The 144,179-nt window shown below is 40.0% G+C and overlaps 3 protein-coding genes across 4 annotated transcripts; 2 read left to right on the forward strand and 1 right to left on the reverse strand.

Annotated features, from left to right (window-relative positions):
* The first annotated feature begins 26,200 nt into the window (after window positions 1–26,200).
* RARRES1 (retinoic acid receptor responder 1) lies at window positions 26,201–81,570 on the forward strand. Its single transcript, XM_027061994.2, has 7 exons — window positions 26,201–26,541; window positions 26,609–27,164; window positions 41,922–41,984; window positions 44,684–44,867; window positions 48,890–49,026; window positions 80,117–80,179; window positions 80,743–81,570. The coding sequence occupies exons 1-7, from the start codon at window positions 26,201–26,203 to the stop codon at window positions 80,890–80,892; spliced, it is 1,494 nt and encodes a 497-aa protein (XP_026917795.1). The 3' UTR covers window positions 80,893–81,570.
* A 12,726-nt stretch (window positions 81,571–94,296) lies between these two features.
* GFM1 (G elongation factor mitochondrial 1) lies at window positions 94,297–140,467 on the reverse strand. Its single transcript, XM_015066011.3, has 18 exons — window positions 140,238–140,467; window positions 138,852–139,004; window positions 137,163–137,295; window positions 136,521–136,725; window positions 133,988–134,104; window positions 130,592–130,742; window positions 126,677–126,834; window positions 126,019–126,103; window positions 122,781–122,918; window positions 120,646–120,747; window positions 118,975–119,031; window positions 115,915–116,052; window positions 114,954–115,036; window positions 103,852–104,014; window positions 102,067–102,211; window positions 96,522–96,682; window positions 95,481–95,534; window positions 94,297–95,325 (listed from the first exon to the last, which is right to left on the reverse strand). The coding sequence occupies exons 1-18, from the start codon at window positions 140,325–140,327 to the stop codon at window positions 95,194–95,196; spliced, it is 2,265 nt and encodes a 754-aa protein (XP_014921497.1). The 5' UTR covers window positions 140,328–140,467; the 3' UTR covers window positions 94,297–95,193.
* LXN (latexin) lies at window positions 108,516–114,922 on the forward strand. Of its 2 annotated transcripts, XM_053221268.1 has the most exons (7): window positions 108,516–108,739; window positions 108,895–109,139; window positions 110,548–110,610; window positions 111,673–111,850; window positions 112,144–112,280; window positions 114,275–114,337; window positions 114,599–114,922. In XM_053221268.1, the coding sequence occupies exons 2-7, from the start codon at window positions 109,011–109,013 to the stop codon at window positions 114,695–114,697; spliced, it is 669 nt and encodes a 222-aa protein (XP_053077243.1). In that variant the 5' UTR covers window positions 108,516–108,739; window positions 108,895–109,010; the 3' UTR covers window positions 114,698–114,922. The 2 variants fall into 2 exon arrangements, with proteins under 2 accessions (XP_053077243.1, XP_014921498.1); XM_015066012.3 differs by lacking the exon at window positions 108,516–108,739 and having other exon boundaries at window positions 108,824–109,139.
* Window positions 140,468–144,179: the final 3,712 nt, after the last annotated feature.

The following is a 144,179-nucleotide window of genomic DNA, read 5'->3' on the forward strand; positions in this document are numbered from 1 at the left end:
GGCAGGACAGATTATAGAATATTTCCATCATCACAGGAAGGTCAGTTGGACAATCCTGCCCCAGAGTTATTTAAGTTGCTGTCAAGTGAAGAGCTGCTACAAACCCCACAGTGTCACACGGTACAGTTTCAATGAATAGGGGAAGGTCAGCAAGAGAATGCATGTCATTCCCAAGTCACGTGTCATTTGAGAAAGATGCTTTAGGCCAGACACAGCTGGACACAGCCTGGTTTATGCTCCAGAGAGAGAACCCCTATGGCCCTCTCTTTTGCCATGGACTTTGAGATTGAGAGCAGGTGGTAGAACCTGACTAAAGGTGTAACTGGAGGTTTTTATGGCCAGGAAGCCTAGTAGTGGAGATAAATTCCTACCAGGTGACTAGGGGTCCCTGTCCTGGGGGCCAGGAAGGAAGCTGAGTCATGAAAGTCCTGGGAGAGACTCCTGCACCCTGTGGCTTGTTGCCAGGAACCGAAAGGGACCCAAAAGGGTCATCCAAAGGACAATCCTACTCATGTCTCCTCAGTAAGTCTCTTTAAGTTAGACAAGGACTAGCCTCTCTGGAATTTCCACACACTAGAAAGGATGAAATGGTTTACTTTTCTTTAACCATTGTATTGGAAGCTTTTGTTATTGTCGTTAAAATTGATTTATTTGTTCCTTTTCATTTTTTAAGACATAGTCATGTCTGACTGTATTTTTTTCTTTTGTTTTTGTGTTGAAATATACATAACATAAACTTTACCATCTCAGTCATTTTTAAAATTTTTTAAGGCTTATTTTATGTTTGAGAGACAGACAGACAGAGCATGAGTGGGGGAGGGACAGAGAGAGAGGGAGACACAGAATCTGAAGCAAGCTCCAGGCTCTGAGCTGTCGGCACAGAGCCCGATGCAGGGCACGAACCCACAGACTGTGACATCATGACCTGAGCCGAAGTCAGACATTTAACCGACTGAACCACCCAGGCACCCCTACTATCTCAACCATTTTTAAGTGCACACACAGTTCAGTGGTATTAAATACCTTCACATTGTGCATCTGTCATCACCATCCATCCCCATAGCTATTCTCATCTTGTGAAACTGAAACTCTATACTCATTAATCAATAACTACCCATCTCTCCTTTCCCCAGCCCCTGCCAACCATCATTATACTTTCTGTCTTAATAATTTTGACACTCTACATACCTCATGGAAGTGAATCATACAATATTTGTCTTTTTGTGAATGGCTTGTTTCACTCAGCATATCATCGAGGTTCATCCATGTTGTAGCATGTTACAGAATTTCCTTCCATTTTGAGACTGAATAATATTCTGCTGCATGTATATACCAAATTTCGCTTATCCAGTCATTTATTGGTGGGCACTTGGTTTGCTTCCATGTTTTAGCTGTTGTGAATAATGCTTCTATAAACATGGGTGTATAAATATCCCTTTGATACTCTGCTTTCAATTATTTTAAGTATATACCCAAAATGGAATTGCTAGGCCATATGGTAATTTTAACTTCTTGAGGAACATCTATATTGTTTTCCACAGCAGCTTATCATTTTACATTCCCACCAACAGGGGTTCCAATTTCTCCACATCCATGCCATCTTTTCTTTTGTGTTTGTTTGTTTTTGTTTTTGTTTTTGTTTAGAGCAGCCATCCTAGTGAGTGTGGGGTGGCCTTACTGGCAGTTTTTTGAATACTCTAGTTGAAATATGTCCATCCAAAACTGCCCACAGAGCTGACCAAACCAAGGTCTGTAACCTCAGCTCACACTATCAGCATGGTTTGCTGCAGCCCATCATACTAAAGGGGCCTATTACAAACAAACAACATGCACAAACACACACAAACTTTAAAGAGGTTTTCATTTTTAAAAATATGATTGTGGTTAAAAAGTTCTAACAGTATAGAAGTATGTAAAATGAAAAGTAAAATCTCTTCCCACTGCTCCTGACCTCCAGCTTTCTGCCTCCCAGCGAGAACCACAGTCGACAACTTCCTGTGTATCCTTATGGAAATTTTCTATTCATTCCCACACACACCTTGTTTTATACAAACTGGCATAACTGATCAGGATGACACTGCTGATCTCATAAATTTTGTCTTTTGCAAATATATCCGTGTGTAGGAGTGTCTGAGTGGCTCAGTTGGTTAAGCGTCCAGCTTGATTTTGGCTCAGGTCATGATCTCCCAGTTGTCAGATTGGGCTGGGCATTGAGCTCTGAGTGGGGCTCTGTGCTGGGTGTGGAGCCTGCTTTAGATTCTCTCTCTCTCTCTCTCTCTCTCTCTCTCTCTCTCTTTCTGTCTCTCTCTCTCTCCCTCTCCCCTCCCCCTCAAAAAAAATATATCTGTGTGTATGTATACCTACACACAATCCACTCCCATGTCATGGTATCCCCCCCATATCACTCAAGGGCTCTCACCTAAGAAGAACTAATGCAGTCACCTGTGGGTCATGTCTATATGAACCCACGTATGTATTTCACACAAATGAAATCTTACCTCTATATACTTTCTGTAACTTACTTTTTTCTTTAACCTTAAAAATATCAGAGTGTGATAATTTATGTGCCAATTTGACTGAGCCATGGGGTACCCAGATATTTGGTCAGACATCATTCCTGGGTGTGTCTGTGAAGGTGTTTCTGGGTGAGATTAACATGTGAATCAGTAGACTGAGGGAAGCATATTACCTTTCCCAGTACAAGTGGGCCTCATCCCATCCTTTGGACGTCTCTATAGAACAAAGGGTGAAGTAAAGGAGAATTTGCTCGCTCCCTCTGGCTGTTTTCCAGCTGGAACATCGGTCCACTTGGGCACTTGAACTAGAACTACACTACCAGCTCGCCTGGATCTCCAGTTTGTGGATGGCAGCTCTTTTAATGATTCTCCATAGAATTCATGACCTACTCTCGCTGTCCTGACTTCAAGCTGCTCAACATTTTCATCTGATTAGCTTTTTCTCCGAGAATGGGTCTTACCTCTACCAGTATCATCGCATTAGAAAGGACTCTCCTGGGCCCCCATAAAAGGCCCCTTGGGGACAGCAGAGCAGCCTATCAGTGACCCACTGAGGAAATGGAGCAGATGGCAAGTGGAAGGACATTCCAGACAGACTGCCTTCGTGACATAAACGGCAGGTCAGAAGGAAAGACCCTAAAGGATTTCCTTCACCTTAAAGCTCCATATTCTATTGTTTGTCCTTCCCAACACATCAGAATTTGATCTTTTGTTTTTTCAAGAGAAAAATGCCCAGTTTTATTTACTTTTCAATAAGCTTAAATCCTTCAGGGGTACAACATGGCAAGGAATCTATGTGCAATGGCCTTAGCAAGAAGGCAGCTTTACAGTTTGGCAAAAACCATGCCACTGTTTCCACAGCAGGAGTTGTCTTTCGCCAGATTCCTCCTGGTTTCCTGCCAGGAGTCACTGAGTTGTACTTTATGCTCATACACACATTTCTTGCCCAAATAGAATTCAGCTTCATGTCAGGCATAAACAAACAACTTCAGTTTTAAAAAGAGTTGTGTATTCTATCTGGTTCTGGAGACATTGCCAGCAAAAATAGCCCTGGACCACAGCCTCCCTGACATAGTTACTGCTTTAGAAGTCCTATTCCCAGCAACCTTCCACGGGTTCCAAGATGATGGACAGAGTAAATTTGATCTCTTTTGATAAGAATCTCTCTAATTGGAGAGGAACAAAGTACTTTTTCAATACCATTTGTCCCAAAATAAGCTATGTTGATTGCTGAATAGAAGGTTGGTACAATATTATCTTGTTGTTACTATTTATTATTTTGTGATGAGAAATTAGCACTACCAAAAAAGTAATAGCTCCACTAATAATTACACCAGAGAAAAATAACTTCACTTCTCCCTGTTATGGTTTAAAAGAGCATATCAGTTTACATGGACATTGCCTCCAAATTCATAATTAATCCCCAAATGATGTAAGTAAAAGTTCTGTGGGTCAGTAAAGAGGAAAAGAGAAATTAATTTCATGAAGTATTAAGATTGCTTAAGGTAGGGCCCATAGCCATGCCCCCTCGGGCTTTGTAGTATCATTTTCTCAAGCAAAGTGGAGTTAGGGTTGGAGAGAATTCAAACAGGACAAAAAGCACATGGGGTACAGCAGGACATGGTAGTTATTATTTAGGAGGCCTCATGCCCCTCGAGTCAGTAATAACAATATTTAGCACTCCTGGGGTGCTGTTGAAACCTTGGACGCCCCTCAAAGCCCTACCATAAGCCCAGGGCACCGAGTTGCTGAGAAAGGTTATTGCTACAAGTATCATGTAACCCGATGTTCTTCTCGCTGATGAATAAATTGGGGAGAGGAAGAAACCAATCCCGAGTGCCACATGTTGTAGTAACACCCTCCTCACTGAGCTCCTGGGTGCCTTTTCCTATATGTTCCTAGCAGGGCAGCAAGACTGACTCTCTCCAGACACATTCTGATTGTGTCACACCTCTGCTAAACACTCAGGCCTCCTGTCAATCTTAGAACAAAGACCAAATCCTAAGAGGGTGTTCAGGACATGGTATAGACTCCTGCTCACTTCACCATCATCTTCTACTTTTCCTCCTGCACACTGGTCTTCTGCAAACTCCTCAGGCATCCCCTGAGGGCACTTCCTGTCACAGAGCTCTGTAGGGCTGTTCCCAACCTTCCAGCCCCACCCACCCTTTGCCTTGGTTCATGGCTCACGCTAGTACTTGAGATCAAAACTGAAAGGTCTGTTCCTTAATGAACTTCCTGCCCCAGATTAGTTTACCTCTCCCAGAACCAAGTATCTTTTCCTCAAGAATTTATCACATATGCAATTATGCAGTCATGGGTGTGATTATTTGATTAACATCTTCCTCTTCCATTCAAATGTGATCTCCATGAGGGCAGGGCTCACGTATGTTTTGCTTACCATGTTTTTTTCCTAATGCCTGGCACAGGTTCATCACAGACTCAATAACTGCTTGATGCCTTAATAAATGGTAGAGTGCTGTTCCATCCCTTATAAATGTAATATTTGGGTTCACTACCCACCATTGCAGCACAAGCTATAATCAACATACAGATTTTTATCTGTATTTTTATACTGTAAAGGTTGACTTATATACCTTGTTCTCTGGAATTTAATAGTATATTGATTACTTCAATTCATGCATCTCCATCCTTCAAAAAGAAAGAAAATGATCATAGGCTCATGGTACTAAAAGGGACTCAGTTATTTTCACTGGACATTTTTTTCCATTTTATTTATTTATTTGTATATTTTTAAATTTTTATTTTTATTTAAATCCAAGTTAGTTAACATATAGTGGAATAATGATTTCAGCAGTAGAATTTAGTGATTCATCACTTACATATAACACCCCAGTGCCCATTCCAACAAGTCCCCTTCTTAATGCCCACCACCCATTTAGCCCATCCCCCCACCCAATACCTCTCCAGCAACCCTCAGTTTGTTTTCTGTATTTAAGAGTCTCTTTGGGGCCCTTGGGTGGCTCAGTCAGTTGAGCATCTGATTTCAGCTCAGGTCATGGTCTTGTGGTTCGTGGGTTCGAGCCCTGTGTTGGGCTCTGTGCTGACAGCTCAGAGCTTGGAGCCTGTTTCAATTTCTGTGTGTGTGTGTGTGTGTGTGTGTGTGTGTGTGTGTGTCTATGCCCTACCCCACTGGTGCTCTGTCTCTCTCTCTCTCTCTCTCTCTCTCTAGAAAATAAATAACACATTAAAAAAAATTTCAAGAGTCTCTTATGGTTTGCCTCCCTTTCTGTTTTTATCATATGTTTCCTTCCTTTCCCCTCTGTTCATCTGTTTTGTTTCTTAAATTCTACATATGAGTGAAATCATATGATATTCATCTTTCTCTGACTTACTTATTTCACTTAGCATAATACCCTTTAGCTCCATCTACATTGTTGCAAATGGCAAGATTTCATTCTTTTTGATCACTGAGTAGTAGTATTCCATTGTATATGTATACCATATCTCTATCCATTCATCAGTCGGTGGACATTTGGGCTTTTTCCATAATTTGTCTATTGTTGATAGCACTGCTATAAACATCAAGGTATATGTGCCCCTTCGAATCAGCATTTTTGTATTCTTTGGATAAATACCTAGTAGCACAATTGCTGGGTGTTAAGGTAGTTCTATTTTTAATTTTTTGAAAAACCTCCATACTGTTTTCCAGAGTAGCTGCACCAGTTTGTGTTCCCACCAACAGTGCAAGAGGGTTCCCCTTTGTCCACATCCTCACCAACATCTGTTGTTTCCTGAGTTGTTAATTTTAGCCATTCTGACAGGTGTGCCTGGACATTTTAAACATCAGGCAAATGTTGAGCAGTCTAGTCAACATAACTGAGCTTCCTAATTTTTTCTACCATTAGAGACCCTCTCACTGCCCCAGAAGTCTAGTGAAATGACACTTGAATCTGTATTCAGTCTATTAGACAAAGAAATTTCTCCTTGCTTTTCATGTACTATCCCTTTGACTGATCGGGAAATGAAAATCAACCAGTGTACCTGCTCATTCTTCAGAGCTCTCTGTGCAGCCGATGGGTTCCAAGACCTCTTTCCTCTGAAATAAGCCACTCCAATTTCCAGCTTAATTCCTTTATCTAAAGTGGTTTTTCTTCTCAACTTCTGTGGAGCTGTCAAAGACAATGTTGTCTGAAAAGAATAGCAAGGATAAGCCAGCTCTGCCAAGTATTAGATACATTATAAGGCTGTGATACTGTTGTGACTGGTCCCAAGACTTCTGTTTCAGTAGCCAAGATCCACTGGGCACCAGAGAACTAACAATAATTGGAGACCCATGATGTAAATCCTGCACACTGCCTGGTCAAGGCAGTGATCCACTGTGGCTCCTAGGAAGTAGTTCTTCACTTGACCCACTTGAGGCTGCCTCTAGGCCAAGGCCCCTATTTAAGAAGCACAGTTGCCTGGTTTCCCATAACTTCTGAACCTCTCTCATCTTCTAGCCATTATCCCTTTTATCCTCTGAGCCAAAGGCTTCGTCTCTTCTCTTCCCTCACAATATCTGTGGTTGGCCTATTGTTGGGAAGACTACTTATTGCCCAGTCAGATTAGTGAGGAACCCCAGTTGTTAATGACTGACCTCACCACTTCAGCTCTCAAGGGAAGATGGTGCTCATTCTTCATCAAACCCAACAGTCTAATCTTCACTCCAAAGAGAGAAGAGAATGTTGCCTCTCAGCCCTGGGGAAAGTTATCTTCACATCCAGAATGGACTGAATAACTCTTTACCATCCGGAAAGAAAAAGACAATAAAATTTGAGTATTTGTTTAAAGAGAAAATTTATATCCTGCTTTTCAGACCATGATCCATTTAATACCCATAAATATCTCTAACACACCCACAAAAAAGGTGATCACATTCATTATTTTTAAGAATTCCCCACAGAAAGACACTCATTTTTTGTATTTCATTTAATGCTCAATTTATTAAAACCTACAAGTTTAATAATCAAAACTTTGAAAATCAAATTTTCCTTTACATTCAAGCATTGGTTATTTACTTAAATTACCTGAAGTTATTTAAGCTACAATGACATTTTAGCATAACTAATTTCTGAACAGTTCAAACATAAACATGATGACCACAAAACCCTTAAAACTATTCTAAAATATAACCCAACTTATTTCCTAAGAATTGTTGAGAGAGAGAGAGAGAGAGCATGTGCAAGCAGGGGAGGGGCAGAGAGAGAGGGAGAAAGAGAATTCCAAGCAGGTTCCACCCTCCCAGCACAGAGCCAATGCGGGGCTCCATCTCATGAACCATGAGATCATGACCTGAGCCCAAATCAACAGTTGGACTCTTAACTGACTGACTCATCCAAGCACCCCATCTCTTAAGTACTTCTTATACTTCTTATGCCTTCTCAGGTTTGTACAAAATGCAGTATTACTTATTTAAATACGTTCCAAGGACCATTCAATATCCCAGGTTGAAAGAAAAGGTTGGCGTATCACTCAGTGTCCAGTTGGGAAAACGAAACCCACTTCGGGTATGTCAGACATAAGAAATTTAACACAGACATTGGCAGTAGCAGGACACCATCACCCTCCAGCTACCAGAAGAGCAAAAGGAAAGTGGTGTTACCAGGGTGCACAACCACTGCGTGTCCAGGGCTCCGGAGCACCCCTGCTGCCACCACCGCCTTGCAGGAAACCCCAAGCCCCCCCTCCCACCAACACACAGAGCCCACCCCGTCAGTACCAGAGCTGAACTCAACGGTGCCCTTCACTCTCTCTCTTCACAGTCAGTAACAAGCACACATCCATACTCAGTGTTGGTAAGGAAATGTAGCCAAGTGAAGAAATAAAAGCCTGCATGTATTACTGTTCTCCTACTCATTACTATCGACACAAAATTAAATATGCATGATTGCATTCACTCTTTTACTATAACTTCCTTTTGTTCACTTTATATTAACCTTTTAAATATCTTTTTTAATACCTTTATCAAGATAGCTGAGGCTAGGAGAGCTTATGTAATGTGTCCAGGATGACATCAGTAAGCAGCAGATTTCAAACCTGATCTATTTCTAAAGCTCATATTCTCTCCATTACACAGCACTTTGTGAAACAGAAGCTCTGGTTCTGGTCATGTATTAATTTACTCTATGAACCAGTCCTCCCTTACAGCTTAGGACTTGTCTTTCCTTCTTTATCCTCTGTCATGTGGTTATAAGGTGACTTAAGTATGTCCTGTCTGTTCTGGACATGCTGCTAAATGATCAAGGGAAGAAAAATTCCTGTAATTGCATCAAAGTGGGAAGTAATTATTTTAAACATTATTTTTATACCTTCAAGAACCATTCTGTCAAGGCATCAAGTTACCTTACATTTCAAGGTCAAGGTCAGCATAAAGAGTAGAGTACAACAAGAGAAATTATCTGAACAATGCAAGCCAGCACAGCTACAGTAAATGAGGATTCAAATCTTGCCAAGCTGCAAATTTCAGAATAAAGGATCTGCTCTTTCTTCACAGAATTAGCATGAGGATCAAATAAGAGCCCACTTAAAGTATCTGTCATAGAGCAAATACTCAAAAATGTTGGGGATCATTAGTAGTATTACTTCTGTCTGAACCAGCCAGTTCTATGGATCACATTTTGATGCAAACTGGGGGTTAGTATAAATCAACAATCCTGTTTTTCAAATAATAAAAATAATTATTTCGAAGATAAAATTTATTGATAAAAATGTTGATTAAAGTCACAAGGTGCTGTTTTGAGTTAGAGGAAGAAGATGGGCTGGCAGAGGGTGGGGTGAGTCAGCTCAGAGAGACAGGGTACATGTGATGTACTTCAGTGGAGAGATTCCACCCCCACACAACAGCCTGAGAAAACCAAATGAGTCAAATAGTCACTGAGTTCAGAACTATGACAGGGTAAAGTAAATTAAATGTACACTCTTATTAAGTAGTAAGTCAAATGGTCTAAAGCATTTAAAATGAACTTGTCTTCATCAAGAACCCAAAGGGCTATCTTGTTTTTAGCACACAAAGACTTTACCTCACCCCAATCCTACTTCTTCCAAATATAGCACACTTTAATTACTGTGGTTTCTTCATTCAGAGGGATTATATTCCCAAACTGAGGTCTGCTGAAGTCTTCAATGGCCTCCCATCTGTGGGGATGGCAGATCCAATAAATTGCAATCAGCCCAGTAGGATGTAGTAATGCCATAGTAAAGAAAATTGGACAGTCCCTGTTCCACATATTATAGAAACCTTTAAAAAAAAAAACAGGAGGAAAATTCTCAAACTGCTGGTACACAGCCAATCTGTCTTAGTCAAAGCTTATCTCAGTTTCTGTAGACAGTGGCACAAATTGACAATAAATAATTCCTTTCGGTTCCTAATTCCTCAAGTACAGAATAAGTTAGCTAGGATAGCTCAGTGTGACCTAACTGGTAACTGCAGCCAACTGGATAGAACTTTTTAAAGATAATTTTAAAATATCATATATAATTGAAGTCTTTCTATGAAGCTTAAAAGCAGTGTTGCAAATAGGTGTTAGGTTAAATGCTAAAGTGAAAACCTAAATATATTGTGTTATAAGTATTACACCTACTATATAATTATATGTATTATATAACTGGCACATCTATATCATCCAAGTGTTTATTGAGAGATTAGGCTCTCAGATTTATTAAATAAGTCTTTCTTCCTGCATTCTTTTTTTAAATGTTTATTTATTTATTTTGAGAGAGAGAGCAAGGGAGGGGCAGAGAGAGAGAGAGAGGGAGAGAGAGAATCCCAAGCAGACTCCCCACTGTCAGCACAGAGTCTGACTCAGGGCTTGAGCTCAGGAACTGTGAGTTCATGACCTGAGCCAAAATCAAGAGTCAGAAGCTTAATGGACTGAGCCACTCCAGAGCTCCAGAGGAGCATGAGACTCTTGATCTCACGGTTGTAAGTTCAAGCCCTACATTGGGTGTAGAGATTACTTAAAAATTTTCTTTTAAATCTTAAAAAAGAGAGAGAGAAACAGTTTTCTAAATATTTCATGAATTAAAGGATAAATCGCTTAAAAATGATAAAATATTTAGAAGTGGATGCCCCCAAATTCTATATCCCATATGGAATGAAACTAATGCAAAACTTAGAAGAAATTAGATATATTAGAAAAGAATAAACATTTAAAACTTTAATTTTTTAATGTTTATTTATTGTAGAGAGAGAGAGAGTTAGAGAGAGACAGAGCATGAGTGGGCAGGGGTAGAGAGAGAGGGAGACACAGAATTCAAAACAGGCTCCATGCTCTGAGTTGTCAGCACAGATCCCGATGCAGGGCTTGGCCTCACGAACTATGAGATCATGACCTGAGCCAAGGTCAGACGCTTAACTGAACTACCCCTAAACACTTTAAAATGTAAGCATTCAGTTCAAGAAACTATTGAAATAATAAAATAAAATACAACAGAACTAATAAATATAAGAGCACAAATGAATGAAATTAAAAAACAAAGATAGGGGCGCCTGGGTGGCGCAGTCGGTTAAGCGTCCGACTTCAGCCAGGTCACGATCTCGCGGTCCGGGAGTTCGAGCCCGGCGTCAGGCTCTGGGCTGATGGCTCAGAGCCTGGAGCCTGTTTCCGATTCTGTGTCTCCCTCTCTCTCTGCCCCTCCCCCGTTCATGCTCTGTCTCTCTCTGTCCCAAAAATAAATAAACGTTGAAAAAACAAAGATAACTAAGGGCACCTGGGTGACTCAGCTGGTTAAGCCTCTGACTCTTGATTTCAGCTCAGGTCATGATCTCACAGTTAATTGTGAGATTGAGCCCCGAGTTGGGCTCTGTGCTGGATGTGGAGCCTGCTAAAGACTCTCTCTCTCCCTCTGTCTCTGCTCTCTCTCTCTCTCTCTCTCAAAAAAAAAAAAATTTCAGTTAGAAATTTTAAAAAAAGATAGCTAAATAGGTTTAATAAAATCAAAAGCTGACTCTACAATGTCTTGTAAAATGGATAAACTCACAAAACTGGTCAATTACAATGAGAAAAGGCATAGATCAACATACAATATGGAAAGTAAATATAAATACTGGCATAGGAACCTTTTTAATGTCATGAAAGAATACTATGAACAATATGACAATAATAATTAGATATACTAGATAATTTTCTAGAAAAATATCAAAAATCAAGGAGAATAAAAAACCTGAAAATATCTGTATGTTTAAAAACAAATTGAATCATGGGGTGCCTGGGTAGCACAGTCAGTTAAGTATCTGACTTCAGCTCAGGTCGTGATCTCACAGTTCATGGGTTTAAGCCCCATATTGGCTCTGTGCTAAGAGCTCAGAGCCTGGAGCCTGCTTCAGATTCTGTGTCTCTCTCTCTCTCTGCTCACCACCCCCCTCCCTGCCATGCTTATGCTCTCTCTCTCTCTCTCAAAAATAAATAAACATTCAAAATTTTTTAATAAATCGAAATAAAAATAAGTTGAATCAGTAATTTTAAAAAAAGTCAACCCCTGAAAAAAGCAACAATCCTTCAAATGGTACAGCTACTTTGGATGATAGTTTGGAGGTTTCTTACAAAACTATAAACATAATCTTATCATATGATCCAGCATTCATGCTTCTTGGTATTTACCCAAAGGAGCTGAAAACTTAGCCACACAAAAATGTGTACATAAGTGTTTATAGCAACTTTATTTATTATTACCCAAACTTGGAAGCAATTACCAAAACTTGGTAGGCAAATGAATAAACAAACTGGTGCATCTCGACAATGGAATATTATTCAGTGTTATCAAGCCATCAGCTATATAAAGCCATGAAAAAACATGGAAAAAAGTTAAATGCATATTACTAATGAAAGAAGCCAATCTGAAAAGGCTGCATACTGTACGATTCCAACTATCTGACATTTGGAAAAGGCAAAACTAAGGAGACAGTAAAAATATCAGTGATTACCAGGGGCTAGGGATTGGAAGGGATGAACAGGCAGACCACAGAGGATTTTTAGAGCAATGAAAGTATTCTGTATAATATGATAATGGTGCATACATGTCATCATACATTTATCAAAACCCATAGAGAATGTATGACACCAAGAATGAATCCTAATATAAATTATGGACTTTGGGTGATAATGATGTGTCAGTGTAGGTTTATCACTTTATAATAAACTTACCATTCTTGGTTGTGGGATGTTGATAGTTGGGGAGGCTGGAGCTTTGATGGGAAAGAAAGGGAGTAGAAAGAACTTTCTGTTCTTTCTGCTCAATTTTGCCATGAACCTAACACTGCTGTTTAAAAACAAGGAAAGTCTACTTAGAAGAAAGCAACAATCTTTGATGGTTTCACAATTGTTTTACCAAACATTTGAAGAAAGATAACAAAAATTTTAATAAAATATTAACAAACTTGGGTGTCTGGGTGGCTCAGTCAGTTAAGCATCTGACTCTTGATTTTGGATCAGGTCATGATCTAACGGTACATGAGCTCAAACCCCGTGTTGTAACCTGAGCCGAAATCAAGAGTTGGACGCTTAACTGACTGAGCCACTCAAGTGCCCTTGAAAACCCACTTATGACAGAGGTGGTATTACAATTTAGACTAAAAAAATGTTCTGGGGCAACTGACTGTGGATTTGGGAAGAAGATCACTTTCACACACATATTCAAAATTATGTATGATAAAGACCCACGTGTGGAAAACAACATCTTAATATCTTTAGAAGAAAATAAGAGGTTATTTTTATGACATCGAAGTGGGAAAGAAATTTCCTAAATAAGATATAAAAGCAAAAACCACGAAAGAAAAATTTGATTACATTAAAATGTAAAACATATGTAGAACAAAAGTCAATACACATAAAATGAAAAAAAAAAACAATGCATAGACTGAGAGAAGATATTTTCAAGGCATGTAACTGACTACATCAAGAGCCCCATCCCACCCCCACTTTCTTGCTTCCATAGGGTTTATCAATGAAGAGCCCAATAGACTGGAGGCAGGCAGATGTTATGAAGTCAGAGCATCTATTCTCTCAGTATCCATGGGTGTTCCCATAACTGGCTATGACTTTCAACCAAAGTCCACAGCTCCTGAAGGAGCCCTCTCCACATAGCCTCACTGTCCCCAGGTTCCTTCTGTGTCCTATCAGCCTAGGGGTACAATGGCACCCATATTAGGAGTTTGGTTTCCCTAAGACCTGCCCACACCTTTTTTACACTTGCTCCTAACTGCTCAATTTGTTTGCCATCTGCTCTCTTCTGGGACACTGACTGTTGTACGTGGTACAAATTCTGCTTTTAACCTATTAGGCATGTTACTTAACCTGTCTGACCCCAATTACTTCATCTATAAATGGTGCCACCATGGGAATTAATTTAAATGATCTACATAAGTTCCTCAGTGCAGTATTCAGCATGATGACCAGTCAGTAAATTGTTACTATTATTATTGTGGTGGTGGTGGCTATATTGTTGTTTCTAATATTTCTTCATTGCTACTCAGTGATCTAAATGTCACCTAACCATAGCTGGGCAAAAACACCAAAGCTGAACCTAAACAGGATAGCTAAAACATAATTTGCTGTCAGGCTTAAAGAACTTCTCAGGGTTTTCCTAAGCTCACTGTCATACTAATCAATGTGAAACCTTCTTCATCATGTGGAATTACATAATGTTGTTGTCTTCTGTCTACCTATGATGAATGGGCCAGTCCAGTTCATCTCCCGCAACAAAAGAAGCCTTCATTATTTGCAAGATGAGGCCGCACCAATCATTCACATTCCACAGACACCTGCAGGTATGTCAGCCACAGCAGTCAATGATGCTCTTACACATGCAGGTCTCCATAAATAGCAGCCAACACAAACCAGGGGTGGAAGCTGGCCAGCACCCACCCCTACACCTGTGTGCAACTCTCCCAGTTGTAGACCTCGTGGGTCAGTTCTGCCAGTCAGTCACCATGATGTGGGTCCTTACATACCTAATGACATTCATGATCAGGAAGATTGTCTCCATTTCAATTCAATTTTATATACATATTTGAAAAATACTACACGTTACAACATGAAATAAATGCTTTAATTGGTATGACATACTGAACTATTTAAGGAAAATTATGCAATGTGGTAAAACAACATAGTAAACACCTGTGTCATGGAAGGGGGTGGCAAATTTTAAACTGTATGTATTTATAAATCACATATATCTGTCTCATTTTATTTTTAGGGGATATTTATTCTCCTCCCGTTACAGTTGCATAGTGTCTAAGATCTGTTAGAGTGTTAGACCATAGAATTTGTGAGGAATGGGGAAGGGGACCATTCTAGGGTGATAGACATGATCTGTATTCTGATCAGAATGCTGGCTACATGGATCTATACATTTTTCAAAACTCATAGAACTGCACACTTACTATCTGGGCATTTCCCTATAGGTATTAACTCAATTTTAATTGCGTTTACAGGAACATGTAGAGGAATAAAAAAGTTAAAACACAAATTCTAAAAGGTTACACTGGAAGGTATATCCCATTGTACCAGTCTCTTTATGATGGAATACAATCTTGAAACACTAAGAAAATCAATCTCATCCCCCCAGAAGTTTGGTAAATAATGGAAGGTAAGAGGAGGTGAGTCAGAGACCTCAGAGTAGCAGTAGGAGTCAACTGAAGATTAGGCCTCTGCTGGGAGTGTACCGCCTACATAATTACAGGGTCAACGCCTCAATTATCTGTGCTCATTCAGAGTGGGGTTGACCCAATGACACCCTAGGCTTTCTGGAAAAGGCTTTGGCCCCTAAGGGATCCCAATTTTTTTATGAGCATGTGCGCAAAAGCCTCTAGGGTTACCCCGGAGGGCCCAAACACAATTAGATCTATTCCGACATGGCTGAATGGGAAAACTATAAGTTATTGACTGACAGACCCTCAAGGTTCTTAAACATTTTAATCAACAATTTGGATGCATTTACCAAATGTTCAGAAGCCACACACAGGGGTGAGACCACCGGTAAGAGGGGCCAGAGGCTCATAATTCACATCCCCTAAACAGGAACAATGACGGGGCCCAAGCCAATAACTTAAACTAGAATAAATTAAAAACAAACTACCATCAGGTGCAAAAGCCAATTGCCAAATCCAGGGTGGGAGTGGGGACACCTGACTTGGCAGAAAAGAAGCCCAATGGTTTTCACTGATCACATATGCAGTTGTGCATCAATGGTGTAGTACAGTTGGTTAAAAATTGAACACATTGACAGACAGGTCTGCTAAACTCAACATTGATGCTCTCCTTTTGTCACAGGTGCTACATCTTAAGAGTGACATTGACAAAGTGGAGTGTCTGCCAGAGAGGGGGATCAGGTGGAAGTAGATACCTGCTCTACCAGAAACATTTTAGGAAATTCATTATTTAAGCTGAAAAAGAGTAAAGAGGTACAGGTTAGGTGACCGACCATCTTGGTTTACCTGGGACTGAGGGGAGTTTCCAGACACAGAACTTCCAGTTTTAAAACCTGTGCGGTCTCTCTCCCTGGCTTGCAGGTGGTCACCTTCTCACCGTGTCCTCACATGGTGGAGAGAAGGAGCATGCTCTGGTCTGTCTTCTGCTAATAAGGACACTATCCCTTCATGGAGAATAGTGTTGCCCTCATAACCTCATCTAAACCCGATTATCTCTCAAAGGTTCCACCTCCAAATATCGTAACAGTGGGGGCTAGGGCTTCAACATATGAATTTGGAGGGAGAGGAACACTAACATTCAGTCCATAACAGAGAGATACCAAGCTATGGGTGCCAGAGCCATGAACCTCAATACCCACCTCCAGACACCAAAGGCAGGAGCCTAGGAACCAGAGTTAGTGGGGTCAAGAGTCATGATGAAGGGTGGAGTGGTCAGACAGACTCAGGCCAGAATCCCACCTTCACCACTTCCTGGATGTGTGATTTGGGCTTATTATTAAATTAAATACCCTCTGAGCCTTAGGTCTGTCATGTGTAAAATGACCAATCTAAGACATGGCATTGTACCCGACCTAGAGTAAGTCCTCAGGAAAAGGTGGTTAACAATTGTCATCACCATCGTCGTCAGTATCAGGGAGCATGCTCACATACATCCCAATGACTTCTCTTCTTTCCCGGACTTCATGCTCCTTGAGGCAGGCAGAGCCCTCACAAGTACTAAAAACCTGACGGAAAGAGGCCCTGTCCGGTCAGGGGTTAGTTTTCTCACATAAGAGAGTCTGGAGTCCTGCAGCCGCTTGGGGATACCACTAGAGAGGCAAAGTCCTTCTCTCTCCTGCTCCACCTCCCTCGATGCATAGCTTCTGTGGTGGCAGAGTGGCTGCTGTATCTCCAAGCCTACCATCTGCATTCCAGGAAGGAAAAAAGAAAGGGGTGAAGGGCAAAGGTCCATAACAACACCCCAGCTAAGCCAAACCTCTTTCTTTAAAAAAATTTTTTTGATGTTTATTCACTTTTGAGACAGAGAGAGAGAGAGAGAGAGAGAGCACAAGTGGGGGAGGAGTAGAGAGAGAGGGAGACACAGAATCCAAAGCAAGCTCCAGGCTCTGAGCTGTCAACACAGAGCCCAATGTGGAGCTTGAACCCACAGACCCGGAGATCATGACCTGAGCCGAAGTCGGACACTTAACCTACTGCACCACCCAGGTGCCCCTAAGCCAAACCCCTTTTAAAAGCCATCCTGGAAGCATTGTGTGGAAACCCCTTGGATGTCATTGGACAGGATCAGGTCACACAGCTACCCCAGCTGCAAGGGCCCTGGCGCAGTATTCAATGGACACATTGCAATCCTGAACAATACTGGGGTTTAGCTAGTAAGGAAGAAAAGGAGAATGGATATTGGGTAGGCAGAGAGCAGTGTCCCCCCCAGCTACCTCTTCTGCACTATACATTCGTCATCTCCCCACCTCACTTCTCAGGGAATGAAAAAAACTACTAGTCCTAATGGCACAGCCTGAGGATGCAGCCCTAAACAGGAGGGCACACAGACATCAAGGAGAGGTCCTTGATGCACTCACCTCAAGATGCACTCACCTTGAGGGTGAGTGCAGGCTGTAGTGCTGTGTCTTAGCAAGGAGCTCTGTGACTCCCAAAGCAGAGGTGGTCACAGTTAACATTGAGCCCAGGAGATTTTCCTTTAAGAAAAGCAGCACAGTTGGACATGGAAAAAGGATTGGGTAAGTCTTTTTTTTCCTCAAGACTTTGGTGGAATTGGCATAACTATTAAAAAGAATGTTCTTTAACACAGGACCCTGTGTTCTAAAAACAAAAACAAAATGATTGAAGAGTGGGCTAAGAGGAAGCAGCCTTGTGCAGAGTGGGTAATATATGGCTTGTGTCGCAATGAAGAAATACAAAACAGCTAGTCTTGGTTAGACAATTGACAGTTCTGACTGTCTTGCTCAGCCCATGTCAGCCCATGCCTGGACGGTGCCAAGGAGTGTACCTACACTAACCAGGTTGCCTCCAGGCATCCCCCACACAGGCACTCAGAGATGAGATGTATACGAAGGTAGTTCTCCATCATGTCAACTGCAACTTCCTGAACCAGTGGTGTTTGAAGTCTGATCCCTGGGGTAGTACCAGCAGCATCAGCATCCCCTGGGAACTGGTCAGAAGTGCAAAGCCTCAGGCCCATCCTGGACCTACTGGGATTCTGATGCATATACAGGTTTGAGAACCACTAGCCTAAGTCATTGTCCAATAGCAGGGATGTATTCAACAAGAGCAATCGTTCTATGGCTTTCTAATACATTTCACAAGAGACCCATTAAAGCCAATAAAAAGAAGGGGCACCTGGGTGGCTCAGTCGGTTAAGCATCTGGCTTCAGCTCAGGTCATGATTTCACAGTTTGTGGGTTCCAGCCCTGCTGACAGCTCAGAGCCTGGAGCCTGTTTCAGGTTCTATGACTCCCTCTCTCTCTCTGCCCCTCCCCTGCTCATGCTTTGTCTCTTTCTCTCTCAAAAATAAATAAACATTAAAAAAAAATGTTTTAAGCCAGTAAAAAGTTAAATCAGGACTCTGAACTATGTAATAAATTCAGAGAGTTTAGGGTAGGAGATGAATCAGGGAAACCCTCCACAGACCTGTAATTAAATTTGTAGTTCTTAATGTTATTTTTTTTATTATTCTAATCACAACATGTCTTTTTATCTGTCTTGAAAGTTATAGCAAAAAATGATTTATTTACAAAAACTGATCTCATTAGAGTTTTGGCCCCAAGTATAGGGGTAAAATGCACTGAAAAGTTTTGCATATTCCCGTCATTGTTATAGCCTTACTTAGTGAGACAGGCCCCAGTTTTAATATCATATCTATTATGGGCTGAATTGTGTTCCCACCAAATTCATGTTGAAGTCCTAACCCCGAGTACTTCTGACTATATTTGGAGATAGGACCTTTAAATAGGTAATTCAGGTAAAATGAAGTCATTAGGGCAGGCCTTAATCCACTATGACTGGTGTCCCTATAAAAAGAGGAGATTAAGACAGACACACACAGTGGGAAGACCACGTGAAGAGACAGCAAAAGTGGCTATCTGCAAACCAAGGAGAGAGGCCTCACATGAAACCAACTCTGCCAGGACCTTAATTTCAGACTTCTAGCCCAAGAGTTGTGAGAAAATTAATTTCTGCTGTTCAGTCCACCCAGTCTGTGGTACTTTGTTATGGCAGCCCTAGCAGACTAAGATGACATACAAAAAGACTTATGAGTAAGTAGGGCCTTGCCTAATAATTACTGTTGTGGCAGACCTTTGTGCTGTTCCAAATATTTCCAGCTTGCCACTTCCTGGGAAACATAATGATACTGTACCTTCCCACCCCCTGAAGAACTTAGGCATGGCCACATGACATGCTTTGGCCAATAAAATGTGACAGGAATTTTAAGAGCCTGAGCATGATTCCCCCTGCTCCTTTTCCCCTCCACCACAGCAAGGAGCAATGCTCCCAAAGAGGCTATTCCTTCACCTGCTCCCTGGAACAAGTGATACAGGCCAGCCCCCAGCCAACCTGTGATGGAGTGGTAGTGAGAGCAACACAATACACCTTTGCTGTTTTAAGTCCTGAGACTGACGCATTGTTCACTATTGCAGCATACCCTAGCCCATCCTGGCTGCCACATTGCTTTACTCATAATCTAAAACATGAGCCATCTCATTTATCAAATTTCAAACATTTGATTGTCTCATTTAATTCAGAAAATAGGCATAAAAATTAAACTATCAGTCTTTTTTTGTTTGGATTTTTTAAAACCCCAAAAAAGCTGAAAAATAAATAAAATGTAAAGTAAATAAAAAGGAACTACTGAAGTATAAAATAATAATAAAATAAAATAGGTAATAAGTCCATGTATGATACCTGCATGCTGGGGAGAGAGCACAGGGCTTCTTGTAGAGGGTGGGAAGATGGCACTGAGATTAGTCCAAAGGAAGGACAATCCAGCAAGCCTCTCTGCAATGGGGAGGCACAGCTAAAGGAGAGTATAATCACAGTGTTCCATACTGGTTCTTCCTTCTGATTATCATCTAATTTACCCCCAAACCAGCATCTTATACAGAAGAGGCTGAGGCCAGTTAGGGTGGCTGAGCTGGGCTAGAAGTCTTTCCTCCTGCCTCTCAGACCAGAACCCTCTGCACTCTTCTGTACTTTAAGTCCTTTAAGAATCAAAAGGTAGAGGGGTGCCTGGGTGGCTCTGTTGGTGGAGCATCCCTTGATTTCAGCTCAGGTCATGATCTCCTGGTTCATGAGATAAAGCCCCACATCGGGCTCTGCACTGACAGCATGGAGCCTGTTTGGGATTCTCTCTCTCTCTCTCTCTCTCTCTCTCTCTCTCTCTCTGCCCCTCCCCTGCTCATGCTCTCTCTCTCTCTCTCTCAAAATAATAGCCCATAGTCCATAATAGTGTCTGCTTATCCTAAAGTCTGATCATTTCTGTTATTTACCAGTGAAAACCATTTTTGAACTAGTTATTTATTTCCCCAAAAATAATGTTCATATAATCTAACTCACTTTGTGCACTGTGGATTCTTTTATTTGTAATTTTTAAAAATTTTCTTTTAATGTTTATTTATTTTGAGAGAGAGAGAGAGAGAGAGAGAGAAAGCTTGTGAGGGAGAGACTGTGGGAGAGCGGGGGAGGGGCATAGAGAGAGAACCCTGAGCAGGCTCCACACTGCCAGCACAGAGCCCTACTCAGGGCTCAACTCACAAATATGAGATCATGACCTGAGCAGAAATCAAGAGTTGGACACTTCACTGACTGAGTCACCCAGGAACCCCTGTGTACTGTGCATTCTTCTCAGCCTAGGCATGTGGAAACTTCTGGGGGAACCTCTAAGAACAAAATGCCTCTTTCTGGGCTTCAGGGTCTTCTGCCTTTTTCCTTTACCTCAGGTAGCCACTGGCACCATCCCAGTCAGCGTCACTGCTGTCCTGAGCTTGGGCTTCCCTACAATTCATTCAGGCCACCCCTTCTGCCTGGAACAGTCCCCCAACTTGATGTTCTAACAACTTGCTGACTCTTCTAAACCCACCACAAATGCAACTTTTCTGGAAGAACTTCCCAACTTGAAGCTACCCCTACTGCGTCATTACATTGCAAGGAACTTGCCTGACGTCTACTTATATATAAGTTGTCTAGGCGATTGTGTCATCTATTTATCAGTCAGGTGATTTACTGTATCAGTATTCTGTTCTTACTATTAGACACATGCCCTGTCATGTACTCTGTGGAAAGAATGGTGAGAAGGGAAAAAAATACAATGTGGGTTTTCTAACACATTTTCCTGTTATCTAGGCTGCCATATGTGGGCAGATGCAGTCCTCTGCGGTATGCGGAATTGATGTTGGCCCTGATAACATACTCTAAGTTTAGTGGTGAGCACTAGCATCATAAACAGAGTTTCAAAAATCAATCACTCCAGAGAGTTCATGGTATACAAATATGAACAATTACTAGGGATTTTTCTTTGAAAAACATAAAATCCTAAGTAGTACCACCAGGGGAAAAAAAAAACTTTAAAATTCTTTATTTCACTCTGTAATGAATATAGCATCTTCTCAAGAAAGAATAAACTTTACAATTTCAAGCTTTACTTAAATATCTTTTGCTTGGAAAATTAAAACAGTCCCAACTTGTCATTTATTTTACATCACAGTTTATAAATCAAGTAGAATGTTAATTCATTCTTGGAATGGCAAATATCCTGTCCTAAGTGATTGATGGAAGGACAAAATGCCAAGCAAAATTCATTAGAAAATGTATAATTGATGGGGTGCCTGGGTGGCTCAGTCGGTTAAGCGGCTGACTTCAGCTCAGGTCATGATCTCGCGTTCCGTGAGTTCGAGCCCCGCGTTGGGCTCTGTGCTGACAGCTCAAAGCCTGGAACCTGTTTCAGATTCTGTGTCTCCCTCTCTCTGACCCTCCACTGTTCATGCTCTGTCTCTCTCTGTCTCAAAAATAAATAAACGTTAAAAAAAATTTTTTTTAAAGAAAATGTATAATTGATCTATAAAGATGTTGCATTCCTAACTAGCATTACATGCAAAAATGAGGACTTATTTGGAAAATTGCAAAATCCAATACCTTGGGTACTGACCACGTTCGTGTCATTACATTTTTAAAAACATCTGTTGGCAATTTTGTGTCAAAATGGGCTTGTCAAATCTTTTCAAAAGAAGAAATTTTTCTCAAAGCCACACCATCTAAATTACTTTCAGTTTTAACTGTGAACACATGGTGGATTTTAAAAGAATTGTTTCATACTCACGGTAAGTGGAACAGAGAACGTCCTAACAGTTCTATTAATCTGCTCAAATGCTGCAGTGATGCTGAATCAAGAGTGGTCAGGCAAATAGGTTGTCCCCACTCACTATGTACCTTAGCTAAAAACCAGTGTTGCAATCACCAAATAATTTGAATATAGGAAGCTTGATGCTTTTTATTTTCCTTAGATGCCACCAGTTTCTGGCCATCCCAAATGCTCCTCATACAACATCCTAAGGCCCAAGCTGTTGAGTTCCTCCTGGGGGCCTGAAGTCTAGCCAGGCTCACTGAGATATAAGAGAAATGCCCACACATCACAACCAAGAAAAGCCAGAATAAAAGGAAGCTTTCACTAGCGGTAACAGAGACAACCCACTACTCCCCTCAAAAAAATGATCTTTGAATTTCACACTGAAGATTGAGTGCCTCCTTCAGTATTCTTCTCTCAAAACAAAATAATCCCAACTCCTCTGACCACAAAGTCATATTTTCCCATCCTTCTTTAGGCTTTTTGTTTTGTTTATGTAATCCAAACCCCTCCACCTTGAGTCTCTGGTTGTGGAATGTACAAAATAGTGCTTGGAGAAACAATGGGCCACACCTGAGTGTGGACCCCTTTCCTGACCCTTACTGATAATGAGACCTTGGGCAAATCATGTAACCTCTCTCTGGCTTCCGGTTTAGTCCTCTAAACTGTGGAGATTAAAGGAGGTAATTCTGTTACAGAAAGCATGTAGCATCATATCTGAAACACAACTCCCCAAAATATTATTTTCCCTCTTTCCCCAAATCAACCCTGTAGTGAAGTCAGTTGTCTATAACTGTGCTGTCTAGTATGGTAATCAGCCACAAGTGGCTATATATATTTAAATCAATTAAAATTACATAAAATTAAAAATTCATTCTTCAGTTGCACTAACCACATTTCAAACACGTGGTAACTACACGTAACTAATGGCTCCCATATTAGACAATGCAAATAGAGAAACCTTTTCACTCTAAAGTTATTTTGGATGGTGCTGGTTACCTTACCCACTTGGATTTGGAGGCTTCCAAACATATCAATTTCAGTCTCTAACTAAACTATGTCATGTGAAATCTTTCCTTGGTGACAGTAATAAATGCAACTACTCTATTTTATATCACATCTCTTTTATTTTTTTATTTTTTAAAGTTTATTTATTTATTTTGAGAGAGAGAGCAAGCAAGGGAGGGACAAATAGAGAGGGAGGGAGAGAATCCCAAGCAGGTTCCACACCTGTCAGTGCAGAGCCCAGTGCAGGGCTTGAACTCACAAACTGTGAGATCAGGACCTGAGCTGAAATCAAGAGTCAGACACTCAACCAACTAAGCCACACAGGCACCACCTTTTTATTTTTTTTATTTTATTTTTTCTCCAGCTAAGACAGCAGAAGAGTGGATTTATTGTACATGGGTCACATTCAACCACAAATGAAAACAGAATTAGTCCCAAAGGTCACAGGTCCAAAGCAAAGGATCAAAAGGGACTGTTTTGGTATGAGCAAGGCAAGTCTCTCCAAGGTGGTGGTTGCAATTAGATGGCAATGGATGTTCTAGATCCACCGAATCAAGTTCTAGAAAGTAGGCGTGTAGTCCAACAATTGGTACCAGTGTCCCTGGCATCTGGCTTTCCTTATTTCTGCTCCTGTGGCTCCATGGGTGTACAAGCTAGCGGTTTACTCAGAATTCTACCTCATCTTTCTTCTTTTACACTTCAGCCTGCGCATTTACTTCTTCCTCCACTTGGCTCTCATGGTGCAGAGGTTTCCAAGAAGATGGCACTAAGGCTGAGAAAGCGCCAGAGGCCCCTCACATCTTTTATAGAAAGAACCTTATCTCCAGTTCTGCATCTCAAAGAATTCATTCTTACTAGTTCAAGCTAGAAAGGCTCTCTCTTTAATCTCAGATTCAGAAACCTATCACAGCCATCCCAACCCAGACCTGCATTCTAGAGCCCTTGGCACTGCGGGTGCCCTCTGCCTGGCTACTGAGGATCTGGTGGGGTGTAGGTGTGATGCTTCAAGCCCTGGGTCTTGTTCCCATCTCTGGAAACTTGCTGCAGCCGGTGTGAGGTGTGAGCATCAGGTAGCTTATGGGCCCGTGCTGAGGACAATGAATTTCTCCCTGAGTCCTAGGTATCTTCAAGGGAGAGATCAGAAAGCCAAATGTTGTATGCAAACAGCTCACTGTCGAGCAGGGCTTCTTTTCTTTCCTTGACCAGCAAAGTGCTTTCCTCCAGGGGTTTTAGGACAATTATTACATTACAGGCCTGGGGACATAGCATGGGAAATGTAAAGATCTATAGGGCTTAACTGAAACAAAAACTAACGTCACCTTAGAGCATGCAAGATGCAGACCCAGGGAACCAGGTGACCCACACTTTCTTCACAAGTGTCCCTGGTTCCAAGGCTCAGAGAAAAGGATCATCTCAGTCACACCTGAGCTTTGGTTAAACAGCTTTCAGTAGTCAAGGATTGATTATCCATATACTCCTCCCAATCCCACCTCCCTTCACTTTCACCTGCTGAAGAGAACAGAAAAGGGATATAGAATCACATTTTCTGGCTTGCTAATAGCTCTAATAATAGGTTAAGAAGGCTAAAGAGTACAATCACGCACATAGCCATTACTGTGTGCCTAGCACCGTTGGAAGCGCTTTATGTATGTACAGATATTAGCAGATGCAAATCATTAGGAGGCACCGCAAAAGTGCAGAGCAGTTGAGTCATGCCTCAGCTCATACCAGTGAAGCTGGGGGTCTGGCTCCAAGCCCAAGCTCCCCACTGTTGCACTACCAGCAAGAGATGATGGCAAAGAACCAAAGACTTGCAGTTAGAATAAACCCCTCCCACCCCCAGCTCCCTCTTGCAGAGGCAACCACTGTTAGTAGTTTCCAATTGTCCTAGACATTCTGCTCAAATGTCCAGAAAGGAGTTGTGGTGTTACATTCTGTGGCCTCACTCATGTATGAATAGGAAATGTTTTCATCATTTTCCTAATAATTGATATCATCTGTGCTTTCTAATCATTGATTTCATCTGTGTGGGGATGCTTGCAACTGGTGATATCAGGGATGAGGGACCGGGAGAAAACTAAGTTGTCAATAAAGAGTACTTAGGCCTTTACAAAACAGTCCATCCATCCCAGTGCTTCAGGATGGGACTTTTCGCCATGGTCCAGGTTCAAGTCTCTAGTGGATTCCTTCTCCTCCTGCAGGGTCTTTTCCCCCCTCCCACTCCTCCTGATCTGCTCTTCTTAGAGAAGAGCCTGAGAGACTGGAGCTGACGGTTTTCCAGCCTGGGAGCTGTCACTCCTTAAGGACCAGCCTGGCCTTAACCCCCTTAACCTTCACCAGCTGGCTCAGCCCAAAGTTGGTGGGATCTGCCAATAGGGTCTTCTCAAGGTAGGGAGTAGCTGAGGTAGTCCCAGACTGTCCTCCAGTGCTGGCACAAGCAGACCCCTTACACACACACACACACACACACACACACACACACACGGCAGCCTTATAACTTTGGTTCCTGCTAGTAGTATCCACCTTAGCAGAAAAATTAGGAATTCTTCAACTGTTACAACAAAATCATGCTCAAGTTGGCTTAAACAATAAATTTGGTTTATTGGTTCTTAAAACTCTAAAGTCTAGAGCTAGGGCAGGCTTCAGGTGGGTCTTGAGTCAGCAGGACTTCATTTCACCTTGAAATCATCTCCAAGGACTTGATTTCTTTCCATGCCTCATTCCTGCCTCCCCCTCCCCCCCCCCCAGTTGTCTTCACCCTGATGCCTACTTTCCTGAGGGTGGCAAGATGGCACCAGCACCTTCTGGGGCTACAGGCTTCCTCTCAAAGGCGCAGCAAGGGGAGGGCTTGCTCTCTAGAGGAGCAGCTTCCCTCCAAGACCTCACCAACAATTCATGACTCACCCAAATAGGGGCCTGAGTCTTCACCTGAACCACCCCCACCCCCGCAATGACCAGGGGGTGAAGGTCCTGCTGACCACTTACAGCCTCCTCTCCAGCCCCAGCTTTCTGAAGACCTGTCCCAGTTCCAATGTCACTGTGCCACAGGGACCCCCATCAATGCTGGCTGCGTCTCTCCCACTTCTCTCCACGGCCCCCAATTTCACTGTGTGCGAAACCGAAGTTCCAAGCCTTGGAGAACTGAAGCAGGTTCTAAAACCCGAAGGGTTTCGAAATCGCAGCAACTGCAGAGGAGAGAAGCCGGCCCACGGACTGGGCTGGGGGCGCGGCGCAGGGTGGCGGCGGGCAAGTCGTGCTCCCTCGGGGAAGGAGTCTCCATTTGCCCCCCTCGTCCCCTGCCAGCGCAGCCGGAGCTGGACATCTCCGGCCCCGCGCCGCGGAGGCGCCGCCGCGTCCCGGCATCGAGCCGGAAAGCTGGGGCCCGGGCGGAGTGGGGCGGGGCGGAGGGGCCCAGGGGCTGGAAGCAGCGCCGAGAGGGCGCGGCCGGGCACGGACCCGGGCTCCGGGCAGCGGGCCGCCCCGAGGGCGGAGGGGAGTGGCCCGCCGCGGCCTTATTTCCTCGAGCGCCGGCGCAGCTCACTTGGAGCCTGTCCGTCGAACGCCGCGCTCTCCCGCGTCCATGCCGCCCCGCCTGCAACCGCCGCTCGCCTCTGGGACCGGGCGCCCGCGCGCCGCGGTTCTGCCGCTCGCGCTGCTGCTGTCGCTCGCCCTGCAAGGAGTGGCGGCGGCACCCGCGGGGGCCGGGGAGCCCGAGGACTCCCTTCGGCGCCGGGACCCGGAGCTCCCGCGCGGACTCCTGGAGCAGGCGGCGCGCGTGGCGCTGCACTTCGTCAACTTCCGCGCGGGCTCGCCCAGCACCCTGCGCGTGCTGGCCGACGTGCTGGAGGGCCGCGCCAGGGTGAGTGCTGGCGCCACGCGGCGGCGCACCGTGGGGGCAGTGACACTTGTGTGCGCGCCTGCCCGCCCAGCGGCGGATCCGAGAGTGGGTCTGTGAGGAGTACGGCGTTGGGGGAGATCGGCGGCCGCGAAGCGTTCAGGCCGTGGAGCGGTCCGTGGTTGTGCGCAGTTCGCAGAAAGCTGGGTGGCCCTTTCGGCATTTATGAGACCATAGATTTTTTTTTACAGGGCAGCTCCCATTCCTGGGAAAGAGGTGCATGGGGAAACTGAAGAACAGGCCCCAAAGGCAAGGCTGGATCTTGTCTGGGAGTACCCAGAGGTGGTTGTGAAGGGGGTGGTCGCTGCGCGGCCCACCATGGCCCCAACAGAAGTCCTGGGCGGGATTTCCAAAAACTATGCCAGTTCCCCTGCGGACCGTGGACGGAGTGCCTTTTAATTGCAGACGACCCTGCAAGGGCTTCAGGGTAATGTGGTTGGAATTTACGCGTTGGCCTGGGCAGAAACCTTGGTAATACTGGCGTCTGCTTTAAGGGGAGTGAGTGGACCAGAGCTGTTTTCCCTGTGAATGCAATGAATGAGAATTTGGCAGCTCGTTATTTGGTTGCTAATTTCCAGGCTCTGGCTGTAGGAACCATGAGATCATGACCTGAGCTGAAACCAAGAGCATGACCCTTAATGACTAAACCGACTGAGCCACTCGGGAGTTCCTATAAATTAGTTCTAAAGAGTGGCAGTAGGATTTTTGTTCTAGATTGCTCTAGACTTGGTGTCAGATACAGAGGTGGAGAGGACATTTTGGAAACTCAGCCTTGGTTCGTCAAAGACTTAATCTTGTACCTGAGGTTGTTAAATTTATTGACCGCTGAAATAAAATTTTTCCTAGAAAAAGGCAACCTACTCTCCTCACCTGTTTTGACAATCCTTACTGGCTCAGGGAGAAAGTTGTTCAGTTTTACTAGTCCAACAGAGAAGTGCAGAAACAGAGCTTGAGAACTTTCTATCCAAGTAGCCACCTCCCAGAGCCCAAAAAGAGTGTCCCTGAAGATTTGCTCCCTGGTTTTCATTGAGGAGGGTTCCTTACAGAAAACCAAGCTCGGTTTTCAAATTCAGGAATTATTTTCTTCCTTCCAAAACCATAAAAGCTAAATAATAACACTTTGCTTTTTTATGCATTTAGTCATCCCCTTGAAAGAAAGATTAAATACTTGGCATCTTTCACAAAATAATCAAACTAAGCTCTCAAAACACAAGTGAGTTAAGTAAAAATTCCTCTTCTCTTCCACAAAGAACTCAGTGTTTTTCATCAGTAATAGTATAACGTTCCTGAATTTTAAGGAGATTCTCCTTTTGACGAAAACAAACAAACAAAAAACCGGTGGGGGAGTAAATCAACACATTAGAGGCAGATATGCATGAGATGGGGGAGGAAGAGTTAATACGTAGGGGAATCCAGGGCATTGACCCTAAGAAAGGATAACTTCCTATTGTCATTTGGTTTACCTTTACATTTCTTCTGAAAATGGTTATACATGTTTTAAAAAAATTTTTTTTAATCTTTATTTTTGAGAGAGAGAAAGAGTGCAAGTCGGGGGGGGGGGGAACAGAGAGAGAGGGAGACACAGAATCAACCCAAAGGAGGCTCCAGGCTCTGAGTTGTCAGCACAGAGCCTAATGCAGGGCTCGAACTCACGAACCACCAGTTCATGACCTGAGCCTATATGATGCTTAACCGACTGAGCCACCCAGGAGCCCCACAAGTGTTTTTAGATCAAGGAGCCAGGAAAGCGAGCTCAGTGACTTTCAGGGCCAAGAATTTCCAGAGGCTAAAGTGTTTTCAGTTTTTCCCAGCAATTTGGTGAAATTTTCCCTCCATTCCTCTGCCACCTCGAAACATCACCACTAAGTGAAGACAGACCCCCCCCCCCCCCTTCAAGGGTGATCAAGGCAGCCAGGGGCAAAGTGTGTCTTAAATTTGTGGCAGTGGCCTGCCAGAATCCTGCGGGGTAGCAGAAGCAGAGCAGGGGGTGGCTTGAGTATGTGTGCTGTTTCTACTAGGGAGCTGCCATGGGCTGCCTTTCCAGAATGTGGGTGACCAATTGGTGTGGTGTTGTAGGGAACCCATATTCTAGCCCCTGTTTTACCTCCAGTGAGCCACACAATCTAGAGAAGAAAGATCATGTTTTCTCTGGTTATACCCTCATTTGGAGTGGAAATAATCCATGTTCTGCCGCCCATGCTAGGCAATTTTTAAGAGTTCTTTCTATAAGATGATACAAGTACCAGTGGTAAAGTATAAAAATGTGAGTTACCATTATACTGTCTGAGGGTGATCCATTTATCTATGAGTTATTTGTTGAGCACTTACTATGTGCCAGACACTGGGCTACACATTATGGCCCCAATTCAGATTGGGCTGGGATCATCGGGGAAACCCTCTTTGAGATTCACTCAGTTTTGAAGGAGTGTCTCAGCTACGTGAATGAGGAGCACAGACACCAACCACCTGCATGGAACTTTCAGCATAGTGGCTTAAGGAATTTCTGCTTTAATTACAAGAACAGTCATAGTATGGACAAGAAGTAAAAAAATAGTAAATCCTCAAAACGGGTCTGCATTCTTGATTCAATCAGTGCATTTCCAGAGTGAGTGCTCACTTGCTACACAATGTCCCTCATCCATGACTGAGCCCAGGGTGAGCAGGTGGCTGGGTATGTGTGAGAAGTGTAGCCAGTAGGGAGCCCTCTCCACCCATGAGGTCCCTGCACCCCTTTGTAAGATGAGAAGCAGGGACCAAGTCAGGAGTTTTCAAAATAATGGCCCCCATATTGGGTTAAGAAATCAGTTTAGTAGGTTGTAGATGTTTTAACAAAATTGTTTAGAATACAAACTACTGGAGTGTGTTGCAAAAGTAAGAGTAAATAGTATCTAAGATGTGTTTCAAATATACATGTATGAACTAGGTGATTATGGAGAATGAAATTCTTGATCTTGGTTTCAGCTAAGAAGATTTTGAAAGCCAGTAAACCAAATGATTTTTAAGATCTCTTCTCGCCTGGAAATTTCCTGGATTCTAAGTGATTTCTTAGTTCTGCAAAAATCCCTCATTTTAGAAACACTGTTGCCCTCTCGTGGTGAAATGCAGTGATAGCTGTGGTAGGAAATGTAGCCAAGTTTTGAAAAGAAATCAATGCTAGCTGCTGAAAGAGGCATTCTGGTTTGTTTACGAATTGTAGGGAGAGATCACACACCACAGCTTGTGTTCCTTCACTGCCCTACCTGGTGGCATCTCTTTTCTGGCTTTACACTACCCTCCACCACCAAGGGAACTTCTGTTTTTCTGATACCATGTAGCACAGCCTCATTACCCACAGTGCAGGGAGGTGGGAGAGTTTGGGGTTGATAACCGGGATATCCTGGATCAGCCCCACTCCTGACTCCTCCCTCCCCTTAAGAGGCTGCCCCTTACACTGAGACAAGTCTCAGCAAGTACTGAGACCACTTCCCCTAGCAGTTGATGAGAGGCCAGCCAGCCCTTCCCTGACATTTAAAGATCTTTGTGTGCACATACTTCATGAGAAAGGCACCCATTCAGGAATCAGCCATTGTTTGAGGATTGGTCACTTAGGGTGAATGCCCTCTTACATTTCCTGGTTCATTTGTTTGGGGGAGGGAGGTTAGGCCCATACCCCAAATGTTTCTATTTAAATTAAAATCAATAAATATAAATGAATCACCTATTTTTTGGTACAGGGCAAGGGCCTTTTAACTGTCACCCCTTGCAGTTTCTGTAGCAAGAAAACTCAGCCGTTATGGATCACCCATGTCTTTCCTTTTGGTTTACTTACAGTGCAGGGGAGCACTTGCAAAGGATACAGCGCATAATCCTCTACTTTTACCCTTTTTTCTTCTTGCTCAGTCTTGACTCACCCACACCCAATTCAACAGCAAGAGTTTTAGAGACTTCATCAATTCCTTCTACAAATTTACCTTGGATTTTGTGGACATGACACTTGTATTTCACACCCATGCTTCACCAGTTTACCTGACACTTAATTTTCAATTAGATAATAGCCACACCTGGCAGGAGCAAGTTTGGGAGCAAAACAATGGACTTTTGGTAAGTCTCGGGCCACCAGAGTGGGACAGACAGGCTGGGCTACTGTGGGTACCCACCCACAAAGCCTGTCTGCTGAGCCACAGGCATTTAGGAGAGCACTTGCTCTACTAAGAAAAGCCTTCCTTTATCACTTTCCAATCTATACTTTCACTTAAGGAAGTCTCCTAACTGCCTTTACAGCCATCACGAAAGAACTGGGATTTGCAAGATGAGCATAGTGTTCCTCACTGCCCTCACCCTGCTCTGGGAAATGAAACATAATGATCCTGAGACCACAAAACAGAGATACACTCTCTCCTTCTTTCCCAGGCATCCCTTGTGCTGAAAAGGCACAGGTGCACCCAAGGTCTCCACCCAACCTCTCACTACAGCACCCATCTGGTCTGCAGGCTCTGACTGCAGAGTCTGGGTTTAGCATGGGATGGGAAAGGCCATCTGGCCCAGATGATAAACTTAGGCCTTGGCCTCTTTGGCACTTAGCCCCACTCACCCAAGCCAACTGCACCCAGATGAGCTAGTAAGTAGGAATGCTTTTGACCAGCTTGTAATGAATTGTTTTTGAACCATAAACAATTTTTTACCATCCCACAACACTTTCCACTTGTCTCGCCACATGTGGTGCCATAGCCAGGGATGTGTGTGATCACAGATTATGAGCAGCGGCCCCATTTAAAGATCACTGGCGGTGGGTCATGAACCTAACCACCAGGAGTCTGGCTTGGTTGCACATCCTTCCTTGAACAGCCTAGGCTGTTCTGCTGGAGATAGAATATAAATTCTCAACACTAAAATGACTGATTAATGAGGCACAGAATGTTAAATACACACACACACACACACACAGTGTCCCAAATCCAACCTGACCTTTGATCTCAGTGTATGGACAATGAGTCACCCTAGAGATTTATCCTCTCACATGCACCCTTGGCATTTAGTTGCCTTTGCAGTGGTGCCTCAATTGAAGGAGTTTTTACAGAGCTGGTCCTACAGGAGTGGTTGAGAACAGTAGCCATAGGAAGTCTGCACTCTAAGTGACTTCTTTTGGTTATTCAGGATGTTTCTAACCAGTAAAGTCAAGTTATCAAGGGGTCTTGTAACTGTTTGCAAGGGGTATGTAAAACCATGATGGTCACAAAAGGACCTGCCCATGAAGAACACATAAAGAATCACTAATAGTAGTGGGTGGCTCAGTCAGTTAAGCGTCAGACTTTGGCCCAGGTCTTGATGATCTCCCAGTTCATGGGTTTGAGCCCCGCGTCAGGCTCTGTGCTCACAGCTCAGAGCCTGGAGCCTGCTTCGGATTCTGTGTCTCCCTCTCTTTCTGCCCCTTCCCTGCTCACTCACTCGCTCTCTCTCTCAAAAATAAACATTAAAAAAAATCTTAAAAAGAATCCCTAACATCTATAACTAGTTTCATTGCTGTAACAAATACCCACAAACTTTGTAGGTTAAAAAACTCCACACGTTTATTCTCTTACAATTCTGGGGGTCAGAAGTACAAGTGAGTCTCCCTGGGCTAGATCAAGGTGTTGGAAGGGCTGCGTTCCTTCTGGAGACTCTAGGGGAGAATCTGTGTCCTTGCCTAGTCCAGTTTCTTGGCTCATGCTTCTATCTTCCAAGCCAGCAGCAAAGCATCTCCTGAATACAACACTACCATCTGCTTCTTTTCATTTTCTTAATGTTTATTTTTGATAGAGAGAGAGACAGAACGTGAGCAGAGGAGGGTCAGAGAGAGAGGAAGACACAGGTGCCTCATTCCTGTCTGCTTCTAATAACTCTTGCAAATATTCCACCTGGATAATCCAGGATGTCTGCCCGTCTTAAGATCCTTAACTGGAGGATCCTCAAGCCTCCGGTTGGTGAAGTCCCCTTTGCTATGTTAAGTAATATATTTACAGGTTCCAGGAGTTAGGAGGCGGGCATCTTTGGGGGCCATTATTCTGCCTACGTCACCCAGTTTCTGGGGTAGCTGTGGGCTCATGCAAGTACTTACCACACTGCTGGACATGGGACTGTCCCCAAGAAATGGCAGCTCTTGCTCACACCTCTTGTCTGGCTGATCTCTGCAGCCTTAGTGATCTCCTCACCTCCAAACATGTCTGCCCTTTACACACAGTCTTGGTACTTGACCGTAGGCAGCTTTGTTCTCGCTCCTCAACAGGAGTATGTCTGTTTCTATACTATGGAAGACAACCTCTCTGTTTCCTCCATTCTTCTGACAGAGGGTCCTGTAAGAGACAAATTATTATGTATTTGTTCAATGAAATTAAAGGTAACTGGAAGGGTGATGGGACCATTGGCCCTCTGGAATACAAGCTAGGCCAGGCCCTGACCTACTCCAGCCCTTCTAGAGGAATGAGGGGGACCCAACACTTAGTATTCCTCTTACAACCACCTTTTCTGATTAGCCACACCCTGAGCTAGAGGGGAAACCAAGGGTAACACTGTCTCTGGCCATTTCCACTTTAACTTCTTTAGAAGGGTCAAGAACTTGTAACCAGAGTTGGCTAAACAGCATTCTGTGTCTTTCTATCCACTGCTACTTAACCTAATAAAGCAAAGTGTCCACGTGCAAAGGTCTCCTTGGACCCCATGGGGTGGGGCGTGATCTGAAGGTCACTGACTTTTGCTCCATATACTATTTGCTTTATCTGGCATTGCCTAAGAGACAGAAAATGCAATAATTCCAGAGTATAATGTAATACACTGAAGCTCTTTCTGTCCAGAACATAAGAACAGCACAGCAATTTTTATCCACAACTGATTTGTTTGCTTGTCTCCAACTAAGCCTGACTCATAAAACTAACCTTACAAAATGAAGAAGTTTGCTTTTACTGAAATGGCATGGCATTTATATTTTCTTACCAAATGTGAAGGATGGAGGGGACATTTAGAAGTGGAGTCTGTCAGGCCAGCAAGGCCCAGTGTGTGTGGGAAGGGATATTAGAATCACCTGGGAACTGGTTGACAGCTAGAGGCGTCCCCACCACCCACTCTGTTGACCTGAAAGCATGACGCTTAAAGTTGTCACCACTGCCTCCAAAGCAACATGAAGGGACTGTGGTTAGAAACCAACTGCAAAGAGAGGAAAAACAAGGACAGCGTTTCTCCAAAGCACAGGGTTTTGTTTTCTAAGGATTAGCTTTTGGCAGAATCAGGTCTTTAAAAACCCCCAGAGTCCCAGCATTTTCATGGCCTCCCCATGGCAGGTGACAGCAAAGCTTCTTGGGGACGCCATCCCTGCTCTTTACTTGGTTCCAAGTTTTGAGTGAGTTTAAAGGCAGTCTTAGGTTTCTAAAATGGAATAAATAAATATTCTGTATCCCTCATTAAGTTCCTCAGGTTTATTTCTAATATCCACATCAATATTTCAGTGACTTGACTTTAAACAAACAAACATGGGGTAGTATCTAATATATAGTCCAGATACACGCTGGAAGAAAAATCTTTGATCCATTGACGTGAAAACAAACCTTTGTGTTTTATATTAAGCAGCTTTTTTACTGAAAATAAGCCATGACTTCGTAGAGTATTAGAATGGATAGTTTTAACTTCTTCATGCGTATGTAAATGTCTTTACATGTCAAAGTAGCTCTCCATGTAATAGGAGGCAGGGAATGAACTTTCTTCAATGTTTTGTTAATTGGAACTATTTCTGTCCAGAGTGCCCTCTTTGAATGCTCCTGCTTGCAAAAGAGCACATCCTGTGTTGTCATAGAGCTTACCGATTACACTCCCTGAAACAGGGGCTAGACCCGCCATCTTCACTTTCTTTTTTTTTTTTCCTAGAGTATTTTTTTAAATTTATTTATTTAAATCCAGGTTAGTTAACATATAGTATACTGATGGTTTCAGGAGTAGAATTTAGTGATTTATTACTTAATTATTTATTACTTATATAACACCCATTACTCATCCCAACAAGTGTCCTCCTTAATGCCCATCACCCATTTAACCCATCCCCACTCCCCACCTTCCAGCAACCCTGTTTGTTCTCTATATTTAAGAGTCTCTTATAGTTTTCCTCCTCTGTTTTTATCTTATTTTTCCTTCCCTTCCCCTATGTTCATCTCTTGTGTTTCTTAAGTTTCACATATGTGTGAAATCATATATTTGTCTTCCTCTGACTGCTTTTGCTTACCATAATGCCCTATATAGTTCCATCCACATTGTTGCAAATGGCAAGATTTCATTCTTTTTGATGGCTGAGTAATATTCCAAGTAATATTCCATTCTGTGTGTATATATATATGTATATATATACACATAGCACATCTTGTTTATTCATTTGTCAGTTGATGGACATTTGGGCTCTTTCCATAACTTTGCTATTGTTGATAGTGCTGCTATAAACATGGGGGGGTGCATGTATCCCTTCAAATCAGCATTTTTGTAGCCTTATCCTTTGGATAAGGCCCCATGACCTAATTGCCAGAAGCACTACATCAACCAAATCTTGAGTTCACATTCCTCCGTTGCATTTGGTCCCCATGATAGCCTCTGGCCCTCAGAATTGTCCTGTGCTCAGTTCCCCATTCGGCTGTATTCTAGTGACTGTCACATGGAGAGGTACTTGTCACTTCTACCCCTCCTTCAGAGCCCCAGTGATTTCACTCTGCGCCTAGAGAGAAGGCCTCAAATGGTCTTCCCCAGAGCAGCAGCAGCAGAATCCCCTGGAACTCATTGATGTGCAGATTCTCAGATCCCATCCCACATTTGCTGAATCAGAATTCTGGAGGTGAGGCCCAGCATGCTGTGCTTTAGCAGGCCTTCTAAGAGTCTCTGTTGCAGCTTGTTTTAGAGCCATCACTCCAGAACAAAGTCTCTGTAAGAGGCCTTCTCTAAGCTGGCCCCAATCTACCCTCTTAACCTTGACTCCAAGTATATCCCTCAATGAACTTGCCAATTTCCCAACCTGGCTGCTCACCTCCATGCCAGGCTCACACTCCCTTTCTTGTACTGGGTGCCTGCTCCCTTTCTCTCGGTCTCTCTCCTCCCTGGAGAATTCCCCACCTGCACTGGCTCGTGCGCCCCTTTATACCTTACCTGCCACAGTGTATCCAGGGCTGCTTGCAAAATCTCAGATCATCTTCACTTCCATGCTGTTGTGGGTTGTGGTGTCCTCAAAAAAAAAAAAAAATATATTGAAGTCCTAAGCCACCTACCTGTGATCATGACCCTCCCTGGAAATAGAGGCTCTGCAGATGCATTTGGGTTAAGATGAGGCCATATCGGATTAGCGTGGGCTCTACATCTGATGATTGATGTCCATAGAGGATGACCACATGAAGACACAAACAGGAAAATGCCATTTAAAGACAGAGCAGAGACTGAAATGTTGCAGCTGCAGCCAAGGGATGTTGGGGATTGACGGCCACCACCAGAAGCTAGCTGGGGAGAGGCATGGAGGGATTCCACCCAGTGTCTCCAAGGGAGCATGGCCCTGACAACAGCTTGATTTGGGACTTGTAGCCTTCAGAACTGTGAGAGGATCGGTTTCTGTTAAGGCACCCAATTTGTGGTTCTTTGTTACAGCAGCCCTGGGAAAATGATACACATGCCGGGTCTGGCTGTCTCCCTTCCAGGCTTGGTGGTCTTGTCTGTGGGAACCAGTCAGTCTCCCTCCTCCTGCCCCCTCCCCTCCCCCCACCCCATGCACACATTACAGAGCTTTCTTTCCACCCTCTCTTGGAGGATGCTGGTTCTGTTAGTACAACCTCCAAGCCATATAAGGGAAAAGCAGCAATCAGGAGCCAGGCTTTATTACTTACTAGCTCTGTGACTTTGGGTGGTTGACTCCATTTCTTCATCTTTAAAACGGGCAACGGTAGTATCTACCCCAAAGGGCTCTTGTGATGTGATCATACAAGGCACTGTGTAGAACCACAAGAAGCATGTAGTGAGAGCTCATTGTATATATTATAGCTTTATCATTGTCCTTTCCTGGTGGCTTAGCAGGGTGCTTCACATGTGAGTACTTGATACTGATTGGGTAAGGATTCGAGGAGCATTTCTCTTACCCTGCCCCCAAAAGCCTAGTGTGCTGAGTTCAGTCATCCTTTGTATACTTTCCTTTGTACGCTTTCTCAAACAGGACTTTAAAAGCAGCCTGTTTCCCTCCCTACTGAAAGGGAAGCCCAAAATCAAAGTGCTAATCATTCCCCTAAAGAGCCCTTGTGAGGCTCAGCATGTGGAAAGTACACATGGGAGGTGGCTGCCTTTCCTCGTGGCCAGAGGGGACAAAACCAAGAAACCTAGGAAATAACACACACACACACACACACACACACACCAGATTAGATATAATCCATGTCATTAGTCATCCCTGATTATAAAGCATTTTGTTCCAGGCTATAGCCCATAAATCCTCCCTTATACATAATTAAAAAGAAATCTGTAGCAAAGAGCTGCTAATTCATTCAGGTTATACAGTCACATGGTCATTTGCTTTGTTTGCTGACTTTTCATGAAAGAAAGAATATTCCAGAAAATATTAGAACAATGTGTTGTACCTCTTGCTGTGCTTTAAGAAACAGATATAAAACTTCCTAATGTGTCTCCTATTTGGACACGTGGACAATGTCGGGACGTAAGGGTATGAACACTGTGACCTGCTATTCCAGGAACACTTCTTCCCTCAGAAAAGCCAGAACTGTTGTCCCGGTTTTAGGTTGGGCTCTTTCAAAAAATGTCTATTTAGCTTTTTCTTTTTTTTTTTAATAGCTGTGAATGAATGGATTAGCTTTGCACCATGTGGCTGTAGCAACCCTTGTGCCAGCTGCAGAGGGAGGACCACCCAACCTGAAGAGGTTGGCTCCATGCCGGGAACAGAACTTCTAAATTCGAAACCACATATAGTGAGTTTACCACACTCCTCAAATCTAATCCCACTAACTGTGAAAAACAAAGACCTAAGTTTCAGATATGGGGTGAGGACATCCATACTGTGTTACTTTGGACTTAACATTTTTATTTATTTTTTAATGTTTTTATTTATTTTTGAGAGAATGAGAGAGACAGAACATGAGTGGGGGAGGTGCAGACAGAGAGAGGGAGACACAGAACCCAAAGCAGGCGCCAGGCTCTGAGCTGTCAGCACAGAGCCCGACATGGGGGTCAAACCCATGAAACATGAGATAATGACCTGAGTCAGAGTTGGATGCTTAACCAACTGAGCCACCCAGGTGCCCCTAAAACATAAGATATTTTAAAAAATAAAAGGGTACCTGGGTGGCTCGGTCATTAACATCTGACTTTAGCTCAGGTCATGATCTCACAGTTCATGAGTTTGAGTCCTGCTGCAGGTAACGCAGAAGCCCCACTTAGGGTAAGCACCAATTCTCTCTCTCTCTCTCTCTCTCTCTCTCTCTCTCTCTCTCTCTCTGCCCCTCACTCACTTGTGCCCTCTCTCTCAAAAAAATAAAACAGCCAGAGTGAAACACAATCCTGCAGCAGCCAGGCCAGAGGAGCACGAGACACTGTCCCAGATAGAGAAGGCACTGGCTCCTGCTGCTGGTGCCCATAGGCCTTATCTCACGAGGACCGGCAAAGCTACCTCAGAGGAGCTCGTGACTCATCAAGGGAGGAGGGAGAGGCCTTTTTGGGAGATAAAAGCGCTGCGTCTTGATAAATGATAAAGTCCAACCCAAAATATAAAAATCTTATTTTGGACAAAACGTAGATGCTTTTAAGAGTGCCTCATTAAAACAAACTAAGGAAATCAAATCAGCAAGGAAAATAACTCTTCAAATGGACAGGCTCCATTCTGACTCAGCTCGCAGCCTTTGTTAATCAAGTTGTTTCTTTCCCTACAAAGAGTATGTACCTCACTTTGCCCCCATGTGTTTTCAAAAAAAAATTGTTTTCAAATACTATCTTGGGTAGTTTATTTAAAATCTGCACAGTTGTGTCAAGGATAAGAAAGACCTTTGTGAATCCTTGTGTATGGTGAATAAGCATGCCCTAATGTATTATTGATCTGAAGGTTGGTGGTCCTCAGGATTCTTCTCTATGTACACGTATGTCTCCCCTGGGGGTTTGCATCCAATTCCCTGGCTTCACCCACTCTACCTCCACTGAATCTACCTCTGTAACATTCAGCTGCCCTCGGACTCCTCTCCCATGTTCCTGGGCACCAAAGGTTGTACCTGTCAACTCTGCCTCCTCCTGCTTTTCTCATGAATGGTCTCACTGCCCATCCCACCCATCCCCCCACTAGCAGCCTGAGGGGGTCCTTGACTCCTGTGCAGGAGGGCTGCACTCAGGGGGCCTCTGTGCAGATGAAAGGTCCCCCATGTAGCTGGGGAGAGGGCCCCAGGGCTGGTGCAACAAATGATTCAAGGCATAGGACCTGCTGGCAAGCAGAGGTGCTGCCTTCTGTGAGGACTGGTTCTTTGTGGGTGCCGGTGTGGTGTGGGAGTCACAGGCAGCAAGCCCACAGTTCCCTGTGTTTCTTTAACTTGGGCAGCAAAGACCCCAAACTTCTGGAGTTACGGAGACAGGGAGCTCCAGGCAGGAGTAAACCAAAGTAAAAGCAACCTTGAGACCGTGTTGACATTCTTCCGTAGCCTGGAACGTGGCCAGACTCTCGTTCCTAGCACAGATTTTTTTCTCTCCTTCATGTCTATAGATTTTACTAACAATAAGTGAACATACACTAAACTTTTACCCTGACCCAAGCACTAAGCCCTTCTAATACCCTATCTTAGGCTTCCCAACACTCTAACTACTGTAGTTATGTTTACTGGGACACCCCCAAGTTCAGGATGAAGTTCCAAATTCTCTTCATTTAAAAAAAAAAAAAAGAAGTGAGGGATGCCTGGGTGGCTCAATCAGCTAGGCATCCAACTCTTGGAGTTTGACTCAGGTCATGACCTCATGATTCATGGGTTGGAGCCCTGCATCAGGCTCTGTGCTGATAGCATGGAGCCTGCTTGGGATTCTCTCTCTCTCCTTCTCTCTCTGCCCCTCCTCTGCTTGCATGCTCTCTGTCTCCCTCTCTCTCAAAAAAAAAAAAAAAAAAAAAAGCTTTCCATGACCTTGTGCCAACCTCCCACACAAACTTTTTTCTAGCTTCATTGCCTCCCCTGGAATGCCAGCCCCTATATTCTGTTCCCACACCCTTGCCTGGTCAGTACCTCTTCCTCAAAGAACTGGTTCAGGCCCTACTCTCCATAGAAAGCCTTCCGCACTTAGCACCCTGCACCTGTGCAGCTGTCAGCCACACTGATGAGCACTCTATGTCTCTCTTGACTTGCCTGTTCCCACACAAGAAGTAGGTCTCTGGTAAGGCTGGACTGGATGTTGTATTTCTTTGTATCCCATTCCCCACTCCACCCCCACCCTGTGATTGGCATGGTCTGCGGCAAACAGTGAAAGAGAGTGAAGATAAATTTGTGTGTATGAATTCTGTAAACTGAAATCAATATTTCAACTTACACCAGAACTTTTTCAAGGTTGAAAATGAGCCCTAAAAAAACTGCCCCTGTGTAGTGCTCTTGGGGCTCCCTCTGCCCCAGGAACATCTATACATTCACATGTTTAAATATTCTTTACACAAACAGTTGCCAGAGAATCCTATCCCTCCATTCTCCAGCTTTCTAGAATTTTTGAAGGATCTGAACTAGGAGTGGGTGATATCTGCCTATTTAAAATCATAGTCCTGTTTGGTTGTTGTGTTCCTGGGCTAAGATTCAAAGGAAATCAATGTTTCCAAAGTCTACCTTAAGACTATATGAAATAACTTCAGCTCCATGCAGCAGAAATATCCTCTAGAAAATATTCCTTGTACTGAATGATCATTTTTCTCTGAAAAAAAAAAGGTTAATGGCAAATAGCATAAAGCTCTTCTAAACCATTTACATTGCCTCAGTGATATGGCTTTGTATACTCTAAAAATAGGCATTGGAAGTGATTACAAAGTCTAAAAGGCTAAACAGGCATTCCCAAAGTTTAGAAGTGTGCCTGCTGGTGAAAGCTGCTGGGGGAAGGAGAGGGCATAAAGCTGAGGACTTCTTCAGCGTCAGGGTCGGTACTCCATCCTGTCCCAGACTTCCTGACTCGCTGGCAGGTACTGTCTGCCTGCTGGGTCTGGGGGCGGCTGCTTCCCTACTGTCCCTTCCAGCTCAGCTGAGGCCCCCTTCAGGGCAGCTCCTCAGCAGCCTTAGAGAAAGTAGCCACTCCTGCCCCACCTCTCTGTCTTCACTTCTCGCCATCAGAAAACCCCTTATTTATTACTGGGTACACCCTTGTTCCTGGCTCCCCCGTTGACCACCCCTGCCGCCCCCACCTGCCTCACAGGTGCAGCCCTGCGCCCAGGGAAGGCCGTGGAGAGGTGCTCACCCCCAACCCGCATGCACGCGTCTGTTTCTCATCTAGCTGCTCTCACAAAGTCACCTGGCTGCCTCAGTACAACCATTTCCCTTTCTCAACCTCCCTTTGTAGGTGTCAAACTACCAAGCAGAGTGTCATGATGAGACCAAAATTTGAGATATTCTCTCCTTCTAAAAAGTCATTGATTTTATTCCAGTATAAATGCTATAGCTGCCATTTGCATGCCATGGTATCCCAAGAGAGTGATTCTTGGATAGGAAGATGTTAACAGAACTTCTAACAGGCTAAGATTTGGTTTCTATGTTTCAGGTTAATCCAAAGAAGGAATGTCAGGTTGACCTGGTGTTTACCACAGATCGCTATAACCCAGAGGTAAGCTGCCATAATTGGTAAAGTATCCAATTAGCAACTCCTATGGATTTATTTTTTTAAAGGGGGAAAATCTGGGGGTGCCTGGGTGGCTCAGTCGGTTGAGCATCTGACTTTGGCTCAGGCCATGATCTCACAGCTCCTGAGTTCGAGCCCCACGTCGGGCTCTGTGCTGACAACTCAGAGCCTGGAGCCGCCTTTGGATTCCGTATCTCCCTCTCTCTCTGCCCCTCCCCCAGCTCACTCTGTCCCTCTCTCAAAAATAAATGTTAAAAAATTTTTAAAAAACAAAAGGTGAAAATCTGAATATATAGTGACCCAGAGGTTTGCATTTGTTTTGTTCTGCTTCGTTTTCTATTCTCCAGAACTGGAGAACGGAGCTGGGCAGGAACTCAGTATTTAAGGCCTTAGACATCATGGCCTTATGCAGGGCTACTTTTAAAACAGCCCACAGAGCCACCATCACCTCTTTCCTTTGCCCCTGGGAGGAAATTTCACAGTCCCCTTGGTGTCTCTTCTAGCACCTCTGAATGCTTAGAATGACTCACTCGCAAATGTCAACCTGCCTTCCTCCTGTCAGCTGGTGACATTTCTTGTTAGCGGGCCGACTTAGCACGAGGCCAACCCAGGAGCTTCCATACAGAAGTCTTCTGTAAAACACAGAGCAGTACCAACGTATGCCACAGGCATTATTAGTCCCTACAATCCTGACTGAGCAGGCCATGGTTTGCCAAGTTTCCTTTACCCGTCCATTCTTGGGAAGGGAGTAAACAGAAGACTCACACAGAAATTAGAGCCAGATGAACTTCCATGTGCTGGGCCAAGCTGGACGTCAGCAGCTGGAACATGGGTGGAGAGAAGACCAGCCCAGATGCTCTCTGTGTGGTGCTGAGTCAGAGCAGGCGGCATCACATTCAAGTGTCTCAGGGGGGCAGAGCTTCCTTCCTGGGGGTTGGGGGGGGGGGCAGACTGAGTCTTCTGGAGGAATGCTTACCAGTCTATAGAGACAAGTTGTAACAAAATAACAATGTATTCTGACTTTGCTACTTCACCTAAGAATTAAGCATTTTCTTAAAGCTTAAAGAAGACCCCTTTGATTCTAGCATTGCAAACTGCAAGTTAGATTAAAGCTAAAGGGAAAACATTTCCTGGATCATTTTGACCGGCAATAGGTTTCTGTAAAGAGCATAGCTAGCTAATTGAAATGTTCCATTTCAGAGGATGAGAGTGCTTTGCTTTGATTCAGCTGTGGAGCTGTTTTGAGGGGACAAAAAGGAAAGTAAAAAGAAAACAAAACTGGTTCCTTTTCTCTTCCCTGGAAACGGCTTAGACATCAAAGGAGATTGTGTGCCAGCCCTCTCTTCTTCTGCCTTCCATAAGCCTCTTCCAGATGCTCCCTTCACCTTTTTTCTATGTTGTGCTGATAATTCAGATTTTAATGTACCACCAAAGCTCCTTCTCATTCAAACTAGCACTCAGGGGATTCAGGGTGGGGGAGAGGGGAGTCAACCACTGGAAAGCACACCTCAGTTTTTTTGAGTTAGCACTGTGCTAGAAATGGGCTTATTAAGCAGATCCAATTTTGATTGAAATTTGTTTGTGCTTTTTTGTTTCTTTTTTGGTTGAAACCAAAATAGTTTTGGGCGTTTCTTTTTTGGTTGTTACCATCCAGGTTAAATGACCATCCAGTGTAAACAACTGTAAAAGTACAAAGACGTGAACTGCTCAACCAAGCACTCTGTAACAGGAGTTCTTAACTAGGGGCCCATGGATGGGTCTGGGTGGGGCCATGACGAGTGGCCACAAACTTCCTCAAATTCTAGGCCCAGTGTTGATGCTCTGAGCATACATGCAATTTTCTGGGAATAGGTTCCTGGCTTTTTTGTTGTTGGGGTAAGGAATCTGTGACCTGTAAGGATGGAGAAGGACTGTCTGACAGTTGAGTCCTACATTTGATGTTTACTTACAGCACCCAGTTGTCCAGATCCAGATGTCTCTGGATTGGAAACCAAGTGAGGATGATCCCAGAATACTCAGATGTCTGCATTAAATGTGAATGCAAAAAACATCCCTTGAATTAGTCCCATTTGGGTGGCATCTGCCTACATTCCTTTCAGATGAGATCCTGGAGTAGAGAGATGGAATTAGTATAGAGGCAGGGCTCTGGCATCAGACAGACAGGAGCTCAATTCCTGGCTTACCGTTTACTAGCTGTGAGACATGGAGTAAATTCCTCTTTAGATTCAGTGTCTCGCTCTGTAAAATTGGAATAGGAGGACCGACTTCATAAAGCAGTATGAGGCTGTTGTCATTTTTGTTAATGGGGACAGCGTCATCTTTTAGTTTGAGTTAGCAAGCTTGAGGTCCAGCTAAGCATTTTGTTGGTCCACGGTAGAGAACCTTGAGTTTTGAACCAAGCAGTACTCAATAGACATCAATGATATTTCTTTGGAGTAAGCCCAGCATGATTATATAAGGGGGTTGTCAGAAAGCACTTTAAATAACAGCAAGTAGTGAAGGACTGTTGTATTCAGTTGTGAGCACACAAATCACTTTCTACAAAGCCAAGACTCCTGCATCTATTAATGCCAATGCATCCTGCCACATATAGGGAATTTCTCAGTCTTTTGTGTATCTGTGTATTGGAGTGGGTGGGGAGGGATCAGTAGCCATTGTGTTTAATTCCAAAATCTTTATTTCAGGAAGGTGAGGAACGTTTGGGGAAATGTTCCGCTCGAGTGTTTTTCAGGAATCAGAAACCGAGACCGGCCATTAATGTGACTTGTACACGACTCATTGAGAAGAACAAAAGACAACAGGAGGATTACCTGCTTTACAAGCACATGAAGCAACTCAAAACCCCCTTGGATGTAGTCAGCATACCTGGTATGAATCAGTGTCTGGAATTTCTATATTAAGGAATATATATAATTGCTAAATCTTAAAAAGAATGATTATTTATGGGGCACCTGGGTGGCTCAGTCAGTTGGGCATCCAACTTCAGCTCAGGTCATGATCTCACAGTCTGAGTTCGAGCCCCGTGTCGGGCTCTGTGTGACAGCTCAGAGCCTGGAACCTGTTTCGGATTCTGTGTCTCCCTCTCTCTCTCTGCCCCTCCCCTGCTCATGCTGTGTCTCTCTCTGTCTCAAAAATAAATAAAAACATTTAAAAAAATTAAAAAGAAAAAGAATGATCATTTAAATTTTTATCCCCATAGTGGCACTTGAACTCAGAATGTGGTAGACCTTGTTACTGAAACAAAATGCAGAGGTATCCTTTTCCTATTCTTTGTCTCCAGGAAGCTCTAGTAACGCCCTCAAGAGCTATCAGTACCCCTTTAATCTCTCCACTTCCCATCCTAGGCAAGGTTCAGCAAGAGCTGAACCTTCAAAGAAAAGGTAGAGGTCTTTGTAATAGGATTTGCACGTAGGAGTGCAGTTTTCCAAGTTGAGCCCAGAGCCTGAGGCAACGTTTCTAAAGATTTCTGGTAGCGGCTTTGGAAACTTTAAGTGATTAGACACCATTCCAGATCCCCACTGTGCCCATCACAGACTTCCACACCAGGGCTGAGAGAGCCAGCCTGTCTCAGGGCCTTGCTCGGAGGCTGCAGTGGAATCAAGTTTATCTCCTTTTAGGTCAAGAGCTAATGGGCAGTGGTGCAGTCTTTAATAAGAAATGAGCCCTGCCCTCTGAAGTGACTCAGCTGAAGCGCAGCACAGCTCGTTTGTTCTGGCGCTCAGGAGAGCATGTGGGCGGCCGTTGAGACTGCACTTACTGGAAAATCCAATTTTCCAAACCACAAAAGTCATCTCTGGACTTGTGCTTGGGTATTGAGCTCGACATATGACCGCTCTAGCACCGCGGCTCCCCACCACCCCCCCCCCCCCCACCCCATCCCATACTCTCTCGCAGCTCACTCGTTTGCCCAGCAACTACAACAGACCCGTGTCAACGTGGAAGGACCGGAGGTCTTCACTCCTGAGTGCGTCCGTGCTCTGTCCATTTGTGGAGACCAAGTGTTCTTAAAAACCTGCAGGCAGGGGCGCCTGGGTGGCTCAGTCGGTTGAGCCTCGGGCTTTAGTGCAGGTCATGATCTCACAGCCTGTGGGTTCGAGCCCCGCATCCGGGTTGTGCTGACAGCTCAGAGCCTGGAGCCTGCTTTAGATTCTGTGTCTCCCTCTCTCTCTGCCCCTCCCCTGCTCATGCTCTGTCTATCTCTGTCTCTCAAAAATGAATAAACATTTAAAAAAAAAAAACCTGCAGGCAGAATACTGCTCCTTGCCTTTCTAAAATTCAGAAGCCTTAGGATGTTTCTCATAGTAATTCTCTGACAACTCCACTTGAATTCTGTTCCAAAGAATTATGAGGAACAATTCAAATCTTATATTGTGGTAGAATTTGTGTGTATTTAGTAGTGTCTGAAATAAATGGGCTAATGACTAATGCTTAAAATCTACAGTTATTTAGGGATTTTTTTTCTCTTTTAGCATTGGCTGGGGAAATAAGATTTTATATATTTTCCTTAGAACACAAATTTTAGAAATTGTATAGGACCTTTTCTTTGAATATTTGCTATAGGATCACTAGGTTTTGGACACTTTTTCTTTTTTGGAACCATTTATTTTTGTGAGGGAGAGAAAGTGCACTCGCAGGCACACATGTGCAACTAGGGGAGGGGCAGAGAGAGAGAGAGAGAGAGGGCAGAGGCTCTGAAGCAGCAGCAAGCCTGACTCGGGGCTGAAACTCACAAACCGTGAGATCATGACCTGAGCCAAAGTCAGATGCCTAACCAACTGAGCCACCCAGGCGCCCCTGGACACTTTATGATAGTGCAGATAAACTGCATTATGTTCAGTTAATAAGTCCTATGTGCCCACAAGAATCATTCTGTAACAATGTAACTTAATGTGGCTTGAAGCTCCAAAAATTTTTTTAATAGAGGGTACCTTTTTATTAACAGAATTTACAAGTTCTGTTAGCATTTTTGAAATTATTTTTAATGTTTACTTTTGAGAGACAGCATGAGCAAGCAGGGGGAGGGGCAGAAAGAGAGGGAAAAACAGAATCTGAAGCAGGCTCTGAGCTGTCCGCACAGAGCCCGACATGGGGCTTGAACCTATGAACTGTGAGATCATGACCTGAAGTCAAACACTCAACCGACTGAGCCACCCAGGCGCCCCTCTGTTGTCATTTTAAATTCAGCGGAAGCATATGATGGCACTATTTATAGCTGGTCTGTAAAACTATTAAAATGGAAAAGGCTCGGTTTTAGACAAAAGTCAGTCAAAACTGTGGCAATCTCCTCGGATTAACCAGTTCAAATCCCAGCAGCTTCTATTCAGCATTTACTCCTCCAGGACATTGGGGTTTTGTAGTCCAGCTTGCTCTACAGTTGCTAGGTGAGGCTATCTAAATCCATTTCAGGATATCCTTGCTCCAAACTATTTTTCCCCAAAAAAGGTATTTGTGCTTTTTGTTTTTTTTTTTATGAGTACAGTTTTCACTTTTTCTGATGAATTTACAAACTTCCTATACATGAGCCCAAGTACTCTACAAAGGAAAAGACTGAAGACCTGGGACAACCAGCCAGAGTCCTGTCACCTGAGTGATTCTATAGCAGCACTGCCAGCATTTGTACTTCCAATTGTCCACGCTGTTCACAGTGTTTGGGGTAACCGACTTGCTTTCTAGTAACGGGTTTTGTTGAACTCACAATGGCACTGGAAGATGAATCATGTGATGGGGAGCTGGATGAAGGAAGCTTTCACTGTCTCCCTCCCATCCCTACATACACAACAGGAATCCAGGGCTCAGCTCAAATCTCATCCCTGTGAAGTTTGCCCCACATCTCTCCAGCCCAAAGGTCCCTCTCCCTTCCATGTGCTCTATCAGATCTTTGATCCTCCTTCTCTTGCGGAAGGTATCAGCTGTGTTTCTGCACTGTCGACAAGTAGAGGGTAGGGACCCATCTTCGTGTCCCTCCCATCACCCCTGCAGTCTGTGAATGATCTTTGAATTGATTACCATTACAAACCAGCCAAGTTCCACAGTACAAAGAAGAATTTATGCTAATTATTTTACCAAGAAGGATTAATTTCCTAGTAAGTTTGTTCTTATTCCTTACATATTATACTATTATTGGGCTTATATTTAAGCCAAGAATATCTCCACCATTTTTCATGAAATGTTGGTCCATGAGCAGTTATCTCATAAATTAATCACTTGCTAAAATTTGAGTTCCTAAAAGTCACAAGAAGTAATGTGTTAATGTAATGTACTAACCCCACCTCAAGCAGTGTAGTTAAGTAGGTTTTTATAAGTGTTTGCTGAAATAAAAAGATTGCAATTCCAAAAACAATACCACAGAAAAAACCCTCTTGATTTCTGCATGTGTTCAAAATCACTGACAGAAATACTACCAATTCATTGATTAGCTTTAAAGCCAATGATCAGATAAAGATATTTGGAGATTGGCAAAGACCATCGCATTGACTGTAGACCCAGACAGAAGGTAAGGTAGCAAAAATAATTGATAGACTTTTCCATCTAATTTAAAGATGCTTCTCAACTAACAAGACTTCAACTTTGAGTATCATTATAGCTCTTACTTTGCCTTAATATCATACATTTGTACTAGTATACTATACTGGTGTACTAATATAGTACATTAATATAGTACAGCAAATAAGATTTTTATAGTAGCTTTACTCAGTAGGACAAATTGAAGCACATAAATCTTCATATGATGTGGAAACAGGTAAGAACAAGTCATGTGTCCAGCTCAAGGTCTTGCTGTAAGAGATGACGGATGTGACTTAAGGTTATGCCCCTATTTCAGTATTGAAACATTTGAAATTTTGTCCCCAAAATGTCATAACACAAATGTGTTTTCGTTTTCTTTCTCTCAGATAGCCATGGACATATTGATCCCTCTCTGAGACCCATTTGGGATTTGGCTTTTCTTGGTGGCTCTTATGTGATGTGGGAAAAGACAACCCAGTTTTTACATTACTACATGGCACAGCTCAGCAGTGTTAACCAATGGGTAAGAAAAAAACTGAAAGTCATTTTTATGTCACAAGAGATACAACCAATGCAGTTTTCTAAAACTAAATTAATGTGAATTTCTAATTTTATGCCAACAGTTTCATTCATTCAATAAATATTTCTGTGCCTGCAATGGGCCAGGTATAGTTTTAGAGACTGTGGACATAGCAGTGAAGAAAAAACACAGTGTAGCTGCCCTCATTGAAACTCTAGTGAGAGAAGACAAAAGATGGTGAACTAATAAATAATTAATATGTATCAAAAGGTGGTAGTAATTGCTATAGAAAAAAAGTAAGGGAGAAGGGAATGCAAGGTGTTGTTAGAATTACTACTTATATTGTCTAAAATAAGGCCCCTCTAATTTGAGCAGGGTGACAGTGGGGCAGAGGCCTGGGAGAAGTGAGTGAGCCAAGCCTCCACAAGGGAAGATTTTTTTCAGGCAGGGAACTGAAGCATCAATGTGGCTGATGGGTTGGAGAAATAGCAGTGAGGCTACTGTGGCTGGAACAGAGTCAGCAAGGGGAGGGTACTGGGAAATGAAATCAAATGGAGAGGACCAGTTCCTGTAAGGCTTCGCAGGCCAGTGGAAGGACCTTGTATTTTACTCTTCAGAGGTTTTTAGCCCAGGAGTGATATGATCTGACTTACAATACCATCATTGTGGCTGCTATGTTGACACCAGACCACACAGAGACAAGAGTGGAGTCAGGGAGACCAGCAAAGTATTGCAAAAATCTAGGCAAGGCCTGGGGGTGCCTTGGACCAGGTGGTAGCCATGGAGGTGGTGAAAAGTGTTTGGATTCTTTATATATTTTGAAGTTAGACCAACCCCATTTGTTGATGTGGGTATATCTGAGAATGAGAAAAGTCACGGAGAAAAAAGTCACGGAGAATGAGAAAAGTCTTATAACTTTGGCCTGAGTAACTGGAAGGACAGAGTCTTCATTTACTGACTGGGGAAGGCTGCAGGAGCAACAGATCTGGGAAGAAATTAGCTTGATTTGGGGCATTCTAAATTCTACTAAACTACCACATGTGTAGTATTTAAAGCCACAAAAGTGGATGACATCACAGAGAATGTGTAGATAGAGAAAAGAAGGTCTGTATTGAGAGAGTCCTGCTACACTTGTAACTTTAGAGGTTGAAGATATAAGAAAAGAAGGTGTTTTAAGGATGAGGCTTGGCTGTATCCAGTGCTGCTGGAGAATTGTGTGTGAAGAGGCCTGAGACTGACCATTTGATTTAGGCTGTCAGAAGTCATTGGAGAGCTTGTCAAGAGCTATCTCACTGGCACATTGCAGGCAAAAGCCTGAGCGGAATATGTTGGGAGAGACTGGGAAAAGAGAAATAGACATTCCATCTCTTTCAAGGAATTTAGCTGTAAAGGGGAGTATAAGAAAGCAAGGGGCGGAGGAGCCAAGATGGCAGAACAGCATGGAAGTTTTTTTGTGTGTCTCACATCCATGAAATACAGCCAGATCAACACTAAACCATCCTGCACATGAGGATCAACAGAAAACAAGGGGCTATAGCTACAGGATGGGTGAGCATAGGGTTGAAAGAGAGTTTGTTTTCTGTTGTATTTTTAGGCTGGAAGAATTAACAGCATATTTATGTGGTGCTGAGAAAAATCCAGTCGAGAGGGGCAAAGTAGGACTTACAGGAAAGCAAAGGAAGAATTGTTGGAGTTCCTATCTTTGAGTAGGCAAGAGAATAGGATCAATCTAGGAGCTGCTTTTAGACAGGAATGTGAGGAGTTCACCTGGAGGGAGGGCAGACAAGCAATGGCATAGTTGCTGATAGGGGGCTGGATATCCTGGCGGGAGCCCCTGGAAATTCTCCCTGCTTCTGTGCTCTCAGTGAAAGAGACAAAGTCATCAGGTCGGAGAAGGATAAGAGCGGAGGTGTTGGAAGTGTGGGGGATGCATGGACCTGGCATTGTGCGCCGCTGCAGGCCCCTTGAAGATCTGGGCTCGTGAATTTCAAGGAGGACCAGTCATGCCGAGCTGTCTGGGTGTGGGCATGGAGTAGGCCAGAGGTGGATGTAGCCCAATATGGGGTTCCTGTCAGGCAAGTGTGATGTAGAGAGAGAGGGGCATTTGCACAGTAAACAAAGTCAACTACTCCAAGAGAGGCAAGCTCAGATAACCTTAAGTACAAATTTCTAAAATCCATTTTCTTCATGGATGCATGAAGCCATAGATTCACCTATGGATGGATCGTCAGTGAATATCTTCTGAGCACAAAGATTTGCCCATCATCGAATAAGCATTTAAAAAAAATTTTTTTTTATTATTTCCGTATAGTTGATACTCAATATTATATTAGTTTCAGATGCACAACATAGTGATTAGACAATTCTACACATTAGCTAATGCTTACCACAAAAACTGTTGTTAGCACATCTATAACCATTCAACGTTATTACAGTATTATTGACTGTACCCCATGTACTGTACTTTTCATCTCCACAATTTATTTATTTTATGACGAGAAGTTTATACCTCTTAATCCGCTTCACCTAATTCACCCATTTGCCCATTCCCCACCTCTGAAAACCACCAGTTCTCTGGATTTCTGAGTCTGTTTTCTTTGTTTTGTTTTTCTACATTCACATATAAGTGTATGTGTCTTTCTCTGCCTTACTTATTTTATTTACTTTTATTTACTATAGTATCCTTTAGGTCCATCCATGTTGTTGCAAATGGCAAGATCTTCTTCTTTTTTATAGCTCAGTAATACTCCATTCCATTCCATTCCATACCACACCACATCTTTCTTATATATTCATCTATTGATGGACACTTAGATTGCTTCCATATGTTAGTTAATTGCTGCAGTGAACAAAAGGTGTGTATATCTTCTCCACTTAGTATTTTCATTTTCTTTGGGTAAATACCAAATAGTAGAATTATTGGATTATGTGGTATTTCTATTTTGAATTTTTTGAAGAGCCTCCATACTGTTTTCCATAGTGGTTGCACCAATTTACATTCACACCAGCAGTGTGAGGGTTCTCTTTTCTCCACCTCCTCGCCGACACTTGTTATTTCCTGTCTTTTTATTTTAGCCATTTTGACAGGTATAAGGTGATATTTCATTGTTGTTTCGATTTGCATTTCCCTGATAATGAGTGATGTTGAGTATATTTTCATGTGTCTGTTTGCCACCTATATATTTTCTTTGGAGAAATGTCCATTCAGGCCTCTGCCCAATTTTAATCAGATTGAATTTTTTTGTGTGTTGAGTTGAAAGAGTCCTTTATACATTTCGGATATTTATTCCTTATCTGAGAAATCATTTTTAAATATCTTCTCCCATTCAGTAGGTTGCCTTTTTGTCTTGTTGATGTTTTTCTTTGCTGTGTAAAATCTTTTTATATTGGTGGAGTCCCAAAAGTTTATTTTTGCTTTTGTTTCCCTTGCCTCAGGAGATGTATTCATAAATATGTTGCGAAAAGCAGTGTCTAAAACATATTGCCTGTGCTTTCTTTTAGGAGTTTTATGGTTTTGGGTGTCACATTTAGGTCTTCAGTCCATTTTGAGTTTATTTTTGTGTATGGTGTAAGAAAGTGGTCCAGTTTCCTTCTTGTATGTAACTGTCCAGCTTTCATTTGTTGAAGAAACTGCCTTTCCTCATTGTAAAGTTTTGACTTTGTCATAGATTAATTGACCATTTAGGTGTGGGTTTATTTCTGGGTTCTCTGTTCCAATGATCTATGGGTCTATTTCTGTGCAAGTACCATGCTGTTTTGATTACTGTGGCTTTATAGTATATCTTGAAACCTGGAATTGTGATACTTCTAGTTTTGTTTTTCTTTGTCAAAATTGCTTTGGCTCTTTGTGGTTCCATACAAATTTAGGGTTGTTTGTTCTAGTTTTGTGAAAAATACTATTGGTATTTTGATAGAGATTACATTAAATCTGTAGATTGCTTTGGGCAGTATGAACATTTTAACAATATTAATGCTTCCAGTTCCGAAACATGGTATACCTTTCCATTTGTTTGTGTTGTCTTCAATTTCTTTCATCAGTATCTTATAGATTTCAGAGTTTAAGTATTTCACCTCCTTGGTGAAATCTATTCCTAGGTATTTTATTCTTTTTGGCATAATTGTCAGTGGGATTGTTTTCTTAACTTCTCATTCTGCTACTTCATTATAAGTGTATAGAAATGCAACAGATTTCTGTAATTAGTTTTGTATCCTGCAAGTTTACTGAATTCACTTACTTTGATCATTTTTTGGTAAAATCTTAATGGTTTTCTACATACGGTATCATGTCATCTGCTAATAGTGGAAGTTTTACTTCTTCCTTATCAATTTGGATGATTTTATTTCCTGTCTAATTGACGCAAGTAGGACTTCAGTATTATGTTGAATAAAAGTGGTAAGAGTGGACATCCTTGTCTACTTCTTGATCTTAAAGACAATCTTTCAGTTTTTTACCATTGAGTATGATGTTAGCTGTGGGCTTTTCATATGTTGAGGGATGTTTCCTACTTTGTTGAGAGTTTTTAATCATGAATGGATGTTATATTTTGTCAGATGTTTTTTTCCTACATCTATAGAGATGATCATATGGTTTTTATCCTTTCCCTTGTATCATGTTGATGTGATGTATCATGTTGCTTGATTTGCGAATTTTGAACCACTGTTGCCTACCTGGAATAAATCCCACTCGATTGTTGAATGATCTTTTTAATGTCTTGTTGATATCAGTTTGCTAATAATGTTAAGTATTTTTGCATCTATATTCACTAGAAATATTGGCCTGTTAGTTTTCTTTGTAGTGTCTTTATGTGGTTTTGGTATCAGGGTAATGCCGGCCTGGTTCTGACTTTTGTTGGGAGTTTTTATTATTACTGATTGAATTTTATTACTAGTAATTGGTCTGTTCAGATTTTCTATTTCTTCCTGGTTCAGTTTTGGAGAATTGTATTTCTAGAAATTTATCCAATATTCTCTTCTAATCCTTTGTATTTTTGTAATGTCATTAGTTATTCTGCTTCATTTCTGATTTTATTTGAGATCAATATTTTTTTTATTGATGATTCTGGCTAAAGAGTTATAAATTTCGCTTATTTTTTCAAAGAAGCAGCCCTTGGCTTCATTGATCTTTTCTGGTTTTTGTTTTTTTGTGTTTTTTTAGTCTCTATTTCATTTCTTTCTGCTCTAATATTTCTTTCTTTCTTCTATTAGCTTTGGCTTTGTTTGTTCTTCTTTTTTTAGTTCCTGTAGGTATAAGCTTGTTGTTTGAGATTTGTATTTCTTTTTATCATTGGTTCCTTTAAAAAGCTATTTTCCATATGAAGTTCCTCTTTTTTTTTTCATCATTGGTTTTGATGTCTGTTATTTTATTATCAGTATTAAATTGATTAATAAAATTTAACAAAACTTTTTAAAGAATATGTGACATTCCTTTTGTACAGTCATTTTGTTAGTTCCTTTATGCCATTTGATAACACTAAACAAACTTGACTTTATTAACCCCCAAAATAAATCCCTTCTTTCAGGAAAAGTTATTCAAGAGATACCAATTGGGGGCACCTGCGTGACTTAGTCAGTTAAGCATCCATCTCTTGATTTTGGCTCAGGTCATGATCTCACGGTTTGTGAGTTCAAGCCCCGCATCAAGCTCTGTGCTGTCAGCTGCTTGGGATTCTCTCTTTCTTCTCTCTCTCCTCCTCCTCCCCCACCTCTCTCTGTCTCTCTCTCTCTCTCTCTCTCTCTCTCTCTCTCTGTCTCTGTCTCTCAAAATAAATAAATAAATGTAAATTCAATTGGTATCTCTCTCTTTTTTTTTTAATTTCAGATGTTTATGCAGGCATTCTTTGTAATCCGCTTACTTTGAAATATCTTTGTGTGTTTTAAATAATAATTCCAGTATAGCTGGGGCATCTGGGTGGCTCAGTTGGTTAAGTGTCCAACTTTGGCTCAGGTCATGATCTCACAGTCCATGAGTTCAAGCCCTGCATAGGGCTGTGTGCTGACAGCTCAGAGCCTGGAGCCTGCTTCGGGTTCTGTGTCTCCATCTCTCTCTGCCCCTCCCCCACTCATGCTCGCTCTCTCTCTCTCTCTCTCTCTCTCTCTCTCAAAAATGCACATTAAAAAAATAAATAATAAATAAATTATAATTCCAGTATAGTTAACAGTGTTATATTAGTTTCAGGTGTACAATATAGTGATTCAACATTTCTGTACGTTACCTCATCATGATAAGTACATGCTTGAATCCCCATCACCTATTTCACCCATCCTCCCACCCTTCTCCCCTCTGGTAATCATCTGTTTGTTTTCTATAGTTAAGAGTCTTTTTATTTTTGGTCTCTTTTATTCTTTATTCATTTGTTTTCTTAAACTATACAAATGAGTGAAATCATATGATATTTGTCTTTCTCTGACTGACTTATTTCACTTAGCATTATACTCTCTAGCTCCATCCATGTTGTTGCAAATGGCAAGATTTTATTGCTATTATTCAACTATATGTATATATACCACATTTTTTTATCCATTTATCTATCAATGGACACTTGGGCTGCTTCCATAGTTTGGCTATTGTAAATAATGTTGCAGTAAACATAGGAGTGTATATATCTTTTCAAATTAGTGTTTTTATATTTTTGGGTAAATACCCAGTAGTGGAATTACCAGATCGTATAGTAATTCTATTTTTAATTTTTTAAAGGAACCTCCATACTGTTTTCCACAGTGGCTGACCTGTATGTCTTTCTTTCTCTCTGTCTTTTTTTTTTTTTTTAGAGAGAGAGCATGAGCAGGGGAGAGGGGCAGGAGAGAGAGAGAGAGAAAGAGAGAGAGCGAGCCAGCAGGCAGGCTCGGCGCTCAGTGCAGAGCCTGAAACAGGGCTCCATCCCATGACCCTGCGACCATGAACTGAGCCAAAATCAAGAGTTGGATGCTCCACTGACTGAGCCACCCAGGCACACACCCTGTGTGTCTTTTCTATAGAAATGTCTGCTCATGTTTTCTGCCCATTTTTAATTGGATTATTCAGTTTTTTGTGTGTGTGTTGAGTGGTATCAGTCCTTTTTATTTTTGGATACTAGCCCTTTATCTGACATGTCATTTGCAAATATCTTCTCCCGTTCCATAGGTTGCCTTTTAGTTTTGTTGATTGTTTCCTTCATTGTGCAGAAGCTTTTTATTTTGATGTAGTCCCAATAGTTTATTTTTGCTTTTTTTTTTTTAAATTAAAAACATTTAAAAGAGAGACAAGCTTGATATGGGGCTCAAACTCACAGACCTTGAGATCATGACCTGATCCTGTTGGATGTTCAACTGACGGAGCCACCCAGGCGCCCCTATTTTTGTTTTTGTTTCCCTTGCCTCAGGAGTCATATCTAGACAAATACTGCTATGGCCAATATCAAAGAATTTACTGCCTGTGTTCTCTTCTAAGATTTTTATGTTTTCAGGTCTCACGTTTAGGTCTTTAATCTGTTTTTAGTTTACTTTTGTGTATAGTGTGAGAAAGTGGTCCTGATTCTTTCTTAAATATAGCTGTCCAGTTTTCTTACCACATTTGTTGAAGAAACTGACTTTTTTCCCATTGTATATTCTTGCCTCCTTTGTTGAAGGTTAATTGACCATATAATTATGGGTTTATTTCTGGGCTTTCTATTTTGCTCCATTGTCTGTTTTTGTGCCAGTACCATACTGCTTTGATAACTACAGCTTTGTAATATATCTTGATACCTGGGATGTGATACCTCCAGTTTTGTTCTTCTTTTTCAAGATTGCTTTGGCTACTCAGGGTCTTTTGTTGTTGTTTTTGTTGTTGTTGTTTTTCCATACAAATTTTAGGATTATTTGTTCTAGTTTTATGAAAAAAGCTGTTGGTATTTTGATAGGGATTGCAATAAATGTATAGATAGCTTTGGGTGGTATAGAAATTTTCACAATATTGTTCCTTCCAATTCATGAGCACGGACTGTCTTTACTTTTTTATCTGTAATCTTCGATTTCATTAATCAATTCTTTATAGTTTTCAGAGAATAGGACTTTTACCTCCTTGATTAAGTTTATTCTTAGGTATTTTATACTTTTTGGTGCAATTGTAAATGGAATTGTTTTCTTAATTTCTCTTTCTGCTGCTTCTTTATTAGTGTATACAAATGTAACAGATTTCTGTGCATTGATTTTTGTATCCTACAATCTTACTGAATTCATTTATCAATTCTAGTAGGGTTTTTTGGTGGAGTCTTGAGGATTTTCTATATGTAGTATCATGTCATTTATAAATAGTGAAAGTTTGGAGTGGCTGGGTGGCTCAGTCAGTTGAGCATCTAACTCTTGATTTCAGCTCAGGTCATGATCCCAGGTTTGTGGGATCAAACCCCATAGTGGGCTTTGTGCTGAGCATGGAGCTTAACATTCTCTATTTCTCTCCCTCTGCCCTTCTCCTCAACTCATGCTCTTAATCTAAAATTAAAAAAAACAAAAACAAAAAAAACCAACTACAAATAGTGAAAGTTTTTCTTCTTCCTTACCAGTTTGGATGCCTTTTATTTCTTTTTCTTGTCTGGCTGCTGTGTACACCCTCCAGTACTGTGTTGAATAAAAGTGGGAAGAGTGGACATCCTTGTCTTATTCCTGATCTTAGGGGAAAAGCTCTGTATTTAATCACTGAGTATGATGTTTGCTGTGGGTTTTTCATACGTGGCCTTTCTTGTCTTCAGGTATGTTCCTGCTAAGCCTATTTTAGTGAGGCTTTTTATCATGAATGTATGTTGTGCTTTGTCAAATGCTTTTTCTGCATCTATTGAAATGATCATATGGTTTTTATCCTTTCTCTTTTGATGGGATGAATCACCGTAATTGATTTGCAAATATTGAACTACCCTTGCAACCCAGGAATAAATCCCACTTGATTGTGATGGATGCTTTTTTAAATGTATTGTTGGATTCAGTTCCATAATTTTTGTTGAGGATATTTGCATCTTTGTTCATCAGAGATATTCACCTGTAGTTCTTTTAGTGTCTTTATCTGGTGTTGGTATTGGGGTAATGCTCATTAAATGAATTTGTAAGCTTTCTTTCTTGGTAATATTTTGTTGAGGGTGTTTGTGTCTATGTTCATCAGAGGTACTGGCCTCTAGTTCTTTCTTTGTACCATCTTTATCTGGTTTTGGTATCAAGGTAATGCTCATAAAATGAATTTGGAAGCTTTCTTTCCTGTTTTTTTAAATAGCTTTGAGAAGAATAGGTATAAACTCTTTTTTTAAATGTTTAGTAGAATTCACCTGTGAAGGCTTCTGGTCCTAGACTTTTGTTTGTTGGAAGTTTTTTGATTACTGATTCAATGTTATTGCTAGTGATCAGTTTGTTCAAATTTTCTATTTTCTTCCTGATTCAGTTTTGGGAAGTTACGTGTTTCTAGGAATTTATCTATTTCTTTTAGATTGACCAGTTTGTTGGCATATAATGTTTCATAATATTATAATCTTTTATATTTCTGTGGTGTCAGTTGTTATTCCTCCTCTTTTAATTCTCATTCTTCTTGAGTCTTCTTTCTCACTCTTTATTTTAATGAGTCAGACTAAAGATTTATCAATTTTGTTGATTTTTTTCAAAGAACCAGCTCCTGGTTTCATTGATCTATTGTTTTTTGTAGTGTCTATTTTGTTTATTTCTGCTCTAATCTTTATTATTTCCTTCCTTATACTGGCTTGAGTTTTGTTTTTTTCCTCACTCCTTTAGGTGTAAGGTTAGGTTGTTTGAGATTTTTATTGCGTCTTGAGGTAGGCCTGTATAGCTATCAACTTCTCCCTTAGAACAGCTTTTGCTGCATCCCAAAGATATTGGACTGTCGTATTTTTATTTGTCTTCGTGTATTTTTTATTTCCTCTTTGATTTCTTGGTTGATCCATTCATTGTTTAGTAGCATATTTAACCTTCATGTGTATATGGTCTTTCCAGATTTTTTCTTCTGGTTGCTTTCTAGTTTCATAGCATTGTGGTAAGAAAAGATGCATGGTATGACTTTGATCTTTTTGAATTTGTTGAGACTGATTTTGTAGCCTAAAATGTGATCTATTTTGGATAATGTTTCATGTGTACATGAAAAGAATGTGTATTCTGCTGTTTTGGGATGGAATACTCTGAATATATATGTTAGATCCATCTGGTCCAATGTTTCATTCAAAACCACTGTTTCTTTGTTGATTATCTGTTTGGATGGTCTATCCATTTATGTAAGTTAGGTGTTAAAGTACCTTACTCTTACTGCATTACTAGCAGTTACTTACTTTATGTTTGTGTTAGCTGGTTTATATATGTTTGGTGCATAAATATTTACAACTTTTATAACTTCCTATTGGATTGTTCCCTTTATGAGTGATTGCATACTGTCCTTCTTTGTCTCATTAAAGTCTTTGTTTTCAAAAGTATTTTGTCTGATATAAGTATTGCTATCCTTTATTATTCTCTCAATTTGCATGATAAATGCTTTTTCTATATCTTCACCTTCAGTCTGCATGTGTCTAGGACTGAAATGAGTCCCTTGTGGGCAGCATAGAGATGGGTCTTGCTTTTTTATTCATTCCATCACCCTTTGTCTTTTTTTTTTTTCTTTAGGTTTATTTATTTTGAGAGAGAAAGAGAACAGGGGAGGGGCAGAGAGAGAGAGGGAGAGAGAATCCCAAGCAGGCTCCGCACCAGCAGCATATTTTTTGTTGAGAGGTTTCTCTGAGGCCGCCACAGGCATACTGATGGATGGGAGCAATAGTCAGACCAGGTGTCTTCAGTCTGCCTCTCTGTCACAGCTGCAGGCATACCCAACATGGCAAGACTTGATCCATGGGCAGCTAGCAAAGAGGACTAGCTGCAGGAACTGTAGGCTTTCCAGTGTGTGGGGTTGTCTCCCCACCTCTCCAAGGGCAGGAGTCACTTTGGAGTGGTGGTACCCCTCTCAGCTGAGAGTTGCTTGCAGGGTGTGGTAGGGCAGGACCTGCTTTGGAGGGACACCTGCTGTTGCTGGTGAGTTGCTTGGGGCAGGACCTATCATGTTAGCAAGATAGATGGAGAATATTAGCACTGGCTCCCACAAGTGTCCTACTATCTAGCCTGGGGGAGGGGAAGAGAAATGGCAGTACCAGCACTTTTGTTCCTGGAAAAATCTCCTGAAGATCCCTATTCCTCCAGGGCATGTTCTTAGATTAGTAAATACATGTTTTTCATGTAGCCCCCAGGTACTTTTCAAACTGAAGATTCTGTATTGTGTTTCAGGCCAACCATATTACTGTATTTCTACCTTTATGTCTTAATATTTGTGAGTTTCTACCTTTATATCTGTTAATGTTTGTTGAATGTATTTAGGTGCTCCTATATTGGTTGCATAGGTATTTATAATTGTTACCTCGTCTTGTAGGATTTGTCCCTTTATCTTTATGTAGTATCCTTCTTTGTCTCTTGCTATATAGTCTTTGTTTTAAAGTGTATTTTTGTCTGATGAAAGTATTGCTACCATGGCTTTTTTGTTGCTTCCATTTGCATGGAAGGAATATCTTTTTTTTTATTTATTTTTTTTAACGTTTATTTATTTTTGAGACAGACAGAGACAGAGCATGAATGGGGGAGGGTCAGAGAGAGGGAGACACAGAATCCGAAGCAGGCTCCAGGCTCTGAGCTGTCAGCACAGAGCCCGACGCGGGGCTCAACTCACGGACCTCGAGATCAGGACCTGAGCGGAAGTCGGCCGCTTAACCGACTGAGCCACCCAGGCACGCCAGGAATATTTTTTTTTTGATCATCCCTGAATGATGGGAATATTTTTTTCAGTATGCTTGTGTCTTTAGGTCTGAAGTGAGTCTCCTGTAGGTAGCATAGAGATGGTTCTTTTTTTTTTTTTTCAACGTTTATTTATTTTTGGAACAGAGAGAGACAGAGCATGAACGGGGGAGGGGCAGAGAGAGAGGGAGACACAGAATCGGAAACAGGCTCCAGGCTCTGAGCCATCAGCCCAGAGCCCGACGCGGGGCTCGAACTCAGGGACCGCGAGATCGTGACCTGGCTGAAGTCGGACGCTTAACCGACTGCGCCACCCAGGCGCCCGAGATGGGGTTTTTTTTAATCTGGATTTAAAAATACCTTTTTATTGGAGCAATTAGGCCATTTACATCTAAAGTTATTAATTGGTATGCACTTAGTGCAGTTTTGTTCATTGTTACTGTTGTTTTGTATTTCTTCTCTATTCCTCTTGTTCTCTTTCTTTGTGATGACTTTAAAAAAAATTTTTTTTTAATGTTTATTTTTTGAGAGAGATAGGGTGTGAGCAGGGGAGGGGCAGAGAGGGAGACACAGAATCTGAAGCAGGCTCCAGGCTCTGAGCTGTCAGCATAGAGCCCAAGGCGGGGCTGGAACCCATGGACCCTGAGATCATGACCTGAGCTGAAATCGGATGCTTAACTGACTGAGCCACCCAGGTGCCCCTGTGATGACTTTCTTTAGTGTTATGCTTGGATTCCTTTCTCTTTTTTTTTTTTTTGCCGTCTAGTACAGGTTTTTCACATATGTTTACTATGTGATTCATATATAATCTAAATATATAGTAGTCTCTATTAATTGATGGTCTTGACGAAGTTTTGAGGTGATAGGGGCAATCCGGAGCTGACTGCCAAGAAAGAATTCTTGAAGACGTCTTTGGTGCAAAACGGTGATTTTATTAAAGGACAGAGATAGGACCTCTGGGCAGGAAGAGCTGTACTGTGGGGGACAATCTGTTTTATGGAGTCCGGATCAAGAGGGAGTTTCCAAAGAGATTTTCACTTGCTAAAGATTTACTGGAGGTCTAGCTATTATTAAGCTAAAGTTGTTTTCCCCTCCAGCAAGACATTAACATTAAGACAGTAGGGAGTTCCTGGACTTTAAGCTATGATGCTACTGCCTTTTTCTGGTAAACTGGTAGAGACTGTTAGCAGTTTGACCTTTTTTTTTTTTTTTGTCCTTTCCCATTTTTGGGTAGCTGGGAGTGTCCAAGGAATATCACACATATCCCATCTGTGGGGGTGGGGTGTGTGCTAAGCTTATGCTTTGTTTTCAGCCTACCTCCTGCTCCCTCATCAGTCACTCAAGTTCACACACATTCTGAAAGCACTATAGTCTTCTTCCCCCATTTTATGTATATATTGCCATAATTTACATCTTTTTATTTTGAGTCCCTAAACTAATTTTTTTGATATAATTGATTTTATTACTTTTGTCTTTTAACCTTTGTACTAGTGTTACCTGTGATTGGTCTACAAACTTTATTGTAAGTTTCCTTTTGCTCATGAATATTTTCCTTTTACATTTTTCTTCTACTTAGGACCTTTTTTTTTTTTCCATTTAAGTAAGTCCCTTTAACATTTCTTATAAGGTCAGCTTAGCAGTGGTAAACTCCTTTTAACTTTTGTTTGGGAAACTGTTTATTTCTCCTTTTATTCTGAATGATGACCTTGTCAGATATAGTATTCTTGGTTGTAGGTTTTTTTTTTTCCAGGATTTTGAATGACCCACTTCTGGCCTGCACATTTTCTGCTGAAGTATCAGCTGATAACTATGGGATTTCCTTTGGACATAACTAGTCCCTTTTCTCCTGCTGCTTTTAAGACTCTCTTTATCTTTAATCTTTGACATTTTAATTATTTGTTTTGGTGTACCTCCTTGTGTTCATCTTATTTGGGTCTTTCTGTACTTCCTGGAACTGTATGTCTGTTTTCTTCCCCAGATTAGCCAAATTTTCACCTGTTTTTTCTTCCCATAAGTTTTCTGCCGCTTTCTCTCTTCTTTTTCTGGAATCCCTATAATGCTAATGTTAGTATACTTGATGTTGTCTCAGAGATCCCTTAATCTGTCCTGATTTTATTTTCATTCTTTTTTTTTTCTTTTGCTGTTTTGCTTGGTTGCTTTCCATTTCCGTGTCTTCCAGATCACTGACCCATTCTTCTGCATCTGCCAATCTGATGTTGATTCTCCCCAGTGTGTTTTTCACTTCACTTATTGTATTCTTCAACTATGATTAGTTCTATTTTTGTATTTTCTATTTGTTGAAGATCTCACTAACTTCATCCACTCTTCTCTACAGTCTGGAGAGAACTATCTTTGAACTCTTTATCTGTGGCTTTTTTTTTTTCCTGTGGCCCAGGGCAGATGAATTTGTTCCCAGTCTATCAGTATTATAGACTCACTGCACTTTGCAGCCTTGGGGCTGGGGTTCCCAAGGTTACCGCGTCTCCTGCCATTTTCTCTGTGGTCCCTTTATCTTTTGTTGTATATAAGTTGTTCAGTCACCCCTCAAGCTCCTTAAGAGGAATTGTTCTCTATATGGGTGTTGACTCCGTGTATCCATGGAGGAAGTGAGTTCAGGGTCTTCCCACATTGCCATACTGGACCCTCACACAAGGTCAAGTAAGCATTATTAACGATGGTAAGTTTGGTGTGTTGTTCAAGGGCCACTTGTAAAACAGACAATGAGAAATATAGTTTTTTATTAATTATTAAAATTGGGTCAATATAAAACAAAATCCTGGCGCCAGGCAGATGGTTGTTAATGGCAGACATGAGGCCATGAGGCACCTCATCTGTTTATCTTAGCTAGTCTAGGGGGTAAGACAGAGCATGCTACCTCAGGGTCAGCAAGGCACCTTTCTTTTGCTAATTAGCTCTGCTCTGGGCAGCTTCACCCTTCAGCAGTCTATAGCCCTATTTACCTTTACCTAATTTGGTTCTTCCTTCCTGTGAAAGTAGCTTTCTGCTCTAGTACTAAATTGGGGAGGGTGGGGTATCTGCCCTGAATACCTAATCTTATTTACCTCATATACCTTTGTATTGGGGCCTTTGCCCCTCCCTCTCTATACTTATTTACCTAATGTTGTTTACCCACACTTGGGTGTGAGCATCCTATGGCTTTGTAATTCTTTATGCCTTATTAACCCATCAATGCAGGCTCAGGGAATTCCTAAGCTTATTCCTCACAATGGTTATATATACAAGAGACTTTTACCTTAACTGGAAGTTTAGGGGAAACTTTTTGGTTTACAGTGTAGAAAATTATGCCAAGACAATTTAGAACAAATTTTAATGAATGTGAGACAAAAACACAATAATACAGCAATATAGACACAACAGAGGGAAAAAATGAATTTTTTTCAAACACTTTTTATTTTATTGAAGTGATTTATTTACTTATTCAAGTATAGTTGACGTACAGTGTTCATTAGTTTCAGGTAAACAATATAATGATTCAACAGGGCTTATACATTACTGTTTGTCACTATAAGAATAGTAACCATTTGTCAAAATACAGAATTTAATATTGACTATATTGACTATGCTGTACTTTCCATCTCTGTGAGACTATATTGACTATGCTGTACTTTCCATCTCTGTGAGACTATATTGACTATGCTGTACTTTCCATCTCTGTGACTTATTTATTTTACAACTGTAAGTTTGTACCTCTTAATGGTCTTCACCTATTTCCCTACCGCCCCCACCTCCCTCTCCTCTAGCAATGAGCAGTGTGTGTTCTCTGTATTTATATATCTGTTTCATTATTTTTTACATTCCGTATATGAGTGAAATCATATGGTGTATGTGTCCTTCTCTGCCTGACTTAATTCATTTAAAATAGTACTCTCTAGATTTATCCGTGTTATTACAAATGGCAATTTCATTCTTTTTTATGGCTGGGTAAAGTTCCCTGTTCTATTATCCATTCATCTATAGATGGATACATAGGTTGTAGCCATATCTTTGCTACTATAAATAATGCTGAAATTAACATTGGGGTGCATTTATCTTTTCAAATTAATGTTTTCATATTGTTTGGGTAAATAGGAGTGGAATTATTGGATCGTATGGTATTTCTATTTTAAATTTTTGAGGAACTTCCATACTGTTTTCACAGTGGTTGGACTAACTTACATTCCCACCAACAGTGCGTGATGGTTGCCTTTTCTCCACATCCTCACCAACATTTTGATAACTAGCCATTCTGACAGGTGTGAGGTGGTATCTCATTGTGGTTTTGATTTGAATTTCCCTGTTGATCGGTGATGTAGAGCATCTTTTCATGTGTCCATTGGCCATCTGTAGGTCTATTTGTGAAATGTCTATTCATGTCCTCTACCCAGTTTTAAAAAATGTTTGGGGGAGGGGGGGTGCTATCAGCACAGAGCCCAACATGGGGCTTGAAGTCACAAACTGAGATCATGACCTGAGCTGAAATGAAAAGTCCAGCACTTAACAGACGGAGCCACCCAGATGCCCCTCTTCTGCCCATTTTTTCATTGGAATGTTGGAGGTGTTTGTTTTGTTTTGTATTTTGTGGGGTTTTTTGGTGTTGAGTTGAATGAGTCCCCTTATTGGATAAATCATGTAGAAATATTCTCCCATTCAGTAGGTTGCCTTTTCGTTTTGTTAATTGTTATGTTTTCTTTTAGGAGTTTTATGGTTTCGGGTCTCACATTTTTGGGTCTTTAATCCATTTTGAATATATTTTTGTTTATGGTGTAGAAAAGCTCAAGTTTCATTCTTTTGCATGTAGCTATCTCATTTTCCCAGCTTCATTTTTTTGAAAAGACTGTCTTTTTCCCATTGTATATTCTTGCTTTCTTTGTTGTAGATTAACTGACCATATAAGTGTGGGTTTATTTCTGGGCATTTTATCATGTTCCATTGATCTATGTGTCTGTATTTGTGCTAATACCATACTGTTCTGAATATTGTGGCTGTGTAGCATATCTTGAAATCTGGAATTGAGATATTTAAATCTTTGTTCTTTTTCAAGATTGCTTTGGCTATTTGGGGTCCTTTGTGGTTTCAAATAAAATTTAAGGTTATTCTAGTTCTGTGAAAAATACTGTTGGTATTTTGATAGGGATTGCACTGGATTTGTAGATTGCTTTGGGTATTAGGGACATTTTAATGATACTCATGCTTCCAATTCATGAAGATATGTATCTTTCCATTTGTTACATCTTCAATTTCTTTCATCAATGTCTTGTAGATTTCAGAGTATATCTGAAATCTTGTTTAAATCAATTCCTATGTACTTTATTCTTTTGGTGCAATCATCAGTGGAATTATTTTCTTAATTTTGCTTTCTACTAATTCCTTATTAGTGTAGACAAGTGCAACAGATTTCTGTATATTCATTTTGTATCCTACAAATTTACTTAAGTTGTTTCTAAGTTCTAATAGTTTTTCGGTGGAGTCTGTAAGGTCTTTTTATATAGAGTATCAGGTTATCTTAAAATATCAAAAGTTTTACTTCTTCCTTACCAAGCTGGATGCTTTCTATTTCTTTTTCTTGCCTGATTGCTGCAGCTAGGACTTCATGTGACTTTATGCTGAATAAAAGTGGTGAGACTGCACATCCTTCTCTTCTTCCTGATCTATTATGATGTTAGCTGTGGGTTTTTCACATGTGACCTTTATTATGTTGATGTATGTTCTCTCTAAGCCTACTTTGTTGAGGTTTTTTATCATGACCAGATGTTGAATTTGCCAGATATCTTCTCTGCATTTTTTGGAGTGATAATATATGGTTTTTATCCTTCCTCTTGTTAACGTGTTAACATTGATTTAAAAATACTGAACCACCCTTGCATCTCTGGAATAAATCCCACTTGATTGTGATGAATGATCTTTTTTTAAAAAAATATTGTTTAATTTACATCCAAGTTCATTAGCATATGGTGCAACAGTGATTTCAGGAGTAGATTCCTTAATGCCCCTTACCCATTTAGCCAATCCCCCTCCCACCACCCCTCTAGTAACCTTCTGTTCTCCATATTTAAGAGTCTCTAATGTTTTGTCCCCCTCCCTGTTTTTATATTATTTTTGCTTCCCTTCCCTTATGTTCATCTTTTTTGTCTCTTACAGTCCTCATATGAGTGAAGTCATGTGATATTTGTCTTTCTCTGACTAATTTTGCTTAGCATAATAACCTCCAGTTCCATCCATGTAGTTGCAAATGGAAAGATTTCATTCTTTTTGATTGCTGAGTAATATTCCATTGTATATATACACCACATTTTCTTTATCCATTCATCTATCAATCGACATTTGGGCTCTTTCCGTACTTTGATAGAGCTGCTATGAACATGTGCCCCATTCAAAACAGCACACCAGTATCCTTTAGATAAATACCTAGTGTATGATTGTTGGGTCATAGAGTAGTTCTATTTTTATTTTTTTGAGAACCTCCATACTGCTTTCCAGAGTGGCTGCACCAATTTGCATTCCCACCAGCAGCGCAAAAGAGATCCTCTCTCTCTGCATCCTCACCAACATCTGTTGTTTCCTGAGTTAATGTTGCCATTCTGACTGGTGTGAGGTGGTATCTCATTGTCGTTTTGATCTGTATTTCCCTGATGATGATTAATGTTGAGGATTTTTTTCATGTGTCTGTTGGCCATCTGGATGTCTTCTTTGGAGAATTGTCTGCTCACATCTTTTGCACTTTTCTTCACTGGATAATTTGTTTTTTTGGGTGTTGAGTTTGTCAAATTCTTTATAGATTTTGGATACTAACCCTTTATCTGATATGTCGTTTGCAAATATCTTCTCCCATTCTGTCAGTTGCTAACTTTTAGTTTTGCTGATTGTTTCCCTCGCTGAGCAGAAGCTTTTTATTTTGATGAGATCTCAATAGTTAATTTTTACTTTTGTTTCCCTTGCCTCCGGAGACATGTTGATTAAGAAGTTGCTGTGGCTGAGGTCAAAGGTTTTTGCCTGATTTCTCCTAGAGGATTTTCATGGCTTCCTGTCTTACGTTTAGGTCTTTCATCCATTTTGAGTTTATTTTTGTGTATGGTGTTAAGAAAGTGGTCCAGTTTTCCCAGCATCCCTTGCTGAAGAGACTGTCTTTATTCCACTGGATATTGTTTACTGCTTTGTCAAAGATTAGTTAGCCATATGTTTGTGGGTCCATTTCTGGGTTCTCTATTCTGTTCCATTGATCTGAGTGTCTGTTTTTGTGCCAGTATCTTATGTCTTCATGATTACAGCTTTGTAATATGTCTTAAAGTCTGGGAATGTGATGCATCCAGGTTTGGTTTTCTTTTTCAAGATTGCTTTGGCTATTCGTGGTCTTCTCTGGTTCCATACAAATTTTAGGATTGGGGCACCTGGGTGGCTCAGTCGGTTAAGTGTCCGACTTTGGCTCAGGTCATGATCTCACAGTTCATGAGTTCAAGCCCTGCATCGGGCTCTGTGCTGACAGCTTAGAACCTGGAGCCTGCTTCGAATTCTGTGTCTCCCTCTTTCTCTCTCTGCTCCTACCCCACTCATGCTCTGTCTTTCTCCTTCAAAAATAAATAAAAACATTAATTTTTAAAATTTAGGATTATTTGTTCTAGCTCTGTGAAGAATGCTGGTGTTATTTTGATAGGGATTGCATTGAGTATGTAGATTACTTTGGGTAGTATCTACATTTTAACAGTGTTTGTTCTTCCAATCCAGGAACATGGAATATTTTTCCATTTTTTTGTGTTTTCTTCAGTTTCTTTCATAAGCTTTCTATAGTTTTCAGTATACAGATTTTTCACCTCTCTGGGTAGATTTATTCCTAGGTATTTTATGGTTTTTGGTGCAGTTGTAAATGGAATCGATTCCTTGATTTCTCTTTCTGTTGCTTCATTATTAGTGTATAGAAATGCAACAGATTTCTGTGCATTGATTTTATATCTTGCAACTTTACTGAATTCATGGATCAGTTCTAACAGTTTTTGGAGGAATCTTTTGGATTTTCCATGTAGAGTATCATGTCATTTGCAAAGAGTGAAAGTTTGACCTCCTTCAGGCTGATTTGGATGCCTTTTATTCCTTTGTGTTGTCTGATTGCTGAGGCTAGGACTTCCAACACTATGTTGAATAACAGTTGTAAGAGTGGACACCCCTGTTGTGCTCCTGACTTTAGGGGGAAAGCTCTCAGTTTTTCCCCACTGAGGATGATATTAGCAGTGGGTCTTTCATATATGGCTTGAATGATCTCGAGGTATGACCCTTCTATCCGTACTTTCTTGAGGGTTTTTATCAAGAAAAGATGCTGTATTTTGTCAAATGCTTTCTCTGCATCTATTGAGAGGATCATGTGGTTCTTGTCCTTCTTTTATTGATGTGATGTATCACATTGATTGTTTTGAGGAAATTGAACCATCCTGCATCCCAGGTATAAATCCCACTTGGTCATGGTAAACAATTCTTTTAATGTATTGTTGGATTGGTTGACTAGTATCTTGTTGAGAATTTTTTGCATCCATGTTGATCAGGGAAATTGGTCTATAGTTCTCCTTTCTAGTGAGGTCTTTGGTTTTGGAATCAAGGTAATGCTGGCTTCATAGAAAGAGTTTGGAAGTTTTCCTTCCATGTCTATATTTTGGAACAGCTTCAAGAGAATAGGTATTAACTCTTCTTTAAATGTTTGATAGAATTATGCTGTGAAGCCATCCAGCTCTGGACTCGTTTTTTGGGAGATTTTTGATTACTAATTCAATTTCTTTACTGGTTATGTGTCTGTTCAAATTTTCTGTTTCTTCCTATTTCAGTTTTGGTAGTGTATATGTTTCTAGGAATTTGTCCATTTCTTCCAGATTGCCCATTTTATTGGCCTGTAATTGCTCACAATATTCTTATTATTGTTTGTATTTCTGCAGTGTTGGTTGTGATCTCTACTCTTTCATTCTTTTTTTTTTTTTTTCAACGTTTATTTTTGGGACAGAGAGAGACAGAGCATGAATGGGGGAGGGGCAGAGAGTGAGGGAGACACAGAATCAGAAACAGGCTCCAGGCTCTGAGCCATCAGCCCAGAGCCTGACGCGGGGCTCGAACTCACGGACCGTGAGATCGTGACCTGGCTGAAGTCGGACGCTTAACCGACTGCGCCACCCAGGCGCCCCTCTACTCTTTCATTCTTTATTTTATTTGTTTGGGTCCTTTTCTTTTTCTTTTTGATCAAACTGGCTAGGGGTTTACCAATTTTGTTAATTCTTTCAAAGAACCAGCTCCTAGTTTCACTGATGTGTTCTGTTTTTTGTTTTTTGTTTTTTTTTTTTGGTTTTGATAGCAGTGATTTCTACTCTAATCTTTATTATTTCCTGTCTTCTGCTGGTTTGGGGTTTTATTTGCTATTCTTTTTCCAGTTCTTTGAGGTGTAAGGTTCGGTTGTGTATCTGAGACCTTCCTTCTTTAGGAAGGCCTGGATTGCTATATACTTCTCTTATGACTGCCTTTGCTGTGTGCCAGAGGTTTTGGGCTGTGGTGTTATTTTCATTGGCTTCCATGTACTTTTTAATTTCCTCTTTAATTTCTTGGTTAGCCCATTCATTCTTTAGTAGGATGTTCTTTAGTCTCGAAGTATTTATCTTTCCAAATTTTTTCTTGTGGTTGATTTCAAGTTTCATAGCATTGTGGTCTGAAAATATTCATGGTATATATAATCTTGATCTTTTTGTACTTGTTGAGGGCTGATTTGTGTCCCAGTATGTGATCTATTCTGGAGAACGTTCCATGTGCACTGGAGAAAAATGTGTATTCCGATGCTTTAGGATGAAATGTTTTGAATGTATTTGTTAAGTCCATCTGGCCCAGTATGTCATTCAAATCCATTGTTTCCTTGCTGATTTTCTGTTTAGATGATCTGTCCATTGCTGTAAGTGGGGTGTTGACGTCCCTTACTATTATGGTATTATTATCAATGAGTTTCTTTATGTTTGTGATTAACTGATTTATATATTTGGGTGCCTCCATGTTTGGAGCATACATGTTTACAACTGTTAGGTCTTTTTGGTGGATAGACCCCTTAATTATGATATAATGACATTCTTTATCCCTTGTTAGTGTCTTTATATTAAAATCTGGATCATCTGATATTAAGTAGCTGGATGGCTACTCCAGCTTTCTTTTGGCAACCATTAGCATGATAGTTGGTTCTCCATCCCCTTACTTTCAATCTGAAGGTATCTTCAGGTCTAAAGTAGGTCTCTTGTAAACAGCATGTAGGTGGGTCTTGTTTTCTTATCCATTCTGTTACCCTATGTCTTTTGATTGCAGCATCTAGTCCATTGATGTTTAGAGTATGTACTGAAAGATAAGAATTTATTGCCATTATGTTGCTTGTAGAGTTGGAGTTTATGGTGTATCCTCTGGTCCTTTCCAGTCTTTGTTGCTTTTGGTCTTTTTTTTTTTTTTTCCATCTTTTCTCCTCTCAGAGAGTCCCCCTTAAAATTTCTTGCAGTGCTGGTTTAGTGGTCACAAACTCCTTCAATTTTTGTTTGTCTGGGAAGCTCTTTATCTCTCCTTCTGTTTTGACTGACAGCCTTGCTGGATAAGAATTCTTGGCAGCATATTTTTCCAATTCAGCGTATTGAATATATCCTGCCACTCCTTTCTGGCCTGCCAAGTTTCTGTGGATAAGTCTGCTGCGAACCTGATCTGTCTTCCCTTATAGGTTAAGGACTGTTTTTCCCTTGCTGCTTTCATGATTCTTTCCTTGCCTGAGTATTTTGTGAATTTGACTATGATATGCCTTGTTGATGGTTGGTTTTTGTTAAATCTAATGGGATTCCTCTGTGCTTTCTGGATTTTGATGTCTGTGTCTCCCCAGGTTAGGAACATTTTCTGCTATGATTTGCTCACATAAATATTTTCTACCCCTTTTTCTCTCTCTTCATCTTCTGGGACCCCTATGATTCTGATGTTATTCCTTTTTAATGAGTCATTGAGTTCTCTAATTTTTATTTCATGCTCTTTTGCGTCTCCTTCTTTCTTTCTGCTTCATTATTCTCTATAAGTTTGTCCTCTATATTGCTGATACACTGCTCTGCCTCATCCATCCTTGCCACTGTGGCATCCATTAGAGATTGTGGCTCAGTTATAGCATTTTTTATTTCATCCTGACTAGCTTTTATGTCTTTTACCTCCACAAAAAGGGATTCTAATCTATTTTCAACCCCAGCTAGTATTCTTTTTATCATGAGTCTAAATTCTGGTTCACACATCTTGCTTGTATCTGTGTTAAGTCCCTGGGTGTCATTTCTTCCTGTTCTTTCTTATGGATGAATTCCTTTGTTTCATCATTTTGGAGGAAGAAAAGGAATTAATAAAGTAAAAAAAATTAAAAATTAAAAACAACAGAAAGAAATCAAATGAAGGATACTAGATCCTAGGTGTGTTTTGGTCTGGTTGTTGAAAGAAGCTTGATAGATTAGAGATAAAGGGAAAGATGAGAAAAGAAAAGAAAAAAGGAAAACATTTGAAAAATTTTAAAAATGACTACAATAAAATATAAAATGAAACGATGAAAGCAAAGTAGAATTTAAAAATTTACAAAAGTAAAACATATAGTAGAAAAAATTAAAGAAATATCTTTTTAATAAAAATGGAAAATAAAAATATATATTTTTTCTTTCTGTATTCAAGAATAAGAAAAAATGTTGAATAAAAGGACCAGCAAACAATGAAATACAATTGAAATTACAGCAGGTTTCCTGTAGAAGTCAAGCTATGAAGCACTTTATAGTCCATAAACTAAGCAGGCAGAGAGACTTGTGTTTGTCAAGAGTGCTGATGGCCAAGTTGGATGGGGTTTAGTGTAATGACTCCATTATCCACTAGATGGCACTGCTCAGCTTACTGGGGTGGATTGCTGTGGTGGTGTAGGCTTGTATGCGCATGTGCGGGAGGAGTGAAAATGGCCTCACCCAGCTACCCAGCCTCTAGTATTGGAACTCTGTGCTCTCCATGACTGGCAATCGGGCATCCCTCCTTTGTCTCCAGCTTCCGTCCACTCCCCACTTCTATACTGTCTGTGACCAAGCAGTCAGCCTGCCACGCAGCACCTCTCTCCTGAGTTTTATCTCAAATGGGCTGTTTCCCAAACCCTCACTTCCAAGGGACTGCGGCTTTGACCCGCTCAGACCTTTGGGGGATGGTCTCACTGAGCAATGGCCAGGTGCTGGCCCACCCCCAGGAACACTGACGAGACTGCACTGCTGCCAATGCCCAGAGACTGTGGCTGGGTGCCAGTCTGCCCCAGAAAAAGTTAGTGTGGTCTTGTAGCAGCAGCGTTTCAGGGTTTATGGAAAATCACAACACATGTCTGGCACCAGGCTTTCCCTTTAACATCCTTCTTCTAGCACCAATGAATATGGTGGTTCTCTGGGGTCCACTGGGACCTTTGCCTCTGGGGTAGCCACACAGCCTTTACCAAATGTCCTCCCAGCAGGGGAACTGCCTCTCCTCTGTATGGCCCGAAGACCCCTTGGACCTCACTCTCTGGTGGGAAGGGCGAATCCCCAGGAGCAGAGCACCACCAGGTATCAAGCTGTGGAGTTTCAGACTCTGTGCTCCCCGTTTGTAGAGTCTTAATGGAATTTAGACCCTCTCCTTTCTCCTTTTTTTGTTCAGTCCCTGCAGCTATTTCCACTTTTCCACTTTCTGTCCAGCTGCTTTTGGGTGTGTGTGGGCAGAGCTTTTCCCATACTCTCCCCATCTCCGTCCTCTCTCCACAAGCAAAAACAGCTCCCTGCCCTCCATGGCTTCTCTCTCACCTAGTTCACCTCTCCATGCTGTGTACCTGCCAAGTTCTGTGGTTCAGATTGGGCAGATTGTTGTGTTAATCCTCAAATCAGTTTTCTAGGTGTGCAAGATGGTTAGTGTTGATCAGGCTGCATTTCAGGGACGACAGACATAAAAAAAAAAAAAAAACTTCCATGCTGTTCCTTCATCTTGGCCCCTCCCCCTGAATGATCCTTGTAATGTATTGTTGAATTCAGTTTGCTGATATTTTGTTATTTTTCTATCTATATTCATCAGGAATATTGACCTATAGTTTTCTTTTCTTGTAGTGTCTGGTTTTGGCATCAGGATAATTCTAGACTCAGATTAACTTGCTAGTTGTCCCTCCCCTTCTATTTTTTATAATAGTTTGAGGAGAATTCGTATTACTTCTTCAAGTGTTTGGTAGAATTCACCTATGAAGGCTTCTGGTCCTGGACTTCTGCTTGTGGGGTGATTTTTTTTTTTTTAACTGATTCAATTTTGTTACTAGTTATCAGTCTGTTCTGATTTCTATTTCTTCCTGATTCAGTTTTGGAAGATTGTATTTTTCTACGAATTTACGCATTTTTTTAGGTTGTTCAATTTGTTGGCATTTAATTTTTCTTAATATTTTTTTTATAAACTTTTGTATTTATGTGGTGTCACTTATTCTTTCATTTCTAATTTATTTGAGTCTTCTCTACTTGTTAATGAGCTTGGCTAAAGGTTTATGAATTTTATCTTTCCAAAGAACCAGGTCTTGGCTTCATTGATCTTTTCTATTTTTTTTTTTTTTCTTATTTCTGTCTAGTCTTTATTTCCTTCTAATGACTTTGAGCTTTGTTCTGTGTACACAGAATATTACATCCAAAAACATAATTTGGATGTACACAAATCGTTTTCTAGTATAGACCACATTTTAGGCCACAAAACAAATCTCAACAATTTAAATCCATCTGGTCTAATATGTTGATCAAAACCTGTTTCCTTATTGATTTTCTGTCTGGATGATACATTTAGTGACCTAAGTGGGGTGTGAAAGTTCCCTACTATTATTGTGTTTTCCCTTTATGTCTGCTAATATTTGCTTCATGTATTTACATGCTCCTATATTCGTTGCATAGATGTTTACTAATGTTATATGCTCTTGTGGAATTATGTCATGTCCTTCTTTGTGTCTTGCTACAGTCTTCGTTTTAAAGTCTATTTTGTCTAAGTATTGCTACCCTGGTTTTTTCGTTGCTTCCCTTTGCATTTAATATTATTTTTCATCTCTTCACTTTCAGTCTGCTTGTGTGTTTAGGTCTGAAGTGAGTCTCTTGTACGTGGAGTATAGATGGGTCTTGCTTTTTTATCCACTTAGTCACTATCTTTTGACTGGAGCCTTTAGAGCATTTATATTTAAAGTAGTTATTGATGGACATGTACTTATTGCTATTTTGTTTATTGTTTTCTGGTTGTTTTTGTAGTTCTCTGTGTTCCTGCTCTTGTTCTCTTCCCCTGTGGTTTAATGGTTTTCTTTAGTATTATGCTTGAATTGCTTTCTCTTTCATTCTGTGTATCTATTACAAGTTTCTGATTTGTGGTTACCGTGGTATTAATGTATATTATATATATATGTGTGTGTGTATATATATATATATATAACATACATATATATGTATAATATATATATATTATACATACATTATATATAGCTGTATTAAGTTGATGGTCACTTAATTTTCTGTGATTTTTGTCTTATAGTTAGGATATATTCCTCTGTCTCCTCATTTTGTCTAAGTCTTTTGGGGCTTGAACGTAGTGGCCTTGTATAGAAGCAGTTCTGTGATATCCTGTAGCACAATCCCCCCAACACATCTTCAGAATCACATGCTCCAGGGATGTCCTCCTGTGTGGGCTGTGTGCACACCTGTTTTTTGCCAAGATGTGATTGCTGTAGGCATGCCAGTGATCCGGGCTGGCCCTCAGCCCAGCTGGTGCAGTGACCTGTTTTGCCTATTGCGGGCACACTGGGCAAGGTTTGCTCTTCATGCCGTTCAGAGTCCTGTCTATAGTGGCTGTGGGATCACTAGTGGGCAGGGCTGGCCCTCAGCATGGCTGTATGCAATTAGCCATTGCACAAACTGTAGGCACACAAAGTGCGAGGGGGCTTTCTCCCTGCACAGATGAGAGGCCCAGCCCCAGGAAGTGTGGGTATGCTGGTTTGTAGGGTTATCTCTGCCTCCCCTCCCCAGGGTAGGAATCACTTTGAGGGGCACTGGTCCTTACCAGCATTGCCTGCTGGGTGGGTCTACAAAGGAACTCCAGGTTGGGCACGTGGTCCTGGCGAAGTAGATGGAAAGTATCAGAACTGGCTCCCACAAGCATCTGACTGTCTAGGCTGAGGAGGACAAGAAAATGACACCCACCACTTTTGTTCCTGGAGAAATCTTCTGTAGATCCCTGTCCCTTTGGCCCATGTCCTAAAATCAGTCAATAAATCCCTTTCACATATATGCCAGGTGCTTTGCAAAGTGCTCCTTTCGTGCTATGTCTTGGCCTTATTATTTAGCATCTTGGCTCTTGAAGGGCAGAGACTTTATTTCCTGTGGCCCCTCCATCTTTCCCAGAGTTAAGCCCCACTTATTTCATAGGTAAATGTTATGGAGACTCTTTCCAGGGTGGATGCCCAGGGCCAGGGGTGCCTGGTGTGGGGTCTGATCCTTTCACTCTTCTGTGCTTGTGATATCCCTGTCATTTGTGCTTAGTCATGTCAGGTCTGCTTCCCAACTGTGTCTCCACCTCTGCTCGTCTTTTTTTTTTTTATTTTTAAACATTTTTAAATAAATGTTTATTTATTCATCTTTGAGAAAGACAGCACAAGCAGGGGAGGGGTCAAGAGAGAGGGAAACACAGAATCCGAAGCAGGCTCCAGGCTCTGCACTGACAGCAGCAAGCTCGACGTGGGGCTCGAAATCACGAACTGTGAGATCATGACCTGAGCCAAAATCAGATGCTTAACCGACTGAGCCTCCCAGGCGCCCCTCTGCTGGCCTTTTTGATGTGGCCTCCTCTCTACAACCAGCTGTGGAAGCTCTATTCTGCAGGCTTCAGGTTGTTTTCAGAGTGTGCTGTAACATATGTGGTTGTTGCTTGGGTGTGTCCATGACATTAGGGAGCTCACCGTCCTCCCACTCTGGCATCTTCCCCGCTCCTTAGGATCTTTTAATGTCAGTGCTTTTTCATTTGCCATTGTACATAACACACTACCAAACTAACAACCACTGGGACACAGTATGGCCAGATACAGCAGCTCCATTTCTGTCTTGTAGCTGTCCTTTGATGTCTATCATGTGTCCATTAATATCACTCACCCAAATTGGGACCTATGTAATTGTAGAGTTAAGGAAACAAAAATGCAGGGGGCGCCTGGGTGGCTCAGTCGGTTGGGCGTCCGTCTTCGGCTCAGGTCACGATCTCACAGTCTGTGAGTTCGAGCCCCACGTCGGGCTCTGTGCTGACAGTTTAGAGCCTGGAGCCTGCTTCGAATTCTGTGTCTCCCTCTCTCTCTGCTCCTACCCCACTCATGCTCTGTCTCTGTCTCTCCTTCAAAAATAAATTAAAAACATTAAAAAAAATTTTTTTTAAATGCAGAGGGAGAACCATCACTTAGGAAATTTAGCTTTTTTTTTTTTTTTTTTAAACCCTGTGGGATTTTGGTTTTAGACAACTAATAATTGAGTAATGTTACTGGCTTGCTGTGCCACCCAAGGCAGATGACTTCATCTCTTAGGACCTATTAAGTGAGGATTAACAAATTTACTGAAGTCTTTGAAATTAACAAAAATCTAAATCACTGAATCACTTGGTAAATTTGATTTCAAAGTTGATACACATTTAGATATGTCATTTGCAAATATTTTCCCATTCCATCGGTTATCTTTTAGTTTTATTGATTGTTTTCCTTTGCTGTGCAGAAGCCCTTTATCCTGATGAGGTCCCAATAGTTCATTTTTGCTTTTAATTCCCTTGCCTTTGGAGGTGTGTCGAGCAAGAAATTGCTGTGGCTGAGGTCAAAGAGGTTGTTGCCTGCTTTCTCGAGAACTCTAGAGTTTTGATGGTTTCCTGTCTCATAGGTCTTTCATCCATTTTGAGTTTGGTATGGTGTAAGAAAGTGGTCTAGTTTCATTCTTCTGCATGTTGCTGTCCAGTTCTCCCAGCACCATGTGCTGAAGACACTTTCTTTTTTCCACTGGATACTCTTTCCTGTTTTGTCAGTTTCCTTAAAGAAAAGTATGCACATATCCACATAGATTTTCAGATTTTGCTATTTGGTAGCCACTAAGGATTCTCATGATCTCTCAGCAAAAGAAGCAATGCACAAAAGCAGCAACGCAGCAACAAGCAAAACAAGAAACAGTGTCTAAAAAGTCACTGAGATCAGATCTATATACTGTTCTAGGAGACGAGCTACAGGAAGGTGGGGGGGCTGATAAAGCCAAGACAACACAGAGGCAGGAAGTGACTGCAGGTGCCCTGTGGTTTAGCACAGTATAGAGATTATAGTTTTTCAAAAGCTTTTTAAAGGGTGGGAATTATTACCTTTACACTCAGGGTTAAAGTCTCCTTTTAATGCAACAGTGTAAGGAAGTGCAGGCTTACAAACTCACAGTTCCAAATGAACAAGGCCTGAAAGAAGAGGGTAATGACTAAAATACAGATACGAAGTAAGACCCATCTGACTGGCACAGTTACTACTTTGGAAATCAAGAGCGGATGTTATTCCTAATGCCATAAGGACCGTGCCAAGGGCAAGGGAGGTATTTGGTGGCTAGGAAAACAAAACAGATGAGGACTTTCCCTACACGCTTAACCTTTATGAATTGAGAAAAGGAAAAGTGAGCATTGTTCTAACCCTTATCTGTCCATACCAATCACTATCAGCACCCCAAACTATTCCACACACTAGCAGTCAGCCCAAGGCCTTCCCCTACCTAGAGGCCCCCGCTAGCCAAGGGTGCATTATAGAAACCTTGTTATCTACCTTATTTATTCGACTAAGAAGTCTACTTTGGATAGCATATACTAATAATATAAGCCTACTGACTCAACTAAAACCACACTGGTTGTGGTGGAGATCACGAGTAAGGAAGAGGGAACAAACAAAACACTTCCAGTTGGCCTCTAGGAAGATGAAAGTGCTGAATTACTGGAAAATGTGACAGGAAATCATCAATTTGGATTATAAGGCTTTGGCATTTGTGATAATTTGAATAGAAGCCAAGGAGATTATATCTGAATAACATTAAAAATAACTACTTCTCGGCAGAGCTTGCCTTGGCGGGGCAGCCCAACCCGGGAATACTTTGGCAGGCTGGGATGTGCAGTGTCCCGTTCTCTGGTTTTTTTAATAAGCCCTGCTTTTGGGCTTGAGGTAAGAGTGCTTCCTCCTGGAGGAGGCAGAATCTATAAAACCAAAACTGTAAAGGTTTAATAATGTTATTGAGGAAGGTCTTAATTAAATGGTACAGGGTTTAAAAGCATTATAATAATCCAAACTTTTGTATTAAAAAATATGTAACACTGTGTATTTAGCAATAGAGTTTATAAAATTAAGTTGGAAACTCATCGTTTCAGGATTTGCCTTAACTCTAGACACTGCTAGGATTTTCTTCGGATTACTATTTTCCAAAACAGAATAAAAAGGTATTGGCTTGAGAAAATCCTTCAAGTTTATAAGTAAAACCAATTTTTAAACTATACAAATACATAAATAGTCTGCCTGCCTACCTATAAATATCCAGCATACAGCTTTTAGAAGCAGTGCGTAAGGAATGTGGGTTGCTGGAGGGGAAAGGGGGTGGGGTGGGATGAATGGGTGATGGGCATTCAGAAGGGGACCTGTTGGGATGAGCACTGGGTGTTTTATGTAAGTGATGAGTCACTCAACTCTACTCCTGAAACCATTATTACACTATATGTTAACTAACCTGAATTTAAATTAAAAGGAAAATTGTAAATCAGGGTTCAAATCCCCATTTTTCACTTACCAGCTGTAACCTCAAGTTACTTCCCCTGTAAAGCCAGGCTCATAGTACATATTCTTACAAGACAGAGAATTACATGACGAATGTATAAAGTTTTTAGCACAGAACTTGGTCCATGGTGGCATTTTAGAATGCCACCTGCCCTGCCCCTTGTCCAGGTGTCTGGCATATTGGTGTTGACATACAAATGCAGGTGCATCTACAGTATTTAGACTCCAAAGGCTGTCCAAAGATTCTCCCTACTCCCATAGGACTTAGCCATACATATTAGAACAAGTGATAGTAAGACAGTCAACTAGATTTGCATCTAACTTGGTGACAAAACAGTAAGGAACCCTGGCTTTCATATTTGCCTGCAGGCTACTACTAAAGGAGCTGAGGCTAGGATTGAAGAGGCAGCAGGAGATTCAAGGCACTCGTCCAAACAAGAATTTATAATGATAGAAGCCCTCCAAACTCTGAGCTAATATAAATCTATCCCGTTTATTACACTAATTCTCTTTTTCTTTCTCTAGAAAACAAATGACGATGCAATTGATTTTGATTATACCGTTCTACTCCATGAATTCTCAACACAGGTAAAACATAGAATTGTATGTAGGTTAGAAGGTAGAGGAGGGAAACAGTAAAGTATCGTACAAACTGAGAAGGCACTTGGAGACCCAAAAACACGGCAGGCAGCTGCACCCAGTTTACACGGAGTTTTAGTCAGGGTGACTTACTGACAGGAGGATCGGCAGGTGATGACCGAGGCGCTGCGCAGCTGTTCTCTGCAAAGTCTGGACTGTTAGTGCACAGATTTTATAGAGCAAGGGGATGTGCAGAGGTCACTGTGGTGAGGTCAGTGGTCTAATATTTTCACAGACCTCGTGGTACCATCAGGGTTGGGGGCATGGGCACTAGGCAAGCTCTGCTAGTTACCAAAACATTAGGGGAGATCAAGACAAGCCTTCCTGCACTTGGGGCAGGGCATATTGCCTCCAAGGGGCCGGGAACATGTTCCTGAGGGAGGTCAGTGCACAGACATGAGCAAGACGGAGGGTCAAAGATGGAGTCAGTATTGTCAGCACTCCTATGATACAGAAATGCTTTTGCCAGAAATTTTTGCAGATCATAGTACTTTAGAACTCTTATTTTCCAGGAAATCATTCCTTGTCGTATTCACTTGGTCTGGTACCCTGGCAAACCACTTAAAGTGAAGTACCACTGTCAAGAGCTGCAGACACCAGAAGAAGCCTCTGGAACTGAAGAAGGTTCAGCTGTGGCACCAACAGAGCTCAATAATTTCTGAAAAGAAAAAAGGTCTGCTTATACCAAATTCTAAACAAAATGACTCTATTAAATAGTGTAAATCACTATTCTGGCAAAATAGGTAAGGTATAAAGTATTCTAATATTTTTTAGAAAGCCTGCAATTATAATACTTAACAATTAAAAGATGCTGGGGTTTTTGTTTTTCGATTGGTTTGGTTTATTTTGTTAATTCTGGGAACACAGGCATACTGAACTCTGCTCAGCGCTAAACAGTTTACTCCACAGTTTTCTCAGGGTTTCAGCCCTAAAATGTAAAAGAAGAATCAACTGGTATATACTGTAATTGGATCAATAAGTATTTAGCAAAACAAAAATTGATGGTCTTACCTTTAAAGCTGTATTTCTCATTACTTTGAACATAGCAAAGCCAACTATTTTCTGTTGCTAAATTCCTTCCACTTAGTATATAAAAAATATAATATAGTTCAATGAAAGCAAATTGCAGGGAAAATAATACCAGTTTAGAACAAACTTTAATTTTTTTTATCATTTCAAGCAAGTATTCTTTTTTTGATATGTACTTTTCTATATAAAATGTGTTCAGTGTGTGTTTATAGAGATTTGTATCCATAAGCAAAATTTGTGCTAAACTGAATTAAATGAACTCTTAATATTGCTTAATTCAAATTTTATAAATAAAGTGTTTCATGGATAAAGTGGAGTGTCTGCAAATGTATTAAATGGAATAGTGATGTAACTGAAATTCTATCAAATATGTACAATTTTCATCTATAATGACAATTTGCACCCCAGTGTTGGCCTAAATTAATTTATAAAAGTAAATATAATATGTACCGTAATCAAATTCAGTGGAGTACCTCCCCAAGGCAGGAAGAAGTGATCCAGGAAACGTAGCCATCACTTGCCTCTCAAAATTCCTATCCTTTGTAGGGGGAGAATTTAAATTTTCTTCTACCCATCAAGGTTCTTCCAGCTGGTCTAAGAATTAAAGGGGAAGATAAACAGGAGGAAAATAAAACAGTTTTACTACATGTGCAGAGAGGCTCAATAATGCACTTGAGACCTAAAGAAATGAAGGCAGTCAATTTTTATACTTTGAAGACAGAGTATAAATCTATAAGGACCTGACAGGACAAAGAAAACTTTGGGAGTTTCAGTTGCTAAGGAATTCTTTTTTTTTTTTTTTTTTTTTACTGTTAGAGTGTGAGCAGGGGAGGGGCAGAGAGAGAGGGAGACACAGAATCTGAAGCAGGCTCCAGGCTCCGAGTGGTCAATACAGAGCCAGATGCAGGGCTTGAACTCACGAACCATGAGATCATGACCTGAGCTGAAGTAGGACACTTAACCGACTGAGTCACCCAGGCACCCCAATTAATAAGGAATTCTAAACAATTTGGGTTCCGGTAGTCAGTAACAAGTAACAAACGTTTTCTGTACAGACTTCTTTGCTCTAAATTTCCTATCTCTGATAAGGATGTCTCTTTACCTTGGGATACAGGAAGGGTATTTATTTCCTTTTCACATGGGGGAGTTTATTTCCTGCTTTCAGGAAGACAGAAGGGGATCCCAGTGTCTCTCCTGCATGGTCTTAAGTAATTTTTACTTAAAATAATATACCACAGTAGGACATTTTGGGGCGGCCTGCCCTTGGCTCCTACAGTTCCTCCCACCGAAGCTTCCCTGGAAGTTTCACACATTACAAGTTGAGCTGGTAGACTATTCCTTCTTGTTGAATCAGTGTCTTAATACTGACAATAGGTCAACCAACTTAAACTCATTTCAGAACACAGGTGTCTTCTCAACGTTAAGCCTATGGTTCAAATAATCATGTAATAAGAGGAACTTTTATGGAAATAAAAGAAAAATAATGGTTAACGATTGAACCAAATTGTGAACCCATTTCTGAGTTCTGAGAGTAGCTAGTCAAGAGGATTTCTAGATGTAGGCTCAAAGCATCTTCAGATAGATGCTTTTAGGGCGGTCTGGCAATGTGACAGATTTTCTTTGTAGTTTGCATGTTTCTGGTGATGGTTTTGAGTGGCCCATAGAACAACAGGCATGAAGATTATATATGAGCTGTTATGGTGATCTGCTATTCAGCTGGCAGGGCTTCAAGAAAAAGAAGTTTTAATTCTCAAATGATTCCAAGTTAAAAGGATGGGAAAAAGAAGACATTCATTCGCTCATTTGAAGGGCAGTGGCCAGGCACTAGAGGAAACTAAAAGGAATCAGGATCTAGTCCAGTTTATAATGAACTGTATTAGAATCTAATTTACATAAAGGTGTGTTAGTGAAATAAAATTCTTCCCTCTATATTCACCCTTATTTTTACCAGAGTAAGGCTAATTTATTTGCAGAATGAATATAGTTTCAATAAACTTGGCTTGATTATTTACAGAAGTACAGCAAGAATAGTGATGGATCATACAGGCTCTTTTAAATCTGCTTTGCTTAAACTTTTTGTAAGGAATCTCTGACTGGACTTTTAACAGCCTTTGAAGGCCCAGAAGCCAAGCCAAATATTTGCCATCAGACCTCGCCTGTAATACCTATCGTTTGGGGTTAAGTCCTCTCTTCTTGAGGTCCCCAAAGAATCCTGAGGTTCTTGCACCTGCAACGAAGTGACCTTCTTTACTCACTTAGACTGCTTGGGAAACCTGTATCCAGCTTTTTCTAAGGAGCTTTATTCCATACAGTCAACCTTAAAGCTGTTCTGGTCATGTCTGAGTCTATGCATGTCTCCCTCAAATATGACATTTCAGTGAAAACCTTGGTAATACAACCAATGTTTCCAATCGTGTCCTGTTACAAGGAGAACAGAATTTTACTGAACTTATGGAAATAAAAATTATTATGAAAATGTAAGAATACTCACTGAGAGTTTAAGAACTCTGGAACAATCAGGTAGGGGGAAAAAAGATAAAATATACCTTTGTGAACAAATTGAAACATTTATCAAATTGCTGTAAGTCATAGTGTAAGAGAAAAACTTCCCTTAAATTTGAAAAAAAAAACCCAAAACATTAAAAAAAAATCACTAATGGTTCTAATAAAAATGTCATAGAAATTATAATCTTCCTCTTCAGTTCATTCAGGCTCATGTTATTATTTCTTCTGCTGCTTGAATCCAATTTTTCCACTAGTTCCAGAAATTCTTACCCAGTTCAGTTTTATAATCTTAAGGTCATCAGAAACCTGTACTCAGAATTGTTTCCACAAGTCTCACTGAAGATGAAACCCATCTGCAGGAAGCTTTTGTAAAAGCATCTAAGTAAAAGTAGAATTGTTTGTATATGAGAAAAGATTTAAAAATGGCCACAATGAGGGGTGCCTGGGTGGCTCAGTCTGGTAAGTGTCTGACTTCAGCTCAGGTCATGATCTCATGGTTTGTGAGTTTGAGCCCCACATCAGACTCTGTGCTGTCAGTGCAGATCCTGCTTTGGATCCACTGTCTCCCTCCCTCTCCACCTCTCCCCTTCTCATTCTCTCTCAAAAAATAAAAACATTAAAAAAAATGTTGAAAAAAAATGGCCATGATTAGAATGAATTGTAATGCATTTGATGAATAAATTTGGTCATTGCTGTGACAACTAACACATCAAGATAATAACATACTAGCACATATAAGATTTCATTCAACTTTGAAAACATTTTAATAACATATCTACACACATATAATCTAAGAGGGTTTAGTATCACTTCTTTGACAATTCTTCCAATGTAACTGAACATGATAAATAAGCCCAATTAGCTTAATACTTACTTTTTTATATGGAGAACAGATCTTCTGAAATGTTCCGTGGGCCCTCTGGAATATTTCAGTTAGATTGTGGTCAAAAGAGGGGCACCTACCTGGTTCAGTCAGTTAAGTGTCAGACAGGCTCAGGTCATGATCTCACAGTTCGTGAGTTCGAGGCACAGCTCAGAGCCTGAAGCCTGCTTCGGATTGTCTCTCCCTCTCTCTGCCCCTCCCCTCACTCATGCTCATGCTCTCTCAAAACTAAATAAATGTTAAGGAAAAAAAAAAAAAAGGTTGTGGTCAAAAGACTTCATTTTAGACTTTAATCCTGGCAAATTTCTCAAAAAATAGCAGAAGGTTTGAACATTTGATTAAATAGGCTCACAGAACATTCTGAAACCATACTTGTCTGTTTAACCAAAGTGATAAAAGATTTCAAAGGCAAGTGCAGAAGGTTATATAGTTGTGAGTAAAGCTTAGCTCTTTTAATAGTAAGACGAGACTTGGGTTTTTTGATAATCAAAGACCCAACAGAGACAAAACATAGAATCTTTGTTTTTCTAGGCAGATTACATTAAAAGTAAAGGAAAACTTTGTATACAAATTTTATAAAAAGCAAATCAGTAACTTAAGAAAAGGTTTTCCTTTTTAAATTTTTTTTTTTTATTTTTAATGTTTATTTTTGAGAGAGAGAGAGTGCAAGGAGGGGGAGGGTTAGAGAGAGGGAGACACAGAAGCTGAAGCAGTCTCCAGGCTCAGAGCTGTCAGCACAGAGACTGACACCAGGCTCAAACTCACGAACCACAAGATCATGACCTGAGCCAAACTTACTGAGCCACCCACGCGCCCCTGTTTTCAACAGAGAAAAACCAAATTCTAATTTTGCAACAGTGTACTTTTGATAAAACACATCCTTAAGGAAATTTATTTTAATCTTAGCCAGTACTGGACACAAATAAAATTCCTTTCCAAAGCTTCTTTTGCTATAAACCTTTCACAACATTTAAAAAAATAATTTTATTTATTTATGAGAGAGAGCCAGAGAACATGAGCAAGCAGGGGAGGTGCATAGAGAGAATCCTAAGCACGTTCGGAGCTGCCAGCGCAGAGCCAGACACGGGCTCTATCTCACCAACTGCGAGATCCGGACCTGAGCAGAAATCAAGAGTTGGACGCTTAACCGATGGAGCTACCTAGGCACCCTGAGATATGTTGGCTTCTTATCACAGGTGCCAGAGTCTCAGCATAACAGCCTTTTTAGCAGTTTTTATTTCAAAAAAGCCTCTTTTCCCTTTTTAAAATTCTATCTCCGGTGAAATAAAAGCAAAAATAAACTATTGGGACTACATCAAAATAAAAAGATTCTGCACAGCAAAGGAAATAAGCAACAAGACTAAAAGACAAACTGTTGAATGGGAAAAGATACTTGCAAATGACATATCTGATAAAGGGTTAGTATCCAAAATATATAAAGAACCGATACAACTCAACACCCCAAAAACAAATAATCCAATTAAAACCGGGCAGAAGACATGAACAGACATTTCTCTAAAAAGACATCCAGATGGCCAACAGATACATGAAAAGATGCTCAACATCACTCATCATCAGGGAAATACAAATCAAAACTACAATGAGATATCACCTCACACCTGTCAGAATGGCTAAAATAAAAAACACAAGAAACAAGTGTTGGAGAAGTTGTGGAGAAAAAAAAAACCCTTGTGCACCGTTAGTGGGAATGCAAACTGGTATACCCACTTTGGAAAACACTATGGTGTTTCTCCAGCAAGTTAAAAATAGAACTACTCTATGATCCAGTAATTGCACTGCTGGGTATTTACCCCATAAATATAAAAACACTAATTCAAAAGAGTACACGCACCCCTATGTTTATAGCAGCATTATTTACAATAGCCAACACATGGAAGATGAATGGATAAAGAAGAGGTAGTACACACACATAGCAATATCATTTAGTAATAAAGGATGAATTCTTGCCATTTGCAATGATATGGATGAAGCTAGAGGGTATAATGCTAAGAGAAATCATAGACAAATACCATATGATTTCACTCATATATGGAATTCAGGAAATAAACAGATGAGCAAAGAAGAAAAAAAAGAGACAAACCAAGAAACAGACACTTAACTATAGAGAACTAAGAACAATAATGGTTACGGGAGAGAAGGTGGGTTGGCAGATGGGTGAAATAGGTGAAGGGGATCAGAGTTCACTTACCATGATGAGCACTGAGTAATGTGTAGAATTGTTGAATCCCTATATTGTATTTTAACTATACTAGAATTAAAATTTAAAACCTAAAAAAAAAAAACCAGGGTGGGCCTGAATAGTTTCTAGAGTTCCAGTTCTGGTTTTGTAGCAATTTGTAAGACAAAGACTGTTGTTTCCAAGTCCCTCAAACAAATGAATTATAGCCTAAATATCTATGGATTGACCTGCCTTTTCCTTTTTAAAAAGTTTTTATTTACTTATTTATTTGGAGAGAAAGTGGGGAGGGGGCAGAGAGAGAGGGAGACGGAGAATCCCAAGCAGGCTCCGTGCTGTCAGCACAGAGCCAGAAGGGGGGTTGGATCCCATGAACCGTGAGATCATGACCTGAACCAAAATCAAGAGTCAGACGTTTAACCGACTGAGCCACCCAGGCACCCTGATCTGCCTTTTAAATTAAAGTTTTAGTTTTTTATAGCAGGAAGATTTTCAACTAAAAAGGGAATCAAAAGATTTATGCCTTTGTAAAATCTGTATCAAGCATTTTAACAAAAGCCTTTTTTCTGAGTATAGAATTTAACCTTGGCTTCTATTAGTGCCTGAAAATTGGTCTTCCCCAATTCATTTGTAGGAGGGCCATGAGAAATTTTGGTCTTCTGTTTCCTCTCTGAAGGGAGGGTTTCTCCAGGGACCTGCCTGGACTAATAACCATAGTATAATCATGGGGTGGTAGAACTCACCTTAGAAGCCAGTCAGGGTCTCTGTGAGTGGGGTTGTAAATAACCATTAATCTAATTCTTCTCTAAATTTGGTAGGATCTTCTGAAAGTGGAGGAAAAAAGGCTTTTTAATTCACAGGATCTGTTGCTGTTCAGGAGACATGCAGTTTTTATAATGGCGGGGTCTAGGATACATCTGTAAAGGTCACTGCGCAGAAATGCCTAAAGCTGAAAGAGCCTGATTGCAGCAAAGCGAGCCCTATGGCCTGTCCCAGGTGCTTCTGCTGAATTCCCTTTCTAGCTTTCAGCGTTTGCACGACTAGCCTGAGTAGCCTACTTTAAACCTAGAGATTAGACCAGAGTGTTCTCTGTAAATCTTCTAGGGAAAGTTAACACAGGCAGATGGGGCTGGATTTTAAAAAAGGGAATTTATGTTGGATGTGGACATTAATGTCTTTTTTTTTTTTGAGAGAGAGAGAGGTTGGGGGGGGAGAGGGGGAGGGAGGGAGGGAGGGAGGGAGGGAGAGAGAGAGAGAGAGAGAGAGAGAGAGAGGCCCAGAATCCAAAGCATGCTCCAGGCTCTGAGCTGTCAGCACGGAGCCCGATGTGGGGCTTGAACTGGTGAACTGGGGGCTCATGACCTGAGCTGAAGTTGGACACTCAACCGAGTCACCCAGGTGCCCCTGGACATTAATGTCTTAAGTCTAATTTTTTTTTTCGTTTCATCCAGGGAGTCCCTCAGGTTAGTCATTACACTAATCAGATAATCAAGAACTCTCCATAAATAATTTTTTTCTTTCAAATTCAGCCAATTCAAAGGATCTCTCTTCTGGACACTGACAAGTAGGATCTTATTAATTTCAGTAGCAGCTCAAAACAATAAGACCTTTTATGGCTTAATCAAAGGTGCAAGATGTGTCCCTAGACAGGGCATAGATGATGCAACCCCTGTCATACAAAAGTTTACTGCCCAAAATTATCTAATTAAGCAAAGGACTTTGTTGCACAGGCAGTAAGGATGCTGTAGTGAAAATGGTGTTGCTGGTCTCCCACAAAAATGAATAGATCTGCTAATCTGTGACACCAGGCAGGCACAACTACAATGGAATTTTCCAACACTAACAAGCAACGAAGGACAAGACGACAAAGGCTCAGGACCTTATGGACCAGGACGTTTTATGAGAAACTCCCCTTGAGAACTGGCACAGCCAAAGTTCTTGTAAAAAGTACAAAGTGCTGCTTGTAACTGCACATATCAGAACCCAGGTCTATTTGGCCACCAAGGTGCCCCCAGTAAGTACCATCCAGGCAGCGAAGACCAGAGAGAATATTCTTACTGACCACAAAGTCAAGCTCTTAGGACATATGACAGGATAAAAGGAAAAATCTCGTCTGGTCTTTCTAAGCTTTAGCTTGGTGTTGGGTCTCTCAGAGCCAAATACCCAGGAGGGATGTGCCGTGCCGTTGTGGATTGTGTGGTGTTTGGCAGATGCTAACTGTCAATCTAACCTGTTCTGTGACCAACTTTCCTAACATAGGGGAGTCCCTGAGTTCGGTGGTGAGCACTCTAACAGCTTTTAAGTGCTCAACCCATGCCCATCCATTCTGAAGCTTTGGCTTCCAAGATTTCCTCTGGCAACAGCCTTTCCCTCATGTGCCCATTAACCCACAGCAAAGTTTATCTAAACAGACAGCAGTCTGATAAGAACCATTAATTCATCATTCTGTGAGGTTGGCTCAAACAGCAGGCTTCTAGAGCCTGTGCCTGCTTTCTGCCCTATGATTCGTTTTCATAACAAATGACACAAAAGAGACAAAGGAAAACCAAGACCATCTCTGGGAGGAAACGGATCACTAAAGCCGAGAGTACTCACCCACATTTTTACCAAGACTTGCTAATAAGCCCAATGACTTAGTTCCACATTATTTTTTCCTGCTAATCTAAAGGAAAAAAAAAAAGATTCTCATTACTCTCACTCCACTAGATTTGGCAGATGCTTACTGCCAAATCTGGGAGGCTAACATGGTAAAAAATCTTACCTTCTGCTGGTTGTAGATCAGATGTCCCAATATTTCAAAACTGCAGACTCTTCACAGCAATTCTCTAGTGGAAGTTGATCCTGCCAAACATGCCAACTGTAGGGGAGGAATTTAAATTTTATTCTATCCATCAAGGTTCTTCCAGCTAGTCTATGAATTTAATTGGTATTAGACAGATTAACAAGAGGGGGGAACAAAAAGGTTTTTTTACATGTGCAGAGAGGCCCAATAATGCAACTGAGACCTAAAAAATGGGCAGGTTTTTGTGTTTTTTGGTTTTTTTTACTTTATAGACAATCTGTGAGGAATTAACAGGATAAAGAAAACTGTGGGAGCTTCAATTAGTAAAGAATTCTAAACTGAATTTGGGCTGGGATAGTAAATTAGTAACAAGTAACAAGGGTTGTTTGTATAGCTTTCTTGGCTTTGGCTCTAAATTTCCTATCTCTGGTGATAGGCTGTGTCTTCACCTTGTGTTATAGAGAGGGTGCCTTTTTGCATGATTTATTTCCTCCTTTCAGGGGCATAGATGGTGTGGTCCAAGTGTCCTTGTGCCTAGTCTCTTAAGCAACTTTTATTCAAAATAATCAATATACCAAAGCGGGACATTGTGGGGTGGCCTGCCCTTGGCCATTTAATGGAATGCTTATATCAGTCTCAAAACTTGTTAGCCAGGTTCCTTGGCGAGTAACTGAGTAGGAGGCATCAGCTTTAAAATATACCAAAATATTACTTTTAAGTCTACCTTGTTAGAAAATTAGAAGAGTTTATACTGAAGCAAAAAATTTTATAGACATGGACTATTACAAAATAAAAACTAGGATGATATGGTTACTTTTTAGATCTAGTTTATGTATTTTTACTTTTTAGATCTAGTTTATATGTTTTTCTATTTAAACCCCAATCCTTTGTATTCACCTTCCCAAAATCTGCCTGATTTAAAGAACCATTAAGTATTCTGAAGCACAGGAAACAATCATTTAAATGAAACACCAGATCTCCCACCTATATAATAATGCAAAGAAAAGACCTTTTCTAAAATATCAGTCTAGGGGCGCCTGGGTGGCTCAGTCGGTTAAGTGTCCAACTTCAGCTCAGGTCATGATCTCGCAGTTCGTGGGTTCGAGCCCCACATCGGGCTCTGTGCTGACAGCTCAGAGCCTGGAGCCTGTTTCATATTCTGTGTCTCCCTCTGTCTCTCTGACCCATCCCTGTTCATGCTCTCTGTCTCAAAAATCAATAAACGTTAAAAAAAATTTAAAAAAATAAAATAAAATATCAGTCTACAATGATTAAATCATGACAAGACCAAGTCAAAACCAAAACCTCTACCTGAAGTTCCCTAAGTAATCTTCAAAAAAGGTCTGGAGAGCATTATAGTACTAGCATATTCAATGTCCTGTGATCTTTAATCAACTTTTTAGTATCACATTAAGGGCCAGAAAGGGCTTTCAGCTTTCTAGTCTCACTTATCTCAAAGTCCTCTTCCTCATAAAAGCATTTTTTAAATTAGTGAGATTAAGCTCACAAATATGACCATTATTCAATCAGATTTAACCCTTTTACAGATTTCAGTATAACAGATTATGAAGAGGAATTCTACAGACAACACACAAACACAACTAATTGTCTAAATTTATAAAACATCCAAAATTTAAACCAACTAAATATTCCTAATATCACTATTAGAACATCTTAAATTGCTGACCAAATTTTACTAGTATTGATTTTGTCAGCTAACTGCAGAGAAAAATTACTTCATCTGCCTTGACATAAAATGAAAAACTCTTAAAATCCCTAAGTCTTCTTTTCATTAAGAGTCTAAATTCTTCCAGGGCACCTGGATGGTGCAAGTTGGTTAAGGGTCTGACTCTTGATCTCAGCTCAGGTCATGGTCTCACGGTTCGTTAGTTCAAGCCCCGTATCAGGCTCTGCACTGATGTTGCGAAGCCTGCTTGGGATTCTGTCTCTACTTCTCTGACCCTCCCCAACTTGTGCTCTTTCTCAAAATAAATAAACTTAAATTAAAAAAAAAAGTCTAAATTCTTCCAAGTCACTGAGCCAATAACGGGTATATACAGCATCACATTTATTTTCCTTATCTCTAGAACTTTCAAAATTTTAAGACGCACAAAATAATACCAGGATTTTGTCTGCATTCCATTGCCTTCTACTTTCATTTTTCCTACCTGGATTATTGTTAGAAATGAAACACATTCTGAAAGTCAGTTGGAAGTTTCTATATTTGCTCCTGAATGACAGTTCTTCATGACATAAGAGTTTATTCCAGTTTCCCTCAGGTTAGAAAATTCTATGACCTGTTCTGTGACCTTTCCTAGCTTTCAAAGTCATACTTTCACCTAACTTGCTTCCTGGCACTTATCTGAATGGATAAATGAATGAATGAATGCTCACAATAAATTGTAAATACAACAGACTATTTCAAGGATTCACTCCAGTGTTAGTTATTTGAAGACACTTTAAAAGCAACAATTAAAGCTCTCATTCAACAATTTATAGTATTAGCAATGCAAATAGGTGTCTTCTATAAAGGGATATACTTCTGCATGTCACAATTTACTACTACCTCGTGGATGTCTAGTTCCATTTGCATCAATTTAAAAACTCATCCGGATTTTAAAAATATTAAAGATGAAAAAGTCTAACACTTCAGAATTGATAAAATTTTAGTGATTTAAAACTAAACAAGTGAGCAAGGAGGAAAGAAATGGCGGAAAATTGACCATATTTCTTTAAAGGTAAAGTTATCAAACTGAGAACCTATATCCCAAACTCTAACATCATACAAAAGAACATTAATAATACAACACATCTAAACAAATCTTCCATTTCATGTCTTGGAGGTGCAAGAAATACTGGTCTTTAAACTTTCCTGTATATTCGAATCAAGTGGAAAACTTTTAATGATTTTTTTAACTTTTAATGTTTATTTTTGAGAGACAGAGAGAGAGAGAGAGAGAGAGAGAGTTGGGTGCTGAGCTGTCAGCACAGAGCATGACACGGGGCTCGAACCCTTGAGCCATGAGATCATGACTTAAGCCGAAGTTGGAGGCTTAACTGACTGACCCACCCATGCGCCTCTCAGGTGGAAAACTTTAGATCTTGGGGCGCCTGGGTGGCTCAGTCGGTTAAGCCTCCGACTTCAGCTCAGGTCACGATCTCACGGTCCGTGAGTTTGAGCCCCGCGTCGGGCTCTGGGCTGATGGCTCAGAGCCTGGAGCCTGCTTCCGATTCTGTGTCTCCCTCTCTCTCTGCCCCTCCCCCGTTCATGCTCTGTCTCTGTCTCAAAAATAAATAAACATTAAAAAAAAAGAGAAAAAAAAAAGAGAAAAAAAAAAGAGAAAAAAAAAAAAAAGAAAACTTTAGATCTTGAATCCAAAGGATTCAAGTATCTAGGGGCTGGAAATGGGAGTTTCTTCTTAAACTCCCCATGTGACTTTTAAAGTGCAGTCAGAATTAGTGGGTTGGGAATCACTGCAATACTGACTACCTAGAGCTGTTACTTGTCTCCAACACAAGTAATATGGTCTTTCTTGCAGCGCCCTCTTCGGATCCTCTGTCCCCTTCTCTCTCTGCCCCTCCCGGCTTGCACTCTCTCTCAAAAAAACAAATAAAACATTAAAAAAATATTAGCCAACAATTATCCTTCATTAGAGTAATAGATAAAAACCCTCATTTATGAATATTCTCTTTTTTTTTTTTGGCTACAGACTTTGGTTCGGATGCGGTCTCTTCCAATTTTAACCAAACTAATTAGCAAGAGATGGCAAGAGATGCAGGTTCTGTTCCTACATCTGTCCCTATGTGATCCCACTCTTGTTACTCCCATCAGCCAGCCTGTGTTTTTGCCTATGAAATGCTGGTGTTAGATTAAATATCTAGGTTCTTTTCTGATGGTCTGTCTTTATAAGCAGAATGTTTACCAAGTTAAAAACACATCCAAATTTATCCATCACAGTTCCGATATTCCTAACTATTGGCAATAGCCAGAGAAACTAAGCTAAATTCTAGGAAGGTATTTCCTCATCGGGAACAATTTTCAAAGTCATCACTAATAGTAGAAGAGGCTGATGAAATGCCAAAGCAACAGTATTATTCAGGCTTAATGCTACTATACAGCAACACACATATTCATAGGGAAAATGAACTTGGTTTGATGAATACAGCTATTTATCAACTTGAAAATTTAACAAGCTGTGTGATTTTAGATGAATTACTTACCTTCTCTGTGTTTTTGCTTCCTCTATTACAAAACAGACACAGTAATAGTACTTTCATAGGGTTGTGAAAACTGTATTAGATAGTGCATTTAAACCATTTAGCAGATGCCTTGAAAACATGCTCAATACTTGAAAAAATCTTTTTCTAGAAACCTTAAGTTATAAAGCCAAACCTATAAGTCAAGAATAAAAAGGAATTTAAAATAATTATTTTATCTCTATTATCCACTAAGGGAAAGGACCAGGATATGTCTGTCACATCAGATGATTTGGGGATGAAGTAATTCTAAACAACATGGTAGAACTGTCTGGGAAAGTCCCACCTATTCTAGAAACAAAAGCTTAAAATTTGTTCTTTCACCATGTCAGTGAATACAATATATGATAAATTCCAACAGACCCCAATTCAACTAGCATTTACCAAGTGAATGAAACTGACAAGGCAGCAACTACGTAAATTATATTTTATTATTCAGAGCTTCAGAGAGATTAAAATAGGTAAGAATAAAATATGCAAGCATCTGCTTTTCATTTCAAAGGTCCACAAGAAACTAACATAAAAACAGGCAGTTACAAATGTGCAGAAGCCACAAGTTGAAGCAATCACCTATATATAAAACAGCTAGAAATTTACTAGCCATTTTAATATTCCCATGAAGAATCTGAGAAATGTTCTCTACTGAGAACATATGAAATCCACTCTTAAACAAAAAAAGTTTGTTCAAGTGTGCGTTGGTGGTACAGTGGTGAGCACAGCTGCCTTCCACAAAAAAGCCTGCTCATTAAAAGAGGACACCCCAAGAAGTGTCATGATACATGCAATTCACTTTCAAATTATTGTTCAGAGCAAAACAATAATTAAAAAAAATTTAAATACAAAGGTATGAGATAGAAACAGATAAAGCAAATATGACAATATAATTACTTGATGAACAAACTGTTAACAAGGTTGTTCATTATTATAAGGTCTAGATGGATTGTACAGGCCTGTTCTTTGTACTGTTTTAGCTCTTCTAGATGCTGAAAATTCTTAGGACAAAAAATTCAGAAAGGAAGTTGACATACCGTTCTAAGTTTAGAAGTATAACTGAAATCAGTCTCTTCCCTTAAATATTAAATATATTTCAGTAATAATCATATTTTATTTGAGGTGTTTCAATGAACTATAAAACCAATCAACAGAGTTGAGATATACATAGAATTGTCTTTGAATATAACAGAAGTTCCTGAATATAATAGGAAGGGCTTCTAAAATTTGTTTCAGCGTGAGTTCTTTCCACTGGAATCCATTAAAGTATCTAAATCTTGCAGATTCGGTTACAGCTAGTAAGCTTAAAGTGAGGGAAGTTAGTTCTTGGCTTTTCCTTTTTTTACAGGAAGTTGACCTGTAGCTTCTAAATACTTATTGATGAGGTCTTCTTGTGTGGCTGGTGAACATGGCTGATATCTGCAGTACTCCATTGTGTATTCTCCCTTTCCCTAAGAAATTAAAACAACAACAAAAGAGATTTTGTTTGTTTGTTGTGGTACAACTACCAAGGAAAAGTCATGCAAAGACAAGATTTCACATATTTGAGTGCTGTGTAGGGTGGTTTCTTAAAGAACACTAAAGTAAAGTTTAAACACCTGCTTACCTCTGTGCATGACCTAAGTTCAGTGGAATAACCAAACATATTATTTAGAGGGACCTGAAAACAAACACAGTAGATATTTTAGTATTGTTTATTGAAAAATATTTTAGAAAAGACTTGTAATTCCTTTAGACTTGGGTTTCTACTAACTACTCTTGATTTAAAAGAATTAAAAGACAGAGAAATCTATTTTTGTTTTACTGCAAGTAAAAGCCTTATTTAAAAATAATTTCATTTGAGGGGTGCCTGGGTGGCTCAGTCAGTTAAGCAAATAACTCTTGATTTTGGCTCAGGTCATGATCTCATGGTTTATGGGTCAGAGTCCCATGTAGGGCTCTGCACTGACAGCGTGGCGCCTGCTTGGGATTCTCTCTCTCCTTCTCTCCCTGCCCCTCCCCAGCTCAGGCGTACTCCCTCTCTTCCTCTTTCTCCCTCCCTCCCTGTCTCAAAATAAATAACACACACACACACACACACACACACACACACACACACACACACACACTCATTTGACAGTCACAACTAGAAACCAAATCTTTCTGTTTCACAGGGTGGACACTACTGACAGCCTTCCCTCCTCAGAACCTCCACACTCTGGCTGCAGCTCAAGCAGCGAGAAGTGTTTCTCCCATGAAAACGTCAATACAGCTTCCCTCTGGACACCTCAATATGCTGATAGTAGTGTCTTCTAGGTGGCCTTATGTAATGTGATATATGCAGGCAATGGACTTCAATATGATCCCAGCAAATCAGGGAGAAAATGATAAAACAGCTATACAAATAAAGCTTATAATGAGAAAGACACATAACTATGTAAGAAAACGACATATTCATAAAGGCACACATAAATCTTATTTTTAGCTTAGCAACTTAAGAGTTGCTCTAATAGCAAATTATAAAAATTGCCACACATATCTAAGCCACAAATACAACACTCAAGTAACCAGGATAATGTGTCAATTTGCTCCACACTGTCCAAAAACAAACTTTCATTTCCTTCTGTGGTTACTAAAAGCAAGATTGTCAGTGACCAATAGTACTTACCTCTGCATACAGCGTGAAATAGTCCTCAATCCCATCTTGTCCTGTGATTACCCCATGGCGCTTGTTAATTCCCGCAATCACTGGTCCCTGAAATTCATTTGGGGCTATGACTTCCACAGACATAATAGGTTCAAGAATACATAATGTTGCATTTGCCAAAGCTGGATTAAAAAAAATTTACAAATTAGTTTATTAATCTTTAGACAAATGGTAACTCTTTTCTACTAGATATACAAAAAGAAAATAGAGGGTGTCCTCCAAAGGTATACACATGAGTGACGAGGTTAAAATACTTGACCTGGACTTTTTTCTAGTAGCAGTAATAGTCCCTCTCCTAAACAGAAATTCCAATAAGATAATACATAATTATAGTACTAATATTTCCATTACTTTATTTTCATCCTTAAACATTACTAAGCTGCAGAGAATAATATAAAAGAGGTCTTCACATAACATTCAATCAAGTCCTTTACATCTAAACTATCCATTTGAGGGTTACTTATTTTCTCCCTCTGAATACTTTCAGGAATAAAGACAACTAACTGTTAAGTCTTTGACCAGATAAACTGATTCTTTATGGTTGGTCCCTAGAAGATGATTATTTTTATCATCAAATAACTTTTATCATATATTTGGAGAAAATTATCAAGTCACACCTGAGATCTGTCTTTCCTTTTCTAAACAATTTCAACATGTTATTGAGAATCAGAAGACCAGGGTTCTAGTTTCTGCCCTACCCCTAATAAGTTATATGCCCCTCATAAGTTTCTGCCCTGCCCCTAATAAGAAACCAGGCCTCAAGTTTCTTCACCTGCAAAATAAAGACCCTGGATGCTAAGAGACATTGAAGCATTAAAATGTGTATGTCCAATGTGTGTGTCCAGGCTGCTTTTTTATCCCCCTTAATATGTAACCAGAATACCTCTTACTGTGACAAATGCTGACTGAGGTTTAACTGTAACAATGTGAAGAGAATAGAATAAAATTTCAAACATTCATATTTAAATTTAATGTTATGATAGTATGGAGTATTACTTCAGCCTTCGACTGGATGAATTATCTCTAAATAAAAACTTTAAGCAAAACACAGAAAAGATGTCAAAATATTTTAAGATAATCATAGTTTTCCCAGCATTAATTTGTTTATAATTAATTAGCAATCATTCTTGTATATTAATTAAAGCACTTCTCCTAAAGACACTCTTAGCTTAAGTGCAATAACTATAAGGAAGGCAATTTAATATACTTGGATCTCTTTGAAATATTTTCTAATTCAAATCAAAGCTCAGACCTACCTTTGACTAATTAGTCCTAATTAGTGAATTTTGTTCTAAAAAAGAGAAATAACTGAACTTTGCAGACTCCTAAGCTCTATCATCTAAGCCCCGGAGAACCCTATACAGACATCTAAAACAGCAGACTAACAATTCTATGCAGTAGAAACAGCTCTATTTCTCATGACGTCTTGGGTTCTCACAACAGTAGAGCTTCCTTGGCTCTAAATAAATGCAATTAATGCAGAAAAAGGCACCCAGGAAGATGTGTGCAGACAAGATTTAGTACACACTATCTAGTATTTTTCATAGGTGAGTAACATAAGAGCTAGATTGTGAAAGGGTCAGTTTTAAAGGGAAGGAAGGGCTAAGTACACAGTGCACATACTTCATTGTTGAGGATGTCCTGTCCAGTTCTCAGTTTCATATTCTCACATCCTGCTTTTCTCCTTTTACACCCTTCTTCCTCCCTCAATTCACTGGCTGACTCACTTCCAAAGAATCTTGCCCTTACTCACGCCTTCTTCTAACCCCCTGTGACAACACTCCAGAGATAATTCACCCTGCTAATATTCAATAGCCACATGGCAGCCAACTCCTAAAAGCATTTTTTTCTTCAAGCAGATCCATGTATGTGGTCTACGGCTTTTTACGATAACAAGTAAAGACACCAGTATCAGCATGGGAACTTTTAAGCCTGAAGTGGTGGGCAGGCGGGATATTATTTTTATTTCAGCCCACCAGGAATAACACCAGGATATTATTTTTATTTCAGCCCGCCAGGAATAACACTGATAACACCAGGCCAGATTCTGAAGAAGCCATATGAGGCGGTAGTCAAAGACTAGGACTTCTGTCTGGGGTTTAACTCTCAGCTCCGCCACTATCATGTAACCTTGAGCCATTCAATTAACTGCTCTGAGTCCCAGGTTTTCTCAACTGTAAGGTCATTGTGAACATTAAGATATGATCAGCATAAGACATAGCACATAAGTGATCGATACATGTTATTATGACCACTTGAGGCAAGAAGCTGGGGATTGGGTGGCATGTCACAGTACTAAGTCAAAGGTAACATGAAGGAAAGAGTGATTAGCATTCACTGCCCAAGGCTGCATGCTCAAGTGTTTTCAAATACATTCTTATATTTAATTTTACATTCTTTCGTTTAATACTGTGGAATTACTATCTCCAAGCAGCCTGGGGGAAGTTCCAATGACTTGCACATCTCCACACAGTAAATGTGGAGCAGAGCTGGGATTTAAACTCAAAGCCCATCACATAATGGGGCAGGAGATTAAAGAAAGGGGACTGTCAAGTTAAATGAGCTAACCCTTATTTCCAGGCTTTTATTTCTCTTGTAGATTGCCACAAGTGTGATGTTTCTGGGGAGACCAAGCATAGTTCTTTTTCTAAAACCTGGCCACAGAAAATGATGGCAATGGTCACACCTGTGGCCAAGCAGAACCTCCAATTTTATATTTCAGTTTTAGTTACATCACTGATTAATCTCCAGGACAAAGTTTAAACTGTGACTCAACACAGTTCCAATTTTCATTTTTTTTAACGAAAACATACCTGAGAATTTGAATTATTTTTCTTCCCATTTTGATAATAGAGAATAGCTCATAAGCCTCAGCTACCCTGATACGGGGCTCATTTATTAACGTTTTCACCCCCAAACTCTCATATGGCATTCAACAGAGGAATATGAATGAAAAGTTGATTTTCTTACTGAACTAAGAACTTCCTTTTACCCTCATACACTTTTGTCTTTTAGTCATGGGTGATTAAGTAACAGATGGGGAAACAGCAAAGTAATTAATTTTCATGCCAGTATCCTGCTTATTTACACGTTTACCTGGCAAAAAACAAAATTCCCAATTACCATCTAGTGCACACCCACCAGGCAGTTAATCACACTTAAATAATTAAAAAAGCAAATGGCACATATTCAACTGTTTAGTTAATATTCACATACAGACTGTTTTCATGGATATGTACGTGTATACAATGGGCATATATATCTACATTTAATTATGTTTCATACAGGAGCAATTAAAAAAGATGATAAGGCTAGTTGTTAACTGACAACCATACCAATTATCTGGCTTTGGGTAAATTCTATCTTCAGGAAAGCTACCAATTTCCAGTCAAGAACCAGCATAGAACAATTGGTGATTTCTAACTTAACTGTAGTTGTAGAATGTATCACAATATATATGTATATCAAATCATCATGTGTACACTTAAAATATCTTACAATTTTGTCAGTTATACTGCAACAAAGCTGAAAAAAGTACATAAAGTGATTATAACTAATTTGTCTATCTTAATATATATTAAAGTGATAAACATCCTAGAGGGGAAGAGATAGGTGTTTTGTTTTTTTTTTATTTTTTTTTTTTTAACGTTTATTTATTTTTGAGACAGAGAGAGACAGAGCATGAATGGGGGAGGGTCAGAGAGAGGGAGACACAGAATCTGAAACAGGCTCCAGGCTCTGAGCTGTCAGCACAGAGCCTGATGCGGGGCTCAAACTCACGAACTGTGAGATTGTGACCTGAGCCGAAGTCGGATGCTTAACCGACTGAGCCACCCAGGCGCCCCAAGAGATAGGTGTTTTAATGTGAATCATGCCTAACAAAATCTTATTTTCTTTGTGACTTAATTTCCCATTTTCCTATCAACACAATCTTTAGATTATGACAAGATTTCCAAACCACAGATTTTGACTGCATTTTTAATAAAGAAAATGAAGGATTTTCTCTCCTATTCACAAGTGAAAAACGAAAACACAAATTATGAATGGCTTCCACTGGTTTAAGTAATATAAGGAATTAGAGCCTGGTCAAGAAATGAGTGACCTTCTCCAACCACTGCCCCACACCTGATCATAGATGCAAATGGAAGAACAACATGAAATCAAAGTCCAAAATTCATACAGAATCAATAAAACTGTGATTTATAGAATGCTTAAAAAATGTGCTATGATTTATCTGATTTTCCACTGTCCATTTTGATACTCTTTGATAAAAATATTTCTGAGATGTTTTGTGAATCATAATATAATTGCCCTGTGTTAAGACACTTATGGACATTATTAATAATGAATACAGAACAGATGACAAAGAGAATAAACTTTCTGGGTTCAAGATACAAGTTTCAAGTTCCTTTGTTGAATAACCCTGATGTGAAATTGCTGTGTTACTTGCTTTTCTCTTTTAAAAGCAATAGATCAGGGGTGCCTGGGTGGCTTAGTCAGTTGAGTGTCTGACTTCAGCTTAGGTCATGATCTCATGGTTTTTGAGCTCGAGCCGCGTGTCAGGCTCTATGTTGAGTGCTCAGAGCCTGGAGCCTGCTTCCAATTCTGAATCTCCCTCTCTCTCTACCCCTTACCCGCTTGCACTCTCTCTCTCAAAAATAAACAAACATGAAAAAAAAAAGCAATGGATCAGATATATTTGCCATTGTTTAGGTTTCTGGTTCATCAGGGTTTTAATACACCTTTATTCTGTGCGAGAAAGGGTCACAATGTTAGCAGTTTTGCACAAGGTCTGCACTGTAAAGTTTACCGAGTTCTTTCAAAATACTTTGCCATCCTCAAAACACCTAAAAGCCTACAATATCATACATAAGAAAATTACTTATAAATTATGGAATCCCTGACATCTAAATAAGTCACTAAAAATAGCATGACTGTAATGTTTCTATAAAATATTTCTTAGAATTCCGATCATTTCTATTTTCCCTATTAAAAACAGAACTTAGGGGCGCCTGGGTGGCTCAGTCGGTTGAGCGGCCGACTTTGGCTCAGGTCATGATCTCACGGTCCGTGAGTTCGAGCCCCGCGTCGGGCTCTGTGCTGACAGCTCAGAGCCTGGAGCCCGTTTCAGATTCTGTGTCTCCCTCTCTCTGACCCTCCCCCGTTCATGCTCTGTCTCTCTCTGTCTCAAAAATAAATAAACGTTAAAAAAAAAAAAAAAAAAACAGAACTTACAGATTATCTATAAATTTTAAACAGACAAAAATTACTAGATAATTTATGAGAACAAGGTAGGCTTTTAATTTTGTAAGAAAAGAGAACACAGCAACCTGTCCTCACTTCGATTCTATAAATATATGCCCAGAACCTGCCATGTTCCCTGGTGGGTTGCCTAGTGCTCTGGGGGGACAAGACTGAAACAGAAGGCAGGGCTGCCCTCTGAGGCTCTGATGGTCTATCAGGGAAAACAGACACAGTTTGGAACAAGTGCCAGGACTCAGAATACCTTGTTTGAGAGCACCTTCTCCTGCGCGGATGAAAGAGATTTCATTGGAATCAACCATGTGATGTGCCCCATCTTGCAGAACAAACCGGAGCCCAGAGAGCTTGTGACCAGAAAGGGGGCCTTTCTCACAGGCATCCAAAAACCCCTGTTAATGAATGAACACAACCTCTGGAGTGAATGGATTTCACTTGCAGATGAATTACCAAGAATACCCAAACATTTTACTGTTTAGAAGTTAAGCATTTTTATGAATACTACATTTCATCCCTCAAGAAAAAAAGAGAAGTTTTAAAAAGTTCAACACCTTCACTGTTTAAGTTTTATCACTGTGGCATCTAGATGAACAATACCTTGGAAACGCATATCATTTAAAGGTGTGAACTGTTTTAAAAATGATGCTGAGTGCTAACCCTTACCATCTTCAGGAATTGCATACCTGTCACAACCCATTATGCAGACAGCCTGCTCTTAATCTTAAAAGGAGGAAACAGAGGAAAGGCGAGTAAGAGTACCTCCATCAAAACTGGCATTGGCTCAACAGCTATGACCTGAGCTCCGACCAGACACCCATCCCTGTTGCGCCTCATTGGCAGATCATACATTATAGCTTTAGCATTATATACGTCAGTAAGAACCAGAATTCAAAAGTAATTTTATTTTTCCTAATGCAGTTTTTTAAAAATAAACAGCCTCACTGAGGTATGACTGATAAATAATAAACTAAACATATTTTAAAGGTATAATCTGATAAGGTTGCAAATCTTTTTCAGTCATTTCACCTAAATATTTGTAGAGCTCCCCCAATTCAAGTTAGTTTTTCTTGGCAAACAATCACATGGCTGCACATGCAATACAATGTATTTACGACACTGCAAGACTGTACACTCTGTATGTTGGAAAAAATATAAGCTCTCCTTCACCTACATTAATCTTGGAGAATAGAAGACAAAAGTATGAGAATGACGAAATATTGTCTTGAAATTAAGTATGATGAATGAAATACACTGATCCCCCCCAAAAATGCTTCCTCCACTAAAGCCAAAATTAAAATCTATTAGTAAATATTTCTAAGTTAAAAGGGTAAATGAAAACTTAAAAATCTCAATCTATGAGAACAGACAGTTGCTGAAGGTTTACAACAGTCTTAAAGCCTGTGACCTGATAAGCCAACAAAGCACTAACCCCTTGTATGTGCAAAGCACTTTGCAATTTACAAAGAGATGTCATAGAGTATTATCTGGTCCTCAAGTTTGTGAGGGATTGAGGTTTAAGTATTTTATTTACTCTCAGTTGAAGAAACTGCCTCTGAACACCATGATTTACCAAAGATGACATTAATAAGTAGCAGAGATGACAGGAGAACCGAGATGTTGGGAATCTTAATTATTGATTACAATTAATGAGGTAGGTTCAATTTATCAAAAGAAATATAATAACTATGATTAAGAAACAATGACTTCCCCCACATTGTCATAGCATATATTTATAGCTCTTGAACTTAATGAATTGAAGATTCTAAATCAGATGGAAAGCTTAACAATCAGATAAAGAAGCAGGACTGTAACTAAAATGAACTATGGGAGACGATGTGAAAGAAATAGGATTTGAGGGGTGCCTGGCTGGCTCAGTCGGAAGAGAATACAACTCTTGATCTCGGGGTTGTGAGTTCAAGCCCCATGCTGGGTGCAGAGATTACATAAATAAAACTTTTAAAAAATATATGATTTCATACCTTTATTAAGAAGCTTGTTGAAAAAAATGTAAGAAAGCTATTTTTGTTTTTACCTTTTCTACTGCAGGCACAAACTGCTTTGGAATGTTTGCCCCGAATGTTTCATCTGAAAATTCCAACTTAGTGTAGTTCTCTGGGTCCAGAGGCTCCAGTACACCTATCACTTTTCCAAACTGGCCTGCACCACCAGATTGTTTTTTATGTGTAAATTCAAACCTGAAAGTGATTTAGGAGGAAAAAAAATTTTAAGACAGCATTAGGTAATTACCAAAACGAAATAACTCCTGGTTTAAATGAAAAACCGCATTTCACCATTTTTACTTCTTCCTTTGAACATAATGACCTTGCCATAAAACTTCATTACAAAATTTATTTAAAAAGTCATTCTTTCCTGGGGTGCCTGGGCGGCTCAGTCGGTTGGGTGTCCAACTTCACCTCAGGTCATGATCTCACGGTTTATGAGTTTGAGCCCCGCGTCGGGCTCTGTGCTGACAGCTCCAAGCCTGAAGCCTGCTTTGGATTCTGTGTCTCACTTTCTCTCTGCCCCTCCTCCACTCACACTGTGTCTCTCTGTCTCTCTCAAAAATAAAATAAATTGGAAGAAAAATTCTCTTTCCTGTTTTTACTTGGAGTAAGTATGGTGGCATACAACACCAAAGTAATTCATGGGTTTAATTATGCCAATTCTTTACTTCATAAGTAGGAAAGTAAAAGTATTAAAAGTCCATCTAAGGTTCTTGTTCTTGTAACCTACATTCCAAAGAACTCACCTCTTCTTTTGGAATGCCTCCCTTCCCTGGGACACAGTGTTTTCTTCTTAAATCTCCACAACTGAAGACAGTCACTTGAAAATAGGAGCTCTGCAGTTAATTTAATCAGATGGTTTCTATTTGTGTTTACTACTTGGAAGTTATGGAGTGACAGAACACCAGAGAAGAGAGTTGCAGATGGATTAACACCCAGAAAGAATAATGGCAAAATAATGACCAACATTAAGGAAGTCATTTAAAGAGACACATACATAGACAGCTCAGTGTTTACCTCAAACCACTAATGATGACGTAAAAAGAATATGCACTTTATGTGCATATTAAACATTTGTAAACATACACTATTTCACTGGAAAAAAAATGTCATGAGTATCTACTGTCTGCAGGGCATCTCTTCCTTTAAAATGAAACCTTCCTAGGGGCACCCGGGTGGCTCAGTCGGCTGGGCGGTCGACTTCGGCTCAGGTCATGATCTCACGGTTCATGGGTTTGAGCCCCCCATCAGGCTCTGTGCTGCTGGTTGGGAGCCTGGAGCCTGCTTTGGATTCTCGTGTGTCTCTCTCTCTCTGCCCCTCCCCTGCTCGCTCTCTCTCAAAAAAATGAATAAACGTTAAAAAAAATTTTTTTTTAAATGAAACCTTCCTCAAGACCCTAAGATGGAGGAGGCCAGCCGCTATCAAAATTATCTCAGATGACTGCAGGTAAATGGACATTAATGAGTGTATTACATACAGATCTGTGAGTGGTTTGGGAGAAGTAAATGTTAATTTTGGTAGGAGATGCCAGCTTGGAATACACAGATTTCATTAAAAGCCTAAGTGTGAATGTGCCTGATAAACTGCCTTTATATAATATTCCAGCTGCCAAGAGCTTCAGGATGGGCTGTGAAAAACAAAATGCTGAAAGGTTAATTTTCCTGGGAGGGAAAAAACCATTTTTCAGAACTAAGAGAACAGAAGCAGAAGAGAAACAGCTTCAAAGCACCACAGAATTACTGAAGGGATTCCAAAACCATGGTCCACTGACAAATTCTTGGGTATGCACAAGTTCTCTCAGACATTTAAAATTTTGTTTTCAACTTGACATAATAATATAACATCTGTACAAATATATTCTCGGCCTGTGCTATCTATAGGTTAATCACTAACCAGGGATGCTTACATTTAAATTAAAATTTTTTAAAAATTAAAAATCCAGTTCCTCAGTTGTACTAGTCACATTTAAGTGGTCAACAGTCAAATGTGGGAAGTGGCTACTGTCCAGGGCAGCACAGACAGAACATTTCCATCACTGTATGAAGTTCTATTGGACGGCAATGCTCTGAAGGACCAGTTCACAAACAAGTAATCTATGCAGTTGCAGGGACCGTGTCTGAATCGTAACTAAGCAGATGCCAAATAATGGAACATGTAGGTACCAGGCTGTGCTAAGCAGTTTTTATGGACTGTTTTATTGACTCTTCACCACAAACTATGACGTGTGTACAATTTCTATCACCATTTTACAGATGAAAAGCCTGTGGTCAGAGAAGCTAAACAACTTGCCCAACAGGATACGGCTATTAAGCAGCAGAGCCAGGATTTGCACCAAAACCAATACTCTTAATCAAACATTTTCCTAGAAGGCTAACAAGAATATAAACTTATGTAACCTGCAAATGATGCATTCACTTCAAAAGGTATTAGAGGCTGGTACACTAAGACAGACTTTATAATAGCTCAAAAAAGAAGTGAGAGAACTAAGACATCACTTGGTAGGCAGCTAATAGGCCTGCTGAAGGTAAAAGAACCCATACCTGCCATCAGACCACTAGCATGCTGTGAAAGGCAATTTAGTTTTGGCAAAACATCATCTTTCACGATAAAATTAATGTTAATTAGAACTGTGTTGGTTTTATCTCTGTTTTGTAGATTTATTTTGATTTTATTGTTGTACTAAGGTTGCAAGCCATAGACGTTTTTACTTAGTTTTATGTTCATGTAGTTATATAAAATTATAATAATTTACCTGATCCCGGAGGGCCACAATGATTGTTACTTTAAAGGTAGCCCACACATTATTCAAATCTGAGGATAACAGACTTTTGACTAACCATTCATAAAGCTTTAGTAAATAAGATTTGAAGGACTCAAATATAGGAATGAGAGTCTCTTAATGCAGTTTATTTAACATCCAGGTAAATAAGTGTTTTATTTAAATGATTTTAGTAATGTTAAAACATTTTAAAGTGATAATTTAAAGTTTTTTTTTTTTAATTTTTTTTTTTAACGTTTATTCATTTTTGAGACAGAGAGAGACAGAGCATGAACGGGGGAGGGTCAGAGAGAGGTAGACACAGAATCTGAAACAGGCTCCAGGCTCTGAGCTGTTAGCACAGGGCCCGACGCGGGGCTCGAGCTCACGGACCGCGAGATCATGACCTGAGCTGAAGTCGGCTGCCTAACCGACTGAGCCACCAAGGCGCCCCTAAAGTTAAGTTTTAAAGTAATAATTATGCTTACAAAAGAACATAAATTAGCATGTGTGCTGTTAGTAAATGTCTAATATGTCACAACCTACATAATTGGCTTTGACCTGCAAAGATGGTAACCATACTCATGAAGCTTCAAATGGTGACTTTATCTAGGAAACTCACATATTGTATTTCTCACAACTCTAACAGGTAATAGCCAGGAGATGTTAACTAGCAATTGTGAAACTAAAAATGTTATCAGCAACAAGCTCTTTCAGTATCATCAGAATGTACTCAGCCTTTCTTTCCTGGACATTATCATAGAAACACATGATTCAAACAATTCACACACACACACACCCCACCCCCACACACATAATGAAAACCTAAGATGTTGACTGATAGATGAATGACTCACCTCCTCACTCCCCAAAAAGCAAAACAACCTTCAATTTTTTTGAGAAAAAGCCTTAAGAGGAGAAACTAACCCTTCATCCCCTACTTACTTGACAGCTATTGGCTAATATAACTAGAAAAGACAGAAATGCCTCACTCCTTACGTTTTTAAAAATATATACTTACTCCAAATAAGGACTTTATTAGTAAATTAAAGAGGGTATTTGAGGAAGACAATACATTACAAATAAATTTTTAAACTTATTTTTAAAAGTGCCACAACACATATGATTACCCAAAGAATCTTCAAAAATCTATTCTGAGGAAAAAAGCAAAGAATCTTTATTTCCAAGCCAACAAGCTAAAGTGAAGGTTTGGCCATACAGATAAAAAGGAACCTTAACTTCTTGATCTAGAGCAAATCCAAACAACAGCCAGGCCCTTGAAAACTAAAACAAGAAGGTAATTAAGAAAACTGGAGAATGAAAATGCACGGTCTACTGAAAGTTTGTGCTTGCTTAAGCAGCTTTAAAAACTCTTGCCTTTGTTAGAAATTACTTCAGTGCAGTGCTTTAAGTTGTTTTAATTCTCAAAAAAAAAAATTTTGAGAGAGCAAGCAAGCGAACAGGGGAGGGGCAGAGAGGGTGAGACAGAATCCAAAGCAGGCTCTGCACTGTTAGCACTGAGCCCTATGAGGGCTCAAACTCACAAATGGTGAGGTGAGATCATGACCTGACCAGAAACCAGGAGTCTGACTTAACCGACTGAGCCACCCAGGCGCCCCTATGTTTTAATTCTTAAAGTAAAATTTTCAAAGTGATTCATAAAGTAAGAAGCATGATTTATAGCAAAACCTCATTTTTCTAAGATTAGTAAGGGAGAGAGGGGTGCGGGTGTATTTTTTATTTCTCCTGATCCCCATTAATACTATGGTTTGCAGTTTCTCATACCCTGATTGGGCAGCATTGGTGCAAACCCCACAGAAAGGGGGGATTAAACAGAGCCGGCTCTTGGACTCTCAGAATGGGAAGAAGAAAGGAGTAATGAACTCACTACCTAGAGCTCCTTTGCACTTTGTCCCTTTGCATACAAGGAAGGTGTGCTCCAGACTGTGAAGCAACCATACTTCTTCCATGGAGAGGAAAACGGAATCCCCAGAGGCGCTCCATAAAGGAAAAGGATAAAAAAGCCCTCCCGGAACTTCAGTAAAGGTCAATGAAAGGAAGACGTCCCTGCCAACCTAACCCACCTCCCCACACCACCACTTCCTCCAGCCGGAAAGAAGGCCAGAACCCTCGCCCTGGCAGGAACCAGCGAGTAAACGTAGGCAGCAAAAGGGCGGTGCCACAGGAGCCAGCGCCCCGCGGCAGCTTCCCGAATCGGAAGGAGGGAAGGGGGGGCGGGGGGGGGGGGCGGTAGGAGCTGGCGAGCCTGCCCACACCCAGCCCGAATCAGGCGTGCCGACTCTTCCGCCTCAGCTACCCAGCAGGAGCCTGGACCAGCGAAGCACCGGTTCTGTGCACCGGTTGGGTCCCGTCCCTTAAGCTAGAGCCTCAGAGCCTCGGTGCATTCACCCACCCGCCGCTCACCAAGAATGGAAATCCCCCCGACCCACTTCCCGGCCTCCAGGGCGGCCTCGGTGGCGGAGAATTGCATCAACTACCAGCAGGGGACCCCCCACAAGGTGTTTATGGTGCAGACTATCAAACAAGCCAGCATGGAGGTGAGTCCCGCAGACGGCAGCGGGCAGGGGCCCGCACCTACTCGCTTTCCCTCCACTCCGGAGGGTCTCAGCCTCGTTCTTCGTGCGACTTCCCTTCCACTTCACCCTTGCCCGTTTGGGGACTAGGCAAGTCTAGGGAAGTTAACAGTTCTGGAGATAGTTGCCACTCCAGGGCAGTGAGGGCGGTTTGTTTTTTTCTTGGAAAGGCAGAGGCCGTTTTTTAATGGGCACTATTACAAAGAAATGGGAAAATGTTCTAAATGTGGGGCGGCATTTTACCCTTTACAGAGTGAAACCTGTAGGAACCATTCAAAAGAACCTTAAAACTGCTACTGTGTTTCTCATCTACTACGCTAATCTGAACAAAAACTCGTCTTCCAAACGATTCTTCTTTGCCTAAAATTTATGAACAATCCTTACCAGACCCTTTGACCGAAATGAAGGGGAAGCAAAAGCAAGAGAAACCGACAACCAAAGTCAGAGAAAAGCATTCTGGGCTGAAGCGTTTCTTTAACTACCCAAACACCACTGCCACAGACTGCTGTAAAAGATGTGCTCCCTCTGGCAAAGGGTTAACTTAAATGCTTACGGCCAAAGCAACCACTAACCAGCCTTGTTTCCATTTTACTAAAAGCTTAGTTATCTGATATAAAATACAACTAATAGGCTATAAGAGCTGACAGGGAGTAGATGTTACTTCAAAACTGCACCATATAATGAGGTATAAACTCTTAATTGTATCTTTGATTCAAAAGTGAAATACCTAAACATTTGTCTTACTTGCTAAAGTTTCATTTTGTAGGTCCACTAATGTGTAAGTAAAAATAATACTTAACATCTCTAGCCACTTTGCAGTTATCTGCCCCAAAATGGAATTCACCTTCATTGAACACGATTTGGAAGGTACACAGGGCTTTCTGAAAACCTTTTCTTTGGTATATCCTGTTTTTCGTCTTAGAATCAAAAGATGTTTCACAATTTCTTTTGTAGAGAATTTAGGATCACAGATCCAGAGGCTGAAGTCCTCTGATGATTGAAAGTGAATTATAACCTGCTATATATATATATATATATATATATATATATATATATATACATACACACACACACACACACATATATATATATGTACATATATATATGTATGTGTGTGTATATATATATATATATATATATATTTTTTTTTTTTTTTTTAATCCCCTCTCTGTTCTCATCCAAAATAAACCTGATAGAGGACTTCCTGAATCTGAAGTTCTATACATGGTGACATGCCTTTTTCAAGGTCTAAGGCTTTGATCATTTACCCCCGCCAGTCAGCCCTCTGCCTCCAACCAAATGAGAGTGTATTCTTCCAACAATACAAAGAACTGAGTTACTATTGTAATAACTCATCACGTTTTCTTAATAGGATATTCCAGGAAGAGGACATAAGTATTGCCTTAAATTTTCTGTGGAAGAAATTATCCAAAAAGTAAGTGAAATGTCCTTTATTATTAAATAAAATTTGATTCTAGAAATATTTTAGATCACCTTTGCTGATAAAATCGTATTAAGTTGTTGTGAAATCCCTGCCTTGAAAAAAATAATGACTATGCATAGGTCAGATTTTATGCTTTTTAAAATATATTGAGATACATGAGGTAATTCTATTGAGCTAGTTAGCAAAGACTCTACACATTTCAGTTCAAATAAATTCCCTTAAAAAATGTTATATACTCATAGGACAGTCTGAACTTATGCCTAATATGAACAAGTGAAGTAATTTACTCTCCAGTCATCATCACTTTCTTAAATGTCTGCCTTTCTCATTCTGTTTTTGATTTATTTGAAAGATATTTATGAGGAATAAAATGACCAAATGATACCACCATGTCAGATAAAAATCTTTCAGTAATGGGGCAAGGAAATTTTTAAAAAATATATTCCTGCCAAATAATTAGTGAGACAAACTTAAAAGAAAGGAACTGCAATTTGTAACACAACTATCTTAAAATTTTATAAAAAGCTTGCCCTTTTATTGAGCATAATTCAGAAGAGATACAGGCTAACATGAGATTTATTAAAAGACATCTAAGCTGCTAGACAGCCATTTTTCAAAGCAGAACCAATGCTACATTTTCTAATTTTATATGTAGATAAGATTACTATATCTGGGTTTGAGAATATTTCTGTTATTTCAGAAGCAGAGAGTGGAGTAACAGAAAGACTTAAAAAGTAACCAAAGGCTAGAGGTAGTATATAAAATCAGACTAAAATCTAGCCTTACAAATGGACACCCCATTAATACTGAAATAGTTAAAGTTTTAAGAACTTGTAAGATTATGAAACCCTGTAAGTTACAAAATAAGTTATCTATTTTAGATATCTTTAAGAAAAATGTAGGCCACACCCAATTAGATACCTCTGTAATAGACACTCTGAAGTTTCAAACACCATTAGAAGGCCAGCACTTTTAATGTTGTACCTCAAGAATGACAGCTAGTGATGGATGGCCTTCTACATGTAAAGATATTTTGCAAAATGTTTCAAACAGCAAGTTACACTGAACTGTACAGCTGAAGTACTTTACCCTCTAACGGGACAAGATACTGCACCAGAAGTCAACTTCACATTTGAAGGAGAAATTGGAAAGAACCCAGATAAAGAAGATAACACATTTTATCAAAGACTCAAGTCTATGAAGGAACCACTTGAAGCACAAAATATTCCAGGTATATAAATATGGCATGGAAAATTTCCTTTCAACTTTAAGATCAGTATTAATTATCCTCAAAACTGTTAGATGTTAACATTATGTTGGAAATAGACTGGCTTTTGCAAAAATATTCATTACCAATCTAATTCAACAAAAAAGGGCCTTGCAACTTTGTAGATCCAGGGCTTAAATTATATTCTGTACACATTTGAAGGAAACAAAGACATGACTTAGATTTAGATTTTCTTAAAGGTTAATATTGCATATATAAAGTAATTCCATTTATCATATAAATGTTTCCCTCCCCAGACAGTTTTGGAAATGTATCTCCAGAAATGAAGCCAGTTCGACATTTAGCCTGGGTTGCCTGTGGTTATATAATATGGCAGAATTCTACTGAAAACACATGGTATAAAATGGTAAAAATACAAACTGTCAAGCAAGTGGTAAGTGATTTGTATAACATATACTATTAACAAAGTTCATTTTACAGAAAGTGTGATGATTTATAATTGGATAAACAGTGTTCCTTTAGTCATTTTATATTAAAAATAGTGAGCCTGTTATTTTGAAGGAGTGAGACTTACAACCAAGGCTAAAAACAGTGAAGCTGCAGTTTCCAAGAGAGTGAAATATTGAGTTATAGGCAGTATAGCATTCAGTTCTTGTGCTCAGCTTAAAACATTATATCCTTTGGCAATCTAAATTTTGTGTTCAAATTTCTATAGGTATGCAATACTGAAACTACCTCTGTTTTCCTCCTCTATTGAAATGGTGGTGCCAGTGTTACTCAGAGACATGCTGGCATTTTTTTGCCCCAGGGATCAGCCGGAACAAAAATATTACAATCTTAATCTTTGTGAAGCTTGCTGAATATAAGTTTCTCCTATAACCCCTTTAGCCATAATCTACAACCTCCGTTTCTTGTTGATAGCCTGGTGTTTCAAGTCTGATAGGACTATTTAGAACTGCCTCTTTCTAGACTTTAAGGAGATAAAGTCAGCTTTACACTTTAGCCTTATTAAGAGGTTAAAAAGTCAACTGTTGGTATGTAAAAGATATAAAGAAAAACAGTACAAAGAAACCACAACAAACAGTCTGAGCTCTGTCAGTGAAAAGGACTTTCCACATGACTTGTTTTGGCTTGCTGGTAACAAACTGCAAGGCAACTGGAGCACCTTTGCTCCACAGGCTTTTGTAACCACATGATACCTACGGGCACTGGGGGGCAGGACACCCTATCACAGTTGTCACAACATGATGCCAAATCCCTAACAAATCTACATTTTCAGAAACAGCCTTTTTCTAATGCACTTCTGTAGATATCAGCTTTGGTTACAACATTCCTGTAGGGGTACTGAGGCCTCAAATAATTGAGTAACAGGTCCAGGTTACAGAAATTACACAGTCATAATCATGGTTTTCAAGGCATGTTTTTGTAGCAAAATATACACAAGACAGTACTAGCAGTTTTATGAAAGAAAACTCCTGTAACCGTTCATCAAAGTTTTAAAGCATTAACTAAAATTTCAGCAGAAAGGTTTATTGCACATTTATAATCCCTGTTAACCAAAGGAGCCACAGCAGCTTGTGCTGTCCCTCGGAGGCTAGGGTTTGTTTCAATACATTGATTATAAGCCAAGAACCTTGTACAGCAAATCTCTGGTGAATGTAGTTTAAAGTCTGTGGATGCAGTATTTCTGTGTATATGGTGTAGATGGTATAAATACTTTGTATGTCCAAAGCAATAAGCAGCACAAAGCTTTAATTATAAAACCAGATAACTACATTAAGTTTCACTATTCTCAATTTTTAAAAAGAAAATTTCTATTATAAAATTGGTTTCCTTTAATGTAAACACTCATTCCAGTAGTTTATCCCTTAAATAATGCTTTTCTGCATAATGGAAACATTAAGGAATCTTAAATGACACTCTTTAATCATTAATACTCTAAAGCAGCTATCGCAGCCCAGAACCTAAAAAGGGTACACGAAATTCATTTATTTATTCTGTGAGAGTGTGTGTGAATGAGGGAGGAGCAGAGAGACAGGGAGCAAAAGAATCCCAAGCAGGCTTCACACTGCCAGGGCGGAGCCCGACATGGGGCTTGAACTCACGAACCATGAGATCATGAACTGAACCATCAAGCGTCGTCTGCTGAAAAGACTGAGCCACCCAGGCACCCCAAGGGTACACAACTTTTAGAGTACCAGGTGGAAAATCATGATTTTAAAATGTAGGTTAAAAGAAAACTTACTTTATAAGAACACAGTTTATCTGATCAGGCTAAGTAAATTATAACATTCAATTTTTTAATTTTTACTTATTAAATGCAAGTATTATAATCATCTAGTAATGAAAGCTCAATTTTAAAATGAACATATCATTTCTGCCAAAGATATGAAGTTTCAAACACCAGGTTTTTATTTTTTATGATAGCAAAGAAATGATGACTTCATTGAATTCGACTACACCATTCTACTTCATGACATTGCATCTCAGGTAAAGTACCTTTTACCTTTATCTGATGGGACTTTGAAAACGGAGACTTGTAGCCACAGCGTATACCCAAGTCATAATTCTGACTCTAAGTAAGAATTCATGTAAATTAAAATAGATACCAGGCTGAAGTATATTATACTGGTAGCCATTTAACTTCTTTTATGCTGCTCTTTGTAAGGACTATTTTGTCCTATAAACCCAACACTGTTTTCTTAAATGTTTTCTGAATTTTATCACAGCATTAGTTTCCTTTACTTGCAGGAGATTATTCCTTGGCAAATGCAAGTTCTCTGGCATCCACAATACGGTACTAAAGTAAAGCATAACAGCCGTCTGGCAAAGGAAGCACAACTGGAATAAATGAAGATCCTAACGCTGGATGAAGTGTCAACATGCTTATAAATGCTGTGTACTCCAGATCTTCATGGATCCCTAGCTTATGGGGCCAAATTGCAAAGTGTCACTCTGTATAAATGTCTTCATTACAGTATAGAACTATACAGATTCTGTAACAGTGTCATGATGTACAAGTGTCCCAATACTAATAGTGGTATGTATATCCCATAATAAAAAGCTTCAGTCCCAGTCTCCTAGTACGTTTGTTTTGCATACTTACGGGACAGGGGCAGTAATGGTCTCCCTGAAAGCAACCTTTGGCTTTCCTGTGACACAAGGACAGCCATATTCTCTTTCCATCCTCTAAAAAGAACAGGGGAGATAATATTTTGGTATGTTTAAAAAAATAAACTGAAAGAAGAACAATCTTAAGAATCTTAACTACCTCTGAAGCACTTGTCTAAACATAATAGATTAAAAAAAAAAGACAAACTTTAAATCACTTAAGTATCTTAGAAAGGTTAGAGACATGATATTAAGTAATACAAACTGCTTTTAAAGATTTTATGTAAATGAATTCTACTTAAGACTCATGAACTTACACTTACCTCTAATCTATCCACTAAAACTTCACACCTTTTTTCTATACTATTACATATTCACTGGAATGTTGTCAGTTTTCTACTGTCTTAACTTCTAAAATGTGATCACAACCAGAATTTTTAATCATAAGTCATATAGCTTTTGTTTTCATTCACAGACACAGAAGAACTTTCCTAGGAAAATATGGCCCATCTACTCTATTATCTATATTCTAATGATCTTCAAGCACTAACTTGAAAAGAAAACAGGCAAGAAATGGCCTGAAGAGTGGATACTGATGGGCCAACTTCCTCAGCAGGTCTCTCCCAACGGGTGGTCTCCCTAAGGCTGGGTCCAGGATTTACCTGACCCAACTAACAATGACGTAGGGAATGGATGGATGGTCTTATTGCAAATACTGAGCCTTGATTCTAGCAGTCTACAATATTTTACAAATAAAAGGATTCAGAAATCAAAAAGAATTAACTTGTAACACATAGTAACATTTGTAACACAGTATGCCACATCTGGATAGAAACCAGAATGAAGTCTGAAGAACTACTATTAGTTTACAGTCATTAGACTGAGAACTATTGACTTGTAACAAAACAGAAACATAAATACAATGAATTTAAGTTAATTTTCTTGTTATTCATTACCTGAGCATAGATTTCCAGGTGTAATTCCCCCATGCCAGATACGATTGTCTCTTTGCTCTCAGTGTCGAAGTGGACTTTAAATGTAGGGTCTTCTCTTGTAAACCTGCCAATACCTTTTGAAAATTTTTCCAGATCATTCTTTAAAAACAGAAAGTCATTACACATTTTACTAAGCATGATAAGCAATAGGACTGTTGAAAGAACTTTACTGAATGAAATCAAATACATTAACAGCTAGGAAATAACAATGATCCCCACCTAGCTCCTAGGCCATACCCTTTCAATATTTGAGCTTGGACACCACACAGTCAAGACAGCAGTGAATGGCTAGCTGACAGAATTCTTTCTATAACAAGATAGAAAACAAGAGTCCAAGACTTACCTATGCCCTTTCCTATTCTCAGATATACAGAAACTATCCACTTGTGGGGAAAACTGCCCATGAAGGGGAAAGAAGAACCTATGTTACTGTTACGTTTTAGAAATCCTATACACAATCAAAGGAATCAGTATACTTACCAAGACTTGATTGTAGCTTCAAGCAGAACAGTTAAGACCAAGAATAAGGCAAATGCCACAGTGGGACTTCCCCCTTTCAAAACAACCTGCTTGGATGTGGTTGGATGTGCCTTTATTCTTCTTAGATGTAATTCCATACATGGTAAGCAGAATAATGGTCCTCTAAGGATATGCCCTAATCCTCCCAAACCTGTGAATTTACTTTATGAGGTGAAGGGGACTTTACAGATATGATTAAGATTACAGACACTGAGATGGGGAAATTACCATGAAGAATCTGAAGAATCTTTAAAAAGGAAGAGGAGTACAGAAGGTTAAGTCAGGGAGATAGAATGAGGGAAGAAGAGGCAGAAGACATCTGAAGCACAAAAGGGACTCATTTCATGGTTGACAGCATTGAAGACAAGACATAAGCCCAGGAAGATGGGCAGCCTCTAGTGACCGTCATCTGGGAAATGGGGACCCCAGTTCTAACAGCCACAAAGAGCTGGATTTTGCCAACAATCTGAGTTAGCTGAAAATAAAATGTCCCCTGGAGCCTCCAGAAAGGAAAACAGCTCTGTCAATACCTTGATTTTAGCCAATTAAGAACTACCTCAGATTTCTAACACTGTAAAAGAATATACTTGTGTTATTTTAAGCCACCAAGTTTGTGGTACTTTCTTACGGCAGCAATAGGAAACTAACACACCCTGGATCACCAGTATTTAACAGCTATCACATGTGCATGGAATCATTCTATATGTGTATGCTCTGTGTATGTTCCTCAAATTCTAACTACAATGCTGCAAGACAGAATTATCCACATTTCACAGGTGAGGAAACTAGGTATAGAAAGGTGAAGTGACTTGCTCAAGGCCACAGAGCTAGTGCATGGCAAAGCTGGGAATGAATCCTGGGTCAGTCGATCTCTGAAGTCTCTTGCCTTTTCGCTACACTATGTATTTTCAACTTACTAGAAAATCATCCCTGCCCCACTATTGAGATTCACAGCTTTATGCAGTGACTTCATTATTTGAATTAAATTTGACTTTACTCCAGCAAGCAGATGGCCCTAAGACACCAAAAAACCTTTTAGATACTGATGCCTTTGATTTCCCTCTATTGTTGTGAACTATCAACAGTTAAATACCTTACATAGACTCTAAATTAGGAATGAAGAAGCACAGTATCATTAACTTCTGTCCCTGAACGTTCTGAAGGGAAAAGCAAACAATTTTGCAAAGCACCTAGAATTGTGGCATTTCACTGTGTGGTAAGATGCAAGGTTTGCCTTTTCTCAAATTTCTGATATGGAAGGATTTAATGTTTCTTACTCCCTCAACATCCTCTTTTCTGTATCGAGAAGGGTCTGGAAAATCTCATTTCCTCAAAAATGAGGAAGTAGTACCTGTTAATGTATTCACAAGACAATAAACCAGAGTATGTTCTGTAAACAATAGCTCCCAGATGACAAGAGGTCATAAAGTGTTCACTCAATGCATGAATGAGTTCAATTCACGATATTAACATGACTATTATGAATATCAAAGCAACTTTAAGAACTCAGTTATGACAGCAATGCAAATTAAACCTATTCAAGCAATTCTGGTTTCATAAAAAGCAAATGACATCAAGTCCAATCATAGAAAGAAAAACAGTCTTGTTTTAGGCTTTCCACATTATAACCAGACATGTACTTCCTAACTACCACAAATCCAGAGATGTATTATAATCCATGAGGCAATTAATCTATACAGTAATCTAATGTACTTCAGTGGGGTTTTACTACAACTTAAGACAAATGTCCCTGTTTCCCCTTTTCATTCCTTTATGATGTGAATCTAGGAAAATATTCTTATTACTTTGGAGCTAGTGATATTGTAAAGAGTTGGAAAGTACAGTCTCGTACCAATTTTAATACCACCAATTTTTTCAGATATAGTGTGAAAATTACTACCAACAGACTGGGTGGTTTTTTTTTTAAGTTTATTTATTTATTTTCAGAGAGAGAGAGAGAGAGAGAGTGAGTGAGCAAGTGGGAAAGGGGCAGAGAGAGGGGGGGAAAGAATCTCAAGTAGATTCCACACTTCCAGTATAGATCCTGATGCGGGGCTCAAACCCACGAAGCCACAAGATCATGCATGACCTGAGCCAAAACCAAGAGTCAGACCCTTAACCAACTGAGCCACCCATATGCCCCCAGACTGGTAGTTTTAAAAGGTGATCTCGGGGCACCTGGGTGGCTCAGTTGGTTAAGCGTCCAGCTCTTGATTTCAGCTTAGGTCATGATCTTGTGGGTTCCTGGGATTGAGCCCTGAGTTGGGCTTTGCACTGACAGTGTGGAGCCTCCTTGGAGTTCTCTCTCTCTGCCCCTCCCCTGCGTGTGCATGCATGCTCTCTCTCAAAATAAATAAACATTAAAAAAAAAAAAAAAAAAGGTAATCTCAATACCAAAAGAAGAAATAGAGACCATGAGATTGCTGGTTATCATAAGATACTATATGCATTGTGAGCTCAAGTTTTTACTGTGATATACTGAGTTTGACACCCATCTCCTACCTTGTTAGAAGGCTTCATTGCTATTGAAATGACAGGATCAGGAACATGAATTGACTCCTAAAACATTTTTTAAAAGAACAGAGAAGAATTCAAATACAGTATTGGTCCAGGAATGAATGAATTTTAATGTGCTACTTACAAAAGTATAAATACTAGTCAACATGTTTAGACTAGATGATATATAGTGTGATATATAGTGTGGTCTGTTTCATATTAAATGCATCAATAATACATTAATAAATGCACACATTTACATAATCTCCTCCCTCCCCAAATAACAAAAATAAATTATTTATTAACTGTTTAAGACCTCTAAGTTTACTGACACATTCAGTTTAAACATAATCATAATGAACCCAATGCCAAGATGTGGAATTTCTTATTGGCTAGTGGCTACATGTACTGTTGCCATCTTTTGATAAGTTACTTTATTTAATCAAAGTATACCATGACCATTGATAAAACAGAGAAAGGGCACTAGATTCTTTATACGTATGATACCTCATTCAATCAATCACAACTCTGACAAGCAGATGTTATTATCCCCATTTTACAAATTAAATTATTAAGGGCTTGGAAAGAAGACAAAATAACTTGGCCAAGGGCCAGTAAGGAGAATAGGGCAAAGGTGAGACTCTAATCACGGTCTATTTGCTTCAAAGCCTAAGCACTTCGCACAACCTCCAGTCCCTCATATTATTAGTGACAAATATTTAGAGAAGGCCTTATCAATAATATTTGTTTACAAAACATGCCCCTTCTCTAGATCCCCCCCAAAATCTGTACAGATTTTGATTTTTTTGTAGTATCTTAAGTCAAAATGTAAAACCATAGATCTTAGAGAATATTTATTTTATACAGAAAAACTAAATTATAAAATTATGACTGCGTCACACAATACAGGAACTATTATAGTGCTCATCTATTAGGGATAGACCAGTTCTTATGTAAAGAACACACTATAAATTCCTTCACTGCAAATTCCTATCCCCCTGTGTATTCCTATTCTTTCTTTACTGAATTCAGCTTGAACAGATGATTTTACTGTCAGAGAGCCTGCTCTCCTACAGGCGCAAAAAAGGGAAATGAGTGAAGGGGATTCACAGGCAGGAACTGCTCAAGCATGCTCTTTCCTTTGGGATCCTTCAGCGACGAAAAGCCATTGAGTTCCACAGGGCAGCCTGTCTGCAGTAAGACTGTTTAGTTGCACCTCGCCTTCAAGCAGGGTTCCACTCTGTTATCCCCTAGTCTACATGTTCCAGTTCTCTGGGGGACTGAAGCAAGGGTCCACTCTGGCTGCTAGATTAGTAAGTAAGGGGCACTCCACTGGGACCGGCCTGATGGCAACAGGAATTAGAAGGGAATCCTATGGGGAGGCAGATCTCAAGAGCAGAGGAATCGGCACTACACAGTCCCGGTGTATCTAGTGAAGAGTTCTCCCTCCATGCTAAACCTAACAGGACCGTGGAATTATTTTACTAAGAAAAATCAGATAACTTACATAGAGCATTTGTCTGACATCCAAAGAGCCACCCACAACAAATCTACTGATGCCTGTGGCAATAAATAAAAACTTCTGTGATTGTTTTTTCTGAAGTACTAAATGTACTATATAAAAACAAAGACTTTTAAAACTCAAATGACAAACAGCTTTGAAATGAAATGACATACCATAGAAAGGCCACTATTATTTTTATTTGTGAATGTGTCTCCACTAGCACAGTCGATGCCAAACAATGCACAGATGTCTCCAGCATACACTTCCTCAACATCCTAAATAAAAGAATAACATAAAATAATGCTTGCAAGTAATACAAATCAGGACATAGTAACTAAAAAGTAATTACACAATAAACACATTGTACATAAACAAGTATGGCAGCATCTCACCATGGATTCTACAGAGAATGAATTATAGAACCAGTGCAATACCAACAATCAACCACAGCAAGATATAGCTTGAATAGGGCCTTTATTTAAACCGTATCTTGATTGACAAGATTTTACTTTAAATGGACATTTAGAGCTATGGCATCATTATTTGGAGGATATGTAGTAGTGAAAGTGCACAGAGCCTCACACTTCTAAAGTGATTTCTATGGATTAAAAAGGATGTATTACACCTGGGTGGCACCTGGGTGGCTCAGTAGGTTAAGTGTCCGACTCTGGATTTTGGCTCAGGACATGATCTCATGGTCGTGAGATCGAGCCTCGCATCGGGCTCTGCACTGACAGCATACAGCCTACTTCTCTCTCTTCTCTCCTGTCTCTCTCCCCCTCTCCCTACCCCTCCACTGCACTTGTGTGCATGCACGCTCGCTCTCTCAAGATAATTAAAAAAACAAACAAAAAAGGATGTATATTATACGTGTTGCCACAGTCCAACAATGACATATGTATGACAAAGACGTAAGAGGAAAAACTGCAAAGGAAGTTTTGAAAATAAAGGCAGGGGAATTCAGCTCATGTACTTAAAATAATTTTAATTTCTCACAGATGCAAGCAGTCAAGTAAACACAGGAAATCAAGAACAAAGCACTGGTGCCTCTTAAGTTTCCTAGTTTTTGTCCACTTATATTGACAGTTCATTCATAACAGCTGTGGCTGTGAATGAGCAAGTGTGCCTGAGTCTAACATTTACACAGATAAACACATCTCCTAGCCTCTGGCCGGCCCATAAAAACAAACGGCTGTGACAATCACCAATCCCTCTATAATGCCCCCTGCTGCCTATCTCACAAAACAGCAATTGCATCCAATTTGAAAGACTGCTCACTCACCTTCCAGGAGAGACAAAGTTATGGTTACCACAAATTTCTGAAAGTCATAAGCTTTTGCTGACAAATAAACCTCTCTAGGAATAGAAGTGACTTGGGAAAGAGCGGGAGGAGGAGACAACTTCACACACTTAGCATTTCTACCAAGACTTAATCCTAAAAGACCACAGAAGGCATGGATAGATTCAGAACCAATTCAAAAATTCAAGCCATAAACCAAAGTTTATTTCCCAGATAAGATCTTGAGAGGCTCTAAATCTTCAGATGGATTTCAGCACCAATAAGGTCCTTCTGGGGGGCTGGTTCTATAATAGGAATGAAAAGCTCTAGGGTTAAATAGGGCTTTCACACAGGCCATACTTGTGAAAGTTAATTCCCTGAACAATGTTGGACACTGTGTATGAACTAATTACTCTCAACTGCCTCTGAAAACCACTTACATTGTCCTAACACCTATTACATACTCTTTGTGATGGCAGTTCTTGAGAAAGGTGCTGAATCTTGTGTTCTGAGTCTTAGGGAACTAATTGTCCTTTCTCCTTAACCTTGGCCATTGAGGAAATACAGCTAATCACAAACAGTGGCATAAAATGTGTCCTTAACATCTAGTAATTTAGCCCATACCAAAGTGCGACATCAGAATTATAGCAGGGGCACCTGAGTGACTCAGTCGGTTAAGCGTCTGACTTCGGCTCAGGTCATGATCTCACAGTTCATGAGTTCAAGCCCAAGGGTGGATTCTGTGCTGATAGCTCGGAGCCTGGAGCCTGCTTCAGATTCTGTGTCTCCCTCTATCTCTGCCCTTCCCCTGCTCACACTCTCTCTCTCAAAAATAAATAAATGTTAAAAAAAAAATTAAAAAAAAAAAAAAAGAATTATAGCATATCTAAGTAAAAAGGAAGAAGTTAGGAAAACACATTCAAGTAGAAGTGATTTTCTTGTGGGGCTCAGCATACCAAGAAGGAAGATCTATTTCATGTGAATTGCATTTGTGATATTTCTGATCTCCCAACAAGGACCTCTACTTGCCTCCATCATGTCGGCGTGCATGCGAACCAGCCGTTGCACCCGCACTTTCTTTCCCGTCCGCGTGTTACAGATGGTGTCACCCTTCTTCAGTTCTCCTTGATAATTGCGGACATATGTTAACTGTCCAAATCGCCCAGCCTAGAAGTCAAGATTGGGTAAGGGCAGAAAGAAGAAAAAAGAGATGTAAGAATCAAAATTAGGAGAAAAACTTCACAACAACCTCCAATTATTCCCTATCAATTTTAGTAGTATACTTTATATATATAAAATACTTTATATACTTTATATATATAAAATACTTAAAAATATCAGCTTTGAATATACATGAGTTAAATGGTTGTTGCTGGTCTTTTTGGTATCACAATCCAAGATATTACTTCTGATTCTTCTGAAATAAAAATTAGAAAATAATTTTAAATTGTGTATGTAATAAGGAAATATCCTTTTGCCTTCTAATATTATTTCATAAGTTCAGTTTAATACAATAAGATGTAAACACAAATCAGTTATAATTATTGGAAAGACAATATATATTGGAAAGAGCAAAAATATTATCAGAAATGGTAAAGCTGTACTATACACCTAGAAAACCTTTGATAAGCACCTGGAAAGCTATACAGTTTGTTTTTTTTTTTTTTTTTTTTTTTGAGAGAGAGAGAGGGCACAATTGAGCAAGGGACAGAAAGAGAGGGAGAGAGGGTGAGAGGAAAGGAGAGAGAGAAGTGGGGGTCACCCAAAGCAGGCTTTGAACTCACGAACCATGAGATTACAACCTGAGCCAAAGTCAGATGCTTAACCAACTGAGCCACCCAGGTGCCCACAAAGAAGCATTCTTTAAAATAACTGAATATAAAATAATCAAGGATCAATTCCTCCTCAATATTAACACTAACCAATTAGATATGCTTTAAAAGTTGCCAATTCTTCCCATGCTAATTTACAGGTTTAACACAATAGCAAAAAAATTCCCAAGAGGAATTTTTAAACATTTGATTAATGATTTTAAAATTCATTTAGAAGAATAAATGGATAAAAATAGAAATTTCTGAAGAATTAAGGCAATAAGAAGCTAACCCCGACTGATATAAAAATATATTAAATATTCCAAACTTAACAAGTACAGAAGTACTATTAAAATGCCACTAACATTCTTTGCACAGCTAGAACAAACAATTCTAAAATTTGTATGGAACCACAAAAGACCCTGAATAGCCAAGGCAATTCTGAAATTTTAACAAAAACAAAACAGGAGGCATGATGAGTCTGGATTTCAAGCTACATTAAAATGCTATGTCATCAAGATGATATGGTCCTGGCAAAAAAACACACACATAGATCAATGGAACAGAACAGAGAACCCAGAAATGGACCCACAACTATAAGGTCAACTAATCTTCGACAAGGCGAGAAAGGAATAACCACTGGAGAAAAGACAGTCCCTTCAACAGATGGTGTTGGGAAAACCGGACAGCAACATGCAGAAGAATGAAAGTGGACCACTTGCTCATACCACCCAAAAATAAATTCAAAACGGATGAAAGACCTAGATGTGAGACAGGAGGCCATCAAAATCCTAAAGAACACAGGCAGCAACTTTTCGACGTTGGCTATAGCAACTTCTTACCAAACATGTCTCCGGAGACAAGGGAAACAAAAGCAAACATGAACTACTGAGACCTCATCAAAATAAAAAGCTTCTGCACAGCCAAGGAAACAATCAGCAAAACTAAAAGGCAACCAACAGAATGGGAGAAGATATTTGCAATGACATATCTGATAAAGGCTTAGTATCCAAAATCTATAATGAACTTATCAAACACAACACCCAAAAAACAAACAACCCAGTTAAGAAATGGGCAAAAGACAAGAAAAGACACTTTTTGAAAGAAGACATCCAGATGGCTGACACAAGAAAAGATGCTCAACATCATTCATCATCAAGGAAATACAAATCAAAACCACAGTGAGATATCACTTCATACCAGTCAGAATGGCTGAAATTTATTAATAAGACAAGAAACAACAGGTGGTGGTAAGGATGCAGAGTGGAACCCTTTTGTTCTATTGGTGGGAATGCAAACTGGTGTATCCACTCTGGAGAACAGTATGGAGGTGCCTCAAAAAGTTAAAAATAGAACTACCCTACGATCCAGCAATTGCACTATTTGGTATTTACCCAAAGAATACAAAAGTACAGAGTCAAAGGGGTACATGCACCCCAATGTTTACAGCAGCATTAACTACAATAGCCAAACTCTCTCTCTCTCAAAAATAAACATTTAAAAAAATTCTTAAAATAAATAAATAATACTCAATGCTGATAAAGATGCACTGAAATAATACATTACTCTGAGAGTATGACAGGAATCTGGCAAGAAAGCATTCATTCCTTTAATTCAGTAATCACCATTCTAGGAATCCTAAGAAGACATTCTTACATATATATATTTTTAAAAGCTTTACACATAAAAATTGTCACTGCAATGTTATTTGTACTTTTTAATTTAAAATTATCTTTTTCTTTTACAAGAAGTGTATTGTAAAAATTTTTAAATGAAAACTAAGAAAACGTCTCCAAAATATAATCCCATTACAGAAATAACCACTCTTAACACTTCGAACTTATCTACCTTTTTTCTCCACTTACAACATATGAATAGAAGCAATGACACCCTAACAAAAAGTACACCCCCATACTCAAATCTTGGTTTCTAATATCATTCTTGATTAAAAAGAACCAAAGCACCTAGAGAAATGGTTGATTCTAGAGCTGGGACAGGGAGTACACATGATAAGCATGGAGGATCCTATAGTGTCACAAAGTCAGGAAGTATTTGAAAGAACACAGGAGCAACCGAAAGAGCTCCAATGGCCAAACCTGGGCAACAAAATAAATAACGTACTATTCATTGTATCTCACAATAAATATCCATGAGGCCATACTGATATAAAGGAATGACTGAATAAAAATATAAATGGGGGAAAGAAGACAACACCCACATAACTGACAGTGGATACTGTTTCCTCAAGGGGGTAGAGCATAATTCCTCCCCCCTTAAGCATGGGCTGTGTACAGTAACTTCCTTTTAAAGAGGCTGTATGGAAGGCGGGGGGGGGGGGGGGGGCTTTTAGCAGAGCAATCTGTAACCAAATCTTTCATAGTCATTTTGTAATAGGAAGAAAACCTTAAAAGAATATTTCTACATATAGCAGTTAAATACATTAGAAAGCCACTTACCTCCAGTTTAAAAGCCAGGCCTACAAACGGGTGGGAACTGTTTCTTTCAGAGTTCATGAAGATTTTGTTTTTCTCTTTTGAGTCACTTAAAAGAAATGTAAATCTGTGAGATGCAGTATTTGATATTTCTTGTATATCAATTTGTTTCATCAGAGTATTACCTGGGCAAAAGCACATGCATGCTAAACATTTGTACCTCCCATAACTGAAATTTCACTGAAAGAGATGAGTAAGAATAACTTCTCAGGGCTTAATTACTACATTGTGACAGGACCAGAGTAGACTAAAAACACAGAAGTGCCAGTTTAAGAAAAGAAAAATAATCAATGAGACCTTTAAAAAGTTTGTTTCGCAAAGCTTTTTTTGGGGGGTATGACCAAAACCAGCTGGTCCCAAATGAAAAAATTTACTAATGATGCAAACCTTGGTAGATAATAAACCATACTTCTTTCTAACTCACAGAATATGATATGGAAAGTGGTATAATATTTTTCTAGATGTCAAAAGTGTTATCCAAATAGAAATGGGCGATTGATTTTAGTAAATTACAGGGAAAAAAACACAAACACAACTTAATCAAAAGAACCACTCTTAAATTCTTTCATAGTATGTGTTAAAATATTTGTGTATAAACTAAGATTCAATTTCCAAGACTTACTCGTCCTGATTGAGAATAGCATAATTTTGGACTTCAGATGGATTTGGGAGGTATTCTAAAACAGCATCTAGAAGGGGCTGAACTCCCTTGTTCTTCAAAGCGCTTCCCAAAAAGACAGGAGTAAATGACCTATTTAGAGTAGCTCTTCGGATTGCACGCTACAAAAGAAAAAAAAATTAATAATTATTAATCTTAAAAAAAGTTTTGTATTTCAAATTAATTACAAACCAACAAGTGAATAAAATGAACTGGTACTCATTGGAGTACAGGCTATTGTGCAGACTAGAATCAGGTCCTCTATAACTTAAGGTCAAAATACAAGAAAAAAAAATCAGTTCCTTTTTCAGGGCTAGGAAGCGATTCACTGTATAAGCACTTTTGACACTCTTGCAGTGTCACTAATTTTCAATATGACCAAAAATACATACATACACATAAAAAAAGAGGCACACACACACAGAATTGTGTAAACAGTATGCTAACAATTATGTAAAACATAAGGAAAAGTAAAACACACAATCTCTGGGAAGATACACCACAATCTATTAACTGGTAACCTGTTATCAGGAAGAGGCAGAGAACTAGGCAAATGGGAATCACATGCGAGATTTTTTCTTTACTGTATACTTTTGTATGTTTTTAAATGTTTAAAACAATGAAAAACAGCATCTATTAAAAAACGTTTAATTAACAGATTTGTTTTCTTTTTTAAAATATAACATACATACAGGAAGCCAAGGAGTACAAATCACTCACAAATTAAGGACCATGATTGTAACAGGCTCTAAAATAACAACCTCCAGGTCATACCCCACTCTATTGCAAGCACTATTAATGTGTCCCAGCTGTATGCCCCAGGTGGCCCTCCCAGCTAAGCAGGCCTCTGAGGAGCTGTAGGTCTTAGCAGCCGGAAGAGGTCAACAGCAGTGCTGTAGCCACAAGCCGCCACAGCAGAAATACGGAGCCAGTGTACAAGTCTTTCTCAGTCCTCATGAAAAAATAGAAAACTAGCTACTCCAAGAAACATGTACAATCACAATTTCCAAACAAACCACAGTGAACAGTAGCATAACAGCTGCATACGATAAAGGGAGTATAAAATAGGGGAAAATATGCATAACAAGAAAGAAATTGCTGTATGAAATTATCACAAAAGCTTGTTTTTGCTGTTGCTAGGATCCACAAATGGCTACCTTACTAACGGCTTAGATTATCCCTATGCCACATGATCACAACTCAGACTTTTTGCCCCTCTCTCATATGCAAGTAGGGACGTAAAAGAATCTTACCACGTTTAGTTTAATTGAATAGAGAAAAACTTGAGGGTGGTAGATTTAACAAGAGGTTTATTTTTCCAAAAATTTCCCTTGTTTTCATAAGAATCACGTGCACACTTGAAAGTTATTGCCTTTCCACTGTCCCTAATAATATATCCAATAATACAGAAAGTAAAGTATACCCATGTATCCTATGCAGAAAACAGTAAACCGAGCAGCCCTGAAACGACTAGGCTTAGAAAAGCCTGTTTGCAAGGCTGGCCCCCTAGAAGGTGTCTGGGAACCTGGATTTCAGGAGGGTTCCCAGCATTCCAAGAACCATGAATGGTTTGCTGGGCCTACACTGTTTGCACAGTGTGGTGTAATGCTGAACACCTGCTTTCCTCTGGGAGTCTAGAATATGGGTACACACTAGGCAGAGGATGTCTGTGACCAGCCCTTCATAACACCCAGGGCACTGAGTTTCCAGTAGCTGGGATTTCACAGGTGAGGTCACCGCTCACTGCTGGAGGAATGTGGCCTGCCCCGCCATGACTCCACTGGGAAAGGACTCTTGGAAGCTTACACGTGGTTTCTTCTGGACTTTACCTCATGTGCCTTTACCCTTTGCCGACTCTGACTTGTATCCTTTCACTGTATTAAATCATAGTCATGAGTATGATAATGTGTTGAGAACCCTGGGTGATCCTCATGAATCACTGAACCAGGGAATGGTCTTGGGGATCTGACACAACCCCAGTAATAGATAAAATCCTAACTCTGCGCTGTGGTTCTCAGGACACAATGCTTGACCTATACCTTCCTACATAGTTTGTGAATGCTAAAGGACTCAAGTTATGAGATATATTAAAGCATCCTCAGATTCAATAGGGTTCTTCCCTTGTGCTTCTGATCTACTATAACCCCCATGAGTACAAGGTCTTACACACAATCATTATTTACCTGATCTCTGCTAAGTGTACCATGTGGTTTGGTAAAATGGATGTTTTTTTAATGGTAAAATAAACATAGAATTTATCATTTTAATCATTTTTCAGTTTATAGCTCAGTAGCATTAAGTACATTTACACTGCTATGCCACCTCCACTTCTATCCATCTCCAGAACTTTTTCATCATCTCAAATTGAAACTCTGACCCATTAAACTCTCCATTCCTTAATGCACCCCTCTACCACTGCCCCTGGTAACCACTACTTCTGTCTCTAGGAATTATGACTATTCTGGGTACCTCATGTAAGTGGAATCATACAATATTTGTCTTTTTGTGTCTAGTTTGTATCATTTGGCATGTCTTCATAGTTCATCCATGCTATAATGTGTATCAGAATCTCATTCCTTTTTAAGGCTGAATAATACTCCATTGCATGTACATACTCATTTTGTTTATCCATTCATCCACTGCTAAGCATTTGGATTGTTTCCCGGTTTTTGCTATTGTGAATAGTGCTGTTATCAACACAGGTGTACAAATACCTGTTTGAGTCCCTGCTTTCAGTTATTTTGGATATTACCCAGAAGTGGAATTCCTGGATCATATGGTAGTTCTAGGTTTAATTTCTTTTCAAACAACGGCTATACTTTCTCTACAGTGACTGCATCACCTTACATTCCCACTAGCAATGCACAAGAGTTTCAATTTCTCCACATCCCTGCCAATACTGGTCATTTTACAGAAAATAACTAGGGATGCCTGAAAATATTTTATTTACCAGAAAATAACAGGGATGCCTGAAAATATTTTATTTACCAGAAAATAACAGGAATGCCTGGGTGGCTCAGTGGATTAAGTGTCCGACTTTGGCTCAGGTCAAGATCTCGCCGTTTGTGAGTTTGAGCCCCGCATCAGACCCTGTGCTGACAGCTCAAAGCCTGGAGCCTGCTTTGGATTCTGTCTCCCTCTCTCTCTGCCCCTCCCCCACTCGCACTGTCTTTCTCTCAAAAATAAAAACATTAAAAAAAAAAAAAAGAAAGAAAAGAACATTAACAGAAAAAAATTGATTCTGGGTTTTTGGTTTTTTTTTTTTAAATAGCCATCCTCATAGATAAAGTGAAATATCATTATGGTTCTGATTTGCTTTCCCTAATGATTACTGATGCTGAGCATCTTTTTGGTTGCTTATTGACCATGTGTACGTCTCCTGTGGAAAAACTGTCTATTCAAAAAATAAATACCAGTCTCAGACAGATATCTTATTTTTATAGAATTGATCAAGCGAAGAAATCTATACAGCCCTTCTAAATAGTACAATACTACACGTATCAACATTTAGTCTGCAAACATTTAACAGCCTTGTCTCTTAATCTGTCTTTATTGCTATAACGCTTCTATATTTATCTTCCTCTTTCTTAAGGTATACCCAAGAGGTTGGATGTTTAAATATCTTTTTTTTTCCTAGAACAAACTGTAACTGCTTTCCCATTTTAAGATGTTACAGAACTACTTACTTTAAAAAAAAGAGTTATATGTCACAGCCAAGTATTTTTCGAAAAAAAATCAACAATGTTAAATAAATTTGCTCAGATTTCATTAATAAAAGCCATGCATAAAAGCATCATGTCTTTTTCCCACAAAAAACAAACAACAAAAAACCCCACCGCTTTTTCTGGTTAATGTAAGACTTATTTTGAGAGCACTTGCCTTTAAATCAGAAATTGAGGGGATTTTTTCTTCCAGGAACATCTCACCAAGCTGCTCATCTGAATTGGCAACACATTCAATCAGCTCTTGCCGGTGGTCAGCTGCTGCTGCCCTGAATTCTGCTGGAATTTCCTCATATCGAACAATTTGACTAAGAAAAGAAATGCTTTGTGTTGCTATTTTAAGGATATTCAATTAAAAATAAAAAGCACCAGAAAAATGAAATTAGACCACTTTCTTACACCATTCACAAAAACAAACTCAAAATGGATAAAGGACCTGAATGTGAGACAGGAAACCATCAAAACCCTAGAGGAGAAAGCAGGAAAAAACCTCTCTGACCTCAGCCGCAGCAATTTCTTACTTGACACATCCCCAAGGGCAAGGGAATTAAAAGCAAAAATGAACTACTGGGACCTCATGAAGATAAAAAGCTTCTGCACAGCAAAGGAAACAATCAACAAAACTAAAAGGCAACCAACGGAATGGGAAAAGATATTTGCAAATGACATATCGGACAAAGGGCTAGTATCCAAAATCTATAAAGAGCTCACCAAACTCCACACCCAAAAAACAAATAATCCAGTGAAGAAATGGGCAGAAAACATGAATAGACACTTTTCTAAAGAAGACATCCAGATGGCCAACAGGCACATGAAAAGATGCTCAACATCGCTCCTCATCAGGGAAATACAAATTAAAACCACACTCAGATATCACCTCACTCCAGTCAGAGTGACTAAAATGAACAAATCAGGAGACTATAGATGCTGGAGAGCATGTGGAGAAATGGGAACCCTCTTGCACTGTTGGTGGGAATGCAAACTGGCGCAGCCACTCTGGAAAACAGTGTGGAGGTTCCTCAAAAAATTAAAAATAGATCTACCCTGTGACCCAGCAATAGCACTGCTAGGAATTTACCCAAGAGATACAGGAGTGCTGATGCATAGGGGCACTTGTACCCCAATGTTTACAGCAGCACTCTCAACAATAGCTAAATTATGGAAAGAGCCTAAATGTCCATCAACTGATGAATGGATAAAGAAATTGTGGTTTATATACACAATGGAATACTACGTGGCAATGAGAAAGAATGAAATATGGCCCTTTGTAGCAATGTGGATGGAACTGGAGAGTGTTATGCTAAGTGAAATAAGTCATACAGAGAAAGACAGATACCATATGTTTTCACTCTTATGTGGATCCTGAGAAACTTAACAGAAGTCTATGGGGGAGGGGAAGGAAAAAAAAAAAAAGAGGTTAGAGCGGGAGAGAGCCAAAGCATAAGGGACTCTTAAAAACTGAGAACAAACTGAGGGTTGATGGGGGGTGGGGGGGGGGGTGGGTGGGTATTGAGGAGGGCACCTTTTGGGATGAGCACTGGGTGTTGTATGGAAACCAATTTGACAATAAATTTCATATTAAAAAAATAAAATTAAATTAAAAAAATAATAAGCACCAATGAAAAAGATGAACCCTAATGGCTAAAATTTTTTTAGATGAGAAAGAACTCTGATATATTTGCATTAAAATGAAATGTAAAGACTAACTTTAAAAGTTACACAAAGGTTGTACTACTAGTAAATGTAAGAGCCAAGATTCAAAGCCAATCTGACTCCAAAGCTCATATGACTCTTGAAAATTCTATTAACCAAATTAACCAGAACATTGTAGTCACTAACAAGCAGGAATAGAGACCTCTCTTTCTATTATTAACAAACCCAATTACAGAATATTAACACAGAATACATTAATTTACAGTAAAAAAAAGGTTAGTAAATATGACAAACTCTTCAACCTTTACCCCAGGTTCTCCACTCCTCTAGGGGATGAATAGGTAAGACTCACAAATAAAATATACACAACTGAGAAATGGATATACTTGATGTTTAAAAACGTCAGTCTCAAAGACTTTCAAAGTATTTCTTTAAAAATGGAAACTAATTTCAAAAAAGTAAGCTTTTCAGAAAGCATGTTCCTAAAAAAAATAAAAGAAGTCAACTGCAAATAGTCAGACTATAATTCTTACTATCCTAAAGAATGGTCTTCACAGCCTTCAGATCGTAATTTCATCTTTCCCGTCAAGCTCCCTGGTTCTTACTCTTTCAGGTCAGAATCATCTGTGGAGGGTTTTCAAAATTTACATACCCAGTGGTCTAGGGCTGGGAGAGGGTCCAGGTATGTTAAGAAATTTCATCTGTGGTGGGAGCATACAACAAAGTTTAAGAGCCTCTACTTTAGAAGACAAATGTGTGCCCTGGTAATTCTGGGAAAGTGGATTTATTCATTCATTTACAAATATGTTTTGAATACTTATGTACTAGGAAGTTCTAGGGCTGGGGACACAGCACTGAATAAACTTTATTAAAATATCTCTGTTCTCTTGACCTCACATCCTAAGAAATAGATGGTCACACAAAAAGTGAGAGAACCGCCTATATTCTTTCTCTGCCTATAAGACAGCTGATGAGGACAAATGATAGTTAACTGATCACAACACCCTTCACCCACCTGCCAGCCTAGCAATCCCAGTTTCACAGCAGAGAAGGAAAACCTCTCAGGAATTATGTTTGGAGAAACTGCCAGGCTACGGGGGGCCACTCCTCATAAGGAAGGGTAGTTTATGATTTCCCACATTGTCCAAAACAGTGCCACTCAAAGTGTGGTCTGTAGATCTACAATGGCAGCAGCACCTGGGAGCTTTCTAGAAATGCAAATTCCAGGCTCCACCCTAGATCTACTGAATAAGAATCTTCTGGAGGTGGATCGACGAATGTGCTTTAACAACTTTCAGGTGATTTTCCTGAATGTCAAAGTTTGATAGCCACTGGGAAATTACAGTGTTTTGTGTATGCAGAGGCCACTCAAAAGGTGACTGATGGACCAAGTACCAGGTCAAAAAATTACCAATTTGCTTCTTATACTACCCAAACCACATTTGTACTATTTTTAACTGCTTTTACATATTATCCTTTTATCTTTATAATCTCATAAAGTAGGTAGAGCACTTATGATCCATGTATTCTTCCCAGATTTTATCACAATACCCAGGACATAGCAGCTGCTCCATAAAACTCTGCAGAATGAATGAACAAAAATGAACAAGTAGAAAAAGAGATCTATTACTAGCTGGAGCTGAATGCCTCCTTTTATCATACCATGCATGTCACAACATGATACAAATTACCCAAAAAGTAACATGCTCTCCCTTGGAATAAATACTAAGCAAAATGGGAAGCAACTAGGATTAAAGGCATTAAAACAAAGTCATTTTGAAGTATAGTCCTCCAGCCACATTTTAAAAAGATGTTTTCTCTATGTTTAAAGAACTCATCCTTTTCCTTTTCTTTGATGCTTTTTAAAATGTAAGATTTTAGTAACATGTTTCTAACTTACCCAAAGTCTCCATCAAAGTAAATGGCTCGTTCCTCAATAAGATCTATTACACCTTTAAAATCACCCTCCAAACCAATGGGTATCTGCACAAATGCTGCATTATGACTCAGTTTAGACCTGAAAAGTAAAAATACATAGTTTACTTCATTTTTTTCTCCCTAAATCCCTTTGAAACAACAAAAATACATCAATGGCAGATGTTGTGGAACTGGGAGGGAAGATATAAAACAGTTGGGAACAGCCAAACTCATCAAGCTCAGAAAGCCAAAACCCTATTTAGGCAACAAAAGAACTCTAAAATAAGTGTTTTCCCATCAGACCCCCAGAATACTCTGGATTAAAAACAGAAGGGGGAAGAACAAGTCAATGGTGGTTGGTCAGAAAATTAAAGCATAGTGGGAAGTGGGATCACCTTGCCCAACTCTCATTCTTAGACCAGCTGACTTTAGCAAGCAGACTATAACTAGCTGAAGAGGAAATTCTTACAGGAGACCTCTGAGCGTGTGTGTTAAAAATCAGACACCGTTAGGTTGTACCCTTTTTTTTTTTTTTTTTTAATTATTTTTTTTTAACGTTTATTTATTTTTGAGACAGAGAGAGACACAGCATGAACGGAGGAGGGGCAGAGAGAGAGGGAGACACAGAATCGGAAGCAGGCTCCAGGCTCTGAGCCATCAGCCCAGAGCCCGACGCGGGGCTCAAACTCGCGGACCACGAGATCGTGACCTGAGCTGAAGTCGGACGCTTAACCGACTGAGCCACCCAGGCGCCCCTAGGTTGTACCCTTTATCAGACATGATCACTGAAGGGATTCAGTAGCAGGAATTCTCACTCAAGAAGAAATACGCTCTAGCTACCATTGTTAAGTCTACACTCTAGGCTCCCATGTATAGCTATGGATAGGTAACTAAGAATCACCAAATATTTGAAGGTTACCAATAACTTAAAAGAGAGGTGTGAGCTCAAAAACCAGTACTAAATTCCAAGGAGAGAGTTACTAAAAGAAAAGAAAATGTAAAGACCTGAGAAGTAATCATTCCTATCTAATAAAGATGTTGCGATAAAAGAGAAGGATTATGGAAATTAATTACACAATTGCAGAAAAAGAAAAACAACAGGCTAAATAACAGAAGGGACACACATGACTATCAGATTTATGATCTGGAAGACTGACCTCAAGAATTCTCTCATAACCCAATCCAAAATGAGAAGAGAAAAAGATGTAGGAGAATGTACGGTAGAAAAGTTAATACATGGACACCGGAACCAGAAGAACAGATGTTAGAATTTCTAACATCTGTTTAATGAGAGATACAGAATGCAGATAAAAGGGAGTAGAGCAGAAAAAGAACCGCAGTAGTCAAATGCTAAAAGAGAATTTTCCTGGAATTCAGACAAAGACTTGGTGGAAACAGTCCATCTCTTGCCAAGCACAAGTAAAATAGAAGTAATAAGGACAAAAACGGAAAACACTTTGTTTTGCCAGGAAAATATTACAAATACCCAATAAAGAAGAATTTCATGTTCATATTCCCAAATACAATCACTTCCATCAGGCACACACAGCAATGCTGTCACTTGGAAGTTCCTCAATACCGATCTTGTCACCAGACACATCATTCTTTGTCTCTCTACTACTACAAACTTGACTGTCTATTTTCATCAGCTCTGCCATGTGAATTGTAGCTAGGAACTTGGCAGCTACATTTACACGTCTACAAAAAGTGCAAAGTGAAACTTCAACTCTTTTCAAAGGCTATGTGAAATATACAGTATTGGGCAAAAGGTACAATGCTACAACTACTACTAAGTTACATCTGCTACAGAAAGGAAGTGTTACTCTTGTCTTAGCAAATATGTTACCATATGAACCCAAGGGACTATATGCCATACTATTTATGGATGTTAATTAAAATTCCTCATGTAAAGGTTAAAATAGGTGATGATTTTCTAGGTTTGTCTAAATATATAAAGTACTTTCAAAATCTACTCTAGATTACTTCTCTAATCACAGCAAAACAGTGAATTGCCAGATTGTTTTCTGAACTCACCTTAAACCTCCCTACAGTTTAAGTCATATTTTCCCCATTTTACAGAGAAGGCAGTTGATGAGATTACAACCACAAAACAAACTATTGACATCAATCTTTCTTTAAGTTTTTAAAAAATGTTTTATTTATTTTTGAGAAAGACAGAGAAAGAGTATAAGTGGGGGAGGGTCAGAGAGGAAGACACAGAATCTGAAGCAGTCCCCAGGCTTTGAGCCAGCACAGAGCCCAACACAGGGCTTGAACTCCTGAACCATGACCTGAGCTGAAGATCATGACCTGAGCTGAAGTCAGATGCTTAACTGACTGAGCCACCCAGGCACCCCTGACTTCAGTGTTTCTTTTACTAAGTGACTCACATAAATATATTTTTTAGAGAAAAAAAAATTAGGAATAAAGCTTAATGACACTGAATTAATTGTCCTTCTGGACGTAAACTTTCTTATCCAGATCATCCCAGCCCCTCCTGTTCTAAGGCTCAGTACCTCATTTGCTGCAGGGCCCTGGCTGGGTTGGAGCCCGTTCGGTCCAATTTGTTAATGAAAGTTAGAAATGGAACATTATAGCGCTTCATCTGACGATTAACAGTCATGGTCTGGCACTGCACCCCTCCAACAGCACAGAGAACAAGGACTGCACCATCCAACACTCTCAGGGCCCTTTCAACTTCTATTGTGAAGTCCACGTGTCCTAAATGAGACAAAGTGTGTGAGGTCTTAAAGAGCAGTATGAATTTTTATAACATGCACAATTATACGTTTTTATATCTCTGCTCAGGACATAAGCCTTCTAATTAAAATGTGGATTTTTTCAACCACCATACCATTTACTAACCATAAGGTCCAGGGACCCAACTCTTCAAAAAACTACTAGGGCACGGGGCACCTTTAAATCAGCTACAGCTTGTAACAAGCAAGAACCTTCCTGCTCACAGTTTATTTGTACTATTTTTCAAGGGAACCACATAAGGATGAAGTGCTCTAGGTCCCAAGTCAGATTTCTCTAACAGGAATTCACAGTCACACTTTTGAGTATTATTTGACACTCAAAAATAAGCTGGGTCATAATAAAGAACTAAATGTGCTTTTGTCAAAACAAGCTGCAATAAAACCAAGAATTCAACTCACCAGGAGTATCAATAATGTTGATATTGACATCTTTCCACATGGTATAGGTGGCTGCTGACTGAATAGTGATTCCTCTTTGTCTCTCTAGTTCCATGGAATCCATGACAGCACCAACTCCATCTTTACCTTTCACCTAAACACAAACACAGCAATTCAGATTTCCCTGTCCCTGCATCCCAAGGAGAGAAATCTTTACTGAGAAGGAACTAGAACACACACAGTTAACTGATGCAATTTTCCGAGAAGGCTATCACCAAACCATGTCTTGTGAAATAGAAGAGTGAGTCCAGGTTTTGCCCTCTATTTACTACCTCTCTTTTCATTGTTATTCTCAGCACTACTAACATAGAGCAATCACCTCAGTCTTAGAGCCAACCTTGTTTCCTTCACACTGTTCCTGCCCACCAGGCTTGTGGTAGTCCATGAGCAGAAGTTCAGAGAACAGATTTTTCCCTGCTCTACTACATGTGGATTTTGAGTCCTAGGTGGGAAGGATTGAGCTTTCCACGTACTTGTGATTTAACAAGATGAGATTCCTCTGAAGAAATGGAAAGTTATTCAATGTTACGGTCATTTCTTCAGGAGACTTTAAAGTTACAAAAAATCGTTTTCTTTTCTTTTCTTTTCCCCTCTCTCTCAGTAATGTATCTGTCTGCCCACCATCAGGTCACAGCTGAGGTGGGGCCTGACCACGCCTCCAGATCCAAATGTGGATTCTATGCCCAAGGCAGCAGGTGAGCCTGGGCACACCAGGGGAAGTGCTGTTGGGCTGCCAGCACTTTGAGAAGTCCCAAGGGCCACCCTCCGCCCCCCGCCAAGCCCCAAGCCCCACTCGTTGGCAGGTGGGAGGGGAGCTGCATCCCATGTGTGGGGGCACAGGCCTCATCCTCACAGCAGGCAGGCAGAAAGCACAAGGGGGCCCCTGCCTCACAAAGGGCATTTATGGAAACGAGGGGGGTGGGGGCTGGTGCAGAGTCTTCCCGCTGCAGCTGTGAGTTGCAGGGCTCGGACACGGTGTTCCAGGAGTCCATGTGGTGGCAATGCACTTCTGCTCCCAACTGTCCAGGGAGCCCCTGGCTTCCAGATGCACTTCCGGAAGCACTTGTCCTGCATCCTCCACAGCGGCTCCTGGGCCACAGCCACAGCAACCTGCACCTTCACCTGCTCCATGCTGAGCCCCGGGTCCAGTTTGCCACCGCTGGACTCCCTAAATCTGAGCCCAAAGCACTCACCACTGCTCCACAAAATCAAAAAAAAAATTTTTTTTGACACGTGTATTTTGTAACTATAAACATCATACTACATACAGTTTTAAAGTGTTTTTCCACTTTATAAACATCTCTCCATAACATTAAAAATTATGTAAATACTACTTTAACAGCGGCTTAATACATCACATGACTTTTTAATTGAAGTATAATTAACGATGTTACATTAGTTGCAGGTGTAGACTTAACATTCCTAAAAGACAATTTACTGAGAATCTACACAGTGATGGTCTCTAGGAGGATTCCGCACAACCACACTGCAAGCCAGTATGAACTATCCCGTTTGTGGCAGGTCTCTGACTAAAGGTCCACTGTTACCATTCATTTAATCTTTCAGGTTTTGTAATGTTTATTAAATCGTAACGACCAAATAATTAAAACCAAGCTCTCGCTAACCTGGAATCAACCATGAACCACATACCTCATGCATCTTTGCAATTCTGCCAGTGTAGTAAAGCACTCGTTCTGTTAATGTAGTTTTCCCCGAATCAATGTGAGCTGAGATTCCAATATTTCGTATCTTTTCATTAGGAATCACCCCTGATGAACACCATCGGCAGACTTTCCAATTAACCTGAAAAAATAAGAGAGCTTGTATCAACGCGCTTTCTGTAAGAGATAACAATGGGCAATTAGAATTTGGTTGGTTGGTATCTTTCTACCAATGTATCTCAATGGACACCAAACATCATTTGAGATAGCTTGGAAAGGCAAGAGAAGGAATGAACGCCTCAACCTATGACTCTTGTAACCAAAGGAGAAACTACAAGAGAAGACAGAAAGAATACACACATTCTTAACAATAAATAAATCTGAAAAGATATACAGGTATCAAAGAAGCTAATTAATTAAATAAAAGGGGATAGATACTTTTCCAAATGTTACAGGTTTGAAATTATACGCTGGGGCTGATAAAACCAGAAAGACAATTTCCAACAAGTACTTTAATAAGAAATAGTTTTTAGTTTAAATTTTACTTTCATTTTTTCCTCCTTCTCCCTTACTGTAGTGTAGTCCACAGCTAGCAAGGATGTTTGCAGTCTCCAAGGTAGCCTACGAAAAAATTTCCAATTCCTTCTGTACAAAAACAATCACTCTTCAAAAACTTTATTATGGTGGGGGTGAGGGTAAGGGAGAATCCTGCATTTTATGGAATCAGGACACAATATAAGCCTCTATCTATAGGACTGCATATCCAAAATGTACTGCAGCACTTCTGAGGAAAGGAAAACAGGAGACCTTAGAAAAGGTGGGCAAATACTAAATGGTTTCTGGTGGACACTTAGACAAAATTCCATGAATATCAGCAAGGAAAGCAAACGATGTTTGCATAGTAGTAAAGGCTCAGGTCCTACCCAATCCTACTCCATTCTGCAACCTCCGCAAAAGACAGAAATGCAAAGAAAAGTACCGGGAAGTTTGAACGCCAAATCAAATAACCCAGCCCAAGGACACTGTGCAGTGAAAAGAGCACTAGATGATCAGTCAGAAGCCCGGAGTTCGAACCCTGAGCACACTAATTTTTCAGCTGGTCTGACCTTCACTCCAGTCACTTCTCTTTAAGGTATACCAAAAAGAGGCTTAACCATAATCGGTGGCCTTGTCCACTCTCCCAAGGTACTGAGACGCAGCTCACGAACGAGAACATGTGCCGGTATCGAAAGGCTTTTCAGCACTGAGGCACGACAGCTCCTTTCCGGAGCTGTCAGGAGGTCCCAGGGAAGAAATCACTGTTCCCTAGCCCTGGAGAAAGAGCAAACTCCCTCCGCAGTCCCTGGTTCGGTCTCGCCTCGTCGGGCTCTAGTACCTGCTTCCCCTGCCATCCCAGGCTGGCGGGGACCCGCGGGAGCGGCCCACGCCCCAGAGCCGCGGCGACGGCTGCTCCCAGCAACCTCATTGAGGCGAGCGCAGAACTGGTGTAAAGGTCCGGTGGCTCTGGGTCTGCTCAGCAACCAGCTCCGCAACTGGAAGCGTTCAAAGTCACGCCGACAATCAGCGCCGGCAGAGCGCATCCGGGGCGAAGGACGCTAGGGAGGCGAGAGGAAGGGAAAGAGAGGCTTCCGGACTTCAGAGCCGAACAGCGCCTTCCAACACCTGGGCGCCCTCTGTAGACTTGGAAGAGAAAGTGTCGTCGCTTTGACCAGCTAACCAAACATTTGCAGGCTCCCGGAAGGATGAAACCTTTGAAACATGGTTGTTTTGCGTATTCATTGTTGCTGTCATGTCTCTTGTGTAGATTTGAAATTTTTCATAACTTCAAAAAAATCTGAAATAGATTCCCCTCCATCAAAGTGCCTAGAAGGTCCTGCTTGAACAGCCCCACCAAGATAGCAATGTGGAGAAATGTTTGTAACAATTTTAAGTGGAAAAAAATGCAAAATTATTATCTATGTCATTACAAATACAAAAAAAAAAAAAAAAAAAAAAAAAGACCTGTAAGACATGACCTGAAAAGAACGTGGAAAAATTAACTATCAATTACAATTACAAACAAATTGTTTGTTTTTTTTTCTCATTTCAAGAAGTTCATTGTTTGATGTTAAATGTTACATGTTCACTACTTATGGAAGACCGCATCTTTGACGATTCCACTTGGATGTCTTAGGAGTATCTCACACTCTGTATGTCTAAAACAGAGCTTCTGCTCTTCCTCCCAAAATCTTCTGCAGTCTTTATCTCGTGAATGGAAACTCCATTCGAGTTGCCCTGACCAAAAATGTTAGTCACTTCGACACCACTGACAGCTCTGGTGTAATCTGTCAGTTTATTCTATAGGCACCACCTTCAAAACTAGGTCTAGAACCTGACCTTGTCTCCCCACCTCTCAACACTGCCATCTCTCAACCGAATTGCTGTATAACAGATTTCCTAAAGGATCTCACTGCTTCTGCCCCAAGGCAGTTCAGTCTATTCTCAACACTGACTAGAGGGCTCCTTTTAAGCCAGACCATGTCATTTCTCTGATGAAAATACTCCAGTGAGTTCATTGCTCCTGTTATTTCTACTTGTAGGTTCAAAATTTTTCATAATTAAAAACAAAAATCTGCAATGGTTTCCCCTTCCCCTCAGAGAAAGTGCTGCCAAGGGCCCTGCTTGAGCAGCCAGGCTAACATGGCAGTATTTCCCTTGCTGGTTTTGCTCCAGCCACATTGGCCTCCTTGCTGGTCCTCATATGACCAGACTTTGCTCTTCCCTAAATAGTGTAGTAGCTTTTTCCTTTATTTTCTTCTCTCTGTTCAAATAGCCTTATCAGGGGCGCCTGGGTGGCGCAGTCGGTTAAGCGTCCGACTTCAGCCAGGTCACGATCTCGTGGTCTGTGAGTTCGAGCCCCGTGTCAGGCTTTGGGCTGATGGCTCGGAGCCTGGAGCCTGTTTCCGATTCTGTGTCTCCCTCTCTCTCTGCCCCTCCCCCGTTCATGCTCTGTCTCTCTCTGTCCCAAAAATAAATAAAAAACGTTGAAAAAAAATTAAAAAAGAAATAGCCTTATCAATGAGGTGTTCCGTAAGGAACTCTTCTAAAACAGAGGGCTCCTCCCTTACTATCTTCCGATGCTGTTTCATTTTCCTTCCTTCCTATACCTGTTTATTGTCTGACTCTCCCAATGGGAATAAGTTCCATAAGCAGAGTGATTTGGTTTTGTTAATTGCTGTATCCCTTAGCATGTGTTAGGTGCTCCACAAGTATTTGTTAAATGAATGTGTGAATGAGAACAAATAAACAGAAATCAAATTACAAGAGCCAAGAAAAGAAAAACCAAAATCTCAATGATGAATTTCAAATTTACTTTTTGTAAATCATCCATGTATTAATTTGCAATAAAGGATTTGTAAGCAGATTTGAGGAATAAATCCATTAACGTTGAACATAACTTTAAAACATTTTTTATGGACTTTCAAAAATTTAGTCTTTATAAACCTTTATATGTATTTGTTTAATATATAAATTAAATACATAATTATGAAAATTATAATAAAATTAAACTTTAATAGTTTCTTTAAGTAAAAATTCATGCTCATTATCTTGTGTGTATACATATATATTCATTTTTCTGTAATTATTATACCAAATATACTTAATTAAGCATTTTTAACCAAAGTAATCAACTTTTCTCTACTCCAAAGAGAAAACTGAAAGGCAGAAAACCAAGAGCTGTCTAGCTAAATTTTTATGAGTACATATTATAGATTAAGTTTTAAAGTGGCAAAATACATATATACAATATCATCCAAAGCATTTCCACACTGTTAATTCATAGTCATTTTATAATGTATAATAAAATTGAAACTATCTCTAGTGACCAAAACCTTGTATCCATTTTTACTTAGAAATTGTCCAAGTTTCATCCAAGAATTAATTTAATTTTTTCTTAGGTCTGGAAAAGTTAACTGGGGATCTGAAAAATTACATTTTTAACTAACACATTCAGTCCTTATAATTGATAGTATTATCATAATCTTATAAGATTAAACCCCCCCTCCCCTTAGAAGACATCTGTGTTACAATTTTGTTTAAACATCATTTTATATTTTGTAATCTTAATGGAGTCAATGGTAACTTATACTTGACCCATAAGACCAACACAGGAAATTTGTAAAGTTGTTTTGGTTTTTTTTTTTGAGAGACACACAGAGTATGAGTGGGGGGGCGGGGTGGGGGGCAGCGAAAGAGGGAGACACAGAATCTGGAACAGGCTCTAGGCTCTGAGCTGTCCGCAAAGAGCCTGACCTGGGGCTTGAACTCAGGAACCGTGAGATCACGACCTGAGCTGAAGTTGGAACCTTAACCAACTGAGCCACCCAGGTGCCCCAGAAATTTGTAAACTTTAAATGAGAAGTTCAACCTTAGTTTTATATAAACTAGGAGATTTTATTAGCATTAATTTTATATAATAAAAACTGGAAGAAGACATATAGTTGATTTTAAATAGCCATTCATTCACCCAGATCCATCCACTTATCAGAAATATTTCATAAATCTTTTAAAAAAAACATTTTATAAACTTTATATTCATAATCATTAAATCATATTTAAATCTTTCTCAATGTTTAGTTAGTTTTGAGACAGAGATAGAACATGAATGGGGGAGGGTCAGAGAGAGAGGGAGACAGAGAATATGAAGCAGGCTCCAGGCTCCAAGCTGTCAGCACAGAGCCCAACGTGGGGATCAAACTCACGGACCGTGAGATCATGACATGAGCTGACGTTGGAGGCTTAACCAACTGAGCTACCAAGGCACCCCTCATTAAATCATATTTAAAAGCTCCTCTTTTATCTTTAATCATACTAACAAAATATATTTAACAAAAGCTATTACTTACACTGTCCATATTTTTATGCAAAAGCAGCACAAATAGTTTATAAGCTTTTTTCTCTTAGACATTTTAGATTTTTTATTTGGAGTAGATATTCCTAGATTGCATATATGACAAAATGACTTTTTTTTTAATTCATCTTTAAAAATTTTCAAGTGGGAGGAAAAAATAGGGAGAGAAGCAGAAAAAATGGTGAGCCAGATGGCATATTAAAAATTTTGAGTTTGAGGGGCACCTGGCTGACTCAGCGGTAGAGCAAGCAACTCTTGAGCTTGGCGTTGTAGGTTTGAGCCCTACATTGGGTGTAGAGATTACTTTAAAAAATTAAAAATCTTTAAAAAAATGTGAGGTTTGATGAGGTTTTTTGGGGGTGATAGACGGATTTGTGGGGTCCAGAGCTGACAACCAAGAAAGAAATCTTGAAGACATCTTTGGTG

This window comes from Acinonyx jubatus, chromosome C2 (assembly GCF_027475565.1).
Source record: "Acinonyx jubatus isolate Ajub_Pintada_27869175 chromosome C2, VMU_Ajub_asm_v1.0, whole genome shotgun sequence".
In the NCBI taxonomy this organism is placed as follows: domain Eukaryota; kingdom Metazoa; phylum Chordata; class Mammalia; order Carnivora; family Felidae; genus Acinonyx; species Acinonyx jubatus.

Excerpts from the sequence above, each read along its gene's own strand:
- GFM1 (XM_015066011.3), bottom strand. The coding sequence starts at position 140,327 with ATGAGGTTGCTGGGAGCAGCCGTCGCCGCGGCTCTGGGGCGTGGGCCG. Across the intron at positions 126,104-126,676 it reads GCTATTCTCAATCAGGACGA|TGACTCAAAAGAGAAAAACA; the intron begins GTAAGTCTTGGA and ends ATTTCTTTTAAG. Across the intron at positions 95,535-96,521 it reads ATTTCACGCTGTATGCAGAG|GTCCCTCTAAATAATATGTT; the intron begins GTAAGTACTATT and ends GTTTGTTTTCAG.
- LXN (XM_053221268.1), top strand. The coding sequence starts at position 109,011 with ATGGAAATCCCCCCGACCCACTTCCCGGCCTCCAGGGCGGCCTCGGTG. Across the intron at positions 111,851-112,143 it reads TGAAGCACAAAATATTCCAG|ACAGTTTTGGAAATGTATCT; the intron begins GTATATAAATAT and ends TTCCCTCCCCAG. Across the intron at positions 114,338-114,598 it reads TTCATGACATTGCATCTCAG|GAGATTATTCCTTGGCAAAT; the intron begins GTAAAGTACCTT and ends CTTTACTTGCAG.
- RARRES1 (XM_027061994.2), top strand. The coding sequence starts at position 26,201 with ATGACTCACCCAAATAGGGGCCTGAGTCTTCACCTGAACCACCCCCAC. Across the intron at positions 26,542-26,608 it reads GGCTGGGGGCGCGGCGCAGG|CGCAGCCGGAGCTGGACATC; the intron begins GTGGCGGCGGGC and ends GTCCCCTGCCAG. Across the intron at positions 49,027-80,116 it reads TCAGCAGTGTTAACCAATGG|AAAACAAATGACGATGCAAT; the intron begins GTAAGAAAAAAA and ends TTCTTTCTCTAG.